The following is a 116,976-nucleotide window of genomic DNA, read 5'->3' as shown; positions in this document are numbered from 1 at the left end:
ATAAGAATATTATTATTATGGAAATAATGTAATAAGGAAAAAAAGAAAAGAATTAATATTTATGTAATTAAAAACAAATTGGAGTGAAATTAACAAAGAAAGTTTATTAACATATATTGCAATTTATTGTGAATGCAAAGAATAAAAAAAGTGAAAATCCAATGTAGATGCGAAAAATATTATGAAGAAAAAAACTTATAAGGTTTTATGATATAGGAAAAATAAAAATTTAACAAAATAATAAAAAAGTGTTCATTTTATTTCTAGATTTCTCTGCACGAACATATTTCCAATCAGACTTTATCTTACAATAAAGTTGTTCCACCGTGTTAATCGGCTCGTAATTTTCTAGCTTTATTTACAACTACTACCAAACGTGATGTTGCAGTCAATTACCTTTACGTGTGGTACGCTTACATAATACAACACACACTTTAACGAATGAAACATATGATTTTCTATCGTTTAACGCTAGATATAGACTACGTAATAACAATTTCGCGTTAAAACAAACATATTCTCAGCTGTTTTCCACATCTTGGCGCATGCTTTCTCTCCACTCCATATGATACACAATATATATATGTAATTTTTTCGGTGTCTCTGTGTGTACAAACATAATATATATCTATTAGAGGCTTAACGACTGTATAAATATATTATTGTTGTACAAGTTTGCGGAGAAACAACTTGAAAAATTCTGTGACTGATAAGAAAATTTTGCAAAAAAGTAGAAAAGCAAGATTAGAAACAATCAATTTACGGTAGATAGTGAAACATAAGTGCGTTAATGCGTAATTCGATGAAGATTTATCAAGAAACCTGATATAAGTCGAGGGATTATAACAAAGAAATTCATTCTTTCATTATATCCATTCATCAATAATAAGTGATATATGTATGCACTCCTCTCTGTATCGGATACGGGACGTTCATGAATGTGCGTCGTCGTTAGTGCAAGTGTACTGTGTAAAAATAAAGAAGGAATACATCGGGGATTATTCATGAGTACATTTGAGTACATCTGCACCCAAGTATACCATACCTCAAACAGATAGAGAAGGGTTCTGTGTTATAAAAGTTAACAACTTTGTGTTAGTGTTAAGAAGAACTTTGTTGGATATGCAAGCAAAGAAGCAATATTTATTTATTTATTTTTTGTCTTTTAAATAAATAAATATAAATAAAGTTATTAAATATTTAAAAAAATTCAAAGTGCACATTATTTATAATGTCAATTAAGAAGCAAAACCAAAAAATCAAGTTAAATGTATCGATAACTGAACAATCATTGGAAAACAATCCATCAACTACAACATGTATAAATAGTATAAATTCGCAGCAAGTTAGTTGTAGTGGAAATATGAATGCAACAGTACCACCAATTATTTTAGAAAACTTCAAAAATGGCAACGTCTTTGTCGATATCAATACGAACAATGGGTAAGTTGCTTGAACTTTGTATGGTGCTTGAACATATATCTTGCCAAAGCGAAAAGTGAACATATATGATGGAGATGAAGAGTGACTCAGAACAATTCTTCTTCTGTTTTCTAAGTTAATAAACTCACAAAACTGTGAATCACAGAAAAAAAGTAATTTGAATATTTCATTGTTTTGGAATCATCTCTTTTGAAACTTTATTCGTAGAACAAAATTCAAATCTGCGAAATAATGTCAAGAAACTGCAAAAAAGAAAAAAAAGTTATCATTTTATCTCTATTTAGGGTGTTCCAAAAACTTATTTTGTTTCGCGCTTAGTTCTCTATATAAAATATTTTATAAAATATTATGTAAAATATTATATAAAATATTATGCGGTACACAGGATAAATTTTTTATAGGTTTTGAAATACTTTTTCTCAAATTACTTGAAAATTTTACATTTTACATTGCATTTGTAGAGAATCACTAGAAATATAAAAAAAAACGAAAAAAAAAATTAAAATATTGTCTAAAGATATTTTAAAATTTTGCTCTGTGGTTTTTAAAAATGAAAATCTGTCAAAACATTAATTAATAATTATAATTTTTATTTAATTAAAAAAATTATTTAAATTTTTATTTTATTATTTGTTTTAAAATAATTTTAAGTTTAATTTTAAACAATTTTCAAAATTTAAATAAAGTTTTTATGAAGGTTTGTTAAAAATTATGTATCAAATTTCTATGTCCCCATATTCTTCTTGGTTAAAATTCTTGTGGTGCGAAACAAAAATGGTGTTTGCAACACCCTTTAGTTCATGGTTAATTTTTTTACAAACACACAAATTCGTAGATATCCAACAGGTGTTTATTAAAAGACGATGAACATTAGATCATTCAGAATGAATTTTTGTAAAAAATCTTAACTCTCTAAACAGACTTGGCAACATTCTCGCTCTAAATCGTTGAAATTGTTTTACCATTTTTCGCATGACCATCCACAGGCACGCAATATTTCTGCATAAGTTATTATTATACCCAATTAAACCTCATTGATAGAGTTCAAGTCTGTATTACTTAACATACACTATTAGTTGTCTGCTTCTCTGTAGCAACTAATTATCGTGCTTTGTAGCAAAAAGAATATTGCTGATTTAGTGAAAGAACATATCAATCAAATGAATTTTAGTTATTACTCAGACTTGGTGCTAGCCAGACAGCTAAACAACAAAAACCCAAGAGTAATCTAACAGGTTTCTAGAAATTAGAAAAAAAAAGAACACAGTGCAATAAGATTACAAGTGAATTACCGGTGATTGATCCATTATGGATGAAAAAAATGACGTAAATCCCATTGATTCATCGTCGCACGAGCTACACGACCAAGAGGGCACGTACGACACAGATGATGAACAAGATTACAATACAAACGTTTTTATTCATAATGCGATAGAAAAGTCGAGTTTACCGTCGAGCGACGTTGAGTCGGACGAGATTTGGGTTCGAAGGTGTGTGAGCGAATGAATAAAGTCCAATGAACTACAAATCGTATGAAAAAAAATAGATCAGAAGCCAATTATATTTTTTTCTACATTTTTAGGGATTCTCCCAACAATCTAAACATCAATGCACAAACGACGGCAGCTTTGTACAGCCCCGGGTTAGTGCCAAAAGTACAAAATGACAGTCCCGATAGCCAACGCAAAGGCAATGTGAGTATCGTGTTGATTTCAATTAGATTGTATTTGACCTTTTCTCATTAAAAAAGGTGACCTTAACACATTTGCCGAAACGTCCGCCAATCGACATTGAGTTCCAAGAGCTGATGTATTCCATCAGTGAGGGACGTGCTCGTGGCTACAAGACAATTTTGAAAGGAGTAAGTGGAAAATTTCGTTCTGGCGAACTGACATCGATTATGGGACCATCTGGCGCTGGCAAATCTACTCTTATGAATATTTTAGCGGGCTACAAGTAAGTTTTTTTTTCTATTTTTATTTTTTGTATGTTTTTGAGTGCTTACCTTTTTTTAAAAATTAGAACTTCTAATCTTACGGGAACTGTGTTGATAAATGGAAATACTCGAAGTTTGCGGAAATTTCGTAAAATGTCTTGTTACATTATGCAAGATGATCAATTGTTGCCCTATTTAACGGTAAAAGAGGCCATGATGGTTTCAGCGAATTTGAAACTTGGCAAAGATATTACGGAGAGCACGAAGAAAGTAGTGATTGAAGAAATTATGGAGACCTTGGGTTTGAGTGAGGCTGCCAACACAAAAACAATGAATCTCTCGGGTGGACAACGAAAACGACTCTCGGTTGCCTTAGAATTGGTCAATAATCCGCCAGTTATGTTTTTCGATGAGCCAACGTCCGGCTTGGATTCGTCGTCGTGCTCTCAGTTGATCAGTTTACTAAAGTCTCTTGCGCGCGGCGGCAGGACAATAATTTGCACAATTCACCAACCAAGTGCCCGTCTCCTTGAGATGTTTGATCAGCTGTATTTGCTAGCGGAAGGACAATGCGTTTATCAAGGTCAAGTACTCGGATTAGTGCCGTTCTTGCATTCCATGGGCTACGATTGTCCCAGCTACCACAATCCAGCGGATTTTGTTATGGAAGTTGTTTGCGAGGAACACGGGGAATGCGTTCACAAGTTTGTAACGGCAGTTAATAATGGAAAGTGTAACAACTACAATCAACCGTTGACGTGTGTGAGTCAAGATAGCTCTACGAATTTCGATTTGTCACTTTCCATGAATTCCTGTGGCACCACTACGATTGTCGAGATGATCAATGAAGACATTCAAAAGCCGTCCAGCACCAAAAAAGCCTTTTCCACCGATAACGCAACTCTCACGATCCCATCTTCATCTACCACCACCACCGCCTCTTTGGAGAAAAACACCAAATCTGTAGAGAAACCCGTAGAATCGACTTGCTCCTCGGCTCTTATTGAGTCCTCAGCAGATCCAGAGGCTGGAAGACGTCATCTTGAGAAATACACATATCCAACATCGACGTGGCTTCAATTCTATATTTTGTTGAAGCGAACTTTTGTCAGTATTATACGCGATAAGACGCTCACTCAAATGCGTTTGCTGGCACACGTTATTGTTGGAGCAATTATTGGTATGATTTATTACGATATTGGAAACGACGCGACTAAAATGTAAGTTGATTGATGATTTTCGCAAGTTTTCATTCAAATTTGCTTATTCACTGTTAATTATAGACTTAGTAACTCCGGATGCATTTTCTTTACAACTTTATTCACAATGTTCACCGCAATGATGCCCACCATATTGACATGTAAGTTTCGTTTAGAACTTTTTGGCCCATGTCCCGCAAAAAAGTCGAAAGTCCAATTTGAAACTTTAAATTTCATGACAAATTATCTTTTTTTTTTTTACATAATTTCATAATTTTTTAAGAAAAAATTTCTACTTCGATTTATTTTTCGACCGAAATTAGAATTTTCTACTGTAAAAATGTTTATTTTAAACAAAATTTCATCTTTAAAATTTTTTTTTTTTTATTTTAAAAATTAAGAAATTAATTTTAAAATAACAAAAGTTTTTTATTCAACGATCAGAAAAAATTTTTTATTTAGTAATTTTATGAAAACCTAATATTTCAAAACCATTTTTTTTTATTTTGTCGTCGTTTTTTTTTTTTTTTGATAAAAATTAAATTTAATTAATTTTTTTATCTTTAAATTACAGTTCCTACCGAAATGGCTGTCTTTGTACGTGAACATCTAAACTACTGGTATTCCCTGAAGGCCTTCTATTTTGCCAAGACAATTGCCGACTTGCCCTTTCAAATACTCTTTTCAAGCGTTTACGTCATAACGGTTTACATGCTGACATCGCAACCCATGGAGGCAAATCGTATCATAATGTTTGTCGTCATTTGTATTCTCACATCTCTGGTGGCGCAAAGTCTCGGACTACTAATTGGTGCTGGCTTAAGTGTGGAAAATGGTGTTTTTTTGGGACCTGTATCAACAATACCGACAATCCTCTTTTCCGGATTTTTCGTAAACTTTGACGTTATTCCCAAGTACTTACAATGGGTAACGTATGTTAGTTACGTGCGATATGGCTTCGAAGGAGCCATGATATCGATTTATGGAATGGATCGCGAAAGATTGGATTGCAAAGATATCTATTGTCATTTTCGCAATCCGAAAAAGTTCCTGGAGGAAATGTCAATGGAAAATGCGGAATATTGGGTTGATGCGGTAGCGTTAATAGTTATTTTTGTGGCTCTACGAATTATGGCCTACTTTGTGCTTAAGTGGAAGTTACACTCGATCCGTTAGGACTGCCAACAACAGCTACAAATTTATTCGATAAGCTTTAAAAACAAATACAAATACGGAATTTGGAATCTCCTTGAATTTTTTAAATCACATATTTTTATATCTTGAACACACTGACAAATATTACCTAAATATATGAGATAATAGTTTTAATGAATAGGAGTAGGTAAATCGTTTGATAATATTGATTACTATCGATAATCAGATTAATTGATAATTTCTAAGTTCGATGTCACCCACAAATTGAATGTCTTGGATAATAAGTGTGATTTTAATGAATTATTACTTTTTAATTTTTTGTCAATCATTTTAATTTTAACACATTTAAATATATTTTAGAATTGATATCCCGTTATTTTTTACTGAAAAAAAAAATCATGAAGGCTCGTTTTTAAGCTTGTTTTCCTTAAAGCGACGAATTTTCGAAACCGTTATTTAGTTCATTTGAAATTATTGGATATCCGTTGTGATTATCAGATAAAATTTTTAGTAATTTTATATTTTAATCTCTTTTTTATAATTTTTTAGGAAAATAAAAAATAGTTAAACTTTAACTTAAATTTTTAATTTTTTTAATATTTTCTCAAAAGAAAAAAAAACTTATTTTTTTTTAAAAAATACTTCATTAATTTAGTTTTTAATTTCAATGCTATTCTCAAAAAATTCATTTGAATAAAATAATGAATAAAAAATTAATCGGTCTTTAGGCCGCTCCAAATGAAACTCAATAGTTTTGTCCGATGCCCCATTTTATTTTCGAAAATCCAATGGGGCAAAATAAAAAAAAAAGTTAAAAATTTCATCAAAAATTACCGATTTTTGGTGTATTTTCATAATTTTTTAAAAAATTTTCAAGAAAATTTTTCAATTTTTATTAACTTTTGTATTAAAAATCGTATTTTGACATAAAATTTTCTTTAAAAATTAATTTTCATGAAAATCATTTAATTTTTTTTTTCAAAAAAATTTTAACAGTTATTTTTGTGATATTAATTTTTTTCAATTTTAATTAATTTTGTTTTAAATCAATTTTTAATACACAAATATCAATGTAAAAAACTCAAAACAATAATAATATTTATTAACGATCAAAAATTTTTGAAAAATTTCGTATTTTGTATGAAAAAAAGTATTTCAAAATTTTTTATTTTTTTTTGCCCCCCCATTTTTATTTCAAAAATTTTGGACAAAACTATTGAGTTTCATTTGGAGCGGCCTTACTAGATTTCTTATAAGTAATTTTTTAAATAATAAATGGTTTCAAATACTAATTGAAATCGAATACTCCACGATTTTCAATTAGACGAACAGCAATAAAAAATTAAAACAGCACGGAAAATAGACACATGTCACTGATAATAATTTACAACGAAAATCCTTGAATATATTGATTGCAAAAGCTTTTTCAAATCGTATTGCGGCATTAAACGTGGTTTTTATACAACGAACATTCAATAATAAATGAGAACTTTGGAGGAATATTTGGATTACGCCTGTAGCGAGCACAATTTTCAGTATCTGACCAAGTAACTGTTCGTCTAAGTAAGTAGTATTTATTAACCAACACACATGGCTGAGTACTTCGGCTTAATAAAACAAATCGACGAACGCACGATAAATGAATGAAAATGAATGATGGCGAGATAGTAGTTGTGTGCGAGCGTGACACACAGAACTAATGTCGGAAACAACGGTGACTCTTTAAAATAAATGATTTAATTCATTCAGTCGTGTTTGAGCAACAGTATGGACTAGTAGGTTGTCACGAAGAGAATATTTTTAAGTGAGAATTTTTAAATATAGAAAAAAAAAATAATAAAAATTACAGTGCGCGTTACATACTGTTCAAGCTCCATACTACAGAATAAAGCCGTATGAACAAAGAAATTTCAATAAAATAACCAGAGAATAAATTATAAATCGAGGAATAACCTACTATTACGCGTCTAATTATCGCAAAAATAAAAAATATCTAAACGAGTATATGTAATAAGGTGAAAAAGTATCAATATGACCGTCATAGGAGTAGACGAAGAATATAATAATGGCAGCAGTTTGCTGGGAAATGCCAAGAATAACAGATCTGCGATTGTCCAAATTGTTCCAGCACAACCGAAAACATTATCACATTTACCAGCAAGACCTGCCGTTAATCTAGCATTTCAAGATCTTTATTATCGCATCAAAGAGGGTCGCAGAAATAGTAAGTTCAGTCACACTTTACAAATACTGATGCAAAAATCTCACATCTTGGACTGCACAACGAACAATCTTACTCTATGAAAATTTCCGCAATGATGCATGAACTTTAGTTTCAGTTTAGCGACTAAGACACTGGAAATTTGTTGTTTTTGTGTTGATTTATTCGACGTGCTTAACGCGCGCGCACAAAAAAAAAACATTGAAATAACTTGTTCTCTAAATGCGATATAATACACGAAAAAAAAATTCGCTAAAATACTTTAACTTACAACAACTCCGTTGCTATTTCCATGGGTTAAGCAGACGTCGATCGTACAAACGAATGTTTAGCACGATTAAAACTGACTTTATATCCAAGGTTATTTGAAATTACTTTATAAATAATTCACCTTACAGATACGCGATCGCATGTCACACTCATGATCGCGCATCTCCGACACAAACAACCAAAGTATTTCGCGAAAAAGATTCTTCAATCGACGAGAACGATCCTTTGAACTCATCTCGAATATAGTTATAAAATTTATTGAATTTATTGTCTTGTATTGCTTGCGCCAATGAATAAATTATATTCTTGTTGTTTTATTTACATTTTTCCGCTAAAAGCGACGTCATTTTTAATTAGTGGCCTATAAATGGTGACGATTTTAATTTCAGGCCGTTCCAAATTTACTTTGAAAATTTTGTTCCGTTCTAGAGTCAAAAATACTTTAAAACAGAATATAAGTTTAAAATTTCATGAAAAAGTTGAATTTTTAAAGGTTTTCCAAAAAGTTTTAAATTTTGAAAATTTTTACAATAAAGATTATATTTTTGCCTAAAACTTTGTAATAAAATTATATTTTCAAGCTTTTTAATAGTTTTTTTAAGGATATTTTTCATGGAAATTTAAAAATCAATTTTGTTTATAAAAAAACCATCAAAAATTGTTGTGAAAAATTCTATTTTACATAAAAAAGTATTTTAACATTCTCCAATATAAAATAAAAATCTTGCGACAAAAGCTTCGAAATGAATTTGGAACGCCCTTATTATTTTATTTTTTAATTATTTACATGTTCGTGAGAGAAATGAAGTTCTTTTTGCGTATTTACTTAACTGGTATTTTTCAAGAACACTCGCGACAAACTGGTTTTGGGTCAAAGAAATTCATGAAGATCATGTTTATTTCGTAAGGTTGCTCGTGAATCCTCTTTTATTTGTATCTGAGTACCGAACAATGTGAAATTCTTACGTCTATTACTCATCAATGGTATTTGAACTTGACGTTAACATTATCAACAGAATATCAATTGTTTGAATCTTGATAAAAATCTCATTTTGTATGATTTTTTTTTCATTTTTCTGAAACAAAAGTGCATCAATGTTATTAAAAAACAATTATATCCATCATGAAACCGGACTTTGGATCTGAATTGAGTTTTATTATTACTCTATAAATGTGTCACTCGCATAAATAATATTCAACAGCTTTAGTTACTGTGTATGGCGATAAGAGCACAGTTCAAAGTCACAATCGACTCGTCCGTAATATTTTGATAAGATTTTAATCATATTGGTTTTATTGTTTCGTGTGTATTTGAATATCAAAAAAAGACAATGGATGCACCAATATTAACATAACCTGACTTGACATGCTTTTGAACTCATAAAATTTTAATTTTTTTCAGATGAAAAGGAAATTCTCAAAGGTGTCAGCGGCACATTGCGCTCCAATGAGCTCACAGCGATCATGGGACCATCGGGAGCTGGCAAAAGTACCTTGTTGAACATCTTATCTGGCTACAAGTAAGTTTCCAATAGCACTAATCAATATAGGTAGAATGAAATATCAACGATAATTACTCAATCGCGCGCAACAGGCAGGCAATATGAGCGACATGCTATAATAGTTGTTCTCAATATTTGTTTTAATAGATGGTTATCTGCTCCTATTACTATAATTTACTATACCAAATGTGACTATACGTTTGAACTTTGTCCATTTATTATTCATTATGAGAGTTATTCTGTAATTTACATGTTCAATCAATACATGTGTCTGTTTTGTAAAATGATTTTTCACTTAAAATTTCCAGATCCACTGGAATTGAAGGCTCAATTGCGATTAATGGCAAGGAAAGAAACATCAGTCAATTCCGCAAGTTGTCGGCATACATCATGCAGGATAATCAACTTCACGGAAATTTACGAGTTGATGAAGCCATGAATGTCGCAAGTAGCTTAAAGTTGCCCCAAAGTGTTGGAAAGAACGAGAAAGAAGTTGCTGTAAGTTGTCAAGTTTAATGCCAAAAAAGTAAATTTATAGAATTTTTTATTATTTTTAGATTCATGAAATTCTTGACACCTTGGGTCTCCTCGAGCATCGTCGCACATTCACCCGCAACCTCAGTGGTGGCCAAAAGAAACGTCTTTCAATTGCTCTGGAATTGGTAAACAATCCACCAATTATGTTCTTCGACGAGCCAACTTCCGGTCTCGATTCATCCACCTGCTTCCAAGTCATCAATTTGCTCAAATTCTTAGCGGGTGGCGGTCGCACAATCATTTGCACAATTCACCAGCCAAGTGCACGTCTCTTCGAGATGTTCGATCAATTGTACACGTTGGCGGACGGGCAATGCGTCTATCAAGGTCGAACGAATCAGTTGGTTCCCTTTTTGAAGACACTCGATTTGGAATGTCCGAGTTATCACAATCCCGCGAGTTATGTCATTGAAGTGGCATGCGGCGAGCACGGTGATCATACGAGGAAACTCGTTAATGCAATTGAAAACGGCAAAAAGGATATCCGATCGGAAGACAATTTTCCTGCAGCAATGGCGGCAAATGGACTTGCAAAGGTGCACGCTAAAGATTCCAATTTGAAGTCAAATTACGAGAAAAATATTCAAAAGGACGTAAATATGGACATCAAGACGGCGTCATCGCAAAAACATGTGGGAAATGGACTTTTGCAGAAGGCAGTGAACGATCTTGCCAAAAATGGAGAAGAAAATGTTGTGATACCCGTGGAGGAAAAGGAAGATAATGAAGCAGCTGTGGCACTTTTGGAGCAAGATACCATGGTGTCGACCAAAGAACGTTATCCCACGTCAGAATGGCATCAATTTTTGGTAGTGCTCAAGAGAACTTTGCTCTTCAGTAGACGTGATTGGGTAAGTTCTCGATTTTTTTGCATTTTAAATTTTAAATAATGATTTTTTTTCGATTGTAGACTTTGATGTACCTTCGATTGTTTGCTCATATTTTGGTCGGATTTCTCATTGGTGCTCTCTACTACGATATCGGAAATGATGGCGCAAAAGTACTCAGCAACTTGGGTTTTCTCTTCTTCAACATGCTTTTCCTCATGTACACCTCGATGACTATCACAATTTTATCATGTAAGTTGAATTTTTATCCTTTCAACCAAAAAATTTTCTGTTTTGCTTTATTTTTTGAAATCTTGAAATTGGTTAAAACAAAAAAAAATAAGGGGGAGGAAACATGGAACAGCTAACGATAATCAATAATAAAATGTGAATATAATTTTTTTACAGTCCCGCTAGAGATGCCTGTCTTATTAAAGGAAAACTTTAATCGATGGTATTCACTGAGGTCTTACTATTTCGCAATCACCCTTTCGGATATTCCATTCCAGGTAAGAGATTTTTTTTATTCTTATTTTCAAAAAAGTAACGATTTTTTTCTTCTTAGGCCTGTTTCTGCGTCATTTACGTCTCTATCGTATATTACTTCACATCACAGCCAATGGAATGGTTCCGATTCAGTCTTTTCTTAGGTGCTTGCTTGTTGGTGTCCTTCGTTGCACAAAGTGTCGGCCTTGTGGTTGGAGCCGCAATGAACGTACAAAATGGCGTTTTCCTTGCACCAGTGATGTCTGTACCATTCCTTCTCTTCTCCGGTTTCTTCGTATCATTTGATGCAATTCCCGTTTATCTCCGATGGATTACATATTTATCGTACATTCGATATGGCTTCGAGGGCACCGCCCTAGCTACATACTCATTTGGACGCGAAAAATTAAAGTGTTTCCAGACCTATTGCCACTTCAAGTCGCCACAAACCACTTTGGAGGAACTTGACATGGTAGATGCGGACTTTACACTGGACATTGTTGCGTTAGTCGTCATTTTCGTGCTGCTTAGAGTTGCCGCATTCTTATTCTTAAGATGGAAACTGAAGACAGTGCGTTAAAAAAAAGTGATTGAAAACTTTCTTTTTGTATAGCATTAAGTAATATTATTGTGGATAAATTTATTGTTGTTAGCTTTAAGTCCCTTTTTTGTATATCACACATTTATACGGTATGGCTCATGCAGGAGAAATGAAGTAAAAAAATAAACAAAAATATTTTGAATTAATAACACATGTTTTTCCACTTAATATTTTATTTTAGAGCCACAATTTCTACCAAAGACAGAGCATATTTTCACACAGAACTGTATTAACGGCGACCGAATCGCATGTAACCGTAATCTCCGATTTCCTGGCCGCGTTTACCGAATCTCAAGTGACCATAGTCGTCCATTGTACCACGTTTATCGATGTCACTTTCGTCCATAAATTCCATATCCACGGGGTTGACGTGTTCCCGGCGATAAGCGTTGATGGCGTACAGCGGACGAGCCATACGTTTATTTGAGTAACGGCTCCATTGTTGGGTTGCAGGTGCTTTTAATGGGGCGTCGTCTCCAGATGCTTCAACTTTGGCATCAACTGCTGCCGCAAAGAGCAGCATGTACGTCAAATAAAGGACGAGCGTTGTAATAAATGTAACGGAAATGTAAGTCATTTTTGTGGATTTTCACTATTTTTTCTCACAAAAGACCACTTTGAGGTTCTTTTTCCTCCGATATCCGATGAAATACTGAATAATTTTCTTCGGGAGTTTTTCTTTATATATTATGTTGTTTTCTTTTCAAAAATTGATGGAAACAAAGAAAATTATTATTTTTTTATATTTTTGCAGGGTAAAGAGATAATTAAATTTAAAATGACGCCTTCTTTGCATTTACGCACCATGATTGCCTTTAATCAAAATAGATTTCTGCTCACGTAGTGGATCTGTCAATCAATGAAAAGTTAAGCGCCGTAAAAGAACATAATTTGAAAACATGACATGGAAAAAAATAGTAAAAAAATATGCGCCTTTAAACATTTTGAAGCCTTATTTTTTTCTAAAAATAAATTTTCAATATAAGAAAAATATTTTTTTTAGAATTCGAAGGAAAAAATAGAACATTTAAAATTTATTCAATAATAAAATTAACGATATACACATTTTTATATAAATTGTTTTTTTTTTCTTCTTTTTTATCATTAACTTCGAGCAATTTCGTTAAATTTATTTTAAACTTTTATCTTTATGCTCCATTTAATGCTTAAATGCTATGCAAGTAATATTTATCTATTTTTACTTTTAAAGGTACTTTAATAATTCCTCATTGGTTTTCACTTTTTTTTTTTAAATAGTAATCTCCGAAAGTTAAGCGTGTATCACGTGGTGAGTGTTCCTTAAAGTTTCATGCAAACAGTGAATGAAAGATATGGTGTGCTCATTTTTAAACAATAAATTGATTTGTAACAGTATAATATATATATAGGATCCCTATTTTTGGGGGTTTCTTGCTTTTTATGATTGTATTAAAATCTATTTTTTGTATTTCTTTGGAGAATAAAGCACTAATTTGTATTTTTTATTATTTTTTTATATAGTTTATTTTTATTTTGCATTAAACAGTAGTTTTTTTAAAATAAATGATGCTGCTGCAAAATATTCTCTTTTATTTGAATATGAAAATAAATAATTTTTGTCTAATTTCTTTCTTTCTTTTCTAATTCGACACTTCCATCGATTGTCTCTTATTTATTCCATGTACTTTTTCACTGATTTATCCTAATTTTTCGTTTATAATTTTGCTTCTTTTTAAAAACATTGAAGAATATATTTTATCTTTTTAATTTTTTTTTTCATTATTTATAATTTTAATTAATATTAATATCACCATATTCAAAACAAAAATTTTGAGTTTATTGACAGGTGGAGGCGCCTGGATACTCTACAAAAATGCTTTTGACGCCTTTTTTTCAAAATAAGTAGCTGCTGACTAAAAAGACCATTTGCGAAATTTTCTTTTGTGTTTTTAGTCAAAAGCCATTTGCTGCTGTCGCTTCGTTTAATTTCATAATTATATTATAGCTAACCGTATTTTATGCATCATAATATTATCAGTTAATGTTTAAATACTTGAAGATTCGTTTTAATAAATGTCGATTCCAACGTAAAAACTTTCGAAACACATGTCAACGATCAGGAGGTATCCGAAGGGATTTTAGCACTTTTTTTGCCTGTAAAAATTATTTGATGTTTTAAATATTTTTATATAAAATGCAATTTCAAATTTATTTATCACAATTTTTTCGGAATTGGGGAGCAAAAAAATTTTTCAATTCTTAAAAATTTGAAATTTAAAAAAAAATGTTGAACTTTCATAAAAATGTTTGTTATTTGGATCTTTCTACTTAAAATAAAATCCTGAACATTTTAAATATAATTTTCGGAATTTTTTGGGACTCAAAAATTTCTAGTTTTTTATTGAATTTTCAGCTTTTTTTTTCAACTAAATTAGATTTTTGATTTTTGAAACAACACAAAAATTCCAAATAAATTTGGAGCGGCTTAAATAGAAATTTACCTGATATTGCTCCTCTGTTTCTATGAGTCCCCGTACTGCCACAATTTGATACTGAGGCGCTCGCATGGCAGCTGGGCCACGTCGAATCAAGCGAAGGGATTCTTGATTCGTTCCCAATGCAGCAACCTGTTAATAATAAATCTAAAGTTTCGTTCCAACTACGTTTTTTTTTTTGACTTACTTGTCGCGGACCATGACTAGGATCGAGAACTAAAAGAGTCAGACCAGATGGACGTTGTTCAATGCCAATGATTGTACGAGAGTGACCTGCAAAAATATTTTTAAAATATTTCTCTTAATTTTTTCGACTGACTTCTACCTTGATGTTGTAAATAAAGTGGTGGTGTATGGTTTCTTGGTTCCTCGAAGTAATGCAACACCCAATTGAAGAGTTCCGGATGCCGTCCATCTATCGAAGTTGGTCGATGAAAATCCACTAATTGACAATCGATGCGTAGCCACGACAAGACCGTGACAATTTCCGTAGCGCCAATCCATTTTCTCGTATTGTGCAATTTTCCCAATTGATCGCGACCTTGCGTATCGAAACCTTGAGCCCATGCTGCCTCTACCATGCGTTGTAGCCGTGAAATACTGGGCATTGCGGTGCGTGCTGGTCCATGATTTCCCCATGCTTTGTAGAGTGCTTCGTTGTAAAGTGTATTTTGCAGCAAGGAGGATAGCAGCATTTGCAAGTTTCGGTATCCGCAGCCCCAGCCTTTGTCTCCGTAACTCGATGCATAGTGATCCACGCCGGAACAAACATAAGTCTTTGTGACACCGACCGCAGCATTCGAAAGACTTGAAACGCGAGCCGCTACGGTCTTCGTGCACGACGAACCATCATCAATCCCATAGCTTTCGGCTGCCTTCAGTCCAACTTGGCGCTCGTAATATGCCTCGACACTCATCTCGCCCGCATAAACTGCTCGTTGCATTGCCGCTGCCGACTGTTCCCGAAAATTCCCTTGGTCATCCATGCCATACTGCGCACGTAACATCTCAAATTCCTTTTGTTCGCGTGCCTTTTGCGCCTCATACGAAACTGCCTGTGGACTTTTCGCGAAATGCTTGTCAATGTGTTCTTCCATGTCAGTCGTTTTCATCTTATCGAACGAAATTCCGCAAACGGGACAGACACTGCCGGTGTGATCACGATTGTATCCCGTTGCACCATTCATATCCATTTCAATTTTAGCTGGACTCAGGATTTCCTTGTGCTCGATATTCACGTGAAGTTCCAAATCGGATGCCGTATCGAAAGCAACCATGCAAATGGGACATTGAAAAGCCGTGAGGGTATCGACGTGGTTCGAACGATTCGGAAGTCCGGGACTTAGTGGATCAAAGTGTGAGCGGTTGATGTGTTCCTCGAGAACTCCCGGGTTTTCCGTCGTATAGGGACACAAAAGGCATTGCAGGGGACTCGGTTTTGTCGATACTGGCTTGTGTGGCTTCAATTTGAGACCCAGTTGAGAGCGCAGAGGAGAACCTTGACCACCGTGAGGCTACAAAAAAATATATTTCAAAATGAGGTAACAAATATTTTAGGAGAAAAAATTTACCTGAGCTCCCCTTTCCTGACTTGACGTCTCTCCATTAGTTTTTATGCCATTTGTATAAGAAATGGTTTCCTGTATTTCGTACGATTTGCTATTGCTTGCTGCTCCAAAGCCATTTACATGAGTATTTTTGAATGAAGAATCCTTACGTATCACTCCATTCAAGCTTGTTCCACTTCCATTAAGTCCATTCGATTCACTGCTGGATGTCCCATTGGCCTTTCCGTTCGACAGATCAGGCGAAGAGGGCATTCTGTAATCCGACATCGAGTCAGAATCAATACTGTAATACGAGCTGGGCGTTTGGTCATCAATGAAATTAAGTCCATCCGTGTCTCCTCCATTTTGCGGTGATGTTGGCGTCAAATAGTCCAAATGTTGCGTATTGACATGAATCAAAAGTTCTGCGGAACTCGCTGTAATGCCACAAAAGGGACATTTGGGTGAGCCATCAACGTGATTTTTCGCAAAATGGTCCCGCAGCGCGTCATCCGAAAGGCCAGTTTTTCCACACAATTCGCATGCTTGTTGATTTTCCATGATGTAGCGCAATGTCCTCCTAAACCATTAATAAGGAGTATCAGTTACTTGACTTATTGACCTAGTTACCCGAAATTGTACGTATTGCATCGACACACAAACACACACGACTCTACGTGAGTTGTAAGGAAAATTCATGCAAAATCTTTCAGTTTCTTTGTGGCGTGTCCTTCGATTGAGAAACAAAAAATTTTAACTGCTCTCCTTCGCTGATGACAACAACTCAACACGAAATCCCCTTATTGCTTCCACACTTAAACTATTACGGAAAGAGTTTTTTTGTGCACACTAAAAAATTGTTACAACAATCGATCGATAACAACTCTTTCAGCAAGTCCATGATTTACATTTTGTCAAAAGTCCTCTAATGTCAACTTTGAAGCACAATGTCGAGTTGTGTCTCTAATGAATTTCCATCACTTTCAACACAAATCAGGGACCAGGAAAAACGCGGAAGTTTATTTCGTAATTGTGAGTGTCGTCCTTTTTGATGGCGATGTTTCCCCGAATGTTTCTTCCAGGTTTTATTCGGCAAACAACAGTGACGATGCGTCAAAAAGGAATTTTTGAATCAAACCGTTGCGTGGATGGAGACGGTTATCACATTTTAAAATTGATTTCCTTATGAATTAATTGTAAAAAGTTCTTACGAGATTGTGTAACTGAATAGTAATTAGATGACCTGTGCACTATAAACACACTATAAATGGGTGTAGGTATTGATTTCTCTCTTTAGATTGTGATGCAAAATCAACTTTTATAGACATGCGACCGGTTTTTCCTCAGTATTTGTTCTAGTGCGATTCGTGAAAGATTACATTAAGATGTTTGCCGTTTTAATCGGAACAATTATTTTTATTGTATTTTTGTTCTATTTCAAAGAATTCTGGAAGAATAAACAGATATTGGAGGATATTTCACGTCGGCTGCCATGTGCTCCTAGGTCACCAATTGTGGGAATTTATTTTTACACTCCAAGGAATCCTATAGGTGAGATTTAATTTCCATTTTTTTTAATTTCTAGGCCTATTAAATACTCTAATCGCAACTTTGAGGCTTCATTTGTCCTTCATGCTTCCAAATTTTATGGTCTAAACAAACGGATTTGCAGTAGAGATTCTCCAATTTTCATGATTAAAAATAAAATTTGAAGTAAAAAAATTTCAGATATCTTCCACTATTTCATGGAATTTCCCAAAAAATATGGACCTAACTGTGTAATGTGGGGACTCTTGAATCACATCGTTATAATGGTGTCGGACAAAAAGGATGTCGAAGCTATCATGAACTCAAATACGACCAAGAAGAGTTTCGCTTATGATTATCTAGAACCGTGGCTTGGTAAGTTATTAAGTTTGTTTTGAAATATAAATTTAAAAAAAAATGTTTTTTTTATAGGACAAGGTCTTCTTACATCATACGGGAAGAAATGGCATACTCAAAGAAAGATTTTGACACCATCATTTCATTTCAGTATTCTTGAGCAATTTGTTCAGATCTTTAACAAACATAATTTGAAGTTAATTGAAAATCTTATGGAACATCAGAAAAATTCCAAGACTCAAGACGTGAACATTTACGAGTTTCTCACAGCCTGTGCTTTAGATAACGTTTGTGAGACAGCAATGGGAGTTTCAATCAATGCACAAAATAATGAAAATAAAGCATATGTGAAAGCGGTAAAGGAGTAAGTGAAGATTTTGAGGAAAAAATTTAAAATTTAATATTTTTTTTCTTTTCATAGAATTAGTGATCTTGTCCGTCAACGGATATTTAGTCTTTATGGACGATCAGATTTTTTGTACAATTTATCAAAAGAGGGATTTCGTCAAAGAAAACTTTTGAAAATTTTACATCGATTCACAAATAATGTTATTTCTCAAAGAATTGATCAACTTAAAACAAAAGAAAAACCTCAAAACGGACAAAAAATTACATTTTTAGATATATTATTGGAAGCTTCTGTTGACGGAAACCCTCTTAGTAGAAACGAAATTCGTGAGCAAACGGACACCTTCATGTTCGAAGGACACGATACAACGACAAGTGGTCTAAGTTTCACTGTATATCACCTAGCGGAAAATCCGGAGATTCAAGAAAAGGTTCTTGATGAATTGATCGCCATTTTGGGACATGACCCTTCAACTCAGCCTACTTATCAGCAGCTTCACGAGATGAAATATTTAGAAATGGTGATAAAAGAATCGCTTCGACTTCATCCGCCTGTCAGTTCAATTGGACGAAAAACTCTGGAACCAATTAAGATTCAAGGCGTTACGATTCCGACAGGCATAGACTTGAATATTCCAATTTATGCTATTCATCGAGATCCAAATGTCTTTCCAGATCCCGACAAGTTCGACCCTGACCGATTTCTGACATTTGAGCAACAAAATAGAAATCCTTACGTTTATTTGCCATTTAGTGCTGGACAAAGAAATTGTATTGGACAAAAATTTGCAATGCTGGAATTGAAATCGGTATTATCGACTCTCATTCGAAATTTTAAAATTATTTCAACGCCGAAAACAAAAGATATTGAATATTGTATCGATATTATTCTGAGACCCATTGGAGGTCTTCATGTTGCACTCGAAAGGCGTTAAAAGTTTTTATCAAATAAAATATATTTTTTTTTAATTTTAGGCTAATTTTAAAAAAATTAGCTTTCGCACTTCAAAAAGCTTATTTTTTGTTTTATCAAAAATCGATCAAATTTGTCAAAACTTGTGAGTTTTATTTATGTTTTCGTATTTGAAATTTTAAAAACTTTTTTCCAATATTTAAATAATTTTCCTGAAAAATAACGGACAATCTCTTTAAAACGTAGGCGAACCCAATAAAATTTGCTTTCATGCTAATTCAGTGCATTGACGGCGAAAAATTGAACTAAAACGAGACTGGAAAGACACTTTAGAGTTTGCCTGACCTTCACATAATAATAAAAGAGATTCGGTGTTTATTTATTTTTCGGAAAATCAATCAGTTTGACGAATCCTCTTGCACAACAGATATCAGATATTCATAAAGGGACACCTTTGTCAGCGAATTGACGCAAAATTACGAGAAAATTACAAGAAACAAGTGGAATAAATGTGAAATTTCATTGGGTGTGACATCCATTTTTGTTGTACCTCTATCTATACGATATTAATAATTAAATACACGTCATTTTTTCACCCAACACAAATAAATAAATAAAAAAGTTGACTATATAAGTCGATTCAAGTGAAGATTATTAAATCATCGAGTCTAGAAAAAATTGCGGATCGTGTAAAATCTTATCAACACCTTTGTTAAATTTATTATTGCGCAAGAATTATTGAACTTTTGCAAAAATGGAGAGTTTAGTGTCTCCAGGTAAGACTTTTTTTTGTTGATTTTCTCTTTTTTGCTACATGTTCTTTTCAAACATTAAAAAAAACACGAACAAGCAATCTAATCGGATAATTTTAATTTAGTTACGCTAATTGTCAAATCATGCAACCAACAATTTGAAGATCAGGAAATTCGTTGTGAGTTAAATTGGACGATTCGAAAGTTAAAGCAGCAACTGGCCGAAGTTTATCCGACCAAACCAGTAAGTGTTTCCTTGATAACCATTTAATTAAACGAAATTAATGATCTTATAAGTTTTTTTGTATCTTTTGGTACACGTCAGAATTTTTTGTGATTTTATGATGTAATTCAAGTAATTTTGTATCATATACAAAAGTTATTCGGAGAATTTCCATCCTTATTCAATGTCTTTTTGATACAAACACAAACGACCTAAATGAAAACACGCGTTGTAGTGAGAAAAAAACTGATAAGAGAAACAAAACAAACTTTTGTTGAATCAGTTGTTTGAGTTTTTGTTTTTTTCTCGTGCGAATAATCGTGTGTATATACACACAATCGCGCGACATATCGTTATCAAAGTTTCTGTGTTGAAAACTGACGTGGCCCATATCGTTATAATTTCAGTTCAATTAGTTTTATCGCGACCTAGACCACACTAACGAACATTTTTGCATATTTTGCAGCGAACGGAGGAACAAAAACTGATATATTCGGGTCAACTGTTGCACGACACCGTCGTACTGAAGGACGTTTTGCGGAAATACGAAGGCCAGGACACTCACACGGTGCATCTGGTGTTCACACCGAAGTTTAGCGGTACCACAATGAAGGAGGCGGACAAAAAGAAGACTTCCAGTTCGAGCAGTACCAGTACTCGTAGCTCGTCTGGACCATCATCGACGACGACGGCGACACAACAATCGACGACATCCAGTACTGACGGGGTCCGACACCGTACTAATGCTGCAACCCAACAAGCAACTACGCAGCAACAACAACAACAACAACCAGTAAATCCTTTCTTTAATCCGAGCATGTTGTATGCGATGCAACCGCCATTGAATGTCGCAACGACCACGCAAAATCCCAACAGTCCCGACTACTTGGCCGCCCAACAAGCTGCAATGCAAGCCTGGATGCAACAAGCTTATGCACAGTACTTCAATCAATACATGAATATGTAAGTTTAGAAAAAATTCTTCAAAAAAATGAAAATTTTACCTTTTTTTAAAAATTATTTGTAGGATTCAATTCGGTGCTCAAGGAACGCCATTGTATGCGTCGGCAGCTACAGGTTTTCCCGCCAACTTCCAACACCTCTACACACAATCACAAACGCCGCAAACCTCTGTACCAAACCAAATACCACAAGTCCCGCAAAATCAGGCGCCAGCCGTTGCCGTGGCCAATGCAAATCCCGATGGAGCTGCAGCGCCACAACGTCGTTTCCCAAATTTGGTCGTCGAAGAGCCCCAGGAGCCTCGCGACTGGCTGGATGTCAGTTACACCATGTTCCGTCTCGTCGTAATTCTGACTCTAATTTACTTTTACTCGTCACCCTTGCGTTGTCTTGCCGTCTTATCAATTGGTGTTGCCTTGTATTTGTATCGCACTGGTGTTTTTCGGAATCAGCTTGAGCGAAACTTGAATCTTAACAACAATAATAACAACAACAACAATAACAACAACAACAACAATAATAACAACAACAACAGACCACAACCAGCTGGTGAGAATGGCGCAGAAGGGGCGGCAGCAGAAGGAACGGGGGGAGATGTTGTCGATGCGACAAGTGCCCAAGACCAGAATCGCACGTCGATGCTCGTGATGATCAGAACTTTCATCTTTTCCTTCATTTTCTCGCTCATCCCAGAGACACCGGCACTATAAAAGCATTGTTGTGATCATTCGAAAGCTTTTTGTTCTGCATTAAAATTGTTTTGTAGTTTGTAAAAAAAAGAAAGAAGTAAAAAAACTAAAAAAAAAAATACTAGATGTAACGAAAATAGATAAGGATACTTTTGCAGGGACGCGCAAGGTATTTACGTTTTTGAAATAATTGAATTATTTAACTAAACAGAGTATAAGTTTTTCCTTGGATTCATTTAAGTAAAGGCGCTTTCGAACAATTTTTGTTGTTCTAAAATGTAACTTTAGTTTTTATTATATTTTTTGTTATAGAAAATTTATATCATTTAACCCTCAATCAGTTCTTGCATGAAATGAAATATGAAATGTAAAAATAAAATGTTAAAAAAAACTCCTCTAGATATGTAAGAGAGAATCCGTTGGATTCAGGAAAATATTTGAAGATGATTAATAAAAATCCTTATTAGAAAATAAATTTCAACTTGTCTAATCGCTGAATCAATTACATTTTTTTTTGTCTCGAATTGTTTGCTCGAATTATCACTATTTCCAGTTCAATCTCGATAATGATATTCAGTCGTGTCGTTCTGCCTTACGGTCATAAGTACCAAGTGTGTCTACAGAACATGGAACCGTTATTTAGTTTTTAACTTGAAAAAAAGTCATCGTCGAAAATACACTAAATCGGATTTATTAAACAATTTTGCTCCGAATTTATTTTAAACTTTTTCTCTTTGTCTAATTTGAAAAATCGAAAATTTAATGGGGCAAAAGTTAAAAAAAAACATCAAAAATGACCCAAAAATTATTTTGAAATTTTTATATGCTTTTTTATTTAAATTCCAATGTTTTCTGTCTTTGTCTAATTTGAAAAATCGAAAATTTAAATGTGCCCGGTAATTCTGAGAGAAGAATGTTAAAAAAAGGTTTTAATTGTGCATTGGGACAAGGTTTTAAATGTGCCAAAAATTAGAATGTGCAAGGTTTCAAAAGTGCATTGGGGCAAGGTTTTAATTGGGGCAAAAAATTTAACTTCATAGAAGCTTCGAGAAACTTCATAGAATGTTCGAGAAACTTCATAGAATGTTCGAGAAACTTCATAGAATCTTCGAAAATTTTTTAAAACCTCATAAAATTTTAAGGAAAAATTACATCTTTTGTAATAACTAAAAAGTATAAAAAAAAAATTATAAAAAAAAAATATTTTAAAAAGATGCTTTTTTATTTGGGGCCCTAAAAAGTTGAAAATAAATGAAAGTTTTTCAAAATTTAAGCAAAAGAAAAAAGCATGCGAGGCCAAAATAAGTGAGAATAACTTCAAATTTTGAAAAGTAATTGAAGTAAATTTTTAATAAATTGCTTAATTTTTAAAAAACTTTCAATTAAATTAAAAAAGTTTTTAAAAATTACGATTTTTTTTGAAAATATTTTTGAGAAATTAATTTTACAATTTTTTTATAAACATTTTCTTACAACTCACTACCGTAATTTTTCTCTAATGATATTTTGTGCATTTTTAATAAATCCCAATTAAATTAAAAAAAGTTTCTTTAAAATACATATAAATAAAAAACAGACAGACAATTTTATTGGCTCATTTACGTAATTTTTGCGATTAGGGAATGAGTAAAATCAGCTGGTAACATCAATTGCGTTCGTCTCATGATGTTTAAATGATTCATAAAAGACAACTGAAGCTTGTACGTACAAAAAATTGTATTATTTTTCGAAAGTTTGTCTTTTGTGTTGGGTGCTGCAGACAAAAAAGAGCTTAAATTGCTTTAAAATATGTATAAAATTACTTTTAGAGCCTAATCTATTGAATTATTACCGTTAGATTGTAGTGGAGAACCAGGAGAATTCTAGAAGAGTGCAGAATTTTACAAATTTTTGCAAAACAGCATAAAAAGGTAAAATTTTTGTTGTTTTTATCGTTGTCGTCATCGTGGGCGTATCGTGCAAAAACTATGAGATCATTTTTATTGCAGTGGAACTTTTGGGGGATACTGGAAGACTCAATCACCGCCGTCCTACGATGCTAGAGACATCCGCTGAGCACAGTACAAACAACTCCGACTTCCGTCAAGCTACGGAAGCATCACCGATAAATGCAGGGGGACGAATATTCCGGCAGTTTGGTGAATTGATGCGACCTGCGAGAACGGCTCGGAGTCCCACAGATGGCTATGTCGAGTTTGGGAACATGGATGCCGACAGATCTGGCAGGACATTGGGTACGTTCGCTGGTGTCTTTAGTCCGGTCGCCTTATCGATGTTCAGTGCGCTAGTGTTTATTCGTGTTGGTAAGAGATAAATAGTTTTTCAAAGTGGATAGGTGATAATTAAATTTATTCGCGCTTAGGTTTCATTGTCGGCAACGCTGGCTTACTCGTGACACTCTTGCAATTCATCATCGCTTATGCAATTCTGTTGTTTACGGTATCGTCAGTGTGCGCGATTTCCACGAATGGAGCTGTGGAAGGTGGCGGAGTGTACTTTATGATCAGTAGAACTCTCGGGCCCGAGTTCGGAGGCAGTATTGGAACGTTGTTCTTCCTGGCGAATGTCGTGGGATGTGGTCTGGCGGTGACAGGATGTGCCGAAGGCTTAGTCGAAAACTTTGGACCTTCCGGTACTTTTAATCAAGTGCTTCCCGATGGACGATGGTGGCGATTTCTCTATTGTTCATTGATCGCAACTATAATTTTGTTAGTTTGTTTGGTCGGAGCTGGATTATTTGCTAAGACTTCAGTCGTAATTTTGGGTATCGTCACTGCATGTCTTGTATCGACATATCTAAGTTTCCTGTTTCAAGGAGAAATGGAAGTGCCAATACCGTCCGAGAATGAAATCGTGCAGAATGCAACTCATTTAGTCAATGGCACCTATACGGGCTTGCTCTCAAAGACATTCTACGACAATTTGTACGAGAACTACACGAGAGATTATTCATCAGAAGGACGAGTTGTGAACTTTGCAATCACTTTTGGTGTTTTATTCTCAGGAGTTACGGGAATCATGGCGGGTGCCAATATGTCTGGTGAGCTTAAAAACCCATCAAAATCCATTCCGATCGGAACTTTGTCTGCTGTGATATTTACCTTCGTATGTTACGTCATCTTGTCGGTTTTGATGGCAGCAACAACTTCGCGCTTCCTGCTTTCGAATGACTTCCTGTATCTCATGCCGGTTAACTTGTGGCCGCCATTTATTGCGATCGGCATTGCAACTGCGACATTTTCAACGGCAATGAGTAATTTGATCGGAGCAAGTCGTGTGTTGGAAGCTCTCGCTAAGGATTACGTCTTTGGACGTGCATTGAATTTCATCATCAAGGGAACGTACAAAGGCAATCCCGTAGTAGCTGTTATCACATCTTGGGTATTGGTGGAGATGATCTTGCTAATTGGCTCTCTTAACACAATTGCCCAGATTAATTCAGTTCTTTTCATGCTGTCGTATCTCGCTACGAATTTGGCATGTCTAGGCATTGAAATTACCGGTGCTCCCAACTTCCGTCCGACTTTCAAGTATTTTTCGTGGCACACATGCTTTGCCGGTCTCATGGGAACTCTCGTCATGATGTTTGTCATCAACTCCGTTTATGCGTCTTCGAGTATTATTTTGTGCTTGTTACTCGTAATTGCATTGCATCTGTTCTCACCAGCTGCACAAGGCGCACAATGGGGCTCCATATCGCAAGCTTTGATGTTCCATCAAGTCAGAAAATATCTCTTGATGTTGGATTCAAGAAAAAATCATGTTAAATTCTGGCGTCCACAAATGTTGCTTCTAGTTGCAAGTCCTCGTAGTTGCTGTCCATTGATCCATTTCGTCAACGATTTGAAAAAGGGAGGTCTTTATGTCATCGGACATGTGAAAGTGGGAGATTTTGCGGAAAATGAGACAAATGGCGATCCAACGGTAGAGGAATATACACAGTGGTTGGGATTAATCGATCATATGAAAGTTAAGGCTTTCGTGGAGTTGACTTTAGCGAAGACGATTCGCGAGGGAGTTCAACATTTGATCCGCATATCAGGAATGGGAGCAATGAAACCGAATACAATCATCTTGGGATATTATGACGAAGAAGTTTTATATGATTTCTTTGATTCGTAAGTAATTCTTTTCTTTTAATTTTTCAAAAAAAAAAAATCGTTCTAAATTTATATGGATTTTTTTTTTGAAAAATACTCGAGAAATACTTTTTCATATAAAATTCCAAAATTTAAACTATTATTTATGTAAAAATATATTTATTTTTAGTGAAAATTCACCATATCACACATCCCAATTTGATGAAAACGGAATAAAACTGTTCAAATTCCGTCAGCAAGGCGAAGGACGACGCCTCAAAGGTGACGAGTACGTCAGTATCATCGATGATGTCTTACGGATGCAAAAGAACGTCTGTCTTTGTCGTCATTTCCATCGCTTAGACAAAAATTTGATTGCCAGAAGTAATCACGTGAAATACATCGACGTTTGGAGCATCAACATCTTCGAGCCGTGCAGTGCGGATCCCTTTAACGTTGTCAGTTTGTTCATGATGCAACTGGCATGCATTATCAACATGTTACCGGTGTGGAAAAAACTCGAAGTTCGTGTCTTTTTGTGCGAAACATACGGTAACCAACAATCTCCTACAAGTCTTGACAACATGGGCTTAACCCTTGAACCATCAGCTTACGTAAAGTTGAGTAATCTTTTAAATTCATTGAGAATCCAAGCGTCAATTCATGAGGTAAGACTTTTTTTTACTGGTATTTGTCACAAGCTTTAATTGACATTTTTCGATAGATTCACGAATGGAATCGAAATGATGACTTTGTGCGACACAGTGTCGTCTTAAAACAATTCACTAGACATGCGGACACGGATGGTCCACAAATAACAGACGAGATTTTAAATAAATCACGACTTTACATGCAAAGGTAAGCAATTTTCGCACATCGATGAATCATCATGTGATTAGCACCTTTTTGATTTTAGAGCAAACCAGATAATCCGTGACAAATCTGATGCAACAGCTGTGACCTTCATGTATCTCGCTCCACCACCAAGAACCTCCTCCCCTAACTTTGCCGAAGTAAGTAATCAATATTTGGAGCTATTGACCGAGTTGACTTCTGAATTACCACCTACTGTGATGGTACACGGAATTAATGCAGTCACATCTACCACACTATAATGAAATGTAATTTTTACTAGATGCAATTTTTTTTAAAATAAAATGTCTACACGTGAAATTTATATGTACACATAATCGTGAGCGATATTAAAATAACAATAAACATTCTAAGATAGACGTATTTAATCTCTAATAATCATAAATAGAATTTAGTCTTACTACTAATTGTATGTAAATGTAAGAAAACTGTGAAGCAAATGAACAATTTAATAAAATTTCTCAAAAAAATAAATAAAAATTATTATTTTAATGAATCACCAGTCGTATCCACCAAATAAATCTCCGTTTTGCCGACAAAAATAATAATAATGTGTCATAATGTATACTGTGCCGTATGCATGTATCGTAAAAATTCGTTTTCAAAATATCATACAATAACTAGAAATACAACTTTACCAAGATTTTGCGTTGTAGTGTGTGTAAATATCGCACAAGAAATTAAACTGAGCGAACATGGACCGCAGTCTTTCTCAGTCATCTCATGCCAATGTAAAGTGTCGGAACGATTTATTTATTTTTTTTTTTAATTTTAAGAAAGTGATTAACATACGTGGATTGAAGTTGAAAAAAAATATGACACAATTACTTAAAATATAAAAATGATTTTTTAGGATACTGAACCCAAAAAAATTAACGAATGAGTAAAAATTGATCATCAGGATTAGATCATCATTACGAAAAAAAAGAGTGTGTGTTGTGAATATTTATATAAAAATAAATAATAATAAGAAATATGAATCAACGTCCAAACAGTGCTAATATTAGTTAATGATTACTATTGTTGTTGCTTCAATTGTCTCAATTCAATTCAACAACACATCTCTTTGCCACAATCGCTCAAAATAAAAACTCGCCTTTAATTTTACGTAAAAAAAGGTAAGAAATTTATCTATACCATATGCGCAATAAAATACAACTTAATACCAATATGTGAATGGAGTGTGCATTTCGATAAAGTAAACAATATCGATATAGTTTAAGTAAGGAATATTGTTAATGGATTTATTCATAATCGATGCAACTCATTGGTTTTCGTACAAATACGCAACCATCTCTCTCGATTGTGTGTAATGATGATCAATGAATGCTGCTATGTCAAGGTTACATATATAATATATATAAATATTATTAAATATTCTGTATGATGATATTTACATATATTACCATACGCGATAATACACCGCGCAATTTTTTTTTATTCGACAGCGCCTGTTATAATAGTTTATACAGTAGACAACATTTTTTTTATTGTAAAAATAAATAATAATCCAAACACAATTCATAAAAGACACAATTTTTGTGTGTGACAGTTCAATTTGCTTTAAAATGACAACACCGCCATAAATGGTAAATATATTTTAAAACTGTATTCCATAAATTTGTAAAAAAAATAATAAATAATTTTTAGAAGAAACAACAAAGGCAGAACAACTGACATTAAAAGTCAAAATAATTTGTAGTAAAAATACTGTCTGACCTTACGTTTCCTTCCAAAATGTCTGGGTCAGAAATGACAAATTTCACATGATTTCACATGTGAGTTTGCGTCTAATAATTTTTTTTGAGTTTATTGCCTTGTACGAATATATTTATATTTCTAGACATATGAGTCACATTGAATATAATTAAAAAATATATACGCACCTTGTTCTTGAATGAAATTATATTTTAAAAAATATTTAAAATTTCGTGCAAATATAAAATAAACGAATGATTTTATTTTTTGAATTTCACCAATTTTACTTAATCGATATTGATAATGTTTGAAATTTAACACAAAACATGCAATTCAACCCCTTACTACCTTTCAATCAACACTATGAAAAATATATATGTCTCGCAAAAATGTTCAAAACTTGATAATTTCGTGAAAACAAAAGCTATTGAATTTATGAAAATTGTCTCGAAATTGCCAAAAATCAAATTTTATGTTATTTTTTTAGTTCTTTTGAAACTATACAAAAAAAAAATTATTTAAAAAAAAAATTATTTTGCAAAAACAAAACAAATAAAAAACAAATAAATAGGTATTTTACTTAATCAATTGTTACTTAGTTTTATTAGTATTTGGATCCAAATGTGGTTAATATTTTCGTAAAAAATCACAAAAATAATGTTCTTTTTATATAATTTTAAATTTTATACTATAAAATACTTGAAAAAAGCTCATGTTAAAATTTTTTTAGTTGAAAAATTTTCCATTTGATAAAGTTTTTATCTTCAAAATTAATTTAATTTTCTTTTTTGCAACTTTTCATTAAACCTAAAAAAATTGAGACATATCACAAAATTAGAACTTTGGTGGTCAAAATTTCTAAATATTCATGTCTCGCAGATATTTTACCTTACAATACATGGCGCGAAACATGGATTTCTAAATATTCATGTCTCGCAGATATTTTACCTTACAATACATGGCGCGAAACATGGATTTTTTAAAAGTAAATGCAATAAGACGGCTTTCCATAAAATAGTAAAAATTGAAAATTAATGTCATGTTCAATTCAAAATTTTAGCACTTCAATGTGGTGCAGTCAACTTGTCAACTTGATTGATACGAACATTTTTTTACTGGAAAAAAATGTACAAAAAATAAAATAAAAAAAACTATGGAATTTTAGTTGGATCGTAATATGGAAACACGTGTTTCACGGAACATATCTTTTAATAAAATAACAATAAATATTTTAGAACTCATATGCTTACTATAAAATAAATTAGATGATGTTTGTTGATTTTTTGCGTTTATGACGGTATAATCTAATTTTAGAACGACCTTTTTTGTTTTGGTTTGTAAATTACTTTCTAGTTCATTACACCAAAAATTACAAATATTGTTTGAGATCAATATTAATATTTTTTGTAATTTACAGGTCAACTCACCCATTAATTCAAATTAATAAATTAATATTCGATAGTAATAATTCACGTCTTCACCTTATAAGACCATATTGAGCTGCATATTTTGTTGTTGTATAAATTAAAATTATTATTATAAATTTTATTCGACTTGTAGCAGTAAAAAAAACCCACTACAAAAAAAACTGTTGATGTGTTGTCGTTTAAATTAACTTTTTCTTTTCAATAAAATGCGCTTTGATCGCTGATGTCCTTCTTACATATTCGCAATTTTTTTTTTAATCTTGTCAAAGCCAACCAATATGGTTTACTCACGAATTTTATGTGTGCGTACAGCGCCGAAAAAGGAAACTTGTGCGATCTCAAGTTAATAATAACATTAACATTTAAAGTTTCATGTTCAATAACTTACAGCATCGCACCAAAAAGTCGAGAAATAAAGGCCCGAGTTTTATCAAAAGAATTTTTTATTTATTTATTTTGGACCGAATGTCGCGCCATTTCTACATTCATATAGATTTAGTAGTTTATATCACTACATCGGCTATACATTGTTGTCTGGGGGACAGAACACGGCGGCATCAGACAATAATTATTGTTTTTAAAGTTTGTCTTGGAATGTTTCCGATACGTATGCAGCTAAGAGTTATGACATTTACTTATTTACGAGAAAGAATGTTCTGTGTTACTTCCGTTTTTACAGGTTAATATTTTTAACATTGAATCACTTTTAAAAAAATATTTTTCGTGTACCTTTATGGGTTTCGGCGTATATAAGTGTTCGGTCTCGACCATACTTATATATCTTAGTAGGTGTAATAAAGATTGTCGAATGAGATCACACAGCTGGTAGTGTGTGAGTTTGCTTTTCTCTCTCACATTTATGAAATCAAACTGAATTTCTGAACTTCTAAGCAACAAAGACTGCGGCACCGTGGTGATTGACCCGCTCGAAATTACGACTACAGGTGAAAAAAAGTCTCACTCTTTTTCAGAGTAAGAATTATTTTTAATATTTTACTCATTTTTTGTACCGCACCGCACGTCCAGCTCACTTGCGTGTCATAATATTCTACTTCATCTTCTTTTTCTATTTATTTATTTTTTCGTACGAAAAGTGAGCGAATTTTCTCATATTTTTTTTCTGAGCAATTTTCCCATGGATTTGAAATTTTTCTTGTAGAATGAAAGATACTTAGTTGGTGTGCACTTCACACCTTTTGTAGAAAATTGTTCATTATATTTAAGTTAATTAGTTGGTTTGAGACTCATATCGTAAAAAATAGATTAATAGTAATTATTAAAATGTAAGTTGAAAGTGATCCAAAAATAATAAAAAATATATAAGCAATAAATATTAAAAAGCAATTTAAAAAATTATCTAAAAAAAATTAAAAATTGAGTACAAAAATCCTTTTAAAAAATACGAATTTCGTCATATTTATTCGTGAAAAGTGTTTGAAGAAAAAAGTGTGTTCCTATGGAAAAAATATTAATGTTGCACATATATATTTACCTCAAAGCCAGAAATAAGTGTGAAAATTACGTAGGCGTTCTGATCTTGCGTATAAGTAGATCACAAATAATATAAGTGTTTTGAAGAGGAAAAAAAAATGAGAGAGACGCAGTCGACTTTTTGGACAGAGAAACTCAAGGTCCCAACCCAATGATTACGTCGTTGAATGAAAATTATTTTTAAATTTTATTACTCATGAATGAAAATAATAATTGTTTTTTGTTGTAAAATCTCAAATAAATAATGAGTTGCAATTAAAAGTTAAAAAGTGATGTTTTCTGATGATGATTGAGGAAGGACTGATTTCATTTTTTTACGATTTATCATTATTTTTTTTTATTTGGCTTTTGCAGAATATCGCCGCAAAATAAGAGATCATGGGGAAAGACTATTATAAAATTTTGGGAATACAAAAGGGGTCCAGCGATGAAGATATTAAGAAGGCATACCGGAAGCTAGCACTCAAATATCACCCGGACAAGAACAAAGCGAAGGATGCAGAGGAAAAATTCAAAGGTTTGTTTTGAAATATTTTTGTGAAATTGTGAATTTTAGTAATTTTTGCCTTAAATAGAGGTTGCTGAAGCTTACGAAGTGTTGTCAGATAAAAAGAAACGTGATGTATATGACAGATATGGAGAGGAGGGACTCAAAGGAAGTATGTTCTTGAATTTTTTATCTTTAAATTTTTTTTTGTTATTTCCTTTTTTTATTTTGTTATTTAGGAAGCAATGGTGGTAGTAACGGTCCCACCACTTTCACATATGAATTCCATGGTGATCCCCGGGCAACTTTTGCTCAATTTTTCGGCAATAGCAATCCGTTTGCTTCGTTTTTCGACATGGGCGATCCTTTCGAGAGCAGTTTATTTGCGAACGACGACTTCTTCCAGCCATTCGGTTTGGGATCGCGACATGGATTGGGCAGCGCCTTCCGATCGCACTCGTTTAACGTCCATAGTCCACTGAAGAAAGAAAAGGCACAAGATCCACCTATCGAGCACGATTTATACGTAACACTGGACGAAATTTATTCGGGTTGCACGAAAAAAATGAAGATTTCGCGAAGGGTCACTGGAACAGATGGTAAGAAGCGGTCATCGTTTAAATTTAGTTTTTGCTGATTTTGTATGTTATTGCAGGAAAATCTAAAAAAGAGGACAAATATGTCAGTATAAATGTAAAACCTGGCTGGAAATCCGGTACAAAAGTGACGTTTCAAAAGGAGGGTGATCAAGTTCCCGGAAAAATACCGTCTGATATTGTATTTATTATAAGAGATAAGCCACATCCTCTCTATCGTCGAGAAGGCAGCGATCTCCGTTTCACCGCGCGACTCACATTGAAACAAGTAAGCATACCATATTTGTGTTTCGATCAATTAACACGTTACAATAAATCGCGTAAATTTACATTTTGAAATAAATATTAAAATATGTAACTCGGTCAGATATAAATCAAACATTGAAAAATTATTTTCCTAAAATGGCTTTGCACATTGATGAATTAATTTTTGCAGGCACTCTGCGGTGTTGTATTTGAAGTGCCAACGATGGGTGGCGAGAAACTTCGCATCAGTACAATGCAGGAGATCATTAAGCCAACGACGGTTAAACGTGTCACTGGTTACGGATTGCCATTTCCCAAAGAGCCATCGCGGAAAGGTGACTTACTGATAGCATTCGATATAAAGTTCCCCGAAAAGTTGACGCCAACACAGAAAGAGCTTCTAGCAGACTTGTTGCCATCCCCTTAAATTTATATCCTTGCTTTTCTTTATTACCCACTTTTTTTGTATGAAATCATGTTCGGAAACGAAACTTTTTATTAACTTATAAACATCATCATAAATCGTTCTTTTACTCATCAACAAAACAACACAATTGTTAATCATGTTAGTTTAGTTAAAGCAATATTATGTATTTATACGAAAGAATCAAAAAATACAAACTAACAAAGAGCCTTATTTAAAATGCAATTTGTCTTTAAATTAATTTTTTTCTTTTTTTGTGTTATCTTTGAGTTTTTAGATTTTTTTTATTGAAAAAAAAACAGAATTTTCGTTTCAACCAAGGAACGCACAGTATTTTGTGGGCGCATAACAGGTAAACAACCTTCAGAAATGCTTATTTTCAAAAAATAAATCCTAAAAATGCGATTTTCATCGGTTTTTTTGTCGTTTAAGGACAATATTTTAAATTAAAATTTTCCCCCTTTAAATGTGGCCAATATCAAAGATTTGAAAAGACCTTCAAAGTACTTAGTTCTTACTACTCCGATCCTTTAGCCTATTGTTTCAGAAAATGTTTTCCTATTATTCTAACATTTCTACATTTTACGGCCTCAAGTCGACTTGAGTACAAACAAATTTCATAAAATCTTGAGATAAAAATTATTTTAGATGAAAAAATTGGGAAACTCTAAAATTTTCCCCTAAAAATGTTCAAAAATCACCAAAAAATTATTTTTAAAAAATACTTTTGGAAAATAAAAATTCGTTTCTGGGAAACCCGACGTGACGGCTCGAAGAAGTACTATTTCTTAAAATTCCTGTCAATTTTAATTCGAAATTACTTATGCCCTCGAAAAATCACGTTTTCCGCCAAAACCTCATAACGGTAGTATTGAGAAATTTGAATTTGAAGCAGTCACTCATTTCCATTTCGATCATTCGAAAAAAAATCTTTTTCAGCCGACTCAATACAATTCCGACCATTCGAAAAAACGAATTCCGATCATTCGAGTTGATTTCGATCAATCATATTTGTCAACAAACGACAATAAGGGCCAAAAAACGCCTGATTTCCTGTTTTTTCTTCAACATTTCGAGGGGTAATCTGCGATGAACACACCGACAAACAAGAGATTTGCCGGCACCAAGCCTTCCAGTCCATCAACACGTTCGTATTTTGAACAATCAACAAGTTATCACGCAACTTATCGCATTATTTTTCAGCATTGACCTCTACCAACACATCTTTCATTCTTAGTCCGCTGGCAAGTGATTGTGGCACCGCACAACAACGCCTGGAAAATGTCCTGAAACAACTATTGGCGTGGAACGAAAAATGGCTGGCAGCGCATCGACGGGGCACTTCGTTGTGCACATCTATCGAGGCCATCAAACGTCGCGCCCTCGATCAAAAGGAAAAGGACAAAAATGTCGATTTGTATCCGATAGACGAGCTAAAAGTGCATTGTAACAATCTTGCCGTGATAATGACGATATTCGAGGATGTGATTTCAAATACGAAAATTTTCAAGAATCAACTGGAAAATTTGGTGCAAACAGACGAGACCAAAGTGTTTTTCAAAACTTGGACGACAGATCGCTTTCTAGATGCCACAAATGCCGTACTTGAAGCGTACGAGAAGGAATTTCAGCTTAAGACAATCGTGAAGGAGGATATCGCGCATGGCACAACAAAATCCGAGCTGGCTTGGCATTCGGTGGTATGGCAGTATCCCTCCTTCGTGAACAGTGACGTAGAATTCCTTCTCAAATCCATCAAAATGGAAATAAGTTGACCGCAGTTGCGAATAAAAATGTCTTTTTAATGCTAAAACTAACAGTATTTATTAGAATTTTTTAGGTATTTATTACCAAAATCACAATTATCGATAAAATCTATCTTCTTTAGTGGACTAGAAACTTAAAATTAAGTAATTTTAACTATTTTTTTTTTAGCTAAGTTCGTCCATAATTTCTACTTTGGCATAGAACGTTCACTTCTGCAGCGAGTGACACATAAAATATTACTTTACTCTAGCAATAATACTCGTTATTTGACCAAGTTGCGATCACCTTGATACATCATGTGTCGATGGCAAACTTTTTGCGTCTATTTTCTTTTCATTAGCCGTATTACTACTATCACATGTGTGTTCGCAAACATTTTCAATGCAAATGACGGCCGCTTCTGGTGTTGTGTAGAGTGAGGATGACGGTCGCACCGTTTCTAGTGCATTAATTGGTGCCGTTGTTGTGTTAATAAGGAAAATTGTGTCGTTGGTTAGTGTGGCTTTCGATAGCGGCAGCAAGGCAGATGGGTCTAATTTGATGGCGTCATCGTAACTGGGTGGCTCCATTGTCACAGCTTCATAGTCTGGCGGTTTTTCGCAGCGCAACCTATCATTAATTGCAATTATGTGTACATTTTGGTCCTCGTTGTTGTTGTTGTTGTTATTGGCGTTAATTTGATCGGCATCCGATACACTCGCCCTACTTGGTGTATGAAGCCAGCAACACATGGCCGTGCAGATCAGCAATCCACCCACTAGGAAATGCAAAAAAAAATATTAATAATAATTTATGGCGTTTTGAAATACCAATACTTACTTAAAATACAAGCGACTCCCGCATATCTCACTGGTTCCGAGTAATTTTCAGCTAATCCTAGCCAATTCACTAGAGCTCCCAAGCACAACAATATCATCCCATATCGATACGGTCTCTGTGTTCGACGTGCCTCCTCCAAGGACATGACTGAAAGTAAACAAAAATAAAATTGATAATCATTAATTGATGTGCTCTCTACTTCTCTTACGATTTTCATCGTGATTATTTTGTCTAAAATACGAGTTTCGTCTGGGATTGTCGTAACCAGAGCTCATTCTCTGCGATACAAATTCAAACGTAACTGACATATTGCGCTTTAATCGATCCCGAATCGAACGAAATTCGACATCTTCATGATATGAAGTATAAATTATTACTGAGCAACGAAATTTCAAAGTAGAAGAACATTCGTTTATATAATAAAGCTAAATAAACAAGAATTGTATGCTAATTTTTTTTTTCGAAATGTGATAATCATATGGTTAAAAACTAGTCGATGCGCTCACACATCTTTGCCCAAACTAGTTTTACTCCGTTTAATGGGAACTTCTTGTTCTTTTATTTCCGGATTGTCATATTTTACATACAAAACTAGTAATTTTTTAGAGATTGAAAAAAATTAATGTATCAATTTTATTAATTATGTTGACATCATGTTATTTGATTTTAATTTAAGGTCACTCTAAATGAAACTAAGGTCCAAAATTTCAAATAAAAAAAGTTTTGAGATATTTTTTTTATAAAATTTGACCAATGGTATTTACAAGGAGATTTTCTAATTTAAAATGATTTAAGAACATTTTGAGTTAAAAATTAAAAGAAATTTATTTCAGAAAGAATAGAATTTTGAAAAATAAAAAAATACAAAAAACGGTCTTTTTCGATTACAAATTTTACATTTTTTTAACTCTATTCATTTTTCAATTTTGAAATGCATCGAGCTTTATCTTTTTGTTTCATTTGGAGCGACCTTAACATTGAATATTTGTCGTTTTAGTGTTATATCATCTTTGTGTACTTTCAAAAGTTTCGTTCAACGATGAGTTTGCGTCTTAATTTCAAGTGCTTGAACAATAGGAACGCGTGTGTTTCAAGTCGTAAACATTACATTGAAGGTCAAGCAATTATTTTTTTTTAATTTTTAACTAATTAGAACTTAATTTTACAACTTTTGTTTTTTCGGGTGAAACAAATGATTTCAAGGTTCAAATTGTTCTGATTTCACTTACATCCCATTCCGTCCATATTTTCCGCAGAATTCATCTAAAATATTAATTTATTAACGAATCCGTTCGTCTCAATTAATGTACAACATTTAAAAGTATCACTTTGTAAAGTTTAGCGGAAAATGTGTTACAATCGCGACCGTATGCTTTCAAATCCATTTCAAGACTAACTTCAATTACAAAAAGCAGTTTATAAAAAAGTAGGAATACAGCTAGTGGTAAATAAACACAAGAAGTCATTATACTTGTATATTTTATAGTATAGTTCTTTTGCTTATGATCACGACGATACAACACAACATTGGCTAGACTACATGATGTATGCCGCAAAATTTACGGATATAAATACGAATTTCAACATTTTACGTTTTTTTATTAATTTAAATTTTTTTATAACTTAAACTTGTACGGCGAGTCGCGAATGTTAAATCGCTTTTGGACCCACTGTCGACGAGGTGAATGTATTTTGTAAATTTATGTCAGTGTGCAATGATTTATAGATAATATTAAAAATAAATAAATAACGGAAGAAATGTATACATGATCGCTCAAACGGCTCGGAATAATTCTGCAAAGATGATTTTTTGAACTTTTTTTTTGTGCGAAAACTTATTTTTAGAATTGCCGCTACACAAACAATTCTTTCGTAATCATAATAAATAAATTTTTGCATTAGAACCGGTTTTCTAATGTATATAAGCAGTGTGTGTAATTTTATTTTTACAGTTATGTTCGTCATTTATTTGTATAGAGAAAAAACACATGAAAATGAAGCTAACTGCAATTATATACTGGTTGCAACAATTGTGGGCCTTGAACCGATATAGCATGTGTGGCAATAGTAGGCACATGTAAAAAATGCTAATGTGTTTTTTGTATGAGATGGTGCGTGACAAGGCGTTTTGAGAGGAAGCCTTCCGGTCGGTTTTAAAATATTGACTTAAATTTTTAAAGATCCATTCAATGAATGGAAGAAAAGTCATTCAGTAAAAGTTTTACGTCATACTTCTTGTGAAGACGTCATCAAAATAATTGATAAAATCGATAATGACGTGATTGGAAAATGACGAAAGTCTCTCTCACTCTCTCTTACTATCAGATATTAATAATATATAATTTAATATTTTATTGTCATGTTTTCATGATGAATTAAAGAGTGAATGGATTATTGCATGTGTCGCTATAAATTTAATTCTAATTTTTATTCTATTTTTTTTAGAAAATTAATTTAAAAAAAGTAAAAAAAAATACTTTTTAAAAATAAACATTTTATTGAATAATTTATGTTGGCCGTTTGAAAATAATATTTTAAATATAATTTCAGAAAATTGACTAAAATTGATAAAAAAATAAGTCAAAAATTTTGTAAAAATTAACTCAAAATTGAAAGTTTTTCGAGATTTAAATTATAAGAATTATTGTTTTTAACTTATAAAAAAAATTAAATTTAATTGTATAATTATGATTATAAAAGTGTTTTTTAATAAAATTATCAAAAAGATTAAAACAAACATTTTTTTAAATGAAATTTATGACTTTTTTTTGATCTACATATTGTTTTTTTACTTTTTAAATGGAGCAAGGAATAAAAACTTCGAAATAAGTTTGTAGCGTCCTATTGTGGCCTAATTAATTAATAAAAGGTTAAGGTGATGATAAAATTAATTTACTTCGGAAATGTAATTCCGCTTTATCTGCCCATTTATTCACTAAAATTAATTCCGGATGAATATTTAGACTACCAAATTATAAAAACAAATAAAAGGTTGAAAAAGAAAAAAAAACGAAGTCAACGTTCGACCAAAATGATAAATATAAGCGCATTAATATCTATGGTTAAGACAAACTATTTCTTTCATTATTCAGATTTTCGTAAAAAAAATATAATATTTATAAAATACTATTCAATGCCAAACCAGTTTATTGACTGACTAACAAGAAAGACAAATCTATTCGAGAAGTGAGGATGACACAAAATACAGGTTTATGCATAAAAAATAGGTAATGTATAAATTAGTGCAAGTCTTCCGTGTTTCCCGCTTTAAACGACTATTTTTTATTTGAATTTAATCTATGACATAATCTCAAGAACCACAACACGTGATGAAGAAACTCTTACTTTCGCTGCTAATGTGAATAAATAAATTAAAAAAATGCAATTAAGTATGAACAAAGATGATGTTGTAACAGTTAATGTTCATTTAGCTGCAAGCAAGCACTTTCAAGGCCATTTAAAGTTTTTGCATGGGCGCTGTTGTTAAGTATTGTTTGTATTGTCATTTTTTTTTTTAAATGTTGAGATTTAAGGTACATACACCTTATCTCAATTTCGCAAAATTTACAAGGTAAAACTCTTAATCTGCATTTAAATAAAATAAGTTAAACATAATAAAGAAAGGAACTTTTTTCGCGTCTTTTTATAAAGACTTATTGCGTTTTAAGTAATTTCAATGATTTTTTGACCTTTTCAGGAAACATGCGGAAGGTTATCAACTTTTTACCGGATTAGTCAAACTTAATCAGTTTAATGACTCTACACTAGTTTTAGTCATGTATGAAAATCTAATGGTCTGATAATAACAATGTTAAACCGGACCGGCATTCTGTTCATGGGCAATCACACAAAATAATAGTGGTTTCATCACGAGTTACTGTATTGGACACGTAGTTGCTATGTTTTCTTTCGTCATCTTTTGTCACAAACCACTTGAGCACACACCCAGTTTGAACTTGATTAGAACCTTGTCGTTCCAGGTGTGAATTTTAAGATGTTAATTTAATTTTTATTTCGTTTATCTATAATTAAACTTCACATATTACAGCTAATGACTAAACTAAACAAGCACAAAGTTCTATTTTATTTTGTTTTACCTTGGACACGCGGGCCAATCGATCCCGACCGATATGCGCGAAACGTTAGAAACATTTTTTGATAGGATTTTTTTATTTTTTTTTTAATTTAAAAATTCGTTCATTTGACTTTTACGGTCAAACGAGCTAAATGCACTACTGTATCAATTTATTGTTTTTAATTTTTTATTTCATTTATTTTTTACGCATTTAGAGTTCTATATTTAAATTTTTTTGTTATTATTTTTCACCCGAGTGTTACTATTCACGACAAAGTATTCGACGCGACTGTTCTGTTAGACGTTAGCATGTCAACTTAAAAAGACATTATTGTTTACTAAAAGCAAAGTAATTTATTTTTTCACACGTATCGTGTACACGAGCAACGATGATGATAACATTTTCCTTTCCGATCTCTACGAATGTTTGTTTGCAACTCACAGTCTTTACTTGAACTATATAGGTATCGAACTAATACCGAAAAAAAACTACTCATTTTGTATTCATATACCGTGTAGATGATTATAATTGTGTACTGTGGTGTGTCTGTTTACTTGCATACATTATTGCTGCGTTATTAAACACTAGAGCGGAACGTTAAATGAGAAAGAGAGACAATGTAGCTCGATCTTTTTGTGTTTTTTTTAGCCGAGAATGCTGAATGAAATTTCTCGGAATTTCCAGGATTTTCAAGATTATGAATGGAAAATTTTTCGGTTTTTGGATTATGAATTGGTGAATAATTGCCAAAACAGTAACTAATATTAATCATCATTAATGAAAGTTTTCATTCATTCAAAAACATGGGTTTTTACACTTTGTGGGTTTACAATATGCATTTTTTATGAAATATTCAGCAAAAATTTATCAAATAATTTCGATGAAAATTAGTGCAAAAAAATTAAAAATTTTTAAATTTCGGTCGTTTTTTTATTATTCAAATATTTACACAAATTGACGATTTTTTTTAAGTTCTGCAGACTTTTTAAAAAAATTTGAAAGATAAAATCAAAAACTTTTGTTAAGTAATAAAAAATTATTTAATTTTGTCAAAAATTTTATCGAAATGTTTTGATTTTTTTTAAGCAAAATATTTATTTGTCAAAAATTAAAATATGTGGACTCAGAAGTCTCTAAATGTTATAAATTTATTTTTATTTGACTCATGCTGAATTCAAGTTATATAAAATTATTTTTCGTCCCTGTTTATTTACATATATCATATAGATCAATCATACTCGTATAATGAGAATATTTTCTACAGAAAGTCAACACGCACAGTAAATTCTCTCTTCAATCATTTTTTTAGAGGATTTTATCGAGCCACAGAAAAATGCTTCAAGTTCATGGTAGTGCATGAAAGATTAAAAAAAAAAATTCTCACCACAATCAAAGACACATTTTGAATATTGTTGGAACACGACGATATGTGACGTCATGCAAATATGTACTCTCTTCAGAATAGTGTTGGAAATTTAATGTACTAATGTGTTTACTCATTTTGTTTGGTTTAGTATGGCTTGTCTGAATGTAGGTGAGAGGTTTCTTAATTATTCATTCGATTTGTGATATAAATATTAAAATGTAGTGCAGTATAAGCTCGAGCTTCGATGTCTGTTTGAAGCTCGAGTTTGGACGTTCAAACCTGAATCGAGCTAAAAACTTAAACAAATTGTCAACATAAACTAAAAATATCATTGATTTTTAAGTTTTAGTATAATTTATTTTTTTTTTTAATTTTTTTAAAATTTTTGCAATTAAATTAGGTCTTTCGATTTCTACAACATTTAAATAATCAAATTTAAAAATTTTCAGATTATTGAAGGAGATGGTTTACACCTGTTCAAAACTTTTGGAAACAAAAAATCGTTTTTTTAGTTCTCATAGTGAATTCCCAAAATTCCTAAAATTAAGCTAAAAACTCGAGCTTGAAAATTCGTGATTTTGCAATGTCTAAGTGTGTGTAAAAGAGAGAGAGAGAGCGAGCGCGTAATTTAGGATTTAAAGATTAAGAAAGAAACCTGTTTCTCACCAAAGACCATTTTATTTCAGGTAGAATTTTTTTTCATAGTTGACACTTGTTTATTTAAGGATTGAATAATTTTTATAGCGCCTGCTATCTGACAAAAACGCGATTTAATTCTAATGTTACTTTATTCTATTTACATCATCCGTCAATATTGATAAAGCTGAGAATGTGTAATAGAACCTGTAATTTTCATCATCATCATCGCAATTAATAATAAAACTCTGTATGGAGTAAAATCGTCTAATTATCATAATAATAAATTTAAATGCGACTAAAATCTAGGCGTTTCTCTCGCAACTCATAAGTATTTTTTTAATAACTTTATCAGTGTTGTTATTAAATTATATTATTACATATGCGATAGACCTTGATAAGATCAATCAATATTTATTTCAAAGTTTGACCTTTCTCTTTTTTTTACATGCACTGTTGTAATTTGTCATTCATTAGGAGCATTTAATTTTGCACGTAGGCTCGAAAGTAAAAATTAAAAGAAAGGTCATGCAGTAGAAAGATAATTGTTTGAAAAATTAAATACCTGGATTATTATTGTTTACTTGTCTCGTGACCTGGTCAACAGATACTTGAACGGCCGTTGCATTTGTTGAAATTTCATTCCTTTGTTGTGTCGGGTGTCCTGCACCTGCCACTAAGAAGCTTACGGACGGCATTTTGTTTTAAATTTTTTATTTGTCGCAAAATTTTGATGTTACTTTCAAAGAAATATTTTTTTGTGGCCATGGGGGTCCACAAAAGCACGTCTCACTACATTTGTGATAACTTGAATACTAAGTCGCAGATCTCATGACTGTGAAAGCTTAACTCAAAACAATGAAAGTACACAAAAAGTAGATAAGATTAGACTTTTACGGCGGAAAATGTGATGAAATTCCGTGATTTAGGAGAATGGAATTTGAACGCGCAAAAGCCATCCGTCTTCAGTGTTCCAAATATGTCGTCGTTAGATAAGCCATAAACAATTTGTCCATCAAGAAGCACTTCCTTATGTAAAAAGGGCTATATCATTAGCATTGAATTTACACGCGAGCACGCTATTTGATCTCCGGTGTGTGAATTTTCCGTAGAAATTTAAACAATGATAGCACACAATTGTTTATTGCTCTACTAAGCCATTTTATTATTAGCGAACCATAAATTAAAATTTTTATCTCTATTCAAAATTGTATTTGTAATTGCGTCGAAATGAAGAATGACACACATATTCGCGCAAACAAGTGTGAGATATCTTAATGTCATTGCAAAGACATAAAATAATTTCAAAAATTCTCATTTCACGAAGAAAATTCCCGGATACCAAATTATTCAAGTTTTACTGTAACCCGCAATACAACCAAGTCACGTACACGCTTAATTATTAAATTGCCGGGCGTCTCCACTATTATGTGTTAAATTTACCTGTTCTCGCTCGATCCATGATTTTTAAATATTCGAAGTTTTTTTTAATGAGTTTTCACTTAATTTCGTATAAATTAAAGAAACTTTTTATAAATAGGAAATAAAAAACACCGGTTGAAAGAGAGTCGACCGTTAGTCTAGCTCATTCGAATTAAAACTGATTCTGATTTCGCGATTTTACGGCATGCAGTCCTCAAATATTATCTCTCCTCTACATTTTTTTTTATCTTTTACACATACGTAGGTACAAATAATTACCTTAAGTCTGGAGTGGAAACGCAAACATTTCGAGATAAGCCTATTTGACTTTAGAGAGTTTCCTATAAATAGATGGCAGTATGACAATCAACGTCCAAAGGCAACTAAATTTAATTATTTTCCTTTTTGTCACTCGACCCCTTTAATTTTATCGAAAAAATTCAGAGAGAAATTTAAAATATAATATGGAAAAAAATAATTTTTTCTGCATTTTTTGACTGAAAATCTTTAAAAAATTCTGATATGCATTAAAACTATACGAAAAATGATTACTGATTGTATCATAAACCCACATACACGCAAAAAAATATTTTCAAAAAATTAATCAAGAATTTATATATGTAATTATTTTAAAGTCACGTGACCTTAGTCGAATTAAAAAAAAACATGTTGGCTTCAAAATTCGTGATTAAAATCCTGATACGACAAAAAATCAAAATTTAGTCGCCTTAAAAGCATCTCACAAAAAGAGGCGTAGTTGGAAGAAAAATTTTAACTGAAAAATATTTATTTATGTGACGTTTTTGTCGAACACACTTCGCAAATAAAACTGTGTCAACATGTCAATCATTTAATTTTTCTCAATTTTTCTAGCATATTTTAATTTTCATCATCAACCTGTTCGTCAGTTTTAACATTCGTCAAATCGATGTTATCAGCAATAATTGGGACACTAGGCATCTGTGCAACGCCACACGTGTTGTTGCCACGAGCGAGACGCAAATAGCCACGTTCTCCCCAGTTGGTGCCCCAAGAGTTCTTGATGACTACGGAAAAAAATAATTTAAAAATTTATCTTTTTTTATGATTAAAAAAAAATATTTCTTACTCCAATAATCGAGTCCGGTGTCGGGACATTTGCCATAACCAACAATTGCGACACCATGATTGATGCCAATTGTGCAAGGACCTGTGTAGATACCGCCACTGTAGAATTGCATGTGCTCAGCATCAATTCCGATCGCTACAGCGCCATGTTGGAAAGTAGCGACTTTCATCATTTCCTCAATTTTGTTTGCTTGTACTCCGGGTTTTCCTGCCCTTGCTGGTTTTGGGAATCCTTTCACGTCGGTGATGAAAATTGGACGATTGTACAAGGGTGAGGCTCTGCAATCCTTCGCTTCTTCCTCAAATGGATACAATTTTTGGGGATTGATACCTCCGTTACGTTTGATGTAATTAAAAGCGGCATCCATAGTACCACCGTCACAACTAAAAAAGGAAAAAAAATATGAAATTTTAATTTATTCCAGAATTAAAAATTAAAAAAAAAATGCGTACCCCTCATTATAACCATCACAATCAAGCAACTGTTGTTCGGAAAGCTTGTATGTCTTCTTGTATTTCATGAAAAATACAGTTTCGAGTGTTGCGACTGTGGCAAAAGCCCAACAACCTTGACATTCTCCTTGCTCACGGATGTACGTAACAGCTCCCGGGGTACGACGAGAATCATAGTAGTCTGGAACTTTTTCACGGAGCATATCGGAAGAGAAGAAGCTTCTTACTTCTGGACGAGTTTCACTGTAAAATTTGGAAAAAGGTAAGTTTATTATTTTAATTATTCAAAATAAAAACTTACGGCGTAAGACCCATCTTGCGTCTTCTGAATTCCTTAGATGACATAATAGCAAACTTGTTCAAGTCAATATCGATTGAACTGTTTGGGTTTGTGTCTCTGTGCTTAAGGACCTTGGCACGATTCTTCACAAATCTAGCCTTAGCTTTCTCCTCATCTGCCGGATCATCGAATTTTAGTTTGTACTGAATCTTGTACTTTTCCCATCTAGTATCGTCATCGGGACGATGGTAATTGCTTCTGAAGAAAAATTCTGTTATCGCGCTGGTTGCATCTTTCAATGTTTGCCAAAAGGAACGAGTTTGGATGTGCTTCTCATGCTTTCTACCTCTGTTTTTAGCAATTGGTAGAGCTTTCTTCGTAAAAATTACTTCTTCCGAGGAACTAGATTCACTTGACGGAACAGCAGCTTTTTGCGTAAAAATGACTTCTTCCGAGGAGCTGGAGCTCGAATCGTCAGGTGATTGTCTGAATAATGTTGTGTGTGCAAAGGCACATGCCACAAAAAGTGTCAGGAAAACTAAAGTCTTCATGATTCAGCTTACGACTGAAGATCCAAAATTTTTGATGATAGATTTTATACGATTTTTTGATTGAAAAGTTTAGACAAGTGCGAGCTGTTTTTTATTTGCGTTCGATAAACGCGTATATCATTTTTTGATTGAATGCTTTGACATTTCGAGAAAACAGTTGTTAATTACGTAAAAACTAAATACGCAAAAGTTTTTGGCATACGTTGCTCGTGAACTAAAAACATTCATAAACAAAGTAAAATTATGATTTAATTAGAAGTTCTTATGTATTGTTTTCTACTTTCGCTATTTGTATAGTGCAGTAATAAAATTTAGAGTCCTTTATGCAAGTACAATAGAAAACAAAAGGTGCCTTATTGTCTTTGTTCTCTGTTCTGCTAAGGACAATAATTAGCAAAAATTTATTTTTTAAAGTACATGTTTATAAGTTAACATAATAAGCTACCTAAACAAACATAAAATTAGTTTTTTTGTCGTATTCATGATTTTAACTTTGGAAAGATGTAGCGAGTCAAATATGCATATTTTTTCAGTCGTCATATCGAAAAATCAAATTTAGGGAAATATGTTTCATTTCGATTTTTTTTGTGCTCAACTGCATTTTTCATATTTTGAGTTTTAGTGCATATTTGTCATAATTTTAGCATATTTTCATTATTTTGGACAACTATTTTAGAAAAATATATTATTTAAATATTTTAAAAGATTAACAAAAAGTTAAATATTAAAGAATTTTTGATTTATGTTTTTTTTTTAATATGAGAGAAAATAAATTCTTGTTAAAATTTGTAGTCGAGTTTTTCGAAAATATTAAATTAGATAAAATGTTAAATTTTAATTTTTTTTAAATTCTTATATAATTGTAATTTTATTTTAATATAATTTTAATTTAATTTTGACGAAAATTTTTAATGAATGTGTTAAACTAAATAAAAAATTGTTGTCTTGTATCATTTTTAACATCTGAAATATCTAATGTGACAAAAAATTCTCATCCTTCCTTATTTGCCAAATTACAACATTAAATATAATTGAATTTATTGCAGTGTTATTATTATTATTATCAATTAGTCGCATTTACACCACCATCAAATTTTATTATGTGCACTGTTTCGAATGTGCGCAAATTCTTAACACTACATTAAATTCATTATTGTTGCTCATATATAACTGCCAAATTGCTCTCGAGTATGTGTGGTGATTTAATATGGTCAACATTTTCACAATATTCGAGAAATTTTGTCAGTACAATATTTTAACGTCATTTTTTGCCTTTGGTTGCCTAGTCAAGAAATTAAAGTTGAACGTTATCAATTTTATTTATTATCAGTTTTTGAGAGCTCCTTTATGTTTCAATATCGGGTTCAAGTATTGTTTTCTATGAATTTCGTAATATTTTCTCGAAATTTCTCTATTTATCGTTGTAATTTCCCATGGATGATGATGATTCGATAAAATTCCGCATTTTTATGAATTCATATTTTTTGCATCATTATTTTAGTTAAATTGATACGGTTTATTATTTTACCACACAATTATTTTTGTATGAAGGTACATTGCACAGAACTCATCTCTGACCAACTTTCACCAATTACCGAATGACATTCCAGCAGTAAAATTATGATACCGCAGTGAAATGAGTTTAGTATCGATTTGATTCCAGAATTATTTGGTTCGAAAGATTTAGAAGTTTTAATAAATAAGAATGTTTGTTTCACAGCTGCTTTTATCGACATCAATCTGGTTGCTTCATGTGAGTAAATGTTCAAATATTTAGAAAAATATTTTATAAAATTTTTTATTGCAGCTTACAAGTGGACAAGTGGTGGAGGACAAGGGATCACAGGAACTAAACAATCGTTTGAAAGTGTGTGCCGATAAAAATGACGTCGAATATGATTTGATTGATAGATTTATGAGTCCGTATTTTGTGACGGAGCTGCAGGAAGATAAATGTTTCATCATGTGCGTTGGAATAAGTCTCGGTTATGTCAATGAATTTAATGGCCGGATTATCAAGTTGGAAAAATTGCCAGCTTATGTAAGTTTTTGTTTCATATTTTTCTAATGCATCATAATTTTTTTTTTGAATTTTTTTCAGATGAGACCGGGCGCTGAACGCGGAAAGTGTCTCCAAATGAAATCTGGACGTAATCCTTGCGATACAGCTTATCTTCAGTTCACGTGCATCACAACGGCCAGTAATGAAGAACCAGTTTCGCTGGACTATGCCCAGCAAGGATTTGTCGATTATTGATAATATAATTTTTTTGAGATATTTTACATTTATTTCATTTTTTCCGGATGTCTTTTACATTTTCTTTGCTTTATCCATCAAGCAAGTCCATTGTTTGTATGCTTGTTCACATGGATCAGCATCGGTCATTTTGACGCATTCAGCAGCTGCTGCGGCGATTTTAGCTTTGTCAATACCTTCGGGAGCATCGGCCTCGTGACCAGGCATAAGAGTTCCGTCGGCACTCAAACATCCACTTGCCATTCCGACGCACAATCCGAAACACTGAAAGTTTTTTTTTAATTTTAGAATCTAATTTTTTTTTACCGTAACTCACCTTCTCATCTTTGCTAGTTGTAGTGAATCCGGGAGCCATCATCTTTTGCACCAATGACAAATCCGTTATTTTATTGTTGGCCGCACATTCCTTGATTTTGGCGTCATCAACCATTTTGGCGGAAACAGAGGCAGCCAATGCCATAAAGCAAACTAAGAGGAATTTCATTTTTGGAAGTTGCTAGAATTGTTAGTTTGGACTACTTTAACTGATGTGATGCTATGACTTCTGATTTTCAGCAGTTTTATACTCGAATTTCCTGACGCAAATTAGTCAATTTGCCAAATTGATTGAGTGATAAAAAACGAGCATGTGATTTTAACCTTGTCTTGGTTGAAGTTTCTATTTAACTAACGAAACGCTTGTTGAATTTTCGGTAATTACACGGTTTATTTAAGCTGGACCGATGAAATTCAATTTAAATTTGTTGACATTAAACTTGCATTTTGTATGAGGGTTCTCACTTATTTTGAAAATTTTTAAATTTCAAAAACATATTACCCCAAAAATTCAAGTTTGTGTCCTTTAAATTTCAAAAATCAGCATTTACCTCGAAAACTAAACTCTGTAAGGGATACCTTAAACACACATGTATTAAATTTTTTACAAAAAAAAGACATTCTTACAGAGATCACTTCAAACTTTTTTTAATTGCTTATTTTGGTATTTTCTTGGACCTAATTTTGGATTCGAAATTTTAAAATTTGCAAAATAAGTGAGAAACCTGTTCAATGGTTGTGATTATTTGTTTATCTATTAAATTTTTTGTATAATTTTCCAAATCTAACGTGAATGAGTCATCTGTTCAAAGTCAGTGCACTAATTTATGCAACCTTGGTTTTCCCCAGAAAAACCATATTAATTTCATATTCAATTATAATCGCAATATTCTCCTCCTAGGCTCGACCGACCATGAAAAGAAGGCGCTTGGAATTTATTAATTAACTTTTCTATCGTAAACCGGCATTGGAATTTTCTATGATTTTCAATTTATTTTCCATCTAATACTCCGGCAATGAACGTATTAATAAACACAGTCTCAAAGTCGGCAAATGCACTCTCTGCTCGTAGTACGTGGCACACATTTTCGTGATAAGAGATCACACAATATGATACACAATCATGGGGACGCACACATGCAAGCAAGAGCATCAAAAGCATAAAAGGAACGTGAGAAAACATGAAAATTTCCCGAGTCGGCATACGGAGTTATGCGGAAAAACCACGTAGAATGAGTGAAAATGATGCGTGTTTTAATCAGTATTCATATCTTGATGCAGTGCTTTTAGTGTTGTTATCTGGCATTTATCTGTGTGCGTGTCTTTTCAGCAAATGGAAACACTTTTTGCATGCTTAATTACATTTTAAAGAAGTAATCGTGTGTCATTTGACATTAATTGTTTACCGTGTGCCTCCATGCCGAGCCATTAGTGCACAATTCCCAATTGTTCAATCAATTAAAAAAGGGGGGAATGCATTGTCAGCATGTCTGACTTTTACTCGATGTTTACGATGCAATAACTTTGACTTGAAACTGTTTTTGCAGTAAATTTTGGATGATAGAAAGTACCTGGCTTGACCTTTGCTGGAAAAGGGACATAAGATAAATATTTGGACGAGTGCTTTCCTTCTTACGTCAATAAGGACACAAAATCAGTTGTACTTACCACAATAACTCCTTTCAAACTGTGTCACATAATAATAATAACAATAACAACAGCATCACCCACAATGATTTATTAGCATTCAAATATCCGATATTCCCATCTTGTAATATTCATTGCTTACCTTATGGTACCCATGCAGTGCCGGACTTGCATTTTTTGTGTACATATAATTTTTGGGCTTTTTAATTCAAACCCGGAAAATTTGCAAATTTAATTAAAATTATACAAAAAAGAATCATTCCGCTATTAAAATTTTAATGAAAAAAAATAAAGATCTTGCCCGATTAATTATTTTTTTAAATTTCTATTTTGGGAAATTTAAAATGAATGTTCTTCAATTTAGTTTAAATGGGTTTAAAAAATTATTTAAATAATTTAATTTATAAAATCATCGTTATAAAAAATCAAAAATTTAATACAAAAAAAAAAAAATTATAAAAAAAAATCTGAGGAGTAGAAAACGAAAATATCAAATTATTTCACCTGAAGATGTTTTTTAAGAAAAAAATAGTAAAAATGTTAAGATGCCTCAAGACATTTTATCCCGCTACTGCTTCATATAAATTTTAAAAGCATTCCTCTCGTTCTTGCATGATGGGTTCAAAGTGCATCTTTGTGTACACAAACGAGATTTTCGTGTTGGTTGTTCATTTTAATCGCAAATGGATGTTAATCAGATTTCATGTGGGCCTTTTATGTCACGTACAAAATCAATCAAATTACCAAAATCTTGTTAAACATGTTGATTGGTCACCGAAAGAAGGAGCATTTTGAAAGGATGTGGTCAATGTTCGATTTCGAGAGTCCTTTGGCGTTTGAAGTGTGTGTATGACAAGTGGTTGTTTACTGCAAGCAAGCATGAATGAACATAATCTCTTTATAATCTCTGTAGTTTCTTGAAATACGACAAAAATTTTTTAAGACCTTTGCCCTTTTTTCTCTCGTATTCTCTCTTCAAGTTCTTCTTATCAGCCTTACGTTTGTTATTCATTGATCTACTTTCAAGCGATCAAGACGTTAAACTTTTAAATAATGCAAAAATTTGCTGTAATTTTGTTATTTGCCATTGTTGGCAGCATTTATTGCGAAAATTACGAGTTCAATGAGTGCACCAAGACTGTTGGCGAAGACGATAACGTTCCGGATCACTATAATTGCAATGTAACGGCGGTCCGGATTTCTCCTTGCTCCGAATATCCCTGCAAAATTAAGCGGGGCAAAAAAGTGGCATTGGAAGTTGACTTTGTTTCGAGCGTAGCAGTTGATACAGTTGAAAACGACGTTTACTGGGCCAGTCCTGAAGGTGATCTCGAATGGCAGGGCTTGGCAAAAGACGGTTGTGCCAATACTCAATGTCCCGTGGCAAAAGATGTCCAACAAAGTTACACTTACTCCATTGATATTGACAAAAAAGTACCAGTTGTAAGTAGCAAATGAGCAATTCGTTATCGCCAAACTCATTAAATTTATTTATTTTTATTATTTTTTTCGTCACAGCGTATGTATGACGTAAAATGGGGTTTTAAGAGCGGAGACCAAGTTAAATGCTGTGCTTTAATTCGAATCCACATCAGAAAGTGAAAACGAGTTGTGGCCAAGCGATGGTTAAACGTCAAAATATAACTATAATTACGAAAATTAAACCAATAAATATAAAAATATTTTGAGTGAAAAATGCCTTTGTTAATGGGAGGTGACAATTTATGGTATTTTTATCGCATTTCAAAATTGTTTTAAATAATGTCGAGCTAAAGGTTCGTCTGTCACTCCGCTATCTGTTAATTTTAGGACAAAAAGTTCGAAATAAATTTAGCTTTATTTTAAAATTTTAATTAAAAATAATAAAAAATAGAAAAATTGGGAAAATCTGAAATGCGGTTAAGCTGTATTTATCAAAAAATGCTTTTCGATCTCGTAAAAAAAATTTAAAAATCTTCAGTGGCAATAATTTAAAAATCCATTTGAGCGTTTTCCGAATAAGTTTTTTTTGGTAGGAGCGTAAACTTTCAACCAAAATTTATCTCTCGGTTAATGACTGTCTCGACTGCGAAAACACATTCTGATGCAAAAGTTGCGGTCAAATGCGTGCATACGTCTAATAAATTATTTAATATTTAAAACAAAAATGGTCATGCCGAATGTCCAATCGCATTTCACGCTTCAATATTTTTGTAATTTATCAATATGCACGACATTAAATGCACTTTGCCGTGTTTCTGGGAAAATTATATGACAATAAATTTCGTATTGTTGTTTTACTACAATTTAATACTTAATCCGGCTCGCTATAACTCTCATGTGTACTTAGGAAAATTCCTTGCTCAGTCAATTAAGAGACGTGGTTTTACATCATTTTCATCATAAAACACCCGTATTGCTGATACGAAGTGTCACATTTGTCTATACCCTTGATTCCAATGCATTCGTTAGCTGCTGCTGAAATTTTGGTTTCGTCACCCCATCCCATGCTCTTCAAACCGGCTACAACTAGATTTCCAGTGGCATCTACCTCTCCGGCCGTTTCGATGATGCAATGTATGAAGCATTTTATTTGAGGATTGGACGTTTCAAAAGTGGTGGCCATCATCTCTGGGATTGTTGGAAATTTTTCTATGGATGGAAATTGGGACTTGCATCCTTCGTAAATTGGCGTCACACGAGCGATGTCATAACAATTAGCGATTCCTAAAATGAAAACGAATAAAAGTGCAAATATAATTGCCTTCATTGTAGTAGAATCACACTTTTTGGACTATCCTAAATCGCAGTTCATTGATAACTACGGACGAGTTCTCATTAAATTTAATTCACAGAATGACATTTTTACGCATGAAAAGTCAAATTGGTCAAATAGTAGTTTTGTTGAAAGCTATTTTAGTTTCAAGGTCAAAACTTTTTACCAAATTTTTGTCATTTATGAAAAGTTTGTTTTGAAATACTTGCAGATTCACGTGGAACGGGAGCACAGAGGCTTCATTAGCTTATGACAACAAAGGTGGTTGTGATGGGAATGCATATGAGCTAGATTGCAAATAATAAAATTCACTCCCAGTCGTGTTTTGAAGTAAATGCATTTGCTTTTATGTCCAAAATAATAGCATTAATTCCGATACGATGGTCACCTACACTGGCAACATGTCATCCAGGTAACAAGTATCAATATGCAGATGGTTTTGGAAATTTGCTAGGACGAAGAAAATGTATTTACGTAAACTGTTACTGCTTTTTTGGACAAAAATAAACACAGAAAATAAATTTACATACATTTTACATGGTAACTAGTGACAGACGGTGATGAAGGATACACAACACACGTCTCTCCAGAGAGCTCGAGATGATTTCATTCTGTGTCCAACTATCGTTTTTTGCCAAGTTTTGTTAACACCAGCAATAAAAGGCTTCTGAATAAAATTATTTCGCTAGGATGCATTTTGTCAAAACATGACAAGTCCTTTGTTGGGGCATGGAAGTCGTTGCATTAAGAGATAAAACTAATGGATATTTAATCGTGTGTCAATATGTGTTCAATTGTTTCAAGGCTCTAATTGTCAAAATATTTGCTAAAATTATTCAATTATTTGATTGGAATGCAATCGAAAATTTTCATCCTATTTTGAGGGAAATTTAAAATAACAAAATTAATTATGGTATTTAATGTTTTTTGATCGGTCAAATTTTATTTCTAAATTTATGTTGCCCACAAAATTTTATTTACCTTCTAAATTTTTTTTATGTTGAAAATCCAATGGGGCAAAATAAAAAAAAAAGTTAAAAACAAAAAAATTTTTTAAAATTTTCAAAAATTTTTTAATATTTTATTTTTTTTAAAGTTGAAAATCAAAATTTTACATGAAAAATCTCCAAAATAAAAAAAAAATTATTTTTTTTTTGACATTTATTTTTAGAATTTTTTTTTAAGCAAATAGTTTTTTGAAATTTTTCAAATTTTAAATCATGAAATTTTTTAATACCACAAAAACTCTAAAATATTCAAAAAATATTGTTAATTCGAAAAAGGTCAAGGACTTAAATTTATTTTAAAGATAATTTGAGATAATTTTTTAAAATAAAAAATAATTCGGAAGGTCAAGGACTTCTTTAGTATCTTTTTAATAAAGTTAAGCAAAAAATTAAACAATGGACTATTGATAAAAAACTTTCTAGTTGACCACCATTTTGAAACAATTGAATTACATCTTGTTAATTATTTCGATTTCAGTATAAATATTCCCGTGTCATACTTACTCGACATCAGTTTTCTTCCAAAATTCTCTTTACCAAAACGTCAGATACATTTTAAAACTTTTCAAAAATGAAATTTTTGTGCTTAATTGCTGCTTTGGCCATCATTGCCGCCGTTGCTGGTCAAAAGGATCCCGGAACTGTAGCGGCTGAATGCAAGGCTAAACATCCCATTACCGCTGCTGAAGAAACGGATATTCAAAACAAGAAATTTGCTTCTACCAGTGCCAATGCAAAGGTTTCCTAATTTTTTTGGCATTTTTTTTTTCTAGAAATTAACTTTTTTTTTTGCAGTCCTTTTTCTTCTGTTTCTGCTCCAACACTGGCTTCGCTGATACCAAGGGCAACCTTAATAGAACTGCATTTGTTGCTACTGCCAACAATGATCCTGCTTTGATCGCCAAAATCGATGCGACACTCAAGGCATGCACCATCAGTAAATCCACTGACCCCAAAACAATCAACTGGGAAAATGGAAAATGCTACTTTGAAAAAATCATGAAAGCCTAAGTTGTTTGGAACTTTTGAATAAATGAATGTCAAAATTTCTGAAAAAGATAAAGTTTTTTTAGAGAACTGCCATTTTACGATAAAACACCTGTAATAACAACCGTTCCCCGTTTTTGTTCTCGTGCATGTCGTTGTTGGCTTAAAATACTGAAATATTGATTAATACCTTCTCTGTGTGTCCGCTATTGTCTTCCTCGTACATTTTCCGTCACATATCATCATCCAAAAATGGATTTAACTCCGTGCTTTTATTTACGTTCGTTAGTTGGTACGGCAAATTTACGCACTCACATCACATAATAATAGGCATATTAAAAGCTTAATTTAGTTGAAAATTAGTCGCATCATCATGCACTTCATCAGCATATCAAAATTATGATTATTATTATGTTTATCCAGTGTGTCTGTTCAATTTTTCCGATGATGCAACGTGAGGGAGACAGAATTTTAGTGCGTATCGATATGATGGTTAGATTACTTTTTAATCAAATTTGTTAAAAACAAACGATTGTCAATTTATTGCTGGGGACAACAGACAGGTAGACAGATATTGTAGTGTACATTTACGTAGCTTAATTGGTGGAGCTCTTTTTTGTTCACTTTCGAGGGCTGTGCCGGTACTTTAGAACAAAAATATGAATCGAATTGAAAGATTTTATAATAAAATTTGGTTTCTTCGTTTTAAATCAAATTTTTTGTCTAAAATATCCAAAATCCCGGGGAATAATTTCAAGAAGTCATGAGAAAATAAAATAAATTTTTTAGGTGACAAATTTGGAAAATTGAAGTTTTTAATAATTTTTCCCTAGAAAATTAAAAATATAATATTTTTTTATAAATTAAATATTATTTAAAAATTATATTTTAGCTTTGTACAAAAAAATTAGAACAACAAAAAAACTGTTTTTTTGAAAAAGTGAAAAAAATAATTGAGTTTTTTAGAATATCAAAATTTAAATCAATTTCTTTATAAAAATTAGTAAAAGTGCTGAAAGAACAAACACCGACGAGACATTTGTTTTTTTTTTCATTTTTTCCTTGTTTCACTCGTGTAGAGAAAATCAGACAAAACTATTAAGTTTCATTTGCATCATCTTTTTTTCTTATTTTTTAAATTTTGAGAAATGTATCTTTTCTACGTAAAACTAATCGGTTACCGACGCTTTTAATGTTATTCCATCCACTTTGAAATATGTGTATGAAAAAAATTCTCTTGATGCTATTATTTTTCGATTAAAAATGCAATATTCTGAGTGGTTATTGGTTTAAATGAATTAAATTAGTGTAATACAATTAAGGTGCGTTGACAACAATACAAAAATCCATTGTGCCTTCATCAAAAAAACGACTACATTGTTAAAAAAGTTAATTTAAAGTCAATTAAAGAGTGGCATGTTTGTAACGTCGGACAATTTTGCAAACAATCTTCTTTTTGTTCCATTAAAAATCATGCGAATTAAATTCAGAATCACGAAATATGTTTAATATTAAACTCCCCTTTTAGATTTGTACCATTACAGATTCCAGAACACTAGAGAAAAAGTGCAAATGACGGTTCGTTACCCAATTATTCATACACTCGCACTTGTTTTGAAATACACCTTTAAATAATTCATCTCTTCTATTTCTGGATATTCATTGTAGTTGATGTCCTTCCCATACCTCGTTGTGTTGATTTTTGCAAGCACATCTCTAATGCTAGCCGCTTGTAATAATATTTGTCTGAATGATGATGATGATGAACATGATGTAATCCAGACAACACATGTGTACTTTTTTTTTCGGCGGTTGCTGTTGTTTTTTCTCTTCCTTCTCGGCGGATGAGGGAAAAACAAAAAAAAATAACAAAATATTGTCTTACTTACTTCTGATGATGATAATAATAATAAACGTTATCATTACAAGTTGAAGTGTATAGGTATGGCAAAGGTAGATTTTCCCCTTGTTTTTATCAAACTTAAGTATATCATGATAAATGAAGTGCAAGTAAAGCGGTACATATATTAAGAGCACTTCTGCGCTTGGATACTCTCTTTCTTTCTTCTTTTTTTGCACGAAAAATAACATCATCAGGTTATGTTACACTTACAATTACTGCACTAGTTGAAAAAAAAGAAAAGAAAAGCAGAAAATTTTTATTAATATTGTTGTTTTAATGTCTGTGTTATTTTTTGTCTGATCATCGATGTTCAGGCCATTTTCTTCAAACTTTTTTTTCTGTATTTCTTCAAAATTTACTTAAAAGTGATTTTGTCTGTCCGTCCGTCCGTGTGTCCGTGTGAATCTTGCCATGTGTTCCAAACTTTTGGGAAACTTAAACTATTTAAGTTCACATGTAGGTCTGGCTTTTAAGAAAAACCGTGAGAAAATTAGGAAAAACTTTATGAAAAATAAAAAAGTTCTTTTGAAGAAAGTTAAATTTAAAAAAAATTCGTGAAAAACCTTCTAAAAAAAACTATATAAATGCGGTCAAGCTTTTTGAACGAATGCTTTTAATTCTCGTTCCCTGTATTTGCTTTGAACTGAGACTTGTAAAGTTGTCAATAATTACACAAGATTTCGTTAGGAAACTTTCTATAATCGATATTTATTTTTCCAGAGAAAAGAACGTGTTTTATGAAACCTCGTTTGCGGACCAGATGGTGCTCCATCTTAGCTAAAATTATATCGTCACGTGCGATACTTTACCTTGCTTGAACTAAGAAATGCCCTGCAAAGAAAATTCCAATGGAAAATCAGAGGAAAACATAGAATAAACTTGAATTTTGTACGATAATTTTTTATTTTGTGTGCTGCTCACCTTCATGAGCAAACACAAGACGAACCAACATTAAATCATAACAACACAACCACCATATTTACACATACTACTCAGTTTTTCTAATATTTTTTCTACTTTTTTTCATTCCATCTGGCAAAAACATTCACACTTGGTTCCATTATACTCAACTCACGAGATGTATAGGCACGAGAAAGGAAAATTGTGAGGATTTTCAACACAATGTGACATGTTTTTTATATGTACGTATATTATTTAAGTTTCTGGGTGCCGCTCACAGCAAAAAAAAGTAATATTGAAAGAGAATAACACACAAAATTTATGTCAAAATATTCAACTTGATGTTATTGTGTGGCAAAAATTGAACAAGCATTGTGATTGCTCGTTGTGGAGTTGTTGTTGCTCAATAAAGGAAATAAACGATGATAAGAAAAAAAGTGTACCATGTTGTACTTTTCTTTTTCCAGCATCTAAAACCAATCGGTAGCAGCCACATCGAAGAAATATTTATAAATTGTTCGCAAATTGATATTCTGAAGGTGTTAGGTGCGCACGAAAAATCCAATTTATGTTCCAATCATGTGCAGTTTTACAATTTGTCAACTAATATTTTATTAGAGTTTGTAACCAAAAAATAAAAATATTTTTTTTTGTTTCAGGTTGTTAGTACAACATACATTCTTGTAAATTAAATACAAAGTTCTATGAAGCGAAGAAACTTGTTAATTATAATTAAATGACAGTTGTTTAGAAACAGTGCCTACCTGTCTGAGAGTCAATTTGTTGTAAGTCTTGGAAAATGTATGAACTAAGTACTTTCGCATTTTACTGCAAGGAATTGTATATACCTAAATACCTTGCGACAAAATTGATTAAAAAATTATTAAGTATATATTTTTTCGTCACAAGCCAAAATTAATTTTAAATTTAAATTTATAAATATCAGTTTTTGGTTTTTTATTAATAAATTTTTTAAAACAATTTTCAATTTCGGAAAACTTTTTTTTAAGTATTTTAACATTATTAAATATATTTTTGAGAATATTTTAACTATTTAAATATTTTTTTTATTACCTAATATTTTTCATTCAAATGTTTAAATTTAAAATTTTATCTGTCGATAAAAAAAATCTTCAAATTTAGATATTTCGTGAAAAATCGTGATATTAGTGGGTATTAGTGAAAAAGCATTTCGAATTTTTTTTTTCTAAAATTTCAAAGTAAATTTGAAGCAACGACATTTTGAGAACCAATTATTTTATTTTTGTTGCATTGTGATTCAAACAATAACACACAGCAAAAAAAAATATGAAGTAAGAAAATCATCTTGAGATTCTTCTCAGACAAGAGAAGCACTTCTTCTCGTTTTTTTCCCTTATTACTTGCATACACTTTTTCCGTAATATAATTTCTCGTTGATTTTTATGATTATTTACCAGCTATTATAATTCATCCTTACAATGCAAGAAAATGAGCAGCACTTTACCAGCTTTGAATTATCTATTCTGAATTCCTTTTCTTTTGTTCCTTCTCGTCGTTGTCGACGTCGTCTTCCTTTCCTAGATGTATTTACAGTGAAAATATTGTTCGACCGTATACGGAGCAAAAGACACGAAAAACTTCGTCTTCTTCCATCGGTATGGCACAAAAAAGGGCTGCACACAAGAAAAAAGAGTGAACGCAAGTAATAATAATAATGATTGCAAGTAGGTACATATAATAAATAATATAATCATCTAAACTTGAACTTATACACGAACATCTGATCCCTGTGGTAGGAAATATTGTAGGAAAATAAAATGGAGATACTTAACCTGAATTGCGTCGCATTGGAAACAATAAATAAAAGCGCAAATTTTATTATTTTTCGTTATTTATTGTAATAATTTATTTTTAATTATTGTTGTTATTTATTCACATGACTCTCGTATGTATTAATTATATTATATATTCTTATTAATTAATATGTATAATAATTTACATTCAATTTTTTCATTATTTTCATATAGGTAATAATAATAATTAATAAATATGTACCATTTCATAAACAATTTTTGTTCAAATTATGTTTTTATTACAATTTATAATAATATAAATTAATTTCGAGTATTTTTTTTTCGTTCAAAAAGATAACCTACAACATTCTTAAAGCTGCTTGAAAATATATAAACTACATTTCATTTTATAATTTTTATATATAATATCTCACATACTTTTAATCCACGTTGATGATAAAGATTTTAATAATGTTAGACTTTAATTATTAATTATAATTATCCTAAGGGCTTCACTTCATGTTTCATATAATCTTCATTATGTTTCTAGACAAACTATACACACATTTATATATATGTATGATGTGGTGATATAAAATGAAAAATAATAATACTAAAAAGAAAGTTGATGCATCTCTGATAAGAGAATGTTTTAAGTATTCGAGAGAATTTGTCATCCTAGTTATGCTTCGTTATTTTTCTGTATAAGTTACGTAAAGCGGATAAGAAGATTATATTTATGTTTCATATGTAGTTTATGTTGTATACATTTTCTATAGTATTGTGTTTATAAAATTAAAAGGAAAATTTATTTTTGACAAGTTATTTTAATGGTTTTTAAATTTTTGCCTTTTCTTATGCAATTATTTCTGAATTTTTAAAAATATTACAATTTATTCATAAAAGTTCAGAACAATAGCAAAGAAATTTTTGAAACGTTAATGATATGATGCATCAATATTATACAAATATTTGGCAATTTTGTACAAAAAAATATGGCAGCTTAATTCTTTTTTTTTTTAATTTTTTGGGATACTTTAATGTTTCATTTTTGAGCAAGTATTCACTATTTATTTTTTCGAATATTGTACAATCACCGATATTTTACTTGTTTGTGGTTAATAATAATAATATTGGTAGGTATGGAGAAGTAATTGACACATTTTTGATATGCGTATTTTTTTTTGTCTTTATTTACAAAAAAGGAAATGCATTTTTTTTATTTTGGAGGGGAAGCTAAAGAAAGTCTTAGTCAGTCTTTTGATATTTACACAGATGAAAGATCCGATGCACTACTGCCGATCATCAACTATACGTCATCACGGAAGTCCTTTTTGCTCAAATAACTTATCACATTTCGATTGACGGTGGTTGATGGCGCGTAAATAATGTCGGGATCTTTCAATAATTTGCTATTATTATTCGATGCCGTGTTGTTGTTATGACTAGTGTTGCTGCTGTTGTTGCTGCTATTGCCAGCACTGCCTCGCGTATTTTGCCAGTTAATTGGTGGCGTCGTTTCACCTACCTTCACGTAAAGTTGTTCGTCACGATGATCACTATAATCGCTGCCTGCGTCCGACGTATTGCTGGGATAACGACCGAACTTGAGTCTTGTGCGACGCATGGTGCCCAATAGGGGAGTATGAGGCACGGACGACCCATTTGGATTAAATGTATTTGCCAATTTATTTTCAGTGATTGTGATTTTCTCGCGTGGATTAAAATACGAGTCGGAATGAATGCTACGATTATAAAAGTTATTTTGTTGTAGAATTTGTTGCTGTTGCTGTTGTTGTGCATTTAGATACAAATGATATGCTTCGTTTTGTTGCTGTTGGTGTTGCAATAGCAATTGTTGTTGCTGTTGCTGCTGTTGTTGGTTATCACTATTTAATAATAGTCTATTGCTTCCGATTATGCTACTTGTAGCATATGGAGCGGGCGAATAACTGTTTGTGTTGCGGAATGACACAGATGTGTTCGAGACTTCGGCATATTCAGCGGGGTATTCGCTGTATTCAATTCTGCATTCCAAAAAATAATAATTGATTAGATAAAAAATTCGCGAAATAAAATGAGGCTGCTACAAATAAAACTTAAAAATTTAGTTCGTTGCTCTACTCTAGAAGACTAAAAATAATTGAGCACTTTTATTAAGTTTTCTAAAATAAATTTTTAAAATATAAGAAAAAATATGAGAAATGTAAAGAATTTTTAATACCATTGTTTGTTAAAAAAAAAATTAAAAATCACTTTTTGCTCTAGTAATATAATATTTGAACAAAATTTCAATAAAGTCATTTTCTTTCAGCTTTAAATTATTTTCCAATTTTCCCTCTATTTCATTTGAAAACATTTAAATCTTATTTTTGAATTTTATTTGGATTGGCCTAACACAAAAAATTCTAAATAAAATAAAAACGTACCTTGTTCTCTGTTCCACAGGAAGCGTATCTTGTCCACAAACTGGTGCATAGTCCGGAATAACTTCTTTGCTGCCTGGCCGCCATACAATCGAAGAAGGATCCAACCAAAAACCGTCGGCACTGGGAAGTGTATTGACCTTTAACACGCCATTGCTGTTCGTTGCTCTCATGCTTGTCAAAGCCGCTTGTTTCATAATCATATGTTTGCGTTTCACGAAGACCATGGCACCGAAAGACAACATCATGATGGCTAAAATGAGTCCAAGAAGCCCAATGAACCACGGTTGCGTCAAGAAATCATCCATTCGCGTGTGGTTGATCGGATATCTTATAGTTTTATCTAAACTCTTGGTCACGGGATCGATACTCAAAACACTCGGACTGCTAAACGGTCCCAATCCAGCATCATTGGCTGCAGCCACACTCACGGTATATGTCACACCTTCCGTTAAATTGGCCAACAATAATGTAGGTGATTGTGCTTCTATCGTAACGTTCGTTAAAATTTTCGAATAATTCATTCGGGTATCTAAGCCACGCACGATGATATGATAATTTTTCAAAAGACCTGCAAAAAAAAGAGCGACAGATAGATGTAAAAAATATGTAAAAACCGTAAAAATGTTTTGCTTATAGTACCGTGATGTGATTCGATTGGTGGTGGCTTCCATTTCAGGTAGACGGCGGATGAATTTAATAATAGCGCTTCCATGTTAGATGGTGCCATGCTCGGAACTGTGCAGGAAAGAACAATATTATTACTATAGACTCGCAGAACAACACAGCGGCAGATAGAAAAATTGATTATGAAAAACATGAATCATGTTCTCTTCATCATCATCATTCTGCGAACTGAAGTAGACACTTACCGTCTTCCATTGTTCTGGTAACACGTGAATTTGATGGTTTACCTTCCACACTTTTGTAAAACGGAATTATGAAAAATTCATATTGGGTGTATTTCATTAAATTTGTGATGGTACAACTGGATGCACTGCCGCTATTAAGCACCGTTAATGTCTTGTATGACGTATCCTGCGTAGTTGACTCGAGGTTTCGTGCATAAATGTAGAAACCTTCAACATATTTTCCGTTGATTATCTATTTTTTGTGGGGAAGCAAAAAAAAAACGTTGAATGGATGAGTAAATGTTTAAGGTAAGGAACATCGTCGTATAAAAAACATGTTATTTTTTTCATAATTGGTTTAACGGAAACACGGAAGTGAAGAGAAAATTAAAAATTTAGCGAGTATGAAGACAAATGTTTAAAATTATGCTGACCATGTTATAAAAAAATTAAAAAACTCCCTTTTAGGGACTATTTTCAAACTGAGACAAACAACGGACAGACTTTGTAAAATAAATTATTATCGAAATACCTTTCAATAAAGCTTAAAAAAATATTAATTAAACCAACGGAACAGACAGTATCCGATAAATTGTTATTAAAATATGTCACAAATATAATATGCAAGGATGCTGTATCCCGAAAATGCAAATTATAGCTCGTTGGCAGTCAGTTTTAAAACAAATAAAAATAAATAAATAATAACATAACTTTTTTAATTTAATAAAATGTGTTTACTAACAAATCGTATGCGATGTGTATCATGCGCAAATAACATATTTAATGTTGAAATAAATTTAAAATTGGTCGAAAAATGTTTGAATAATTCTTTCTCATTGTTTGTCTCGTTTCATGCACATACGACAACTGACAAAATGATGCAATTTTAATTATACTAATTATGTGACAAAAAGTTTTGTGTACTTACGTCCCAGTAGATTTTGACAGTGGTGGAATCGACAGCCGTAGCATTTGTGAGTTCAACAGCTTCTCCAGACAGAAGACTGGCACGAGCCTCACTCATATCCAAACCAAGTACGGAATCATTCTGAAAAAAAAAAATATTTTTAAACCTATTCTTTTGACTTTGCGGGTTTTTTTTAAATCATGAGAAATCTTTGATTTATTGAAGAAAAAAATTTCAATTTTATTAAAAAAAAAACTTTAAAAACATATTTTGAAATTTTTAAATGATTTAAGAGCTTAGAAAATTGATAATTAATTTTTAAAAAATAATTTTGATCACAAAAAAAAAACTTTTTCCATCTCAGCAATTTTAAGGCAAAAAAATCAACTTACGTGTCTAATAGTAACAGGATCCGAGATGACACTTGGTGCTGACAGTCCATGCGCATTTTCAGCTCTCACCACAAAATAGTACGTTGTGTCTGTGTTGAGTCCCATTTGGGTAAACGATGTATTTTGTACCTTACTAGCAACTATGGCCCATCCATCGGTGACATTTCGAGCAAAAATTTCAATTGTGTATCCAAGTAATGAAGATGCCCCTACTTTGTTACTGCGAACCCAAGTAATAGTGGCACTATGATCCGTTTGTTGAACCACAATGGGCTTTCCGGGAGCTCCTGGCAATGAATTTGACTCTGCAGCGCGAAAAAATTTAATGTTTGGATTCGTCGGAGCTTCGAGTCTCAACACTGCACTCCATGTCGACTTTCCAGTTTTACTACTGGCAACACAAGTATAAAGCCCAGAGTCGAGATTTTTATCCAAATTGGCGATTGTCAAGTAACCCGTTTCGGAAATGTTAATTTTATCTGAGGGAACAACTGGAATGCCATCACGATACCACGAAATTACTGGCTTGGGTTCGCCCATTGCGCGACACGGAAGTGTTGTAACAGATTTAATTGGAAGTGTTTGGTTTGAGGGACCTTCGATGATCAGTGGAGGCGGACGGTCATCTTGCAAATTCACACTAATAACGGCTCTCGTGCTAATACTTCCAACACTATTCACCGCACTACAAACAATCACTTTGCCGTTGTCACTGCGATCGATATTCGAAACTGAGAGAATTGTGCCTCCATCTGCTGTTGTCGTTGTTTCCATGTTTCCGACGCGCGTATCGGAAAAGAGTAAACTTCGATTTCCCTCAATGGACCAAAAAATCGTTGGATTTGGGTAGCCGGTAGCTTGACATTCAAAAAGTAACTCAGCACCCAAGTCAACGATTTGAGTACGAGGACGGACAGTAAATGTAGGAGGTGCTAAAAAATTAAATTTTAGATGAGAAAAAAAATTAAAATAAAAAAAAAATGATTTTTTTTACATTGAACAGTCAAAATTCCCGATGATATGACAGAACCAGCAGCGTTGTCAGCTTCACAAATATATTCTCCCATGTCGTCAATTGTGATGTCATCGATGCGCAAACTGCGATCCTCGAGAATGTGTACTCTGCCTAATGGCATGTTGCCTCCTGCTGCGGATCGTCGCCATAAAACATCGGGCAACGGTTCACCGCCAACACGGCATTGAAATACAGCTGAAGTACCACTTATCGCGGTTTGATTTTGCGGTCCACGTATAATGAAGGGTTTAACTGGAGAAAATGCATTTGTTTAGAAAATGGAAAATCATCACACAGAGAGACAAGAGTTTACCATGTATTTTTAAATAAGCAATGGATGATTCCCGTGTTCCAATTGGATTTTTAGCGACGCATTGATATCTGCCATCGTCTGATTGTCGAGCATCCTGTATAGCTAAATTACCGCCGTCAACAATGCGAATTCTAGAAGAGAAAGCCGGAGAAGAAGAAAAGGGATAAATTTGTGTGTTTATCTTCTTCCGTGTTTGTGTGTTGTTGCACAAGGAAAGGTTATAACAACAGCACTTTTCATTCAATTGTATTGTCTTTGCGTTCATTTTATGGTTTTATCTACAAGATGTATGACTCTATTGCCAAAGTAGTATCAAGTTTTCAACCGAGTTTGTTTGTTTGGAGTTTCGGTTGTTGGTACTACAACAAAAATAACAGTCACACGTACAAACTAACATTGAAATAGTTATAAATAAAATATGTTTTGGCATTATTTTTAGTTTAAGGGCAGTGGCGTGTGCGTCGTCGTACGAAATACGGAAGAATTCTAAGCTGGAGTCTCGCCTCTTCTTACATCGTCTCGACATTAGTTACAAAAAGTCTCGTAGCAATGATGTCAGACGAAAGGAACAACAAGCGTATCTTGTAAAACATTCCGATAAAATAAACAAAACAAGATAAACTGCGTGTATTGTCTCTCATCGCACACGCACTCGGAACTATTTGTTTCATTTATTATGCAAAATAACAACAATGATTAGGTGTGGTTTTCATCAGACTGCGAGAGATACACAGTGAAAGAGGCTACTTTGCAGATTTTATCTCTCGCTACGACTGCATCAATGAATGAATTAATTTTTGATGCACCGGATTGCATGACAAACCCCGAAAACAAACGCAAATAAATAAATCAAATGAATGGGCGGCACTCAATTTAATTTTAAACTTTTAGCAAACATATCCGATGTTGCTGTTAATTAAAATCTTCGCTTTTATTTACCGTTTTGTGTTAGTCAAGTCCATTATATGGCCATTTTTGCGCCAAAATACTTGAGGTTCGGGAATCCCCCTGGGTGGTCCGCATTCCAGCAACGCCGTTTCTCCCAACGCAACACTTGTGTCGCGCGGCTCCAACCGAAAGTCATCTTTCAACACTGAAAAAAAGAGAAAAAAATGAAATTAATAAATTATGTTTGCTTTTCTCCTGCGATTCAAGACTTAAGACGACGAAAGAATAAATTGTTTTTATTGTTTGTCTTCTTTTTTCTTCAAAGAAAGCCACGTAAACAAAGATCTAATCTCAAACAGCAATAAAAGATTAGCAGAATCACCAATTTATAATATTTACGATGCTCAGGTGCAAAAATAGCAAATGACGTATCGCCGGCCCGTATTTTACTAATGCCAACGCCAAACTAAAGTAAACCAACAATCAATTTAAAAGTGAGGGAATGAAAAATGACTCAAATCATTTTCCTTGTCAAAATATACATGTACGTGTTATTTGTTATGCCATAATGAGAGAAACACGAAAACCCGATGTGGGGTTCTTTCGCTCAGTGATTTACATGAAATTGATTGCATCCACCACGAATGTGTTAGAAAAAAAAGAAACTAAACACAACTGATGTAAATAGCTTGGTAACCAAGACAATTTATCACAATTTGTTGTAGTTAACGTTTCGCAGTTCCCAAAGTCGTTCATATTTGGTGGAAAGTTGGTCCGTTGTTGGCTTTCAAGAGTCTCATTCTGTCACCAATTTTGAGTGGATTTAAAAAAGGGGACTTGAAAAAAGGGGAGAGTGAGGACGCAGGTGCTTGTCTTGACGTCGCATCGTGCATCTAAAGTGTCTGCTTTATTGAACATCATCATTTATTTGCAAATTTATAGAATTTTTTTTTCGTTCGTTGTGAAGACAAGTTTTTTCAAATATTTGTGTCTGTTTCTACTGAATTCATAATAAAAAGGAAAAGAAATTTTAATCAAAAGAAAACTATGCACATGTGTGGCCTCGTATTTTTCTTTGATGTCATTTCTCTTTGTTTGAATCGGTTTGAATTCGTTTCGTTGTTCTTTTGTTACCATTAATTTATTTTTGAATTGAATAGTTTTTCATATTCAATCAACAATTTGCAAAAAAAAAGGATTTTTAGCAGAATTTTTAACCGTATTACTTGAAACTCTATGGCACTTGACTCTAAATTAGCAAATTTTTCAGGTCACGTGGTTAAAAAATTAGGTCACGTGGTTTAAATATTTCAAAAAGTGTAAAACGATATTTTTCAAAATACGGTACCATCATTGGCTGTTCGTCAAACGACAACTTTTCTATAAATTTTTGAACTTTCTTTGTAAAAAATTTTAAGGATCATATCTTGACCAAAAAATCCATTAAAAGTTTGCTGACTGGTCTCTTTTCAGATATGAAAATGGTTCAAGTAAAATATGTCTTAAAAATTTATATAACAATAAACGAAAAAAAAAGTCGCTTGCGGCAACTTTCAACAAATATTCAAATATTAAATTTCATTTTCTGGAACGCCAATTTTTAAACTAGCATAAGAAAACTTCATTATACTGTTATTGTTCGTAAAATATTTGAGATATTTATATTGCTTGAATATTGTTTTTATTAGTTTATATTAGTAGATCTGGTTTCTCAACTTTTTTTTTTTTTTTTTTTGTTATTTTCACTTCCTCCTTATTTATCTATTTTATCAAAGTCCGGGAAAAGCATTCATAAAATGCTGGACAATAAAAGCTAATGAGCCCTAAAAACGACTTAAGCCATGAAATAAAAATCTTTATCCAATCATTTTTATTAATTCATATTTATGACTTTATCATGATTTTTACGTAAAAATTACGACCAATTGACAAAAAATGGTACGTGTAGGTTATTATTACTACATCGACGACGACGGAAAAAAGTAGCACCGGTCACATCAATTTTGATTAATTTAATGAATGAATATGTTATTTTTTTGTTCCTGTATGCGTATGTAATTTATCGTCATGTCGCGATACTTTAACTTGATTGCTGAACGTTCTGCTGTTCCGAATGACTCCCTTTTTATGTCAATATCTGAACGAATAGTTATCATTATATGTTGGAATTTTCTCTTTTACCATCACCGTAATTTTTTTTTTTGTTTTTTTTGCTCGAACATACAAAGTTAGGAAACATCCAAAAAATAATTTTCGCACAACACACACGACTTTTGCAAGTATAATAAAATTAAAATAATTGTATGGCGAACATGCATGCACTTTGCCTGTCACGTTCCGCTTGCACGCATCCTGTGACATTCAATTTTTTCGTTCGTTCGCTTTTTTTCAGGCTTCCTGTCGTATAAACGACTCTGACACGGTGATTGGTCCAGCTCTGACCGATTTGGCGTAAAAATTCGGACGAGTGAAGTGATACAGAAAAAAATTTGTAATGAATAGCTTTCTGACGTGAACTGTTGTGTGGGTAATGATGGCACAATAAACGATAACTATCACTATTTATGTGAGGTGTTGTGGAAAAATGGAGAGGAATGACCATTTTTTTGTCTTTTTATGTCTCATCAGTCAGATTATCTTGTCTACCTTCCATATGAGTTTTCGCTTTTTTTTAGTAGCCATCAGCCAATTTTTTTTTTTTTGATCATCCTTTAAAGAAGAATTTTAGATCGATATCTTGTATTTTTTACTTTAGCTCCAAAGAGACGATAAAAGGAATCCCCTATCCATCCGAAAAATTGCGTTTTCTGGTCATTTGCTTAATGTTAGCAGCAGTTCGAAGTGAAAGAGATGAATTAGAAAAGTTTTCGTCATAAAATGACCGGCGTTTCTCTGAAATACTTATTAAGAACTTGAACTATTAAGAGCGACGACAACATAAAGGTTGGCCATGTGAGTGGAAATGGAAGAAAAACAAAAAAGTTGCATTATTTTGTCTTCATTTCTCCTCCCCCGTTGTCTGTTTTTTGTCATACACACAAATTCTTCGAGACTTTTTGATGACTTTTTGCAAGGAAGACTTGACTCATGAGCGAACAATTTTTTCTTCAAGTAGACGAGAAAGACATGTGAACTCAGTGTTGTGTTATTTTAAGTTTTCAGATGAAAAAATAATTTTTGTTGCTTTTTCTTGTATTCCATCCCTGATTCCACTTGTGTTTAAGGTGAAAGTTGTACAAGATTTTCTTCATAATAAATCATGTCTACGCTATTAAACAAACCTTCGTCGTTGTCTTGGCAATGTTACTTAATCTCTTAAGGATTAGTATCTTCCTTCGAACAATTTCTTCTTCAGAGAGAGAGTGAGAGCATTTTTCCAGAGACGTAGCGCAATATTTTCCCCGGTTTTTCAACATTTTTCATTAAACTCTGGCACTTGCCTTTTTAACATCATCACTTGTGATACTAATGCCACTTTTCTTCATGACTTACTTTAACTTCTATATACGAGTGTCTGCGTATGTGTTTGGAATATGAGGACAGGAACGAAAAACTTTGCTTCGTACAAGACACACGATGATATATGTTCTTTGCGGAGACAATGTTATTATTATATTATCATTATTATTATAAAATTTTATTATTATTACTAGAAAAGAACATAAGTCAAGTGAATCCGACTAAAATATTTTTTTTCATAATTGCATGTTTGTTTATAAGGGTTGCTTCAACTTTTTGTCAAGGACCCGTTAAAAATCCAATGGAAAAAAATGTTGAAAATTGCATAAAAAATTATTATGAATAAATTTTGTAAGATACAAATTTTAAATTTGATTTTTTTTACCAAAATTATTTATTTAATAATTTAATTATTAATATTTAAAATTGTGATTTTTCAATTTCTACATAAAATAAAATAAAAAATAATTGTTTTATTTTTAAAAAAATAAAAAAAAAACAAAAATATTGATGAACAATCAAAAATTGTTTAAAGTTAGTTATTTTATATGAAATAGTATTTCAAAACCTTATTTTCCCCTCCCCCTCATTTCATAAAATTTTTGGTAGAAAAAATAAATTTTAATCGGCCTAAATTTCAAAAAAAGTTAAATGAAACAATTTTTGACGTTAATTTCCCCCACGCACTTGATTTTTGCAATAAACACGAAAAAAATGTTCAAACTCCACCTTTTTCAAATCATCGCAAATGAAAATAAATAAATCAATGAATCCCCGTTAACGAAATCGTTTAAGACATAATTGAATAGTTTATCTCGTGCGAGTGTGTGCGTGTGTTTGTATTCTTATTTCCTGATTACTGTCTGTGCAAAGTTGAAAATTGATTCTGTAAAATTGCTGATGGGAAAAAAATTTCCACATATGGCCGATAAAAAATACGAGACACTTACAATGACAGTTTTCAAATTGAGGGTGCTTTATATCCTAAAAATTGTACATGTTTTTTATCATCTCGTTTATCGTACACACAAACACACGAGGATAGATACATGCTATAAGTTAATAGGTCTGATATCCTGAACGGAAATAAAAAGTCATTTTCTGCACATTTAATTGAATTGAATAGTGATGGCGTTATTTTTTTTATTATTATTATTACGTCAACTTGATTGGAAAATTGTGAACGCCAATAGACAGGTTCGGGTGATGTCTGTGTCGGGTATTTTTTGCGATAAAATCAGCAAAAGTCGTCCTCTGTATTGAATTCATCATTATTAATGGGATATAATTGCGTCCGGGACAAATAAATGTTCTTCGAATTGCGAGAAATTGCCGGTCAATCACGAATAAAAGGCGAATGAAACTCCAACGAGATAAAATAATAATAAAATTGATTGGAAATTGGAGGCAAGAACGAATAAATAGCGCAGCTTACACAACAAAATTCATGAATAAGGATTTTAATATCGCTTCTCTGGTGTTTTTCCTACAAAATATCATGACGACAACGACAAGCAAAAAGGATTTTCTTTTTAAAAATATTCGTTCTCCTGATATTTTGCATATCGCCTCTTCACACTTGAATACACTCTTGTATAATCGGATCAATGCAGTAAATTACATGGCATTTTCATTACAAATTATTAGAATGCCATAAAATATCGAATTACGCTGGACAGCAAAAAAAAAAAGCTTAAAAAAGTTTTCTTTCATGTGAACTCATTCTCAATTCAAAAAGCATTGCGTTTCATTAAAATGAAGTTAATTTGCTAAAATCATACAAATTAGGTCTTTTGAATTAATTCAGTTTCATTGAGTCGTCACTTTTGCACAAAAGTTCTTTTATTCCGAATTTTCACATGAAAACATGAAATGAATCTCGAACAAAAACGAACTTTCCAATGAAATGAATAAACGATTTTTTGACATTTGAATAAAAAGTAAATACGCAATGCATCATTTTGGGCGCACATTTGCTTTGAAGATCATTATTTCGAGAGACCGTTTCATTCAATTCAAAGATGAAAAGTACCCCTTTACAAATTTCGTTGAATCAAGGCAGAATTCATGGAAATCCAGTAAATAAATCACTAAACTAAAAGCTTTTATGTATACAAACAAACATACTTTTTAAATGAATTCATCATATTTAAAGCATCAGTTATTTTCCTACTTTTTTGTTGTGTTGCTGTTAAGTTTTTTTTGTGCCGTCGTTATACAAACGGTCAGTTGTGTAAAAAGATAAAAGTCCATATTTGCATTTCGAATGCATTTTACGGTGGAAACGTGTGAAAAATATCCCACTTGACATGTCTGTCATGAGAGTTTTCCTCCAATTTGTTCCCGGTAAATCCGCTTAAATGCAGCTGCCCGTAATTATTTACTCCTTCAAAAAAATTTTTTGCGTTCCTCTGTTTGTATTAAGTAGTAAGTCCATATAAGTAAGTTAAAAAAATTTAAATTAACAAAATGTAAGCGGATTAAATGCAAACATTTCATTCATTTTATTTTTTGTTTGTGAGCGCTGTGTGCGAATTTCCATGCAAAATATGCAATTTCATCTAGGGTTCGTAGTTTTCCAATTATTTTTTGGGCTACTCGAAGTCTGCTAGAAAATGCTCCAAAAATTAAAAAAAAATATTAAAAATTAAATAAAATAAAAAAATTAATTTGTCTTTTCTGTAAATTTTCTTATCAAACATCTTTTTTCAGTTTTTTTTTTATTTTATGGTTCGACTCCGAGCACGCTAATTGGAACAAACTTCGAAAACTACGAACCCTAATTTGAAATTTCATCTCATCGTGCACATAAGTTTAAAATTCTATCATCATTATTGTTGTTATTTTAAGCAGTCAGGGCAACGAAACGGCATTTAGGGACTAGGTAGCCAATGGAGCAAGCCATCATGAGGAAGAAAAAAAATTAAATCTGAGAGAAAAATTTTCAATGGAAAATACTTTTCTTCAAGAATTTCACCCTAGTGGCCATTCGCAAGGCATGAAGAGGCACCAACAACGTCCCAGAGAAAAAAATAACAAATTTTCCATATTAAAATAAATAATAACATGTAGCTTGTCCTCCCACAGCACTAGCTACATTTAGTTTTCCCATTTCACATAATAACTTCTGGTGATGCATTGCTGCACTTTTACATCTCGTGTGTGTGTGTGCAAACTGTTGGTAGGTGCAATAATAAAATAAGCTTTTACCAAAACAACAAGCAGCCTGTCTCGGTAGCAGTGTTTTTGTTGTATATTATTTTATTTTATATTTTCCTTTTTTCTCTCGCAAATTTTTCTCCGCTGCACGGGAAATGAAAATGCATGAGCTTTGTGAGTATTTTTGGATGTTACAAACATATTTTATAATGTTTTAGCTATTAGCTATAATAATGTTTTCTTATAAAACTTTGAGAGAGTGCATTATTTTCTGAACAAGTTTCCATCGTTGTCGTCGTCGTTGCTGGAGAAAACGTCGTGCGACATCAAAAATCACGAAGACGTGTTCAGTGCCTACTCATATTTTAGCACAAAAATTATTTTTCTCTGTAAGAGGGGGAGAAGTGACCTCCTTTCTCTGTCACTACTGGAATGCACGGAACAGAACACGAATGAAACTAAAGACAACAGACAAACACCATAAATAAATTTAATACAAGAAGTTAATAAATGTGACACTTTTATCATTTATCAAGTGCAAATAATAATAACAGCAAACAATTGTAAATATTTTAAATAAATATATAGGAAAGTTATTGTTACAACAACATGAAAGACAAATAAAAAGCACTCACCTGATACTGTTAGGGTGGCGTTATGACTTTTTGCAACGCCAAAATCATTTCTTGCCTCGCACCAATAAACGCCAGCGTCACTTTCGCGTTTCGAATGCACCACCTGGGGATACAGAGAAAAAAATATTATTATTATTTAACAAATATTGTCATAAATTTTTGTTTCTACGTTCGTTTTTTTTTGTGTGTGTTGCCAAAGTGCGAAGTAGCAGTGTTATGTGAGATTAGACATTTTTATCTTCCGAGAGGAAGTCACTTTTCCATATTAAACATTCGTGTGTACATTCTTTATTACTTGGAAACACAGCTTGATAGAGCTTCTCGACACATATGCACTCTTCGTTGACAGTTTCTCAATATTTTTATGTGTGTTTATGATTTTTTTTCCTGCTACGTGTGTTTGTTGGGGACTCATGGGGATCCCCATCTTTTATTTTTATTTATTATGATTTTTGTCATTATTATTATACAATATTATGATAGATCTTCATAAAATATTCCGGCGTTATTATATGAAGATTGGTAGTAAAATCCGGAGCTACTGGTAAAATATTAACGAAATACAGACAAGAAAAATGAGAATGGATGAATATTGAAGAAATTCCTTTAGAATAGGGGTTTTACTGTGTGTTTACTGGATTTTTGATCTATTTTTTTTGCATTTTATAATTTTTTTACGTTGACTATTTCGTCTTATATTATTATTTTTAAATTTTTCATTCCACTTTAAGGTTTAAAAAAAATTATTTTACGTGTTTTTTTTACCTCTAATTAAAGAAAAATATATTTAAAAAATATTTTTAAAAATAAAAACACAATCAAAATCAATAAAAAGCAAAAAAAAATGTGAAAAATAATTTAAAAAATTAGAAGTAAAGCTATGTGAACACACGGTATAATGCAAGTAATGTCACCTTCGACATTCCTTAACTTGTTTACTTTTTAAAGCCTGGACAGAATTCAACAAAAAGCCTTTCACAACTTTGTCACTGTGTCAAGTCGCAACAAAACAATCCTCTTAAATATATTTTCTAGCTCTATAAGAAACGTCATAAAATAACATTTTGCTCCTTTTGAACTCTCTAAAGTGATCGTTTGTATAAAAAAATATAAATTTCTACCTTTTCCCAATAGTGCATGCCCAACCGTATTCAATAAATAATATATCGAGAGGAAAAAGCAAAAGTATGTAATCATGATTGAATTTTTATTTATTTTTCACCGCAATACGTTCACATCTGAGCCATACCTTCGAGCTTTACTTAAGAAATAAAATAAAAAACAAAGTTCAAAGCTAGAAATGACCTCGCATGTCCCTCATAAGACTCTTATTTTTACAAAAAGTACAAAGTGGTAAGTTGAAAAATGTGTGCGAGAAGAACAAAAAAAAAGTTAAACAAACATCGCCTTAAAAGCAATAAAATAAAATGACATCTAAATTGTTTTCTTTAATCAAACATTGTTATTCCATATCTAAGTCATTTATTATTTAATGCTTTTCTTGTATTTTAACTTAACTTTTGCAAGAGCGACTCTTGACTTGTGACACACACACACTCCTTATTAACCGCAAATTGATATTTATTCACCAGAGACACAAGAATGTATGAAATATGTGTGTCTGCGTGCGTTGGAATTGTTTATTTGGGTTTTGCACGAGCCGACAAGAGACTCAAATGAAATAGTGTGAAGACAGTGAATGCAAGACAGAAGGTATTTGCTACCACACACATGTTGTAAAATTTAATTTTCGTAATAATATTTCTCCTTCTGTTTTGTTTTGCAGTCAACTTTAATGTCATTGCGGTTTTCTCGCTCAAGATAACGCTGAAAAATAAATTTTGTCAACTCACCTTCAAGAAGAACAACTCTCCGCCGGGTAGCATCATGCGATGTGACATGTCTATATTCACGGGAAAGCCATCTTTGAACCACGTAATTGTTGGCGTTGGACTTCCGACACTCTGGCAATTCAGCGTTGTGGGTTCCATGCGTTTTACCATCACATCTTGCGGGTGTTCTGTTATTCTTGGCGGTTCAAGTGCTAGAAAAAAATAAGAGAATAAATTTTTATTATATAAATGCGAAAGTTGTCATGTCGTATGAGAAGATATGGTTCTCATATTTTTTTCTCTTCATCCATTATTCATCAGACAATTTTCCAGAGAATTATCACTAGAACATGAATATGAAAAAAAAACACATTTTTTGATGCAATTCATAACTATGCATGTCATTGTCTGTCAATTTTCTGGCACATCATACAGCATGAATGCGAATAAAATGACATCGTTTGCCAAGATAGATGAAAATGTAACTCCGTAAAAAAGCCTTAATATCATGATTAAAACTTTTTTGTGTTATTTTTTTGACTTGTTAACTGAAATTGTTTGACATCCATTTTTTGCTTCTTTTATGCTATTAGGAAAAATAGGGGAGTTATCTCCGAAAGTGCAAACCAAGCAAAAAGAATTGCGATTGCATGTGGAAAATAAATATCTCTCGTCATTTTTAGACATTTATACGAGCTTGTACCTTTGAAAGTTAAATTGCGCTGTTTGTTGATTCAATTTTTCCTCTTTCTCTTTCGCACAAAAAAAAAACGTAAAGATAATGAACATCCCGAACAAATTGCTCGATAAAGCAAAAAATGTAAAGTAAGTCATTTATTAATTAAAAATATTCTTCTGATTGCCATAATTCCGCTGAGGATGGCGATGTTGCCAATTACCGTGCACTTCACTTAGCAAAAAAAAAAGACGTTAATGACAACGTCCATTCTATAGAGACACAATAAACGAGAGAGAGCAAGTCTTGTGTACAAATTAATTTACATACTTGCATACCTCGTTTGCATTTCTTTGCAATACATTTTTTATTTTTTTTTTATATATTCCTTCATTAAACATTCAATGAGTATTCCGATTAATTTGTTATTGCAATATCATCATCATCATCAAGACGATGAACACTAATTTGTCTCGTTGTGGATGTTGTAAAGTAAATTACAAATATCAGGTGGGTTCAACTTTTGCATATTTTGTTGCAAAATATTCGTTTTTAAGAAATCCTTAATTGAGTACGCCTGTCCCTGTCACCTGCGATATTTATTATTAGTAATTCTGCATGTTTGACATCGTGTAATTGGTGTTGTTGATTGTCCATTTTGCCGAATGACAGTTCGCTTCTGGTCTTTGGATATTTTTTTAGATAGAAATTCTAATCACATCACCGGTTTTTATTAAATGAATAAAATTGACATGAATGAAAAATGCTTTAAAATATCTCCGCTGGAAGGTAAGTGTCATGCACAATCAATTTAATTTGTTTATTGTACGAAAAATTTTTTTTTGCATATAATTATCATTAATTTTATATATTTTTAGAGTGTTGGAGTAGATGAAAAGTGGTCAGAACCACATTTTTTTTATTATCACGAAATATGCTCTGGCGATAAGGTAACCTCCTACATTTTCTAGACAAGACACAACCTTGTCATGCAAATTTTTACCACACAATTTCAAGTCGACAACACAAAAAAAATATTAATTGCAAACATGTATGAAGAGAAATATTTTTCATTTATTTCTTTTGAACAGATACATTTATATGAGAGATATCAAGAAATAATAAAAATGATTAAGTTATATATTTGAGGTGGGCAATAACAATAAAGATGCTGCAAGTCTCTGCATTTCTATGGTATGCAGTCGGTCTCCAAGAGGTGGGACGACTGTCGTTGGTGTGAAAAATAAAATATTAAAAGATAAAATTTTGCAGAAACTATTAATAACAGAAGAAGGAGGAAGAAGAAGTTGAGGGTAAGGGTCCAAACATGTAACTTTTTTTGTATGAACGTAATGATATTAAGTCAATTAATTTATATCTTTATCTTTTAGAAACATTTTACTGAAATTCGTTTATCAACAAACAACAAAAAAAATGTTTTTTAAATAATACTGGGACAAAATACTTAAGTTTTTTAAGGTTCTGGGAAAAAACCAATGAAAAAATAATATGTTATATAAAATTATTTAAAATCATTAAAAATATTAAGTTATTTTAAATAATATTAATTTTTCATAGAAATTTTTTCAAATTTCCATTTTTTAAATATTCTTTTCTTTAAAAAAATATAAAAAAAAAATTATAAAAATTTTCTATGAAAATTTAGAAGGCAATTCGCCACTTAGAGCAAAATAAATTTTTTTTATGCAGTTTTTAAATTAAAACTTTAGAATATTTAGTAATTCAAAAATTATAATATGTGATAAAATTCATTAAAGTCCGTAAGGAGGACGTAATTTGACTTACTAAAACTTAAAAATATATTTCTTGACTTAAATATTTTACGTTCATACAGAATAAAAGTTACATGTTCAGCCAGTAGAAGATATTTACAACAACTATTTGTCCTTCGTTGAGGTCTCGGTGTGTGCAGTAAAAGACGTTACAAAGTAATTAACGGGCCTAAACTTTGCCATAAACATCATTCGCAGAAAATTATACAATAATAATAAAAACAGTAGTTGAGATATGTATCTTTTATGCATAGAGACGATGCACAAGAGTCTCGCAATAATAAACATAAATTTACGTATATTTGCAATCTTTTAACCATAAAACACAATTAATTGCTTTTCGAATATTTTCTCGGAATATTCAAGTATGTTTTTGGAGACAATTATAGGCTTGGTGGCTTATTATCAGAACCGCTCTAATTCGAAGCTGTTTTGAAGATGCGCCAATAATCAATTAAAGTGTCACTAATAAATTATGGCCAGACCCCCTTTTCTCCACATATGCGATGATCAAAGAGTGTTTCCCACAAAAAAAAAAACAATCAATTTCAGACAAATGTACAAAAAGTCGCTGAAACAACATTGCGAAGATGAGAGATACAAGAAACTATAACTCAATTGTGTCTGCCTAATAAAAATCATATTTGCGTTTATTTGTTTTGGGCAGAACTAAATTTATTTTTATCGTCATCATCATCTTTTTTTTCTTGCCGTTGCTCCTTTATTTTTTTTTGTTCGCTTTTGTTTTTAGCAAGGAACAGTGAAGAATAAAAGTGGTGATTTTTTTTCGGTGGTGGCTTTATAGAGTAAGTGGTCCAGATTCTGGATGTATCATCATACTTATAAGAGGATGATATTATTATATTATTGGATTACCACAAAAATATTATCTGGATACCATATTGCGGATAATACTTCTTTATAAAAGTTTGTAAAAGTCCTTTATCTTATAGTATTTTATTACTACCAGTTAGCTATTTTATTCCTGTTGTGCACGAATGAGAGAACGAAGACGTAATATGATATTATGATTGCTTTTATAAATGCAGTTCATATCCGAAAATTTTCTATTACACATTTTTCGGTACACACGATATGAACAATTGCGGTCACAAAATACATGACGATGGAAAACCACTTTAGTGTCTAATATGATTTGGATTTGAGTCGTGGTTTGTGCAAAGGGTCTCTTATACAAAGACATGCAATATGAGGCAACAATCAAGATTTTATTCGAATCGGACCTATTGTCAAGATTTAATGAAAGAAATAATCTGAAGAGAATTCATTTCAATCATCATCAAAGATTTTTATTGAAAACTCAGGTTTTATCAAGACCATGAGACACAAAAACCGCAAAAACACTTTTGAATGTATCGTAAAGTCAATTATTTATGCATTGTTTATGATCAATATGAAATATTTGAGACACGAAAATATGTGACATAAAATGCAAAATACGTGCCTAACTCATTGTTGTTAAAAAAGACATAACATTATTGTTATTACCTAAAAACATGCATAAAAACAAGAACATTTTAACAACATTATTATTATCATTTATTTTAAAGCAAAAGAAAAAAAAAGAGATAAACATAAAAAAGTCGGATTTAAAGCCATATTTGTAGAAATTTAAATATTTTTATGTGCATCTAATACGTTAGTTTTTTCATAAAACTTTTTTTTTTGTCCAAACATCCGAGCAATATAAAATTTATGACTTGGCCTTTATTTTGTAAACTATATAAAAGATCATTATTATAAATATTAAGATATATCAATTCCATGGCGACGCACGTAAGAAACGAACGAAGAAGAAGAAGTAATACGGGACAAAAGTGACACTCGAACGCTTCGATAATTTTCGTGAATAATATACTCTTGAATACAATACTGATTCAGTCTATTTGTCATGTAAATGCACCAAAAACTATTCGATTTGTTCAATATTTATTGAAAATCGTTCGCTTTTACATGAGGAAAGAAGAAATGTAGACCTACGATAATAAATGTTGTAGTCAAAGGCTTTTTTATTATTACAGAAAATACATTTGTTAATACTTTGTATGTTAAAATTTGTTTGAGAATACAAAAGATTTGACTATATGATAGCAGTTTGTAACATATATATGTAAAAATATGTGAAATGAAAGCGAGAAAAAAACTAGTTCGATACATAAATAAAAGAATGGTGCATTGATAATCTATTGTATAGTACTCGATATTATTACAAGTTTATTACAAAAAAAAATCGCTTTTTGAAATAAAGGTATATTGATCGTAAAAGTTCAGTTAGTTTTCTTTCTTTCTTTTTTTTTTATTTTATTATAGTTTGGAACAATACTTGCTACTATCTTTTTTTACTACTATTTTTTTTTTTGCATCATCATACCTCACACGATGTTCCGTGCATAAAAAAACGAAAAAAGGCAAATAATAGGCGGTGAATCTCTACAATAATTTATCCCAAAAATTAAATTAACCCGTTATTATATATAAAGTTTGTGTGTATTTTTTCTGAGAAGTGGTCCTTTCCTGTTAAAATAAACATTTTTATGTTTAAAAAAATTGCTTGCTCCATAAAAATTAAAGCAAAAGACAAAACGGAATGGAGCGGAAAGACCGAAATTTTTTTTTTTTTGTGGTATAAACATAAGAGCAAACAACGAGCATTTATACAAGCCAATATTTATCTAAAAGAAGAAAGTCGTTGTTGTACAAGAACAACCATAATAATAATATTTTTATTGTGTAAACACTATTAATTCCCTTTGTATGTGCATTTGGTCTCCCCATCGATGATGATGATGACGACGATACGCAAGTAATAAAATAATTTGGTAAAAGATCAAACATTTCAAAGTTGAAAAAATAATAAAAATCGAAAATTGTTGAAACAACAATGAAAAGGTCGACGTTTTTTTGTGTTTGACAGAAGTTTTTTGTACATTTTTTTTTGTTTCGTAGAAAGATAAATAAACAAAGGTAAAGAAAGCGAGGTTCTACTTTGCTAAGAAAATAAAAAAAAAGTTAAGTTTGGGTATCTCTCCGATGAAATACCGTTCAAATCATCTGAGAGCTCCTTAAAGGGATCAAAAGTTTGTAACAGCAAAAAAATATTTGTGTTAACTGATGTGTGATAATTTAAATAGGAAATCGATTTTGCATTAGATAGATACTGAACTTTGCTTCGTGTATCTTTCAATTTTATGTAGAAAATTAAAAATAAACATTGTCTTGACGATTATTATTTGAGTTATCCATCACAACGGTAAAAAAGATAAAAGAACTTTGCTCATTTAATTTATACCACAAGTATTTGTCTTCTTGCCTGAGTCAATATTTGTACATTTTTAAAACGGAAAATTAAATTGTGGCAAGAAATTCCAGGAATGATTTAATTTAATGAAATTTTTGCCAAAGGTAGGGAGAGACTAATAGCACAAAAACATAAATATTGGTCAAGAGAGTTCCTGTTTCACCTGCATTTCTAGTCCTGTGCCATTTTTTTACTATTTATAGAATTAAATAAAAATAAAAATATTTGAAAAACTTCCGGTTTTTTGCTTAAAAATGAAATAACACATTTTTATGGAAATAAAAAAATACAGAGACATCATTCTTTCAGTTTCTTCAAAAAAAAAAAAAAAAAGAGTCACTATGAGTTTGTTTGTATATTAATATTAATAAATGAATACAATAAAGTTGCTTTTATTTGTCTGTATCATGCAAAATTGGGTACTTAAGACATAAATATATAAACATGACGACGACAGTCTACGAGCGACGCTAGAACATTGCACAAAATTGCCCATAAAATCAAAGAGTGTATTGTTTTTTGTGTCACACACAAAAAATAAAATAATAAAAAAAATATTTAAATTTTTTTGCGAGTTAAATGATATGCTTTTATTTTATTTATGAATCAAATTCAGTTCTAGCGCATAAAATAGCGCAAAAGTATTAAATTTTTTTCGCAATAATTTTGTCATATAAATGAAAAAGATTAGAATGAGAGTGGGACGGGTAGCTGCATACATAACATTATTTAATGAAAATGAGACAAAAACAGCTCTTATTCAGATTTCACATAATAACCGCAACATTTTGCAACAATATCTCATAAAATAATAATAAAATCCAGAGTCTCTATGATGTTTTATGGGCAATGTTCATGCATAGAAAAAAGCGACGTATCTTTTTTTATTCTTTTTAGTTCTTCCCGTTTGCGTCTTGGTGCTAGTAAGAAGAAGAAACCCTGAATTGATTACCATAAATCACATTATCGCGTTAAATATGAAAGAATGTCGCGCGTACATAAGTTTCTATATCATCATTATTCGCGCGCACCAACTTTTTTCCTGAGTACAAAAGGGTCTGGAGGACGTCGACTCTTCTTCGTAGGATTGGAAAATATGGTTTTTCGTTTAATGCAATCATGAAAATTTCTACAAGAGCCGCCTTTGGTATCACATTATCATAACATGAATTTTCTACATGGCTTATATGAGATGTGAATGAAGACAAAAGGAAACGTGGGGAGAATATTTTACTGATTTTTTTCCTTATTAAATATCGTTGTCGTGTCTTACACTTGACTTGACACCATCATACACAACCGCAAGGTGTTCTTGTTCCGTCTCTTTTTGCTCTGTCGTCATCTTGCCGTTTTTTGTGTCCTTTTAAACGTCGTTGTCGTCGTCGTGTAATCACATTATATGCCCAGACGTATAACGACCACATAATTAAAAATCTTCTTCTTTATATCTTTTCAATAAAATGTAATAAAATATAAGATAAAAAGAGATCGTAATTTTTACATCGCCACCGCACTTTAACAGACGAGAGAGAATTCGATTCCTGGAAAACATCGGCATTTAATTAAAAAAGTAACTTTGTGACACTATTTTAACGCGCGTCCGATCAATAACTGCAAAAAGAGATATAATCCAGAGTTAATCTGTACCTAATTGTCGTTATTTTTAATTGTTCCTGTTTTATATTATTATTTTATCATCGTCACTTTATTATTAATTTTATGTTCGTTTATTGTTTAGCGATTATCTTAATTTTCGATATCATCAGGGATTAAAGTCATCCATTGTTTACTAATCGCTTCGTAGTTATTTTGATGGTGTCTCGTCGGTCGGATTTACGACTTGGGTCCGGAAATGTATCATAAAACGGGTGAAATTTCTTCCTGGAACGATAATCTTTCGATCCTCAGTGAACTCTATTAGTTGTATAATGTTGCTGGATTATGTACAGTTTCGCGCGCCCACATCTCGACTACCGTAAACAATTTGCTCCACATATTCATTAATAATATCGCAAGCTATGCATACTAAATTTTATGCATAACTGCTGCTGAGTTTAATCATCTTGTCGATTCCATTTGAATACAAAAAATTTATAAAGTTGTCGTTCGAAAAACAATCATCGGTAATACCGCATTTGTGGTTTTTTTTAATTTTTGACCCACGGGATCTGAAAAATTTTCAAACCACGTGGTTTCAAAATGTTTAAGTCACGTGACTTAAAAATACTTCAAACCACGTGACTTAAATAATTTTTAACCACGTGAATTGAAAAAATTTAGCAACTTGATCTAAGAAATCTTCAAAGCATTTAATTTGATTAACTTTTTGATCTAAAAATTATTCAAACCACGTGATCTTAAAAATTTTGCTTCTATCAAAAAAATAGAAACGTCGAAGGGCAATTTTTAAAAATTTTATAAAAGAATTCTTTCCACGTTATCTTACGGGGCAAAAACATAAATTTTCAAATTGAGAAAATTGATCTAAGGCGAACCTCATTTTAAGTTTTGAAAAAAACCCATTTAATTTTGAAAGTTTTTAAACCACGTGGTTTCCATTTTTTTAGCCCTGTTATCTCAAAAAAAAAGATTTTCAAACCACGTGATTTTCTGAAAAAAATTAAACCACGTGTTTTTACCACGTGCACCGTCCTTCAATCCCAAAATTGCATATTTTTTCTTCGAAATGCGCTAAAAACCGCATGTATTCAAAAGTAAAAGAATATCGAAGGTGTATTTACAAATTTTTTATTTTGCATATTATTATTGAGAGATCTTAATTTTGTGATATTGTTATTATTTTATTTTGTATCTGCTATCATTTCGAGAACAGGTTTTTGTCTTGTTTTTCCGTTGAACAACTAAATAAAACACGTAAAGAAATAAATGAATATAATAACAGAGAGTATGAACAACTGTTTGTTTCGCCTATCTTTAAAATTAAATTGTATTTAAATTAGTTGAAAAAAAAATAAGAGAATTGCTAATAATGCAAACGAACGCAACTATTACTAATAAAAATAATAGTAATGGTAAAAGGAATAGGCGTTTGATGCTTAAAATGGTATAAATAATAGATGACTAGGCTTACGATAATAATGGTAATAAAAGAGTTACTTAAAAATAGTAATTTTCCTTACTACTATGTGTAAGGCTAATGATAGTTTTTGCGCGCGCGGGTTGCCCCAAGGTTAGCATTTTAGGTCGCACAAATTGATTATCATCGGAATTTTCAGCGGACATAATGCACGAAGAAAAGATTTATGTATAAAAAATATTGGAACAACATAAATGAATAATTAATGAAAAAATTTTTCAAATTCAATAAAATTCAAATTTTCTTGATTAAAATTGAATAAAAAATTCAAAAAAAAAAAAAAAACTTTGTATACATAACTGTCAAAAAGTTTCTTGTAGACATTTTCTGCTAATGTTATTTTAATCTTTATACAAAACATTTATCTTTCAGCTTCTAAACATTTATTTTATTAATTTTCTCTTGAAAAAAAAATTTGCATGATTATTTTGATTTTCCCAAAAGAGAGTAAAAGTTTGTACGTGTCTGTGTCGCTTTCTAGCATAAATGTGTGAATTTTTCATGTAAAATAAACATTTTACGCACATGTTATTATTATTATCATTCAACTTTTCCTTGCGTTGCTGCTGCTGATGATGAGTATGGTGTTATTTCTACATCTTTGTTTGTTCTACACAAACACACAAGTAAAACGCAAGAAGTAGGAAAAACACCGATTTTATTGTACATTTATTGTCTGGCAGTCGTCATAAGAACATGTCGAGATCGATTGTGACAACTCATGTTTTCATGCATCATTTAACGGTTGTTTTTTCCTTCATGAGAAAATTTGCTGGAAAATTGTCATCTTTTAACACAAAAGTACACCTTTTTGCGACAGAGACGGTTACCTTAGAATTTTTTTGTCGCGAATGTGTTTGACTTTCACTCAAGAGACATTAGAACGCGAAAAATGTTTATTTTACATCGTTTTGAGTGTTTTGTTTTCCTAACGGATCTACTCAAGAAAAGTAATAATAACAATGAAGAGCGTCTCTTTTGTCATGAAGTAATGCAAATTGTACATAAATTGTTATTATTATTTTTCCTTGCGATATTTATTTAAATACTGAGCCATGAAAATTTTCCGTCAAGTATGCAAATGTGTTTTTGTTGTTGTTTGTTGCGAAGAAAAACAAGGAAAATGTTTATTTGACTCGTATTGTTGAAATTATCAACCAGTTACCAAACTTGCGCGCATTAAAATTTCATTTTCTTAAATTCGCGGACTTGTCATTGAGCATTATTTCTTAATGAAGGTAAAATATGTGAAAATGTTAAATCTGCAAAAATATAAATTACTTTTTCTGAGAAACAACAAGGAAAATAATGTTTACGAAGCAAAATAAGTCAACATTGCAAAATTTTCGAGATCACTCTTTAGCTTCCAAATGATTCCAATCACAAGATCGACTCGTTCGTCATCATTGGTCCATTAATATTTTGGCACGTAGATGCCATCTATTTATTTCTCCCCATATTTTTTCCATATATTTAACAGTTTTTTGTTTGTCAACTCTTTTTTTGTGCATTCATTGCCAGCATTCACTTCATCATCATCATCCGATAGGGTTGATTCAGCTGCTATCCTCAAAACATCCATACACGTGGTCTACTACAAAAATTTATCTGTCATCATGTATTTGTGGCACTTATGGTCAGAGATGGTAAAGTGTATTTTTTTCCAGGATCCAAATTCATTTCACAAAATTAAATTATAAATTTTTAAAATTTTAAATTTGACTTTTAAAAAAATTATTTTTCTCTAAACAAGTATAAATTTTATTTTTTCATTAAATAAAAATTTTATTTGAGAAATAAATTGGTATAAAAAAAAAAAATTGGCAAAAAATCATGAATAGAATTTAAATTCTAGATTTTAAAAATAAATAAAATTATTAAAATTTTTTATAAAATTTAAAAAATTGAATTTTTAAATAATTTATTTTAATTATTTAAAAATAAAAAAAATCAAATTTTAAAAATAAATATAAATGAGGATAAAAATATGGAAAATTCTAAATTTTACCTAATGATTTAATGTTAATTAATTTTTACTGCAAAAAAAAATTTTTTTTTCAAATTGGAATTTGTTTTAATTAAAATTTAATTTAATTTAATTAAAAATTTTTTCTTTAAAAACTCAGATTTCTTTCATAATTTTAGAAATTTTTCGAAAACGAGGTGCCCAGGTCCTTCCTTTCCACCACCGCTTTGATGCTATGCAAAAATGTTTGGATCTTTTGTCGTGTGTGAGCAATATACGACAAAAAATGCTTAAAGCATGATAAATGTGTTGTGTGTCGTCTGAATTTTAATGCATTTTGACTGAAATATTAGAGACATAATTTTTCTAATATTTCAAGGTTTTTAATTTTTCATATAAATTGCACGAAATTACAATTTACAATTTAAAAAAAAAAAATAAAATACGCTTTGATGATTAATTTTTGAGACTTTTGCGAGGTTTTTCGTGTCCGAGTTGCAAGATAAATTTGAAACTCGCAGTAAAACAAAACAAAAGTGCACACAAAAAATATGTTTTTAAATATTTCAACTATTATTTGATGCTAGTGGTGGCGTTTTTTTTTGCTCTGGCATACGAAAAAAAATATAATAGAATAATAGTTAGAAAAAACTCATCGATGCAAAATTATTCATGTTTCATCTTTCCTTGTTCTATTATTATTTTTAAAACCAATGCTATTAGATTTAGACATGAGTTGTGGTTTGATTTTGGTAGACATTTTCAATTTATATCTTTTGTCTTTCCGATCGTGTTCGATGCTCGAACTATGTTAGTACTATCAACTTGGGAAAAATTTTAATAATGATTTTTGTTTATTTGAATGCTGAAAAGCCGTAAAAGAGAGAAGTAGACAGAAATCGATACTCTGGCATTATTTTGCATAACAAAAGGGGGATTTGAAATTGATTGTCAGGTGTATTTGCATATTTTACTCCTTTTTCCCTCATCATCATTTTAATCATCATCATCATCATCACCACCACTTTTCTTTGCAGCAACGGTCCCAATTAACAGAAGGTGATATATCTCACCGATTTCCGTTATTGATTTTTCTTGGCAAAGTGTGAAGAAGGCACGAATTCCGCTCTTTCTTACTTTATGATATCTGCCGGATTACATATTCAAAATTATGTCTTTATTTAAATATAAATCGTATTGTCGTCGCTCCGTGTGCCTTTTACATTAAAGGAAATAATTTAGTTTTAATGAAGTGTGCACACACACACACTCTTGGCGATCGTCCAAGAAGGATTTTTGCATTGTCTTTTCGCTACATTCCTTGCAGGAATTTTCCGTTTTGCGCAAACGAGAGATTCAATTGTGATTTTCTTTGCTTATGGTGATGATGTAACAAAACAAACACGGAACACTAAATAAATGGAAGAAAGTGCAACGATGTGGCATATGTTACAATCGCAATAATAAACGAGTGTGTGTGTTTGTGAACGTACTTTAATATAATTGCATGTGCAATAAAAATCTCTATTTTATAACAACGAGGTTTTTAAAAAAGAAAGACATGGAAACATTTTCATGCATTAAAGGCCGATTACTGCATAATGGAGTACTAAATTTAAATAAGTGGAGTAAATAAATACGTTTTTATTATGAAGTTATCATTTGGACGTCTTGAAGTTTTGCGAGGAAGATGTCGTGTGAAGATAATTTAAATCAAATGAAATTTAATATCGGACATTTTGTTGCGAATTGTTTGTGTTTGATGATGTTGTGTGGCGTTAACAGAAGCAATAATAGTATTCTGGTTTTAAAGTTGTTTAATAATAAAATTTTTCGACAACCGTACGTCCGCTTTAAGAAACTGTTTATTGAGGAAAGTACGAGAGTCGACTGAGAATGCTACAAATTTTTTAGTTTTTTGATAATTTTTTTCACTTGACAAAAATTATAAAAAAAATTATTTATTTTTTTCAGACATTATACTTCTTTATTCATGCGGAAAGTGACAAAATGATTTTAAGTCCCTCGTTTTTTCATAGTTTCATATAAAATGCGATCAATACTCAAGTAAAACTAATTTTTGTTACAATTTGAATTTAATTAATTTTTGCATCTCTTTGAATGTTTTTCGTGTTAAAATGACATTTAATAACTTAATCAAACAAGCACATAAAAATATTCGAAGACTATCGATTTCATTTGAAAAGCATAAAAAAAGTGCGTGACTGAATTCAATTTGTACACTTAATTAAAATAAAGTGCTCTGATGCTTCCACATGGAATAAAATTCCGTTTGTGGTCCGCTTGACAAAAAATTGCGACAATTGATGAAAATGTCTCTTTGAGCATTTGATCATCATTTGATCCCACCCGGGCGGGATTATTTCCATGTGTCATTTTATGGCAATTAAAAAACCTCAAAAACGCATGACATTTGATAACCTTAATACTCGCAGCTTTAAATGCCAACAAAACAATTTAAATGCACAGAGATTATTGATTTCCCAACCAGAAGTCGGTACACAACGTTGTTTAATGACTTTATTATTATTATGATTTTGTGTTAATGTTAATCTCTCCCGCACTATCGAGAATCCATATAATATCGCTCTCTCTCCCGACATGATTGTGTAACAATGGTTTGCGATAATGATTATGTTGCTGCTGTGCTGCTTTGCTTTAGAGTGGCTGTCACAATAATAATTATTACAATTACATGTTAGTTGGGGTCACAATGCATTTTTGCCTTTAACACAATTTTCATCTAAAATTTCGCAGCATCTCCACCAAAGACGTTGGAAGGTCCAGATGAAATGCGTTTCGGTGGGTAACACGGACACTAAAACCACAACATTGAAATTGAATATTGTCATTCAATCCACGTTGAATGAACGAAAAACCGCATTAATATACATTAATGCTGGCTGGATATATTCTAACGGCAAAACATGATGATGCAAGTACGCGCAAAAATACATTTTCAGACACACACTTACGCTCTATTAATTAATTAATCAAGAAATTTCGGTCATTTGATACATTTTGCAATTAAAATCGTGTTGATGGCAGTGAGAAACAACTGCATGTCGCTCTTGTTTTCTGAATTGAAACTGTAAAAAAAAATGTAGCTGGAATGCGGAATGCAGCCGGAATGCAGCCGGAATGCAGCCGGAATGCAACCGGAATGCAGCCGGAATGCAACTCAAAAAAAATGACACTAGAGTCCAATAAATTAGTAATCAAGTGGCATACCGTAATTGTGAGCATTTTATCAACTCATATAAATTAATTAGATTTTCGTGTGGACTCACTCGAGTCAAAAGGCACGCAGTTCATGATTGTCATGACAAGCGGCATACGGGAAAAAAATTCTCTCATTTATTACTTTTTTTTTTGTTTCAACACTTTTTTCTAGTTTTTTCATGAACTCCAATGAGAAACAAAACTAAAATAAAATTGTTTAAAAAAAATACGAGGAGAATTTTTACTCAATTTTCTGAACAATTAAACACACAAAAGGCCCGAAAGGTATATTATATGAGAGAAGAATTTATTGTCACATTACACACTCGCACGCCAACATTTATAGGCATAGAAAATGCTTTTTTTTCAACAGTGAATTGTGTAAAATGTGTGTAAAAAAGTTACAAATGAAACAAAAATATTTTTACTTCAAGCACGTATGTGACATTTCATTTAACTTACGACGACGAAGTGCAAATTAGTAGAATATTTTCAACAAAAGAGTTAATTCATGAAAGTTCGTGGAAGAAAAAAATATTTTAGACACAGTTAATTATCTCTTCATTATATAGTTGTTATCTTTATATCTGTTATTGTTGACGTTTTATGTCTGTTTATATTTATTTTTGAAATAAAAATATAATGAAGCAAAGATAAAAGAGGTTTAGGTGCGACGACGAACGAAGTCGTAAATTATATTTCTTGCATATTTGCATTTAAATTTATATTTCTATCGGTCACGTAAATCATCTTCACCTCAGTCAGGTTCAGAAAATCAATCTACTTTAAAGACACTTTCTCACCATGCCATGCGACTGAATGCGAAAACCAATAAAGGACAACATCACATAATCATAATAAACGAATTCTCTCCGATAAACCGAGATAATAAATGTTGAGGATGACCAAAAACACTATCCGATGCTAGTAGTAATAATTCGATAGCTGTAGAGACAGACGGAGCGAGTGTACCAAACCACTGGAAGAATAACATTAAATGATCAAATATTTGCACAAACACACACACTTGCCTTGGTGCCTGAAGTATTTATTTATTATTATGTGGTTGTAAAACCAAATAAATGAAAAATATAATAAAAGTACCAATAAAAATATCGTGTTTCATACGTTGGTCATGATTAAATTTTTTGGGGCAGGATTTTTTTTTATAGTGACGGAACGAGTTAATATTATGAGAAATAAAAAAATATGTGTTTACAAGCGTTTATTAATTTTTAACTGCTATATTATTATGAGAGGTCTAATCATTTTTTTTTTAACTTTTTAGCCACACAAAATACCGCAAGTGGAGATTCCAGAAACGGGAACTTGAAACTCGGATTTAAGTTAACAAAGTCCTCGATAGCTCAAAAATAGTACTTAAAAACATAGAGTTGGATTTTTTTTATACAAAATTTTAAAAATTTGTGAAAAAAAAATTTTTTATTCGAAACATTTTGAATTTTTTAAATTTGAAACTAGGTATATAATATAACCTGTATACCTAAATATTACAAAATTTGCCAAAAAGTTAACAATTTTTAAACATTGTTTTTGAATATACTATTTTTGAGAATTTCTTGTTTTTGATTTCTTAAAAATTTTTTAAATGTTCCTTGAAAAAATTTTTATTTTACTCCAAAGGTAAAATTTTTATAAATTTTCACCAAATCTTTAATGTTTTTGTCATTAATTATTTTTTCACTTTTTGTAAGTTTCAAGTAAAAAATTTTGTTATCGATACTCGAATTTTCATTTCGATAACCAGGTAATAAAAATTTATCGAGTAATTGGTTTCTCTATTACCGTAAGAATAAACCTACGTGATAAATAATACACATATTGATTTATTCACCTCACTGTGGAGTTTGTCACTGATGACAGTTAATAATGTTTTATTAGTAAAAGTAGTTTTATGTTCGCCTACTCATTACATGAGATGCAGTTAATAATATAGCGACTTGACATTAACACCATGATGATAGTGCTACCAAGATGCGTTTCTTTCTTTCTCTACCTCAATAACATGTTTTAACCTAAGATTATCATTATTTTTATTAAACGATGACGATGATGAAGATGATATCTACTCTCTTTCGCTTTGACAAACAGTCATAAATATAAACAAATATTTTCTTTTTCACCTTGCATTCTCTCATTTTGCCCAAGTAAATAATTTAAAAAGTACAAGAATGACTCAACTTGTAAAGAGACCTGAAACATATTATTCATTACACAATATTTTTTTCTCCTTCTTTTTATCGTCATTATTTTTATTATTATTATTCATATCGCAAAATAAACGTAGGAATCACGTACAACAATTTATTATCATGTTGTGTGTGTCGCTTGATACGACAACGCCGATTTGTCATTCGTCGTAATTTGTTTGTGAATGTCTTATGCATACACTCTGGCAGGCTGTATGTGAAAGCCAGGTAATTTTTGCTTGAGGTGTAATTTTGATTGGATTGGACAAGTATATGCACTTGACTCATGTTTTTCTCCGTGCTATCTGAAGAACGACGGTAAAAAAAGAATATAAATTGGTTTTAATCTGCTGTTAATGACGGTTTTCTTTTGTGGGACAATCATTCTTGGTCAAGGGGTGTTCCGTTCCCCCATTTTTTTTCATTGTCTTTCATAAAGCAATTTAAACATGTTTACTTTGCAATATTTGAACAGATATTGAAAAGTACAAAGAGATGCATTCCGAGAGAGAATGTGCAACCTTATATAAACAACGGAGTAAAATAAACATATCATATCCCTTTCGTCTTTTGTGCAAAATGTATAAAGATGTTCATAACCGCACATTCCAGCACTCTTGCAGCATTTTTAATTACAAAAATTTTTCATCCGAGTCTCGTAGTAATTGATTTTGTTGTGTACGGTTTTACAGCTCAGATTTAAAAAAAAAAGACCAAAGAAGCCGTAATAATGATAAATATATTCATCATCGTTTTAAATCCAATCTGCTCTTATCTGAGCATTCGAATGAAATGATGAAACAATTTGAACAGGATATGTCCATCATAATATTTTCAGACAACTCTTTAAATTGCATGGCGCAATATGTGAAATATAAATTTTGAAAAAAAGGGGAGCATCAAAAAATGATAATAATAATGAATCCTTTTATATGAATCGTTTTCATATTCGACACAATCTCAGTTGCCGCAGTTGTTTTGTAGTGAACATAGAACTATTCAAGGATAAATTAATTATATTTTCTGTGAATGGCTTTGTATTTGACGCACAGTTAAAAGGAAGAGGATTTAAATATTAAAAAATCTGTTTGCAACTCTGTATTTTTTCCCTTCAGAGAACGGAGAAAATATAGATTAATATTTTTGAAACACATGTGACGCATATTTGGAATCTGCTGGTCTATTGAATGAATCCGTTTGTGTGTATTTTTTTTTATGTGAAAGTCAATTTCGAGTCAGGTCAAAAAAAATTTTTTTCTGACAAAAAATATTGTGAGATGAAAATTAAATTTTATGTCAAGAGCGTGTTTTTAAAAAAATCATTTTGCAAGAATTTAGCGAATAATATTAAATTCGGATGTTTTTTGTGAATAATGAATTTCTTTGATATTTTAAATAAAACTTTTTGACTTTTACACAGTATAAAACATGCCGAAAAAGTTTTTAATATATTGATTTTTCTTTATACTTTGTTTGGATTAAAATGACATTTCCCGGAATAGAAATGTAAAAAAATTATTTAATATTGATTTTTCTTTCTTCTTCATCAAAAAGTACAAGACTTTTGTATATTTTTCATGCTTAATATTTATTTATACATAAAAGTCATATTCGTCGTACCGAACTAGATAAATAAAAATATCTGAGAAAAGAGATCTCGTCTGTTTATTTATTTAAAATTGTTTAAAAATGCACTTTAATCATCATCTGCGTTTGTTTGTTATTGTTTGAGCGAGCCCTTTTATCGACTGTGTGAGACTTTTTTGTGACATATTTTTTTCTCTCTCGTTTGTCCATAAAAAAAAGTTAAATGTTTAAAAGATAAAAAGATGAGTACAATGACGGTGATGATGAAGTTCAAATATTTGTCGGGTGTTAATATTCTTGTGTAAATCATCTTTTTCAACGATTGATGATGCGATATACTTTACGCGTCGATTTGCTTCTCTCTCTTAAAAGGATCTCGGAATGCACCCCATGAACAAATCGAGAAAAACAATCAACACAATCATTAATCATTTCGCTGCAAGGAATGCTTCATGGGGTGCAGCTTGTTAATAATCTTGTACGTTCATTACCTTCATAATGCCGTGATAACGAGATGCTGATAATTCAATGGATTATTGTCTTCGTGGATTATGATAAATAGAATGCTGATGTAACTCACCTGAAAAGATAAAAAAGAAAAAAAAATCATTAGAATATGTTTGACTTCACTTAAGACAAAAAAGTTAGCAGAAACCGCGCGCAATAAATAACTCATGATATGACATTATCTCACACTCAGATACTTTTTTAAATGCACTCATAAAATATATTTTTATGTTTATAAAACAAAAGATTAAATTTATAAAATTAGACACCCACTCGACATACTCCCATTCTATTTACTGACTCAACTCTTATGACAGACTGAAGTGAACGCCACATTTTTTGAATGAAAAATATAAACTCGCTCTATAATGAGCGTATTAACACCTTTTTACCCCACACAGAATTTCGGCTTTTGTATCATTAGTCCTCCTTCGTTCTTCTTCTTGTTCTTTTTAAATATTCTTTCGAGTTAATTTACACACTTAAGGTATTAACCAACGAAAAAACACAAGAAATGCAAATATTCAAGAGTGAATGATGAAGTTAATTTACGATTTCATGATAAATGTATCATTTTAATAATATTTTTATTGTTTATATCATATTTAAATAATATAAGGACTTCAGTTTTAGTGAGGACAAACAATATAATTTTTTTGATTTGAGAATTGTTTTATGCTTTTTCAGATTCTAGTGTAAAATATTAGACAAATTTCTAAAAACTGAAAAATTCTACTTCCTTTCTAATGTTTGTGTAATCGGAAACACTTTTGATTTTTGTATTGGCCTAATCAAATGTCATCCGCCATATTGGATTTACGCGGAAAACAACAAAACACGAGGTTAGTAAAATTTTTCACTTATTTAGCAATTTCAATTCTTTTCTAAAAATTTTTTCATTAGGAATAGGAAGGCAAAACAGGTAACTAACAGAGACAGAAGAAGAACGGGAGGATCAAATGGAAAAACATACAAAAAAAGGAAGATATAAGGAAGGGCTCTCAAGACGATGGAACAGATCGCAGAAATTCAGGGTAAGTTATCAATTTCCAGAGAATAAATTGTAATTTGGAACTCTTTTCGGCAATTCTCGTCGTAAAGAGTTCCGTAAATCTTTCATAGGAAGACAAGGCGCAAAATCAAGACGGAGTATCTCTCTATTTATCAAACAAGAGGGGAAACATCGTGAACAACAAGACATCGACCGGAAAATGGGTAAGTTCTTGATACTTTTTAGTTGTAAGCAAGAAATTATCAGCACTTTTCATTGTTAGGGTAGTTTTTAAGTTTTTTTCAGCTAGACTTAAGTTTAGAGCATTTGTCGCTCTAATAGGGATAGATTTTATTTTTTTTTTAATTAGGGAAAGCTTCAATTATTTTTGTAACGGGAATTGTGTTCCTCTTTAGTTTGTAAGGGATTCTGCTCATAGAGCGTTAGGTAGTTTTTTAAGTTTTCGCAGGGAATCGAAAAGTGCTTTATAACTCAGGTTAGCTAGGTTCTTTCAAAAAAAAAAAAACAGAAAGAACTCTTGGGCAGCATTTGGGAATAATTTCCCTCATATTGCCTTTTCTTGAAAGCTTTTATAATGAAATGCTCAAAAAATGTCACTTTAAGATGACTATTAAAAACGATCTTTAACATTAAATAGAAAAAAAAAACACAAAAAATAAATCAAAGCACCTTGACCGTATATGTCGGCTGGAGTAAATACTTCAAAAAATATTTAACGTAAAATATATATATAATAACAAAATTAAACTCAGAGCGAACGAAAAAGGTAAATATTATCTTTCTCAAAAAGAAAAATATTCGTTCGTACAGAAGATGCGCCATACCATAGAAAAACATTGTATTTAATGATAATAATAATATTTGGTATGTATATAAAATGTATGCCCAGGTCATTAGTAGATTAACCACGAGCTGTATATTTACATAATTTACTGAAAAAATATCATCGTTTTAAAGGAACATTTTTCTGTTTGTGCAAGAACGTTGTGTTACTTTCGTTTTTTTTCTATAAAATATTTTTATTAATACCAGAGTATTGTTTTGTTAGATGAAAATTTGTACAAGCATTGAAATATAAAGTTTAATTTTTGTTCCGGAAGTGTTTCGAATATTTTTAGCAAAGCATATCAAATATGTATTGACACCTCTTTTATGCATGTTTACATTGAAGCATGAAAAATTTTATCAAACCCAATATTTATTTTTTGTTTTCGGATGCGGTATTTTTGATGCGTACGCTACATCCTCTTTTTCTAATCTCACCCCGTACGAATGTGAGTAATTTTTCATTTGAATTTGTTTTTTTTAACGGACCGAAATAAAATCGTCTAAAATTAAAACATACATAAAAAATAAACAACAAGACTAAAAACCGCACTTTTTCATCTGACACAAATTTACAAAGTAAAACATTTACATTTCATTAGCAGCTTAGTTAACATTTTTCAAGCTTAAAGGTATACGCGTGTTTGTACACTCATCCAAATTCGTAAATCCCCAATAAAATAATGATTTAAAATGATCAATATTTGGGCATTATCCCGTCTGTATGTTCGGACGAGAGAGTCGTGTGTGCGTTTGTGGTATATGGATCAAAAATTACACCACAGGCATATTCATAATAAAATATTTAAAATTAAATTGTTGTTGTCATAATTATATTACTTAATAAATAACCATTAATTATATTACCGCGCTCATATATTTTTCGATTTATAATTATTATTATTTTTGGGATGTAACAAACATTCATAAATTCACAGGAAATGCGACAGAAATGAGTGGAAAATTCATAAAATATGCATTTCTCATACGTACGGTGGAAAGTTTGTTGTAAAATTTTTCGTATATTCTCTACTTATTTTATGATGATGCACATTTCAGCGTCATCATCATCATCATTATGATTATTAGTAACATTAATTATGCACGTATAATGTGGAGTGTGTATTATAGAAAATTCAATGGAAAATAGAATAATTACGATTATCATGATTTAATTGATTCAACAGATTTATTCGGATTTGTCGGTAATTTTTCGGTAATGATTTGAGTAAATTCATTATTAAAATATTAAAATGAAACAAAAACATTTTTATTTTTTAAACTTTCTCTATAGAGATTTTGATTTTAAAGTTTTAAGTAATTTGAATGCTTCCTGATCTCTTTTTGCTGTAAAAGTTGATATAATCCGACACAAAGTCGACAATGAACCAGCTAGTTCACCTAAATAATCCCTTAAAACTCTTTCCACCTTATTTTCTTTGTTTCCTTACATTTTGTAAAATTAAAGGATAAAAATGCAAAAAAAAAATTCACAACAAAAAAAAAATATAAAGATTCTTTAACAAGAAATCATCTTTGAATATATAATTATGTGTCGTGTATAGTAGTGGGCTTATCTACGGTCTTGTGATGCTAAAAATGTACAATAAAAGGACGAACAAGCATTAAAAGTGGAATTTAAATTATTTTTTACGTTCAAAATCCATTTGCACGCGAAAGGATGGGACTGTAGTAAAGGACTATGTACCTACTATTAAAAAATAAAACTCAAAACGACACAATTTTACGAACATTGTAAGATTATATTGTAATTAGAATCGTTTATGTAGACAAATTCTGGTTCAGTTATTTTTTGCTCGCATTTTTTTTTTTGCATTATAAAATGAACGGAGGAAAAAATGTTTAAAAAGGATTTTCAACAATTATCCTGATTTGCCTTTTTCATGCGCTTTCACAAAAATATACATCAAATAGTTGTCGTGTAGTTCATTTAATGGGTTTATAAAATTTTAGGAATTTGGACAAATTGTTCGTTCGCGAATTACTCTTATCTCAATTTTGTGAAAAAAAAAATTATTTTAAATGGAGATGGAAAAAGGATAAAAGGAAGGAAAATGATGTACAATTAAGATGAATAGCGCGTGCTAAATTGATAAAAATCTGTTTCCAGTTGTGAAATAAAGTTCACAATTATTACTATTATTAACACCCCTTTATTTCTTCCGTTATTTCAGTGTTCCAAATATTTTCTCGAAAAACGGATGGTAATTGTTCATCCTTGCCTGCTGTCCTTTTTTTCTCTCTCTGTTTCAGTGTTATTATCGTCAAAATAATAACAAGTCAACAAAAACAAATTTTTGTACATTTATTATCTTTATATTATTATCGGGATTAAGAGCAATGAATCCTAATAAAAATCCTTTTTATTATTATGAAAAATTTTTGTTGTAGGTGCGAGTCGGATCCACTTAAAATACTTTCGAAACATTTAATTGCAGACAATTTAATCGTTGGACGGATTTTTGCTGGCTAATTGTTGCCAATAAAACTTTTTACTTGATTAAATTGTCCTAATTCCGGTTGGAAGTGTTTGTGCGTAGTGAAACATATGCTAAGTTGGCAGCAGCCAGGCCAAAAGAAGATGCTACATAAAATAGGGTAATGAGGTGTGAAGTCTCCGATAAAAGAAAGGGGTGGATGGAATGGAAGTAATTCTGTGTGACTAAATGATGTTGTGTCATTATTATTGATGAGTTCCGTGATCTAAACGAGAGGCTGTTGAAAAATGCCAAAAATATTTTTAAATTAAGAAAACTTTTTTTTTTAGATAAATCTAATTTCCAGACGAAAAACATATTTTTTCAGTCGCTTTTAGCATAATTTAATACAATTTTTATTTTATATTTTTTCTGATAATAATCTGCACGTTCAGTATAAATTGCATTGTCTGGCTTCCTCTGCCGCCGCCGCCGCTTGGCATTCATTTTTAAAACAAATATTAGACCGAAAAATAAAATCAAACCTATATTTAACTTATTATCAAATAAATTTATATTGTGTATGTATACAACTAAAAACATGCAAAAAATATTCATAAAAAAATAATTCATTCAATTTAGCGGAGCACAAAAAAACTCGCGAGAATGATGATGATGATGATGATTGTGAATGAATGAAAGCAGACAAAAAATGTGTGAATATAAACAAGTGATTATTTTTTTTGTTGTCGAGCTTCAACATAAAAATGTTAGGTGTATGCAAAAATTCGCTTTTTTTTAGAACAAGTTGAAACACGATTAAAGGAGATCAAGAGGAAGCGATAAAAATCTCGTGGCCCAGCAGCCGTTATGAATTATTGCTCTGTTTCTGCCATGTACATGGAGCGCCAAGTCAATATTAATCGTGAACACATGTTCCAACATTGCGCAAAAAATTTATATTATATTCAAATATGACCTCTAATACATTTTGACACACAAGAAATGCATTCAAATCCTATCTGTTACGTGTTTTGTGAGTGTTTTTCATATTTTTTAAAAAAATCTCTCAAATATTTATATCGTGGAGTGTAAAGTACGTGCTGGGGATCAAGAGCAGCAATAAGTTGGAGTAACATTTGTGAGCAACAAACAAACACAAAAAAATATGCACATGTTATTGTTCACACATGAAACGTGGATCCCAAAAATATAGCTACCAAAAATATTTACAAGATGTTTATGGCACGCATTTATTTTTTTGTTGCTAGTTTTTTAGGGGATGAATCTTTTTTTTTGTGTGTGGTTTTATGACTCATATTTTGTGTTTAAGCTTTCTCCTTTTTGAAAAAGAAAAAAAAAATACATAAAAGAAAGGCTCGTTAAACCTAATGGCCCGGCTTTTAATTCACATCTCATAAAAAAAGACGCAAGAAATTCACTTAAATGTCTGAGTTAATTTCCTTTTTGATTAATGTTTTACATAAACGGTCCGTACAAACTCACATCATCATAACAGACCATCAAATTATTCGCGTAAATGATATGCCACTGCATGCCGACCGCCGTCGCTTCGTGATGATCATCATATCGCATGACGTGCTGTTGTCTGCCTCCCAATAAAATAATAATAATTTTGTAAGTAACCTCTCTCTCTCTTTGATATGCGTCTTTATTCAGTCACAACATCAAGCGAATATCATATCGCGCATCATCATCTCCATCGTCGTCGTCGTCGGGCACACAGACATTAGCATTAAAGATTCAACAACAACAACGATTCCGCAACATAAACAGCACATTTATCGTCTTGTTGATCCAAGTAAAGTAAGCGCACAAGGAGCAATAAAGGGGAGGGCATTTTGTTAAAACGGTTTTCCCTTTTTTCTGTTGTTTTTTTTTCTGTGCGCGAAATGTAAGTAACACAGCCCCGGGGTTGAATTTATTCCGTGGAGGAACAGGTCAGTTTATTGTCGGCACGGGTGAGTGTCCTCGGACAACGCTGCGAAACTGCCAAGTGCCTACTCACCCCATCGGGAGATAAATTGTGATGAAACCATATTTTATATTCATTCATGGCACACTTGGATTTTGGCAGAGACTCTGCGTTCTTTTTTGTTCCTTTCTCCTCCTTCCTTCGTATTTATTATTTATTTATGTTTCTGATACCTCTACCAAAGGAGGATTATGCCCTTGCTTTAACCAAACATCAAACAAGGGATTATGATTATAGTTGTGTGTTTAGACAACAAATTTATTTTTGTGTCTTCTTACGTGTATTTCGGTACTACTAACAAGCAAACCAAGGGAGCAAACGTTTTTTTCTCTCTAATTTTTATTTAAATAGAATTTGACTTTTGATTGACTTCATTATCTCTGTTCAAAGCCTCACATGTTTTTTTCATTTGTAGAGTTAATCGCCGCAGGATCGGATGTATTTATATTTTTATTATTTCTTTCCATTGATTTTTATCTTCGAATCTTTTTTTTTATCGTGTCTCATCTCCATGTCCAGTCCGCATGTTATTGGCCAACAACCAAAAAGCATTTTGCAAGAAAGAACTTATCTGAAGTAATAAATAATACAAATTATTAAGTGAAAAATGTTATGCGATAATAAAAACAAGGCAATAAAACACAAGAGAAAAAAAAACAATGAAATTATTTATTGTTATTTGCATGCCATCGCCTTTGCTTGTTATTATTTTGAAACAAGTTAAGTATATGAAGAAATATATGTTATTATAAATATTATTAATAATAATCACAATAATCAACAACTATCCGCATAATGGTCGCGCGATTCGATAAGGAAGCTGTCAAAGCGAGACCTCACACCTTATATTTAACTTTTAGCGAAAAAAATCCTCACAGCCACGCTTATCAAGATTCATCTATAACTCATGAGTATACAGCGTGTATCAGATTTCAATAAATAATATTATTATTATTTTCTGTTTAAAAAATGTAAAAACAAAAAAGATTGTAAATAATGAGATGCTTGAGATGCTGTGCGTGTAAAGTCGTAAAAAAAGTGTATGACGGAGAACGAATAATGAAGTGAAGAAGGTAAAAATTAAGGTGAAAACAGGAGGTGCAACAAAACACTTTTGTTTTGTTCTTTTTTTCTTGCAGTTTTACACGAGACAAGGCGTTTTTTTTTGAGTTTTTCGTTTTTAAGTGTTAATTATATCGCATATGAGATGAATTTTTGATGCAGCTATGCAACAAAAATGCAGTTCTGGAACGTTGGCTAAAAATATTTTTAAACAAAATGTATTTTTTGAGAATTTTTGTAGTACATTTAAAATTTTAGGCGAATAAATTTAACATTTTCGATTTTTTGTCCCATCAGATTTTGAATTTTGTTTTAACGTTTTTTAAATGTTAAACGATATATATTTTTACATTGAACTAATTTAATTCATACTATTTTCAAATTATAGCTAAAATTTTATTAAATTTAAATTCTTAAGAATTTTTGATAAAAATTAACGTCCTTTTTTGCGTCTGAATGTCAATTCGTTTTTTATGATTTTAAAGAAATTTGAAGAATTGTTGTTTTTTCGATCAAAAAATTCTAAAATATTTAAAAAAAAATTAATATTTTATTCTTCTCCTTGAATTTTTTCAAGAACAAAAAATCGGAGGGAAAATGGCAAAAATTGAAATAAACAAATTTAATCGCCTAAAGTACATAAACTCAAAATTTTATTTCTTTTTAAATTAAGGCACAGCAATTTTATCACAATATTTTAATCGTTCACATATGATAACTCTTTTAATATATTATCAACATTTATCAAGGACTGCCTTTTCGGCATTAACCTTAATTATCGCAATTTTTTATCTCCTTCACCATCATTTTGTATCATTTTTGTTTTGTTTAAACTTTTAAAAATTGGCAGAAATAACCGACTTAATTAAGCAAAGAACCATCTTTTGGATGTGTTCCATTTCGTTTTATACGTGAGCCAAGAGAAAGAAATCAATTAATATTATTTTTTTTTACCATACAAGACACAACTCCCAACAGAGTTGTACATATAGCTGGAATGCTTTCGAAAGATTGATAATTTGTTTGTTTCTAATCGTATGTGTTGTTGGCTTTTATGTTAATCCGACAATTTATAAAAAGATTTCTTTTTATGGATTTTTATACAAATCCATATAGAACGTCGGAGCGAGATTCTTCCATTGTGTTGTGTGACAGACAGCGACGCGTACATTATGGGATGGAATGTTTTATGTGCGTCGTAAAAATTTCAACGTAAATCTAATGGGAATGTGTCTAACTGTCTTTTGTTGGATAAAAAAAGCACTCAACATATCTAATTGACAAAATAATTAAGATAGTAGATCCAGATTTAAAAGTGTTAAAAATATATGGAAGTTGTTTATGGGTTCGGGGAAAAAGAGACACGAAAGAACGAGCTAGAAAGAGAAATAAATGAATCAATTGTAAAAGATAAATCGACATAGGTGCTTTTTTATTGATGTGCTCGATGTAGAACGCACGACTGCTTCCATCGCATGAATTTTCTTCAAACACGTTTTTATCACTGACATTGTTTTTATTTTTTTCTCCTTATATTTTTTTTATATCAGAACACAACATACACTTGTCACACGACGACATCGAAGCATGACTGACGAATCTTTATCGAGTTTACGAGTATTGTTTTTTTTTTATAAAAAAGGCATCCGTTTGTTTGCCTGATTTATAGTAAAGCACAATAAAAAAAGAGACAATAAAAATAAAATTAATCTATTGATCCATTTGGGAGAACGAGATCATGATCATCGGGCGAAATCTCCACACTAATTTATGGCACAACAGGGATTTACTCACTACTTTTTAGAGATACAAAAATGGGACCAGATGTCCTCAAACTATCCCGTTATCCCTTTTTACACAAATATGATTATGAATATTGATCGTTGTAGTACATGAAATATGACCTACATCCACATGCATGGTGAAAAAAGAAATTTAAATGACAATTAAAGTTGCAATTCCCGATACGCTGCCAGCATGCACCCCTCTAAAAAAATTCTAAAATTAGGCAGATAGACATAAATGACGACATTTATTACAACAATACACACAATGGGTATTTAAGGTGGCTTAGATGTGCCAAATGTTACCTTTTTTGTTGTACGAAGTAAAGTTTATGAATGAAACATTTGTCACCCGAATGTCTTTCTGTGTGCAAAGTCCTTGTGTGCGTAAACGTCAGACACTCCTCGAGGAGATCATCTTGCGTACATATAAAACATAATAAACTGTTACAAAATGATTGCTTTGAAATTTTAGCACTTACGTTTATTATTACCCTGGCGATGTGATGGTGTGGTGTACAGTTACAATTACGTTTATTATACAAATTTAGTATTTTACAACAAAAACATCGTCGTACAAAGAAACGGGAGGCGTGCAAGAACGTTTTAAAGTATAAGGAACATGCAACATTTAATAGCCGGATTTAAACATTTATGTCTGTTTATTCGAATGGTACGTTGTTGTGTACATGCAAACACATTTTATAGCCCACAATATTCAATTAAAGCAGGAAAAAGTTTTTTTTAAAGCGCGAACAATTCATGGCAGTAACACTCTCAATTTCGCCTCTTGTTATACATCGAGCGCGCTCCTTTTATGATATTATAAACACAACTACTGTAGATATTCCTAGCAAAATGTTTTTAAGTACAATCATAAAATATAAGAAGAGTGAAGAAAATAGCTTCATCTGATGTTTGTATGTTTCGAAACCACAAGACCCGCGTGCAGACGGTCTCTTCTCTTCTCCTCAAGTGCCATTAAAATTGTTATAATTTCGTTTCATTCATTACTTTTTCGTCGTTTTCTCCCGTCTTATTCACTTAAGACTGTTAAGTTGAGATGCTCGGTAGGTGATCCCGAAGATTTATGCCTTTTCTTGTAATTTTTTAATGAGCTTGCTAATAATCTGGCAGTAAAATGACGAATAAAATACAGTGGAATATGTAGCAAAACAATACAATTGTTAGTTAAAAAGTTAGAAACACACATGACATGTTAATTAAATGTTATTAAATAGGCATTTATGGCGTTTTTATGATAAACACCAAGTACTCATGTTTTTTTCATATTTTTTTACTGTTATTTCCACGCGACAATTTTCAAACAAACTGCCTGAGAGAATCAACATCGTAGACAACATCGTAAAACAGGGAAATCTCTTTCCGCACATCGCCTTCTAATGAACTCAATTGCAAAAATAAAAAAAAAATTGCCAAAACAAAATCCCAAAAAAAAAAAAAAATCTGTTTCATGTCTGCACACCAAGAAAAATAGTAAAGTACCAATTTATAAGTCAACTCACGTTTTATTTGCTTATGTAAACAGAGGCTGATGATACCCGAAGATTTTGCACATGATTTTTATTTTATTTTATTACGTTTAGAGCTGTGTAAATGACTCAAGACGGGAAAAGCGGCTAATGCGGTGACGAAAGAAAAATGAGGAGAGAAAAGAATTAAAGTACCAAAGTTTTATTTTTTCAAATAAAAAAAAAAGAAAAGTGAATTTAAATTCTGATTAAATGAAGAGAAAAGAAAGAAAAGACAAAACCCAAAATTATTGTTCGTCTTATTGTGTAAGCCGTGAGTTATTACAGTCAAAGGTGAAGATTAGTTAAGTAAGTTTGATGTTGTTTACTCAGATTTAAATTTATCACTTTCTTGTAGGTAGGCACCGATGACTATTGTTGTTTTGTTTTGTTTATGAACGTATTGTCATAGAGGAAGAACAGAAACGCTTCGTTTAAGTCTAATGTCGAATGCATTAGAGACGAATTTACAGAGATCAACTGGGATATTTTTATCATCATTTATAGTCAACGCAGTTTGTACTCGAGTAAACAGAGAGAATCAGTTTTGCGTAAAAGAGTCAATCTGACATTTTCTACGAAAAAAAGTTTCATTCTAAGGCCGCTTCAATTTTTTTTGTCTCATGTTTAATTTTCCGAATTAAACGAACCAAATAAAAAAGTTACAGTTCATAATTTTTTAAGAAATTAAAAAAAATCATTTTGATTAAATGATTCAAAATTTAGATATTTTTTTATCATACATGTCTGCGAAATTTTTTAACGTGATTTTTTAAAAATATTTTTCGATTTTTTGTTTTACAAAATTTCTGAATTAAATTTTTAAAATTGAAATAAATTTTTATTAATTAGGTAATTAAAATTATTTAAATTTAGTAATTTTATAAAAAAAAAGTATTTCAAAACTTTTTTCTTTTTTCATTTAGAAAAAAAAATTAAGAATTTCGAAATAAATTTGAAGCGGCCTAACTACCAAACATATGGTTTGTCGTAAGCATGAAAAAGACAACATCAGTGTTTTTCTATCTTGTTTATTTTCTTTACTTTCTTTTATTTTATTATTATTATCATATTATTCGATTGTTCACTTCGTACGGCAGGCATCACTAGTTCAGAACTAAACTTCTTATGTGATGAGATACATCGAGAGATGAATAAGAAGACGACGACGACGTGTCAAGAATCCAAATAGTATTGCATTACACATGAAATTCATACATTATTTCGGCGGAGGAAAAACAAGAGAGAGGAAAGTGAAATGTTTAGGAGGAGATCAAGAAAAATATTTTCATGCGTTACACGGAGCATATGTTGTTGTTGTTGTTGTTATGGCGATAAAAATGTTAAATTTAGCATATAAATTGTTCTTCGTACAAAAGACACACGCATCTTAATTAACCCTTTTTTCTTTATTATTTACAGCGGTGTAATGACAACGGTACGGAGGAGACGAAGAAGCGATGCGACTAATAATCTCATAGTTGTAGTTGTCGCCTGAGGAGTGTTAAACGAATTAAATTAATGAAAAGGGCAAAAGTATCATGTTATATGATGTGTTATTATTATTACTCATGGTGGTAATTATTTTGTTGCCATACACTTGAAGTTACGTGAAATACAGAAGTGAACGAGAAAAGCAATTTAAACATGTTCAAAGGTGTTCAAGTAAATCAAGTATTTTCAAGTGTACGGCAACACAACTTTGAATTAAAAATAAAGGTAAAAGTGATTTATCTCTTGTAATTTGCAATTATTTCAGGGTAAACAAGCTTTTCAGTGAATATGAAGGAAAAAAAAGCATAAAATTCTTTGAAGCAACTCATCTGTAACCTTTGAAAAACCCCGTTATCTGTTCCATACATTAAAGCAAGTGCCGCAAAAAAGACAACAAAGAGGTCTGCGAGACAAACATTAATTAAAAGAGTGTTGACGATTATAATAAACACTTAAATAACAAGCCACTTCCCTTCGCAGTCGTCGTTTCTCGTACTACATTATGCCACAAAATCGTGCTTGCACATAGAAACGCGAACACTTAACCTGTTTTTCATGCATGGGAAAAAAATCTACCACCGCACACGTACAAATTCATTAAAAAATTCTTGTAATATCCACACACTTCATCATCTTCTACTTATATTCTTATTATTAAACGTACTACTAGCACAACATTCGACCTCTATTTATCATTTTTCTCATTTAATATAAAAAATCCCAAGGATTAAACAAGAGTTTTTCATATGCTTTTTTGTCATTTCCCTCCGTTTTTCGCTTGCGATGTGCCCAAGTTGGCGAAGTGAAAAAAAAAGAAGAGAAAGAAAAAAAATATTAAACCACTTTAAAATATATTGTGTGTTAAGGACTTTTGACACAACTGTTTTAATTAAATAAAGGAATATTTTTCACAACACAATCGCGCGCTCAAGTTTTTTTTTGTGTTGTATCAACCAAGTAACCGTTGTAAGTAAAAGTATGACAGGTGCCGCGTGTACGATTCTCTGGCGATATTTCATCATAATTTATTGCATTTTTCTGAGGACGTTTTTCACTTCTTCGTTTTTTTTCCGCTGTATTCTCTGGATACCTCAACGATTGAAGCAATATCGGATGAGTAATTGATGCAATTTAAAACATTTAATAAAAAATTTTTGTGACACCTCCTCGATTCCTCTACTTTGTAATGTGTATGATAAAGTGAAGTGGCGGCGGTTTTGAAAATTTTCCCATTCAAAAATCACTTTTGATATAATCTCGTGGAGCTTAGAGGCAAAGATGTTTGTTAAATTACTCATAAAAGTGTTAGAATGGATTAAACTCGTTATTTGTAACCCTAAAATTTGAAATTTTCTTCTTGTGCGACAAACAACAACAATATAAGAGACACGAGAACAGACAAGAAAAGACCACACGACCATATTTTATACTTAAAACTTTATAAATTTTATATATTCTATTATAGCATAAAATAAACGGAGAAATAGTTAACGCTCTTGTACAGTTTTTGCGTTTGTTTCTTCGTTTTTTCACTCCGGAGCCGCACATACCGAAGGGTACGGATGTAAAAATGACATTTATTCATCTAATTTTGTCTGCGGCATATAATCATTATAATAGAAATGAGACATTTTAATGCCACGAAGAATATAATGTATTTTAGGCAGACCCGATCTTGGAAGAAACTCATACCCGTGTTTAAAGTTGGAAATTTTTTGCCAACAAAATGTTTGAGGATTAAGCAAATTGTTTCTTTTTCCGCATCAGAGACCTTTTTAACGTCAGTCTCATGTTATTTTTTCATTACAAAAATATAATAATAATAACGAATATATGCGCAAATCCTTTTAAAATCTTATAAGATCAGTGATAATCTAGGGTCGATTGTGCGAACATGCAAAAATTACGTAAGAAACATTTAACATGTCGTCTTACAACATGAACAAGAAACTGCGGATTATAATATTTTAACCGCTATATTAATGAGGTCTATTGTTCATTGTCGTTAAATTCGAGACATTAAAGTCGGGTACTGTGTTATTATAAAAATATGCTACAAATGATTTAAAATTTCCTATTTTTCATGAAATTTTAATGAAAAGAAGGAAAAATAATGGTACAAATATGTTAAATTAATAATTCCAGAAATATAAAATGAATCATGTTATCAAACAAAAGCGCTTTATTCACTGACGTGTGTGTATTTACATACAAAATATTTTATTATTAACATTTTTTGTTTAAAAATAATTATTATTATTAACATGCAATATGTGTTTTAAATATATATATAACGTATGTTTCATTATCTGGGTGATGCGTATGTGATGAAATTCCCATTCATCCTTTGCACAATATTTTTCCCATTCATTATTATCATCGTCACCCAGACAAAATTTTGATTTATTTATATGCTCTCTCTCGCTCTCTTGAATAAAATATGAAACTCATTAATGCTATTATAAAATTTTACAGATTATGTATGTTATAATTCTATTGATTCTGTTTCTTTTATGAACAACATCATCATTATATTATCCATCAATTAGTACGGGAGGCATGAAATGAATATTATTTCATTTTACAGCCAGTATTAGAGAAGTGAATTGCAAGAGAAAAAGGGAATTTAAGCCTTTTAAATGGATTTTTGGTCCAATGAGCTTGACTTGCCAGGATAATAGTGAATTAAAACGCATTGAATAGGAAGTCAAAGAGTAGCAATGTGAATTATTTTGATAATAATTTTCTATGTTGATACATTTAATGAAAGAACTGAATGAATAAGCAACCACAAAGTTCTGTGATGAAGAATTGTCTTTCGAAACTTTACCAAAAATTGTTATAAATTGACGAGTTTTGCAAAACTTTTCAATTCATGGTCACAGAAAAGTAAGGAAATTTTCATGGAAAAAGTTTTCACAATTGTCTGTCGTGGCGTTGAATGTTGCTCTAAACGTCCATTTAATAGTCATCTCTATTGAAATGCTTGTCTAGACGTTGCATTCACTCATTCACAACACAATAATTTGTCCGTCAATAACTTATCATCGTAATCATTATAGATGCATTAGATATTGAACGATGAACAAGAAACGCCTTTGATTGACAGAACAATTACTCAGTTTTCTTACAACTTCTTTTTTTTTCCTCAAGTCCGTCGACAACTTCAACCGCAACACGCATTAATAAATGTTGAAGATATGCAATAAAAATTAAAACTGGATTAAGAGACGCGCACTTACTCACTTAAATATACGAAAGATGAGATGATGCATCATTTTCTTAATAAACGTGAATTTATAAGCAATTATAATCGAATAACTGTCTCTTTTAATCCCTACTTCGTTTTCTTCATTTACAAAAGTCGCCTCGTCTCGCGAACATATTTCAAAAAGGCGATTAAATTTTTAAAATTTAATTTTTGTCGAACCCCCTCCGATTTTTTTTTTAATTTTATTTATTTATTCATTTTTTTTTTAATATATTTTTTGTTATAAAATTACCAATTGAAAAAAATTAAAAATAACATTTTTAAATAAAAAAAATTCTGTTGAGATGTAGATGAAAAAATAATTTTTTAAACATTTGACCAAAAATATTTTTTTTTCAAAATTTTTTGTTTAGAAAATTTAATTTTTTAATTCAAATTTGAGAAAAAATAATTAAAATTTAAAAAAAAACTTTAACGTTGAAAAAAATATTTTTTTCTGTGATTATTAAATTCTTAATAGGAACAAAAAATGAAAATATTAAATTTATTCGCCTAATAACGTTTAAAACTTGAAACTCCATTTAGAACATTTAAACAAAGATAAAGATGAGTTATTTGTCGCGAGCAAATGTTTCATTATGTCTCTGTCTCAATATTTTTTTTGCACTTTTAATACTAATTCATTGGGTGGCATCACATGTCTTGTCAACGAGCACCTGACACAAATCTGTTAACGAGTGACTATTTTGAAAAATGACTTTTAACATATTTAGAAATAGAATTGAAACCGCAGATTATCGATCAACTTCATGTATGAACGATAGAAAAATGCCTTGCCCAACACGAAAAAAAAAGTATATTAATAATAAAAACACGCCGCATCCTCCTTCTATTCTCAATGCATGCGACCATATAGACATGTGAAGCATATTCAAACACACTTGAAAACAGTTTTCCGTCGAGTGTCTCTAAGCGACAACAACGACGACTTCACTATAGTAGTCAAGAGGAGCGTATTTTTGATTTACTAGAGTGCCAATTCATGTTTTGTGTCACTCAAATCTTTTGAAAAGTTAAATAAACCAGAGAGAGAGTGTAGTGTGTGCCATCATCTCTCTACTAAATGGAGATCAACAAAGGTAAAATACAAGAGGGGGATATATTTACCGGAATGTTGGCATACGAGCGACGATATTTATCGGAATGCAAAACATATTCTTTAAAAATTTATAAAAATATGCTTCGAAATGGAGTTGGAAGTCACGAGATACGAACATATGAATAATGAAAATCAGTTAAAATTTGTGCATAAATAATGAGGAAGGGATGGATTGTTGCCTAAATGCCAAATGAAAGCATAAAAAGAAAAAAAAACACTTAATTGTGAAGGATGTGTGTCTGTGTTTACGTTAATTTTAAAAACACAACAAAATCACAAGAAGAAAAATATTAAAAGTCTTTATAAATTTTTTACTTAGATTATAAATAAAACCGCAAATGCTGTCTGCATTTTCGTCGTCACACCATTTCAGAGTTCCTCAAGCAGCTGTCCAAGCAGTAACTCGTCACGCATTGAAAAATATTCAAAATTGAATAAATTTGGCATGCACGTTAAACGATATCGCAGCAAAAAAAGTGTCGAGAGAACGATTTTCGTTCAACAAAAGATTTTTTCAATATATTTTATTCTGATAAATATTGCCCCAAGTTGATTTTTTTTTCAACAAAAACCGACCAAAAAAAATATATCAACAAACATTTCACACAAGAAGCAAGAAGATCGTTCGTGTGTCGAATCAATGTTTTAAACAAGAATAACAGATAAAAGGGAAGCTAAATATTGTTTCTTGATTTGCAACACTCAAATCAGTGCTGCAAGACATTTCGTTATTGTTTTCGCATGCGGACTTCTGTGATGTACGAGAAGAAAAGTCCCACGGGGAATATTTATGTTGTAACGTAACCAAAATGGGTAAGAAAAAAAAGTTTTTTTTTCCATTTCTCAAACATATTTTACAGAATGGACACGGGGATGAGGTGAATAATGGATACATAAAATATATTTTTGACAAAGGTTTTAACGGGGAAAACTTGCGAAACTGCCAATCTATGACTTTACGCGTCATTCTCGGAAGAAAACAATTAAGAAAATGGAAACGGAGGAAGAAAATGATATTTCATTCATTTTAACCTTGTTAGATAAATTTATATATATCTCTTTGTAATTGGAAACTTTTTCTCGTAATGTATCGCCTAGATGTTTTCTTGCGGATGTTCGCAGTAATCTGACATTTTTGCTTTTTTAATCCATTATATTTATTAGTAAGACGGGTGACTCAATTACAAGTGACTTATTTAGTTCTCGTACAGGAGAAAGTAGAAAGGGACTAATTGATTATATGGAATTATACTCGTGTCATTAAATAAATACTAGGTAGGAAGAAAAACTTTCTTGCAAAGAAAAAAAAGCTAATTTTCACGAAAATAATCCAAAATGACCGATGACCCACTATCGATCAATTAGGATTATAATTAACAAAACACATTTTCCGCTTCATCTATTTTTTTTTTGTCTATTTCAAATAAATCGTGGCGCATGTTTTTCATAATAATCATCCTTAATTGAAACAGATGACACCTGGTTTTATTCCTACTGTTGTTTTAGCAACTTCAAATTCTCTTTTTCGTGTTCAATTAGCTCTTGTTTTTTGATTGATAAACCAGCAATATTTCAACGCGAAAAAAAGTGTAAAATTTATTGTTATTTTTTTCTGTGACAAAAATTCAGCGTCATGACAACTGTTCATCATTGTCTCTTTTGGCTTTCATATTTTTTAAGCTGGATTTACCCGCGTTCCCTCTTGCAAAACCATATCTCATGCCTATTTAATTAAATCTGTATAATCTTTTGTTTTGTCAATTCATTTAGTCGCGTTGCTTTGCAACGATTTTCATCAGAGCGCTTGACGCCCAGGAAAATTTAGTTTATGGTGACACTGTAGATTCATCTTAATTGAGACGGAATGTTTAATAAAAAAAGAAAGGAATTGTAGGAAAATATTTGGGAATGTTTTATCATAAATTTTTGTCATATTTTTTTCATCTCATTTCATCTCAGTTTAGTCAATATTTTTCGATGAAAAAAATCAAAAAATAATAAAAACAAATTAATTCATGGCAAATCTTTACCCTCTGTTATGTTTTTCTGCAATTATGATTTATTTATTATTAAAATTCAAGAGCAACTTCTACTGATTCTGCCGCATCCATAGCTTCCAATTTGGCAAGAAAGATGAAATATATCATAAAATACGGATAACAATAGACAAACGTTGTTAATTCAAACGAAAAAATTGAATAAATGAATATGTAATTAAATTCAACTTAACATTTCAAGAGGTTACAAATAATAATAATGAAAACACTTTAACTTTGGGTTTTAACAATGTTTTTAATTGGGAAAACGCTTTTATTTTATTCTAATTTTTCCTCCCAATTATGCCGCCCTCGTCGTCGAGAGATATTGCATTCAAATTATATTCCATGTCAAACAATAATAAAATATTTCATGAACAAAGCTAAATGAAGATGAATGGGAAAAATTTTCCTTTTAACGCTGGAACGACTCAAAAAGTTGTCGATGACGGAGAAAATCGATCGAAAAATACCCGAACACGGAAAAATAATAAATATGAATAAATAAATGATGAATGATTATCACCTGATGTCAATGCAATACGGCACCGAAAATAGAGCCAAATGCAAAAAAAAACCAAAACTTTCATTATCCATGTTGAACACAGCAACAATCTGTGCTGTATTATACATGTAGCATGAGAATATGTGGCATTGTTTTAATATTATATATGTTCGTTGTTATTATTAATTTATTATTTATGCTACATTTATATATTTGTTTGGTTTCGGATTTATTTATATTTTTTTTTTCGTCGTTGTTTGGTCGTGAGTGAGTGATGAAACTGATATCCGTGTGCCTTTTTGTGATAGATTTTACCACCGCACTACACATTATTGGCTTTAATAAAATGATCGATTATCGGACATTTATTACTCGAGTATAATGCAAAAATGTACTGTTAGGAGGACGCAAAAATGCTGGAATTGATTATTGACTAAATGAGTGTATAATAAATCAATTTGTAATTTTTGTGTCGATTTCTGTCCATTTTGATAAATTGTTTTTTTTTCTCTTTGTTCGGATGTAAAAAGAACAAACGAGATTTAATTAAAAAATTCTCTCGTATGTGCAAAAATAATAATAATAACTGTACACATGTATCGATTTGGCTTTCAGGATGTAGTATTTATTTAAATATTGCTAAATTTGTTTAATTGTACATGCATAAAAACAGACAAAGATAAATGATTGAAACATGTTGCGTTTCTGTCTAAACACATTTTGAGGTAAAATGAAATGGAATTTAATTAAATCCGAAGAATATATGAAGAAAAAAAAACGGAGTAACATGCAATGAAGACATTTATATTGAGTTAAAACGTCAAGTCGCACGTCTTCATGACTCAAAATAAGGTAAATACACGCCAAGATAATTTCATATATCATAACTTCACAACAGCACACGTCAAATAGTTGAGATAGGTATATTGTGTAGGAAAACTTTATGAAAGAACCACATTTTAAGATCATCATAGCGCACCTTTCTAACGTTATAGTTTTACCTTTGAACGACGCGATGAAATTCATTATTTACTTAGTCATTCAAATTAATTGAAATCTTAAACCGCGCTACCACGCATTTATGAGACAACTTTAAAGTTACCACAAACGAAACTGATGTTGCCTTTGTGGGTTTTAAAAGACAAATTTTCCTGCTGCCGAGAAAGGACAAATTTATTTATAAATATGAATAATTTATCATCGTTCTTTGTTTGATCTGATATCCTTTCTTATCTTTCGCTTTTTTGCTTACATGCACGTACATTAGTAGCCATCGGTCAAAATTATGGGTATTTTATGGAAATATACTGCTACTTCCGCATTCGAATGGGGTGTCGAATAACATTTAAAAACTACCAGCCTTTGTGCTAAATGATTTCCTCTTGTGTGGCATCCAAAAAATTTACATCTTATGGATTATTATTATTCTCCGAGAGAGAGAGGAACGAAAAACGATCAACTCTGTGATTTTTTGTCGACTTTCGTATTTTGGACTGTAAAAAGGACGACAGACGCAAAAAGGACATTTATAATTCTCAACTACCTTTTGACTTTTTTCATGCTGTATCATCGTCATATGTGCGATATGTTTTACATTTAGGTCATTATTTGTCTAACAACATCCCTTTTTGTGTGCGAGTGTGTTATGTGAATGGAAAAAAAGTGAAAGAAAGAAGATGGCACAAAAATATTTTATCTATATTTTCTATTTTTATTGTTATACGATCCGTCCATGATGATCCACAATTGTCCCTTTTCATTCATTTGTAGTGTCACTCTTTTATTTTGCAAAAACACACACACAAGTAACGGAATGCGTAAATATATTTTAAAATTTGTCGACAAAAACGCCTCTGTGTCATGTTTGCTATGATTATCCTTGATCCCTAAACGACGACAAGGCACGCACATTATACCAGCAAAAATGCTAGCCAAACAGACAGAGACAGTTGGTCTGATTTTTAAGTGTTTCTCGGTGTAGATGCCGAGTTTTGGCCGAAAAACCGAAGAAAAACACATGTACAATAAATTTTAAGGATGAGCAATGAATGAACAAGCATCACATAATGTGTGTCTGTCGTTTAAGTTTTATATAATTTATGTGTTTAAAATGAAATGTGACAAATTTTTATATGTTCCTCGTTTTATTATGTACTTTGTGTTTGACTGTGTGTTCGACTTCAATCTAATATAAAATGTTAACGAGAGTACTTTTTAGTTTTTACTAGAGCAGCTTTGGTGCCAGTGTGACTTTGTTTCATTCGAATGACAACCTAATTACGAATAACCAGAAATAAAAGTCAAATGATGTGATTTTAAACTTTTTTCTCGTGGTTTCTATCTTTTGCTATTTTATCATTTGATTAAATTGAACGTTTGCCAAATTGTCTAAAACAAAATGCTCATCCTATGCTATTAACCTCTTACACTTTTTACTCTTGTCTTATAAACTTTTATCACTTTAACAGTTTTTTCTTTTATTGGTTTTTTCGGATTTTAGTGATATTTTTTTGCTAATGCCGCTTTGGAATTTCTAAAATCGAAAAAGACCGTTTTAACTATTTCTCAAGATTTTTTTTTAATTTTAAATATTATTTAAAACTATTTTTTTATTTTGAAAAAAATTTAAAACATAAAGATTGAAATAAATTTAAAGTCGAAAAAAATAAAAATTCTTATTAGAAATTAAAATTTCGATCAAAATATTTTCAAATAATAAATCATCTTTAATCGAATGAGAGTCAAAAGAGCAATTTTCTGCTGAACACTCCGACACATGTGCTCGTTTCGTACCAAATGCGACAAATTTCATGCACTTGCATTCTTGTAATGTTCCGTTCCCCTTTTTTTTGTGTGATGTTCTTCTTCTGACTCTGAACATTTTCGACGTTAGAGGCAAAAAACAAATGTAAAATCAACGCCTTTTTAATTTTAAAAATAAATCATAAACATATTAGTCAAAGAATGGTGCATACACATAATAATTATAAATTCCTTTTATATGCAGAGCATTAGCATTTCTGGCTGAGAGAGAGACATAAAAATAACAACAGATGTGTTGAAACAATTGACCCAAAGTGAAAATTATGATTTTTAATGTTCTCTTTTATGCAAATTAGCGTGATTAATCGTTCAAGTCGTGCATTACATTTTCTGAAGAAAAGGCGTGGAATGCCATTGGGCACTTGCAGGTGCTTTGTAATTTCAAAAAAAATGAGCATTTATATTGACAATTCTATTGACAAAGAAAGTCATCAAAGAAAAATCAATATTGAATCTGTTCGAAAATACACTTGAGACGCCTTCATAGTCAAACATTGTGCCCGTCCTCAAAGCAAATATCACCGGTAGAATATTTATTTGAGATATTTTAAAGAACACTTACCTTTTACAGCATTGAAGACGATGGCAAACAGGATGATGTTCATGATGAAACTGCATCCATTTTTTACGGACATTTTTATACAAATTACTTCTATTTATTTATTTACTCAATTTAATGATAATAATGATGATGCCGCCGACGTCCTTTGTGGCAGGGAAATTTTTTTGTGCGGAGTTTTCTTTTTATTTTGCGTACTTCTCCGAACCAAATTATTTTTATTATTAATTTATTTAACGTTTATAACTTTTTTCTGCCAAGGTAGGAATATTTTTTTCTTCCATTTTTTTTATTTTTCACTTATTTTCATGGTATTTTTGATGTTTGTTGGTTTTTCTCTCTCTAAGTTTTTTTTCTTCTATTTATTTATGAAGTAAATGTTGCAGCAAAATGTTCGGCAATCTGAAAGAAAGAAGAAATAGAACTGAATCAGTATGTTAAATGATCCAAATCATTTGACAAATCATATGTTTCCTTAACGTTCGAGCAATTTCACCGTACTACAGAAAACTGTATGGAGGAAAATTATCCAATTTTCTATATTTTATGTCTTCCGATGAATGAAGATGTTGATGATGCAAGTGGAATATTTTTTTAGTGTTCCTGTTTTTTTCACGTCGCTTCTTCTTCTTGCTTGTGCAGCAAGTGTAATAAGTGGGTAATATTAAACTTTAGACACCTGCCTCGGTGAATCAGATACAAGATTCGGTTTGTAATAAAAGTCTTCTCAAAGTTATGTTTCTCGTTTAGGCCGCTCCAATAATATTTTTTCCTTCTCTTTTCAAAAAGTCGAAAAAAAGGCAAAAAAAAAATTAAAATTTCTTGAAAATTACAGTTTTTGACTTATTTTCATAATTTTTCAAGAAATATTTTTAAAAAATTAATTCCAAAAAAAATTCTACTTAAATTAGTATTTTGATCTCGATTTTATCATGGATTTTACTCTCTAAA

General features: G+C 31.5%; 16 protein-coding genes across 21 annotated transcripts; 9 read left to right on the top strand and 7 right to left on the bottom strand.

Moving 5' to 3' along the window:
• Nucleotides 1–692: 692 nt before the first annotated feature.
• LOC134829494 (ATP-binding cassette sub-family G member 4) lies at nucleotides 693–6,068 on the top strand. Its single transcript, XM_063842574.1, has 6 exons — nucleotides 693–1,443; nucleotides 3,026–3,137; nucleotides 3,194–3,399; nucleotides 3,466–4,599; nucleotides 4,663–4,739; nucleotides 5,153–6,068. The coding sequence occupies exons 1-6, from the start codon at nucleotides 1,232–1,234 to the stop codon at nucleotides 5,752–5,754; spliced, it is 2,343 nt and encodes a 780-aa protein (XP_063698644.1). The 5' UTR covers nucleotides 693–1,231; the 3' UTR covers nucleotides 5,755–6,068.
• A 1,429-nt stretch (nucleotides 6,069–7,497) lies between these two features.
• On the top strand, nucleotides 7,498–12,768 carry LOC134831439 (ATP-binding cassette sub-family G member 1). 2 transcript variants are annotated; one of them, XR_010161997.1, is made up of 8 exons: nucleotides 7,498–7,957; nucleotides 9,627–9,744; nucleotides 10,035–10,224; nucleotides 10,284–11,114; nucleotides 11,174–11,342; nucleotides 11,499–11,599; nucleotides 11,656–12,291; nucleotides 12,359–12,768. XR_010161997.1 is itself a non-coding variant. In XM_063845169.1 (7 exons), the coding sequence occupies exons 1-7, from the start codon at nucleotides 7,765–7,767 to the stop codon at nucleotides 12,154–12,156; spliced, it is 2,103 nt and encodes a 700-aa protein (XP_063701239.1). In that variant the 5' UTR covers nucleotides 7,498–7,764; the 3' UTR covers nucleotides 12,157–12,319. The 2 variants fall into 2 exon arrangements, 1 of the variants encoding a protein (XP_063701239.1); XM_063845169.1 differs by lacking the exon at nucleotides 12,359–12,768 and having other exon boundaries at nucleotides 11,656–12,319.
• LOC134828728 (drosulfakinins) lies at nucleotides 12,407–12,754 on the bottom strand. Its single transcript, XM_063841714.1, has one exon. It carries the CDS (start codon nucleotides 12,752–12,754, stop codon nucleotides 12,407–12,409), a length of 348 nt encoding a protein of 115 aa, XP_063697784.1.
• Nucleotides 12,769–13,273: 505 nt separating the features above from the next.
• LOC134831441 (zinc finger-containing ubiquitin peptidase 1-like) lies at nucleotides 13,274–17,457 on the bottom strand. Of its 2 annotated transcripts, XM_063845171.1 has the most exons (6): nucleotides 17,410–17,457; nucleotides 16,223–17,047; nucleotides 14,977–16,165; nucleotides 14,839–14,924; nucleotides 14,658–14,783; nucleotides 13,274–14,310 (listed from the first exon to the last, which is right to left on the bottom strand). In XM_063845171.1, exons 2-6 carry the CDS (start codon nucleotides 16,757–16,759, stop codon nucleotides 14,266–14,268), a joined length of 1,983 nt encoding a protein of 660 aa, XP_063701241.1. In that variant the 5' UTR covers nucleotides 16,760–17,047; nucleotides 17,410–17,457; the 3' UTR covers nucleotides 13,274–14,265. The 2 variants fall into 2 exon arrangements, with proteins under 2 accessions (XP_063701241.1, XP_063701240.1); XM_063845170.1 differs by lacking the exon at nucleotides 17,410–17,457 and having other exon boundaries at nucleotides 16,223–17,256.
• Nucleotides 17,458–17,563: 106 nt separating this feature from the next.
• LOC134831442 (cytochrome P450 4d2-like) lies at nucleotides 17,564–19,474 on the top strand. Of its 2 annotated transcripts, none has more exons than XM_063845172.1 (4): nucleotides 17,564–17,749; nucleotides 17,927–18,100; nucleotides 18,158–18,446; nucleotides 18,504–19,474. In XM_063845172.1, exons 1-4 carry the CDS (start codon nucleotides 17,584–17,586, stop codon nucleotides 19,363–19,365), a joined length of 1,491 nt encoding a protein of 496 aa, XP_063701242.1. In that variant the 5' UTR covers nucleotides 17,564–17,583; the 3' UTR covers nucleotides 19,366–19,474. The 2 variants fall into 2 exon arrangements, with proteins under 2 accessions (XP_063701242.1, XP_063701244.1); XM_063845174.1 differs by having other exon boundaries at nucleotides 17,670–17,749; nucleotides 17,913–18,100.
• Nucleotides 19,475–19,566: 92 nt separating this feature from the next.
• On the top strand, nucleotides 19,567–22,422 carry LOC134831443 (homocysteine-responsive endoplasmic reticulum-resident ubiquitin-like domain member 2 protein). Its single transcript, XM_063845175.1, has 4 exons — nucleotides 19,567–20,119; nucleotides 20,221–20,339; nucleotides 20,785–21,281; nucleotides 21,346–22,422. The coding sequence occupies exons 1-4, from the start codon at nucleotides 20,098–20,100 to the stop codon at nucleotides 21,989–21,991; spliced, it is 1,284 nt and encodes a 427-aa protein (XP_063701245.1). The 5' UTR covers nucleotides 19,567–20,097; the 3' UTR covers nucleotides 21,992–22,422.
• A 1,281-nt stretch (nucleotides 22,423–23,703) lies between these two features.
• Nucleotides 23,704–27,362, top strand: LOC134829894 (solute carrier family 12 member 9). The gene is made up of 6 exons (XM_063843188.1): nucleotides 23,704–23,880; nucleotides 23,959–24,273; nucleotides 24,333–26,088; nucleotides 26,240–26,717; nucleotides 26,774–26,907; nucleotides 26,966–27,362. The coding sequence occupies exons 2-6, from the start codon at nucleotides 24,006–24,008 to the stop codon at nucleotides 27,162–27,164; spliced, it is 2,835 nt and encodes a 944-aa protein (XP_063699258.1). The 5' UTR covers nucleotides 23,704–23,880; nucleotides 23,959–24,005; the 3' UTR covers nucleotides 27,165–27,362.
• A 482-nt stretch (nucleotides 27,363–27,844) lies between these two features.
• On the top strand, nucleotides 27,845–33,494 carry LOC134830599 (dnaJ protein homolog 1). Its single transcript, XM_063844136.1, has 6 exons — nucleotides 27,845–28,040; nucleotides 31,893–32,055; nucleotides 32,114–32,197; nucleotides 32,265–32,624; nucleotides 32,681–32,889; nucleotides 33,058–33,494. The coding sequence occupies exons 2-6, from the start codon at nucleotides 31,917–31,919 to the stop codon at nucleotides 33,292–33,294; spliced, it is 1,029 nt and encodes a 342-aa protein (XP_063700206.1). The 5' UTR covers nucleotides 27,845–28,040; nucleotides 31,893–31,916; the 3' UTR covers nucleotides 33,295–33,494.
• A 798-nt stretch (nucleotides 33,495–34,292) lies between these two features.
• Nucleotides 34,293–35,104, top strand: LOC134831151 (cyclin-dependent kinase 2-interacting protein). The gene is made up of 2 exons (XM_063844811.1): nucleotides 34,293–34,438; nucleotides 34,495–35,104. Exons 1-2 carry the CDS (start codon nucleotides 34,381–34,383, stop codon nucleotides 35,064–35,066), a joined length of 630 nt encoding a protein of 209 aa, XP_063700881.1. The 5' UTR covers nucleotides 34,293–34,380; the 3' UTR covers nucleotides 35,067–35,104.
• Nucleotides 35,105–35,339: 235 nt separating this feature from the next.
• LOC134831150 (uncharacterized) lies at nucleotides 35,340–43,540 on the bottom strand. 3 transcript variants are annotated; one of them, XM_063844810.1, is made up of 3 exons: nucleotides 43,399–43,540; nucleotides 35,878–36,024; nucleotides 35,340–35,815 (listed from the first exon to the last, which is right to left on the bottom strand). In XM_063844810.1, the coding sequence occupies exons 1-3, from the start codon at nucleotides 43,415–43,417 to the stop codon at nucleotides 35,340–35,342; spliced, it is 642 nt and encodes a 213-aa protein (XP_063700880.1). In that variant the 5' UTR covers nucleotides 43,418–43,540. The 3 variants fall into 3 exon arrangements, with proteins under 3 accessions (XP_063700880.1, XP_063700878.1, XP_063700879.1); XM_063844808.1 differs by lacking the exon at nucleotides 43,399–43,540 and adding an exon at nucleotides 42,521–42,789; XM_063844809.1 differs by lacking the exon at nucleotides 43,399–43,540 and adding an exon at nucleotides 39,975–40,342.
• LOC134828726 (uncharacterized) lies at nucleotides 41,970–48,025 on the top strand. Its single transcript, XM_063841712.1, has 4 exons — nucleotides 41,970–42,005; nucleotides 47,320–47,521; nucleotides 47,576–47,809; nucleotides 47,870–48,025. The coding sequence occupies exons 2-4, from the start codon at nucleotides 47,474–47,476 to the stop codon at nucleotides 48,023–48,025; spliced, it is 438 nt and encodes a 145-aa protein (XP_063697782.1). The 5' UTR covers nucleotides 41,970–42,005; nucleotides 47,320–47,473.
• Nucleotides 44,257–45,768, bottom strand: LOC134828727 (uncharacterized). Its single transcript, XM_063841713.1, has 4 exons — nucleotides 45,239–45,768; nucleotides 44,938–45,180; nucleotides 44,486–44,868; nucleotides 44,257–44,423 (listed from the first exon to the last, which is right to left on the bottom strand). The coding sequence occupies exons 1-4, from the start codon at nucleotides 45,766–45,768 to the stop codon at nucleotides 44,257–44,259; spliced, it is 1,323 nt and encodes a 440-aa protein (XP_063697783.1).
• A 54-nt stretch (nucleotides 48,026–48,079) lies between the features above and the next one.
• On the bottom strand, nucleotides 48,080–48,509 carry LOC134828725 (uncharacterized). Its single transcript, XM_063841711.1, has 2 exons — nucleotides 48,342–48,509; nucleotides 48,080–48,289 (listed from the first exon to the last, which is right to left on the bottom strand). Exons 1-2 carry the CDS (start codon nucleotides 48,507–48,509, stop codon nucleotides 48,080–48,082), a joined length of 378 nt encoding a protein of 125 aa, XP_063697781.1.
• A 2,481-nt stretch (nucleotides 48,510–50,990) lies between these two features.
• Nucleotides 50,991–51,683, top strand: LOC134830287 (mite group 2 allergen Lep d 2-like). Its single transcript, XM_063843715.1, has 2 exons — nucleotides 50,991–51,430; nucleotides 51,506–51,683. Exons 1-2 carry the CDS (start codon nucleotides 51,041–51,043, stop codon nucleotides 51,587–51,589), a joined length of 474 nt encoding a protein of 157 aa, XP_063699785.1. The 5' UTR covers nucleotides 50,991–51,040; the 3' UTR covers nucleotides 51,590–51,683.
• Nucleotides 51,684–52,352: 669 nt separating this feature from the next.
• LOC134828724 (general odorant-binding protein 56d-like) lies at nucleotides 52,353–52,736 on the bottom strand. Its single transcript, XM_063841710.1, has one exon. It carries the CDS (start codon nucleotides 52,734–52,736, stop codon nucleotides 52,353–52,355), a length of 384 nt encoding a protein of 127 aa, XP_063697780.1.
• Nucleotides 52,737–60,623: 7,887 nt separating this feature from the next.
• On the bottom strand, nucleotides 60,624–116,151 carry LOC134828722 (roundabout homolog 2). The gene is made up of 12 exons (XM_063841707.1): nucleotides 116,029–116,151; nucleotides 75,213–75,403; nucleotides 73,360–73,462; nucleotides 66,158–66,311; nucleotides 65,219–65,349; nucleotides 64,885–65,157; nucleotides 63,891–64,822; nucleotides 63,520–63,639; nucleotides 62,613–62,844; nucleotides 62,383–62,478; nucleotides 61,744–62,311; nucleotides 60,624–61,341 (listed from the first exon to the last, which is right to left on the bottom strand). Exons 1-12 carry the CDS (start codon nucleotides 116,099–116,101, stop codon nucleotides 60,624–60,626), a joined length of 3,591 nt encoding a protein of 1,196 aa, XP_063697777.1. The 5' UTR covers nucleotides 116,102–116,151.
• Between the last annotated feature and the right edge of the window lie 825 nt (nucleotides 116,152–116,976).

The sequence above is a fragment of the Culicoides brevitarsis genome, chromosome 2 (genome assembly GCF_036172545.1).
Source record: "Culicoides brevitarsis isolate CSIRO-B50_1 chromosome 2, AGI_CSIRO_Cbre_v1, whole genome shotgun sequence".
NCBI classification, from domain to species: Eukaryota; Metazoa; Arthropoda; class Insecta; order Diptera; family Ceratopogonidae; genus Culicoides; species Culicoides brevitarsis.
This window is presented reverse-complemented; position numbering and strand designations above follow the sequence as displayed.

Excerpts from the sequence above, each read along its gene's own strand:
- LOC134830287 (XM_063843715.1), top strand. The coding sequence starts at position 51,041 with ATGCAAAAATTTGCTGTAATTTTGTTATTTGCCATTGTTGGCAGCATT. Across the intron at positions 51,431-51,505 it reads TTGACAAAAAAGTACCAGTT|CGTATGTATGACGTAAAATG; the intron begins GTAAGTAGCAAA and ends TTTTCGTCACAG.
- LOC134831439 (XM_063845169.1), top strand. The coding sequence starts at position 7,765 with ATGACCGTCATAGGAGTAGACGAAGAATATAATAATGGCAGCAGTTTG. Across the intron at positions 10,225-10,283 it reads AGAACGAGAAAGAAGTTGCT|ATTCATGAAATTCTTGACAC; the intron begins GTAAGTTGTCAA and ends TATTATTTTTAG. Across the intron at positions 11,343-11,498 it reads GACTATCACAATTTTATCAT|TCCCGCTAGAGATGCCTGTC; the intron begins GTAAGTTGAATT and ends ATTTTTTTACAG.
- LOC134828722 (XM_063841707.1), bottom strand. The coding sequence starts at position 116,101 with ATGTCCGTAAAAAATGGATGCAGTTTCATCATGAACATCATCCTGTTT. Across the intron at positions 65,158-65,218 it reads TGCTTATTTAAAAATACATG|TTAAACCCTTCATTATACGT; the intron begins GTAAACTCTTGT and ends CATTTTCTCCAG. Across the intron at positions 61,342-61,743 it reads CCTGTGGAACAGAGAACAAG|AATTGAATACAGCGAATACC; the intron begins GTACGTTTTTAT and ends TTTGGAATGCAG.
- LOC134829494 (XM_063842574.1), top strand. The coding sequence starts at position 1,232 with ATGTCAATTAAGAAGCAAAACCAAAAAATCAAGTTAAATGTATCGATA. Across the intron at positions 1,444-3,025 it reads GATATCAATACGAACAATGG|GGATTCTCCCAACAATCTAA; the intron begins GTAAGTTGCTTG and ends CTACATTTTTAG. Across the intron at positions 3,400-3,465 it reads AATATTTTAGCGGGCTACAA|AACTTCTAATCTTACGGGAA; the intron begins GTAAGTTTTTTT and ends TTTAAAAATTAG.
- LOC134828728 (XM_063841714.1), bottom strand. The coding sequence starts at position 12,754 with ATGACTTACATTTCCGTTACATTTATTACAACGCTCGTCCTTTATTTG.
- LOC134831151 (XM_063844811.1), top strand. The coding sequence starts at position 34,381 with ATGAACACACCGACAAACAAGAGATTTGCCGGCACCAAGCCTTCCAGT. Across the intron at positions 34,439-34,494 it reads GCCTTCCAGTCCATCAACAC|CATTGACCTCTACCAACACA; the intron begins GTTCGTATTTTG and ends ATTATTTTTCAG.
- LOC134831150 (XM_063844808.1), bottom strand. The coding sequence starts at position 42,653 with ATGCCGTCCGTAAGCTTCTTAGTGGCAGGTGCAGGACACCCGACACAA. Across the intron at positions 36,025-42,520 it reads AGTAAACAATAATAATCCAG|TCATGTCCTTGGAGGAGGCA; the intron begins GTATTTAATTTT and ends GTTTACTTTCAG. Across the intron at positions 35,816-35,877 it reads GGGAGTCGCTTGTATTTTAA|TGGGTGGATTGCTGATCTGC; the intron begins GTAAGTATTGGT and ends TGCATTTCCTAG.
- LOC134831441 (XM_063845171.1), bottom strand. The coding sequence starts at position 16,759 with ATGGAAAATCAACAAGCATGCGAATTGTGTGGAAAAACTGGCCTTTCG. Across the intron at positions 16,166-16,222 it reads GTCAGGAAAGGGGAGCTCAG|CCTCACGGTGGTCAAGGTTC; the intron begins GTAAATTTTTTC and ends ATTTTTTTGTAG. Across the intron at positions 14,784-14,838 it reads CTAGTCATGGTCCGCGACAA|GTTGCTGCATTGGGAACGAA; the intron begins GTAAGTCAAAAA and ends TATTATTAACAG.
- LOC134828727 (XM_063841713.1), bottom strand. The coding sequence starts at position 45,768 with ATGAAGACTTTAGTTTTCCTGACACTTTTTGTGGCATGTGCCTTTGCA. Across the intron at positions 44,869-44,937 it reads TGTGATGGTTATAATGAGGG|TTGTGACGGTGGTACTATGG; the intron begins GTACGCATTTTT and ends TTCCTTTTTTAG. Across the intron at positions 44,424-44,485 it reads CACCGGACTCGATTATTGGA|TCATCAAGAACTCTTGGGGC; the intron begins GTAAGAAATATT and ends TTTTTTCCGTAG.
- LOC134828725 (XM_063841711.1), bottom strand. The coding sequence starts at position 48,509 with ATGAAATTCCTCTTAGTTTGCTTTATGGCATTGGCTGCCTCTGTTTCC. Across the intron at positions 48,290-48,341 it reads CAACTAGCAAAGATGAGAAG|TGTTTCGGATTGTGCGTCGG; the intron begins GTGAGTTACGGT and ends AAAAACTTTCAG.
- LOC134830599 (XM_063844136.1), top strand. The coding sequence starts at position 31,917 with ATGGGGAAAGACTATTATAAAATTTTGGGAATACAAAAGGGGTCCAGC. Across the intron at positions 32,198-32,264 it reads AGAGGAGGGACTCAAAGGAA|GAAGCAATGGTGGTAGTAAC; the intron begins GTATGTTCTTGA and ends TTTGTTATTTAG. Across the intron at positions 32,625-32,680 it reads AAGGGTCACTGGAACAGATG|GAAAATCTAAAAAAGAGGAC; the intron begins GTAAGAAGCGGT and ends ATGTTATTGCAG.
- LOC134828726 (XM_063841712.1), top strand. The coding sequence starts at position 47,474 with ATGTTTGTTTCACAGCTGCTTTTATCGACATCAATCTGGTTGCTTCAT. Across the intron at positions 47,522-47,575 it reads CATCAATCTGGTTGCTTCAT|CTTACAAGTGGACAAGTGGT; the intron begins GTGAGTAAATGT and ends TTTTTATTGCAG. Across the intron at positions 47,810-47,869 it reads TGGAAAAATTGCCAGCTTAT|ATGAGACCGGGCGCTGAACG; the intron begins GTAAGTTTTTGT and ends AATTTTTTTCAG.
- LOC134831443 (XM_063845175.1), top strand. The coding sequence starts at position 20,098 with ATGGAGAGTTTAGTGTCTCCAG. Across the intron at positions 20,340-20,784 it reads AAGTTTATCCGACCAAACCA|CGAACGGAGGAACAAAAACT; the intron begins GTAAGTGTTTCC and ends CATATTTTGCAG. Across the intron at positions 21,282-21,345 it reads TTCAATCAATACATGAATAT|GATTCAATTCGGTGCTCAAG; the intron begins GTAAGTTTAGAA and ends AATTATTTGTAG.
- LOC134829894 (XM_063843188.1), top strand. The coding sequence starts at position 24,006 with ATGCTAGAGACATCCGCTGAGCACAGTACAAACAACTCCGACTTCCGT. Across the intron at positions 26,089-26,239 it reads TTATATGATTTCTTTGATTC|TGAAAATTCACCATATCACA; the intron begins GTAAGTAATTCT and ends ATTTATTTTTAG. Across the intron at positions 26,908-26,965 it reads TCACGACTTTACATGCAAAG|AGCAAACCAGATAATCCGTG; the intron begins GTAAGCAATTTT and ends TTTTGATTTTAG.
- LOC134831442 (XM_063845172.1), top strand. The coding sequence starts at position 17,584 with ATGTTTGCCGTTTTAATCGGAACAATTATTTTTATTGTATTTTTGTTC. Across the intron at positions 18,101-18,157 it reads TTATCTAGAACCGTGGCTTG|GACAAGGTCTTCTTACATCA; the intron begins GTAAGTTATTAA and ends TTTTTTTTATAG. Across the intron at positions 18,447-18,503 it reads TATGTGAAAGCGGTAAAGGA|AATTAGTGATCTTGTCCGTC; the intron begins GTAAGTGAAGAT and ends TTCTTTTCATAG.
- LOC134828724 (XM_063841710.1), bottom strand. The coding sequence starts at position 52,736 with ATGAAGGCAATTATATTTGCACTTTTATTCGTTTTCATTTTAGGAATC.